At 37.7% G+C, this 115,130-nt stretch overlaps 2 protein-coding genes across 2 annotated transcripts; one reads left to right on the top strand and one right to left on the bottom strand.

The window, feature by feature from the left end:
• Positions 1-16,015: 16,015 nt before the first annotated feature.
• On the bottom strand, positions 16,016-31,116 carry LOC140234288 (DGAT1/2-independent enzyme synthesizing storage lipids-like). Its single transcript, XM_072314348.1, is given in 8 exon segments — positions 16,016-16,248; positions 18,461-18,524; positions 19,821-19,960; positions 20,863-21,056; positions 26,535-26,657; positions 26,660-26,701; positions 29,749-30,026; positions 30,862-31,116. Coding segments are annotated over 8 exon segments (1,026 nt in total). The 5' UTR covers positions 30,939-31,116; the 3' UTR covers positions 16,016-16,140.
• Positions 31,117-37,542: 6,426 nt separating this feature from the next.
• On the top strand, positions 37,543-107,972 carry LOC140234166 (cerebral cavernous malformations 2 protein-like). The gene is made up of 11 exons (XM_072314237.1): positions 37,543-37,678; positions 62,152-62,337; positions 68,887-68,970; positions 71,734-71,835; positions 72,875-72,962; positions 80,737-80,792; positions 83,375-83,498; positions 90,281-90,332; positions 91,697-91,805; positions 92,676-92,814; positions 106,906-107,972. Exons 1-11 carry the CDS (start codon positions 37,649-37,651, stop codon positions 107,169-107,171), a joined length of 1,236 nt encoding a protein of 411 aa, XP_072170338.1. The 5' UTR covers positions 37,543-37,648; the 3' UTR covers positions 107,172-107,972.
• The last annotated feature ends 7,158 nt before the right edge of the window (positions 107,973-115,130 follow it).

The following is a 115,130-nucleotide window of genomic DNA, read 5'->3' on the forward strand; positions in this document are numbered from 1 at the left end:
CCCACTTGTCTTATGGGCTGGTATTTTACTAGACAGAAAAGATCCGTCTGTCCGGAGGAGTCTTTCTTTTTTTTTTGACGTTATCGCTCCGTGAAGCCAGACGTAGTCTCCGCAGAACATATCCCCGACGACCAGATACAGACCGATCTTTCGATCAAGTATGTGTAATTTACATACAGATACATGACCTTTCATTTGGTGAAGGGGCATGCTTGTGCCATGGGGCATTGTTGGGCTCTTGTAAACTAACATAAGTCTGTTAACATACCTCACCTGCTAAGCTGCTATCAGGCCCATTCTCAGTAAAAGCGTTCAAATACGGAATTTTGGTGTCGCTGACATTCCATGACAGTTTGCGGTTCCCTGAAACCTATTAGATACTATTTAAATGTTTATAATATATCACGAGGAGTGTATTTGTTAAAAATAAACACGATCAAATGCGGTTGTCTGCCTTTTTGTATAAAATTTTGCTGTTAAACTTCGTTAAGACCCCCAAAACGCAGTGTCGCCGGCTATTTCAGAATTATGTTTTATTGCTCCTCTCCGTCCACAAACATACTTTCCAAATATCATTTTCATGGACGATGAGCATATCATATGTGCTAATCACAATACTCAAAAAGTTCCAAAATTTTTATTGACTTCTTTTTTATAGCCTTTTGAAACCTGTCGCCAAATTCACCGCCAGATACGTTACCAGTTTCTTTAGTGTTACAGCATTGCGAAAATAACAAGACTATGCAATGACCCCGTGTATATGAAACCCTGAGGATATACTTCATACACTGCAAGTACTTAGATTTTTTTGTGCAACAGCTCTTTATTGAGAATACGGTACAATGTTTGAAATATCGGTTTTCTACACTTTTATTTCGACAGATGTACGTTACATACTTTTCACGCCACCCACGGCGACAGACATTGCAATGTCAGACAAATTGTATATTATACATTACTCCTCGGAATGACGCATCGATTCAACATTAAAGTTTAGTACAAGTGAGAAATATTTGGTAGATATCGCTCTCATAATAATATGATCGACCATATACGTTACCACAGATACGTTACCCCAGATACGTGACCGAATTTTGCTCATTGGTCTTGTGCTTTCTGGGGATCAAATCTGGTCAAAATTCATCCCTACACATTACATGCTTCGTTTTGTTGGACCTCAGGATTATATTCTTACACCAAAAGGACAGAGAGGTGAAAAAGAGCAACACTTCCACATGATTTTTCTTTGTGCGTCAGTGTCTCACAACTTACTGCCAAGTTTTCCGACAGATACGTTACCACATAATCAAAATGCTGAAAAGAAATTGTAAATGTTTGTACAAACAAATCGTTGTGTGCTCATAAACTCCAAAGTTCTATTCTATAAAACCCAGCCACTTTCATATTCTATGCAACAACTTTGAACGTTTATTTTACAAGACGAAGCTAAGATTCAGCATATCAGTTTTTTGCTTTTCAGATTTAGCAGATACGTTACGTATAATTCAGGGCACCCACGGTGACAAATAATGTTATGTAAAACAAAGTGTTCATAAAACAATTCTGCATAGAATGACGCTTCCATAAAAAATTAAAGTTATGTTCAAATGAAGAATATTCAGTAGAAATTGCTCTGTAACTTCACCGACAGATTCATTTACGGTACGCCAGATACGTTACCAAACTCTGAAAGAGTAAAAAGTAGTTTATGAAACGCTTCCGAGAAAAGTTTAAGTGTTCTGTTGCATATTTATTCTAGTGTTTTTCAACATATGAAGAACTACTCAAGATTCATTGATAAGTTGAGCAATTATTTATTCATTTTCATTAAAAGGGATGAGCCAAATACGTTACCATAGGTCAAACAACTGTTTAGCATATCGAGTTCATAGAGACTGTACCTACTTCCTTCTAAGTGCCTGCAAAAATATATTTTTTAAACCTTGTTTGCATTATCCATCAAAATTCAATGAATATTTATAATCAGATGGATAAATACATTCAGACGTAAGATGAGAATATTCTGTGAATGAAGAACTCAGCTTTCACATTTAGGGCTCTTTTCCACTACATTTCATAGTTTAAATATTACGTACAATGTTTAAAATGGTTAATTTGGGCTTACATCATTCATTTTTACATCAATTCATGAGGTAAATAATTAAACAGGTGATATTTATTTATTCATACACAACTAAAATTATTACTTATATTTTACCAGATACGTTACCAAAGGTGATTCGATGTTTTTCAATAGTTAATTCCCCAGGAAAGCAATTCATATTTGTTTCCTGTGGAAATTCCAGATCGGATCGTTCCCTTTGCATGATTTGTGGGATTCAAAACTTTATTTGTAAGCGAAATTTGCAAAAAATACAAAGTGAATCTTAAGGTTATATTTTATTTCAGCAAAAAGCATATTTCAACCTACCACACAGAAATAATTTCTACCAATTAGCAAGGGATGACAACATCTTTACCTCTTGAAAAACCCCAATATCTTTAGGAGGGTCAGATGTCTTTTCCTGAACAGAAATTGGATCAAAACAATAAATTTAATTCAGAGTTAGGAGTCCATTACAACATGTAAATTTGCGGTAACGTATCTGATTGGTGATCAAAAATCATATATGATGCTCTATTTCAATTCATTTTTACTCAATGAATGGCCATCATTTAGAATGTTCCACTTTTTGTTTCGTATTTGACCGGTTTTGAAGTTTCCGAAAACACATCTTTGAATGTATTACTTTGTGGTTGATTTTTCGGTTTTACTCACATGGAATTGAACACTTAATCTGAGAATGGCCCATCAGTATCACAATGACAAAAGACTGCAAAGTTTAAGATCACAATCTTTAAGATCTTCAGATCTTAACTTCTTGTCAATTTACATATTATTACTGTAGCTGGTTACTTAAATGACATTGCAATTTTGTTGGGTCAAGACACTTTCACTGACACTGCTTATACCTCTATTGTAATTACACTCACTAAATTACAGAACTGATGGATTGGAAAACAGTTTGCTGTAGTGTAGGCCCTGTGTCCAGAGCCTAGGTTCTAATTGCCCAGTTAATTACATAAAATATGGCAAATATGTACTGTCTATTATCATTATAACACAGGTTACACATATGCTACAAGACAGGGCAGGGCAGGGTCAGCTCACCAACGGCCAACTTGACCAACACTGGCTACAGGGCAACACCAAAAAAATAGGCCCTAACTTGATTTGACATTTGTTTTGTCATTTGACGTTTGAACAGACTTCTAGTTCTAAATGTCACCCACAGCCAAGCAATAAATTTACACGTGTAAAATTTACTTGTATCCTTGTAACGATAGATCTAATGTTACTTGTTAGTAACTTAGATGATGTTAGGTAAAGGTGGAAAAGTAAAGTGAACAACGACAAAAATGGTGAAGCCATAATAACGTATTGTTATGCATACGGGCCGCGGAACACAGTCATCCCTGCTCGGCCGCGGCCCTGACGATCACAGACTGACCTTTCGGTCAAAGACAAAGTAGGCTAGAGATGTTTTTGAAATCCAACAACTAGAATGCTCAGGATAAAGGTGCTGACCTTTGAGACGTGTGAGGAAAGTGCATTTCCCTTCTCCTTGAAAAATCTCCAATAATAAACACTCCTTAGTAAACAGTTCCCACACCACAATCACCAATCGTTCAGTCGCCACAACAAACCACCCGTACTGCGCTGGCACATCGGCTTGCTTCTCGGGCCGGTATCCCTTCGTGGACGGTACGATAACTGTCAACCTGCTGCATGAACTGGCGGACATTCACTGATCACACGCACATTGAGTGGCGTGTTGAGAAAGTGCCGACCTTTGACACAAGAGCCTGAATAAACAGATGCAGAGCCTCGCAGGGTATCGCGCGATGCCTGGGACGTTTCGTAACTTACATGCAACTCGGCATCAAAATGTTCGGCTGTACAAATCGGCTCATTTGACTGGCATGGTGTTTTGGTATAGTAGTAATCTGTTGCTAGTTTGTTTGCTTGTTTGTTTTTCTTTCTGTCCGTTTGCTTGATTGCTTGCTTGTTCGTTTGTTTTTATAGTCTAATTTACTACTTAGAATGTGTGGAATAAAACAAGTCCGATAAAAAATATCATACCTGTAAGGCCTAAATGTGCAATGTTTTCTTTAGCCAGATTGGAAGAATTATGTTTGTGTGCACTCTTACATTTTGTTTGTTGTTTTTTTCGACCAGCATGCATTTTGCCTCTAATCCACCAATCATCGATAACCCCAAATCTGTCATTCTTCTTTTATCGGTAAGTGCTGCACTAGACAGAAGAGTCCGTCTGTTCTTCGGAGTTTTCGTAACATTAATCCCGACGATAAATCTTTCCGTCTATTTCATGCAGCACAGGGCGGATCATGCATGGGGGGGGGGGGGGAAGAGGAGGGTGTCATTTTTTTTCCTTTTTTGTATTGATTTACTCCTCCCCCCCCCCCCGTGATTTTTCGTGTTTTTCTATCTATAAGTGAGAGCAAAAAAAAAAAAAAAAAATATGTGATGAACTTTTTTCTTTCTTTCTTTTTTCTTTTGTTTGTTAGTCAATTTTGGGAGAGAAGTGGCACTAAAAAAAATGTGAAGATACGGTTTTTTTGTGTTCGTTTGTTTGTTTGTTTGTTGTTGTGTTTTTGTTTTTTGTTTTGTTTTTGTTTGTTTGTTTTTTTTTTTTTTTGTTGTTGTTGCCAAAATTAATCTCCCTCCCTTCAGCACTGAAAGCTATCCGTCCCTGCTTCTATAGACCTTGTAAATATCTGGCATATACTGTGAACAATGGATACATGGATATAACCTATGATTTTACAACTATGAATAACAATAACTGAAAATATGGTCTTCTGTTTGATATATCTACTGTTAGATTTGACCATTCCAGCCCCGCAGGAATAACAACTAATCCAACCAACAGACCGTCCCTATACGTAAAGTACATATCAATCCATTTATTATGTTTAATAAAACTACACATTAAGACTGTCGCTCCATAATAATTGTTTTGACGGAGGATTGTGAATTAGCAGTGGATGATCATCGATGACAATTAGGCCATAAGTCATCCAAAGCGTCTCAACAAAGTAAACGACTATTTAACTATTGAGCTTTTCAATCATTCATCAAATAAACTATAATGAAAATCCTTCTTCTGTTATTTCAGGGTTCTTTAATTATAAATTAATTTAGCAAAGTTAAAAAAGGCCTTCGGGCCTCTGACTCGCGCGGTTTTACTATACCTATAATATTCAAGGGGCATGAACTCAAGAACCCTATTTATTATGAAAGGGGGTACCATGGTAAGAGAAAATAGAAAGAAACAATAACTCCTGCTTCTTTTAACCCGATTATTTTCTCTGTGACCATACGTGATAGACAGTGAGTGCTTATAAAGGCAATCGTTATGTGCAATCCGTCCAGTGAGTATAAATCCCCTTCGGTATATAGGCCTATATAAGCGATCAAACAAGTCACTCTGGATTACTTTCTTCCATCAGATTTTAAGTTTCATAATATACACTTGGAACACTTATATAAGGTACAATAATACTGTACGATATAAATGCATTGTATTAGGGTTTTTTTTTTTTTTTCTTCTTCTTCTGTCGTGGATGCAATACTACCATGTGACTACTGAGGCGAGGTCATGTTTGTGTCCAAGCTCCCGATACATAGGGCCTACGGGGCAGAGCAAAACACTCTCCCTCTCTCTCCCTCTCTCTCCCTCTCTCTCTCTCTCTCTCTCTCTCTCTCTCTCTCTCTTTTCTTTCTTTTTTTTTTGCGGGAGGGGGGCGGGGTTAATTCTGTATAGGCCATCCTCAGTGGAAACATCTGAAGGTGTCCTCCATGGTGTGATAAAGACGTTATTTCGTATATGCGACACGATGTGAAGTTTCCAGACAATTAAAGACAAACACAGCAAACAAACACAACTTAATCAAAAAGTAAAAGGGTCAAAGAAAAGTCGAAATCGATCTATTGTGATTGCAATTTCCAGAGAGACAACACATGAGAAGATTAAATGCAAAAACAGAAAAACATAATTAATTTTCTAAAGTCATTGAAGATGAAAGAGATAAATCTTTTTAATGATACTAACCTTCACTCGATCGCAACATGGCAAAAAAAAAAGAACACGTTTTGAAGATACAATCATGAAAATGACCACATACGTTTTTCTTATTTTCTTTGTTTTTCAGCATCTTCAATTTCAATTATCTCAAGTTGATAAAAATAATATATCGGTGCTTGCATTTACAAATAATCTACTCATCAATTTCAGCAATCTTTTATAATAATATCTATGAAATGCAATGAAACTTATAGATGCGTGGAAGAAGAATCAAATATAAATGAAACATGCACAGGCACAATGAATACATAAAAATCATAAGAAGAAGAAAAAAGTTAATCGTCTATTTTCACGGAATGAATACAATGTAACATTTCCTTTTCATAATGTTTTATGGTGAAGTTATGATATACTGCATGATGCTACTGTTGTGAAGGCATAAATCTATTAAGATTTTTATTTCCACCATGCATGGGGTCCATCCCCCTTTCTCTCACTGCGCTTTGTTTATCTGTAACTATGACTATAATGAAGCTCAAAATTTGTAGGTCTAAATTTCATTTGTGGAGCCTTTTGTATAAGCTTCATTTACAATCGCCCATCACTTAATACTGCTGGGCAGTAAACTATTAAAATGAGTCAACTGTGGAACTGGAAGTGAGTGAACGCGGGGATTAGAAATTCATAAAGGAAAAAAAAATGCAAAAACACATTCATTTATTTACTTCACATTCACTGCACTTTCACTTACTAAGGTGGCATCACTATGTCATGGAGATATGACAAATTGTAATGATATAATATATATAGGCCTAATGACAAGTTCGTTTATCTGAAGATGAAATAAGCTTCGTTTATCCAAAAAAATGAAAAAGATATGATAGGTCTACCAACTTAATGAACCTTCGGAATAATGAATTCCTCATTTTTCATTTTCGGATAAACGAACTTTTGGAATAATGAACTGTAACCCTAACACTGCCTAAAATCATATCAAGGCACTATTGCACAAAATAAGCATTATCATTTAATATCTAAAATTGGTGAAAATCTAAAAAAAAACTTCTTTTTTTTTTTTTTAAACCACCATGAGTTTCTTCGTTTGTTTCAAGGAAGTTAATTTGATTAACGAATGAATGCCAAGGTATTTTGTCTTCGTTATGAAATAAACCGATTAAAAAATGGAAGAACCCGCGCCTTAATCATCATCTGTTCATTCAGTAAATAAATAAATAAATAAATAAATAAATAAATAAGGGGGGGACGTCTTTTACGTTTACGTAACATTTAAAAAAATCTATTTATTGGTGTTTGTTTTTTTTTTGTTTAATAAAATCTAATCCCTGATGATGGAAAAGCACAAGATCTTATTTGGCGACAAAAGGATTAATACTGGGGTAAGAACTCCTCCCCCTCCCCCACACACGCACATAAAATGGTGAAAATAAAAGATATGGCAGTTTTTTTTTCTAAATTGGCCTACCCACGCCTGTCACGACTCCATTTTTATTTACAATAGTTTTGATGGGAATTTTGATATGTTCATGTTACTTGACATTGCCTTGTAATTATCAAAAAGATGATTTAATAAATCGCCGATGAAAAACAAACCAAAACAACAACAAATGTTTTGCATCTACGGTTGTAATTCAACACAATTTACACTCAACCAATATTATGGAGAGTTGTATAGAGGTATACTTGTTGTTGTTGTTTAAACCATTCATAAACGTGAGTTGGTTGGTTAGAGATATCTCCGCCGCGGCGGCATGTTAGCATTATCAACAGCGCCCTCTGCAATCAAAGTCGCCAGATTAGAAGTAGTTTGTCATTATCTTTATAAGATAAACGCAACCACGGTATATCATTCCGAAGAATTGTCATTTGTATTTAGTGCATTGTGGGAGGAAAGAAGATAAAAAATAAAAGGAAACAAAAGATAGGCCCATGATATGCTTTAAATAGAGAAACAGAAAATATCTGTGACTCAGTAAACCTCTTCAATGAATAAGTTTTATAACTTTGCTTTAATTTGTTGTTATACTATACTTAATATTTAGTATTGGATATCAACATTTCTTTTAAAGTATTAAAATACACATACACACACACAAACACACCTGCACACAAACATGACACAAACACTTTACTTACTATTGTCTAATTTGTCATTAGAACGTGAGGGGCTTCTTGCCATCGACATGGATCTGCTGCATAAAACCTTTTCGGGTGCTGTTCGTTATTCCGAAGGTTCGATATTCCAAAGGTTCGTTGTTCCGAAGGTTTGTTAATCCGAAACACGCAAATTCCCTATACCTAGAGGTTCGTTAATTCGAAAGTGAAAAAGGGTTTGTTAATCCGAACATTTGTGGCGTTATTCCGAAGGTTCGTTATTTCGAAGATTTGTTCATCAGAAAATGAAATTCGGAAAAACGAACCTTCGGAATAAGGAATCTTCGGACTGAAGAGCCTTTGGAATAACGAACCTTCGGAATAACGAGCTGTAACCGGAATTTCAGTGGTCCAAAGCAGCTTGTTAAAGGTTCCCTGGTAAAAATATTAATGTTCTATGTGGGGACTGCAATAACAGTGACACAACATAGTTGCTCCTGCGACAATTGTTCCGGTCCGATGTTATTCTTTCCAAGGACTTCATAGGGTTAGGGTTGTGATAGGGTTTTAGGTTTAGTTTGATGTGAGGGTTAGGATTAGGGCTAGGGTTATGTTTGTGGGTAGAATCTGTTTGGCTTAGCGTGCAAATATTTCATGGGAGCAATTGTTGTAGGAGCAAATGTCATGGAACCGCAAATCACAAGCCAAGTTTTTCAGCAGTCCCCTCAATTTCCAACAACTTTTGATACAGTAAAGTCACATCATATGATTATATTTCTTCAAAACGACAGTTTCCTTTATATATCTAATCATGAAAGGAGCTGCATTGATTTCATGGTAATTACATTAATGTTCTACTGTAATTATATTTTTGTTGGAAATGAAATAAATGAAACGAAATGAAATGTCAGAAGGGTTTTAACAATACAACAGTCTTGAGAATGTAAATAATAAGTGTGTAGCTCAAAAAGCTTGATGTGTCAAAACATGATACGACTGAAAAGAAAAAAAGTTTGAACACACTGCTGAATGCTTGTTTGAAGTCATGGTTTTATTGAAGAACCATAAAACATACCGGTGCTAATTTTAAAGATACTCACAGTAGAATCTTGCTAATCCACACAAACACGTCATGTAGTACCAGCACAACAATCGAATACCATTAAATGATTCTTTTCACAGTTCAATGGTTGGAATTTGCACTTCATGAATACTGATATACACTACTGTGCAGCACAATTATTGTATAACAATACTGCAATTTAGGCTAGAGGAATGGCCTACCTTCTGTCCCTGCCAACTAATCCTGACCAAAATATTTGACAAATGTTTGCATGTCACTGTACTATACATTGTCTCTGAAACACTCATCAGTGTACAGTACATCCATTTGAAAAGATAACCACTGCACATAATATCTACTTTATGCATAGGTATTGATTGAGAGAAAGAAAAAATGTATGTACAGTTAACCTCACCTTTATTGAATCCAAGGGAATTGGAGAAATTGATTTACTGGTACGTATGTGAATTTCAGCTTACACATTAGAATTAAAACAAGTACACATCCATCCGCATTCAAAATTTTCTTTGACTATGCCAATCTATTGACTTGTATGAGGTAAAGTTAATAGGCAAAGTTAACCCTATGATATACAATTAATACTATTTGCTGTCTGCACTCCTATAACATACTGGAGAAAATTATAGCATTGAGGTGTGTCTATTTAGTGGTAAATCTAATTTCTAGTCAGTTAAAAGGCCAACTTGGGCAGTTAAAAGGAAACAAGGAGATAAAAGTGGAATCCTTTTGTTTTTGTTGTTGTTGATACATTACACTTCACATTCTACAGCTGTGCACCTGAACAGCATTGGCACTAAAAAAATTGATTACAATTTAATTTGAACAGTAGAATCATCATGACAATGCATGTTCTATAAAAACCATGAATTCCATGTCTCATTTCCTTGAATTTTAATTTCTTTTCCTTTTGTTTCAAGAGAAGAATAATGTTTAGGAAAAACAGAAAATGAGTAAATGGACATGCCAAAATTGCTATCAAAATTTGTTGGCCTCTTCAATAATGCAGTTAAAGCATGTAGCTATCTTCAGATTCAAGTTGACTAATAGGGATTCAAATGCAGTAAGAAAGAATCCTCATCGACATACAGTATGTAAATCTATTTTCACACCCACTTTGATAATGAAGCTCACAATATTCCCTAAAAAGTACATAACTTTTGAAGTTATGCCATCGACTGTTTTGAGCCATTTCCATGACTGGAGTAAAATGCCCCAAAAGTACTGTGCAATCTCCACAAATGATACTGAAGGACTCTAATCAAATGATGTAAAATCAGCATTCTGTAATGCCATATGCCCTGAGTTTTGTAAGTATTTTATTTGTACAGTGGACTATCACAACAAAGTCAGTATATTTTGACATTTTGAAAGCGAAAACTTTTGTGGATTGCTCATATTACTAAGTAGTATTTTGTTTATAGTTTCAGGGCATTATCATTGAAGGGGAAAGAAGAATCCATTTGAAGTAGAAAACACAATTACAAATTATGTAATGACTAATATGAGCTTGCTACATCAAGATAGTATATCTTAGCAACAAGGTGTTCAATAAGATTCTACATAATGACCATACATTTTTGAAATACTAATATTTGCTGATTGTGTACTGCTACAATGAAATGATTTTGTCCTTCAGAACCTCAGGGTAGCATTCGCACACAGGAAAAAGTACCCTTTTTCTTTTCTTTTTTCTTTAACACCAGTTAGGTGCTAGGTTAAACACCATAATAGACTTCTGCCTGCACTGAGCTGCACATTTACAACTATAGTTAGGCAGCATCCTCAGCATACTTGTTTGTGTGTATGCGTGTGTGTGTAATTTCTAGAGGTAACATTGTTTCTTCAAATACACAAATATTTCATACAATATATATGCTTTCCAGAGTTGCAACATTGTATTCTTAACAAAACAAAACAAAACAAAACAGAACAAAACAAGAAAACATGACATGGCAAAGTTTCATTCATTACCTTATTGCATTCAAACATACGTCATTCATCCAGGAATGATTTTAAGAAGTACACACCATAACATTCATTTTATACAGGTAAAAAGAAATAAATGCCAAGTTAGATGAAAGTTAGTACACAAATAACACACAGGCATGAATGGTGGGGAGGTGAAAAATGGCTGCTCAGCTCATGTTATCTCTGGAATGATTTCTCACCCCCCCCCCCCCCCCCCCCCATTGCTGCCAAAGTTAACAAATGCTTCCAAAGCCATTCATTTGCAAAAATTAGCCGGAGCTTTACACATTTTTAAAACCTGGGCAGATAAAATTCTCAAATGGCATATGTGAAACCTTTTTTAAATAATTCCCAATCCTGCATTTGTTAAGAATGAGTCATGAATTCAATACAAAATTTTTAAAGCAGGAGATTTTCTGTTGCATGGACATGCACGATTATGTGACCGTGCGTCACAAAATCAACAAAAAGTCACACCCCTTGATTTTACGCAAGGACTGAAAAAGATGAAATGGGCCAACCGAGTCAATCTTGAGTTTTTCATATTTTCTGAAAGAGCTAACCTTCTTCTACATCATTCTTTAGTTTGGGATCATAACATGTGTTTTCAGCAGTTTTTCTACAACTCTTTTTTTTTTTTTTGGGGGGGGGGGGAGAGTACCAAAATGAATGATCAGGTACATCTCAGAGGCTCCCTTTCATTTCTTGAAATCCCTTGCACGCTCTTCACTTTCAACTCTAATAACTTTTGAAAGGATATTGCTACTGCTTTGAAAGTTGGCATTAATCATGGACAGAATGTGTTAATAGATTGTCCTAAATTTCAGCTTAATCTGATAATCCCTTCATTGTTGTTGCCCTGGTGGTTTACATCCTGTGTTTTGTCCCTTTCATTGCACAGCTAGCACAGCTTGGTTGATAGATAGACCCTGTACTTCAGAGCCTCTTTTCTCAGTTCACACTTTTCCAAAGTGTGTGCTTTCTTTCCAGCATTCAGATAAGTTAGGGGATTCCATTTGAGTTGAGTTATACATCATTTTAAAGGTTAGATTCTGCTTTTTCAGAATCTGCCCTTAACTGAAAATCCATGTCTGGCGACTTTTTGTTGGTTTTGTGATGCAGGGTCACTCATTATACACAAACAGAACAGAGAATGCCCCCCCCCCCAAAAAAAAAAAAAAAAAAAGGGGGGGGGGGAGAGGGAATGACTGATGCATAGCTAAAAGATGTAACTGAATTTCACTGTTCAGTTTGCAAAAATATTCTTACATGGCAATCAGCTGATCAGATTGCAAAAACTCCATGACCAATTTCATAATTGATACCAATCCTTAAGATTTTTTTTTTCACTCTCCACTGGATAACAATCACTGTAGCCATTCAGTCATTCTAAGTTTCTTTTAAAAATTGATTTGAACAACGGAAATTTCAAGTACAGTTGTATTAGACAAGGAGTAAACATCAATGAATGACTGACATTCACCTCGCACACGATTAATATTAATACTGCCCGTCTAGCTTTTTTCGGTGAGAGAAGTACATGTATATCAAAGTAAAATCACACCTACACCTTATGTGTTTATGTTCTCGTTTTACGGTGGGGCCAAGTCCAGCATTTTATGCAAGAATTAAAGGTACATATGTATTTGTAAACTCATTAAGAATCACTACACATATATGACAATTACAGCAGAACAAAACATACCAATTCCTATTGGAAAACACATTTTGTACATATGACGTCTCCATTGCAGCAACATTTATATTTCTGAGTACAAAGTTGTACATATTATTTGCTGAAACATTATTCTAAAATACGTTGCATAAAGTACATTTATCATTATATACATTATAAAAGATGTTGACAAAATAATCTTTTGTATATCATACACAGCAGGATTGCATCTATGAGAATGTATACAGGGAAATCTTGTTACAATGAGGACCTAAAAACTATGACAATTACCTCCGATTATATCAGGTTTCTCACTATATCAAAGTACAAAAACAAAGAAATATAAAGAGTTGGGATCTACAAAATCACCTTTTTGAATAAGAGTTTTGTTATATCCAACCTCTTTATAACAAGGTTCCACTGTATTCCCTTCTTCCCACCTCCCTGGTGTGACCCTGTATCACAAACTCTTGAAAAAGTCACAAATATTGACTTTGCAGCAAACCACCAAAATGTCTTTTGAATCAAAACTGCTGATTTGGGATTTGGGGGCATTTTCAGACAGAGTTACTCATTTCATTTACCTAAATTCAAAGTTTGAAAGCATCTAGGTTGTGTGATTTGAACAATTTATCTAGACCCATTGTTCAGGATTTCTAGTTGGTTTTTCTCCAATTTCAACCCATGAAGTGGGTGAAAATGCACAGTGAACCCAACAAAAACTGTTAAAAAAAACCAAAAACAATGTGAAATGGTGGGAAGAAACTTTGATGTTTTGACATAATCATAATTACAACACAAAGTCTGCAATCCTGATTCTGTTTCACAATCAAGGGTGACTCTTGTGCACTTGAGCAGATCTTTAGTAGAATTCCTTGAAATGTCCCCCCCCCCCCCATCATTCATCTTTGACAGGAAAGGAACATTCAAGTCTAAAGAGTTACAAATCATATTTTAATCTGAGAAACTCCTCTCTTAAAAAAAAAAAAAATTAGAGCTACTTCAAAGACTGCATCTGGCCTGGGGCCTGTTGCATAAAAGTTACTATTGTGGTAACTTCGCCACCCAATGGTAACTACCATGGCAACAATACTCAACAGCCAATCAAAATCAAGGATTCCATGGAAGTTACCACTGGATGGCAAAGTTACCATCATAGTAACTTTTATGCAACGGGCCCCTGGTGAGTTTTCATGGATTTTGTGATAGAGTGTCACATACTGTTGGTCTAAATGTGAAAATATTTGCAGTTCATTAATTTAAGCGTACCACACCCTACTTTTGGCTAGTGCATATATCTTCACAATTTTCCCTGTATATATTCAACAGGCTACACCATGACCTTCATCAGTGATGCTTTCCTGGTATTGTACATGTATGCATGTGGTATGTGTGAATGTGTGAATGTGTCCTGGTTTATAGTAGATGTATTCATTTGAGCGCATGTGTGTACTGGTACGCTGGTACAATGTACATGTAGTTACTATGCAGACTTTACATTTGAAAAGCTGAGACATTGCATCAATTTTCATGCAGGGACTTTTTTTTTCCTATGGTGAATTGCATAAAAACATACAAGTGTTCAATTGCACAGCAAGAATTCAAGAACCCACAAATACAATGTATGTCTTTGAGCCACTCAGCATGAAAAATATTCATGTACACAACTTTGCTATCATGTAATTCAGTACAATCAAAGCAGGTACATGTATGTACTGTAATGCCAGAAAATGCAGCAGGAATTTTGTGTGCTACAATGTTGCATAATTGCATAAAAACATACAAGTGGTCAATTGCACAGCATGAATTCAAGAACCCACAAATACAATGTATGTCTTTGAGCCACTCAGCATGAAAAATATTCATGTACACAACTTTGCTATCATGTAATTCAGTACAATCAAAGCAGGTACATGTATGTACCGTAATTCGCAGAAAATGCAGCAGGAATATCGTGCGCTACAATGTCATTGATTTTTCTAGAAATCTCTAGGTGCATTCTGCAATTTTTGTCACGCACTGTACAAAGCAACGTTTATTTGTGATAAAAATTATTACCTTATCCCACACAAGTATGTCTCTAATACTACACTCTTCCTCAGATCAATTCCTGTACGTTGTAGTTAATAGAAATTTGATGTAAGATCTCAGCCTGGGCTAAGGCACTCAGAATCCAGTGCCAAGCATATTTGTTTGCAGACCTGAAATAAGGAACAGCAGCTTACTCCAGCAGAAAAAAAAAATAGCGAAGGCTGTTTCTGACAACTAGAAGGATTGCCTGAGGTTTACGCCGGAACATAGAAGCAGCTAATGTGTGAACTTTAATCCGAGTACTGAATTGTATTTGGTAACAACAAGTGATTTGAATAGCTCGTTATTAGGTCATCCAGGGAAAACTGTACATAAATTTGAATACGTTAGTAGCCAAGAGTACTTTGCAAAGTTGTTATTCTATCTCAAGGTCCTCACTCTGTTGGTGCTACACAGGTATATATTTAATGATTTGGACCAACAATTCTTTATTAAATGGCTGAAGCATAACTTATGTTAATGTTAAGGTGATATTATTAGTGATCTGTTGCACTGCTTGCTAAATAATATGAATATATAATAAGATTTTGCCAACACACAATTTATAACTTTATATGATACACAGTAAGAAGTGAGTATGTAATATATCTCATAAATCTGAAAACTCTTTGAATAAACAAAATATTGCAATCTTATTATTTGAACTAATTCTAATAGTACCCTTGAACAATATTGCATACTTGATATGGTCACACATAAATCTATTCAAGAATTATCAATATTTACAGAAATTTGCTGAACCCATTAACATTTTCCCTGTATACTTGTATTTACAACAGTCAATTCAAGCAGTCAAAATCCTGAATATAACGAAACAAAAAAAAAAAATTGATAGCGCAAAATAATTGATGTTTTTCGATGTTGTTTCCAGATGATGTTTGACTCTCTGCAAGCTGCTGCTGCCACACACACCAGTTGAAGATTTACTTGATTTGTTGGTGCAGTAGATACCACTGTGAAAAAAACTGTGTATAAATATGGTGTTAAAAAAAATCATGTGTAAAACACTGTGTAACACACAGTACAGAGTTCTCTGTGTATTGCATGGTACACCATACACCAAAGAACAGTGGAATCCACATACTGCCATACACCCTGTGTTACTCTGTCTTTGTTGTGTCAGGCGTCCATCTCTCCAGGAAGGCACGGCGGATGCTACCAGGAATCTGCTGGTGGGTCCTGATCAGGCTTTCCACTCCTTCCCGCGCCTGTCAAGGGTCAGAGTTGAAAGGTTAAAACTAATAAGGCCTTTGGGTAATTTCACTGCAGATGTTTATCATCTTGTCATCAATATACATAAAACTACTACAACTTAGTACCTCTGAATTTCACTGTACAGTATGTCCTCCCCACCAAAAAAACAAAAACAAACAACAACAACAATCAGATTCTGCATTGATAACTTTCAAAATGATTAAACAATCTGAATACTATTTCAAGGTATGAAACTGTCACTTCTTAATACAGTATCTACATTTTGCAGAAAACCCCATTCCACTTGGCTAAGAGGTCACATAGAAATGTTGACTTTGTAAAGGCATGTCAAGTTTAGCACTTAGATGCTCTTGGAACTGTGTGAACAGAATGGACAGAACTTGGAGGGAAGGGATTCCTGACATGCTCTACAAAGATCTTCATTTCTCTTTGACCGCTGCAGAAAATCGGATGGGGTCTTCCATAAAGTATAGGTAAGTTATAGTTTCATACCCTGAAACAGCATTCACATTGTTTAATCATTTTGAAAGTTACAGTGTGTATCAATGCGAAATCTGATTGTATCTTTTTTCCCTAAAAATTGTAGGCCTATTTGTATTGCTTTACCAGTTCACTAGTTATTGTTGTGGAAAGTCCGATTGTATTTTATTATTATTATTATTATTATTTTTATTTTTATTTATTATTATTATTATTATTATTATTTTTTTTTTTTTTTTTTGGGGGGGGGGGGGGAGACATACTGTATAATATGCAATGTTGGAGAAAGACCTGGGGCCCGTTGCATAAAAGTTACAATTATGGTAATTTTGCCATTCAATGGTAACTTCCATGGAATTCTTGATGTTGATTGGCTGTTGAGTATTGTTACCATGGTAGTTGCCATTGGATGGCAAAGTTACCATAATTGTAACTTTTATGCAACGGGCCCCAGATGGAACTGGCTACATTCATCATTTATGCACATAATCACACACACACACACAAAACCAAATTGCCAATGTGAAAGGGAAAAGGAACTTCACTTCTCAAATGTTTTGCAAGTGTACGAACCAGTGATGGATTTAGCACCCAAAAGGACTTTGAAAAGACCGTCAATGAAACAAATAATCTCATATGTGACCCTACATCACAAAACCAACAATAATTTGCCAGACATGGATTTCTAGTTAAGGGCAGATTCTAAAAGAGTAAACTCTAAGCTTTAAAATGATGAATAACCCAATTCAAATGGACTCCCCTAACCTATCTAAATACTGGAAAGAAAGCACACTCTGGAAAAGCTTGAACCGAGAAAAGAGGCTCTGAAGTACAGGGTCTATTCAAACCCTTAATCTTTACCAAGCCGTGCTAGCTGTGTGATGAAAGGGACAAAACACAAGATGTAAACCACCGGAGCGACAACAATGAAGGGATTATCAGATTAAGCTGAAATTGAGCATGTTCTATCAACACATTCTGTCCATGTCTAATGCCAACTTTCAAAGCAGTAGCATTATCCTTTCAAAAGTTATTAGACTTGAAAGTGAAGAGTGTGCAAATGATTTCAAGAAATTAAAAGGGGCCTCTAAGACATACCTGATCATTCTACTCTCCCCCAAAAAGGGTTGTAGAAAAACTGGTGAGAACAGGTCTTCCCATTCATGTTATGATCCTAAACTGAAGAATAATGTAGAAAAAGTATAACTCTTTCAAAAAATATGAAAATCTCAAGACTGACTCGATTGACCCATTTCACCTTTTTGAGTCCTCACGTAAAATCAAGGGGTGTAACTTTTTGTTAGTTTTGTGATGCACAGTTACATATGAACAATTTGGTATACATGAGACACCCCCCCTCCCCTCCCGGATTGGAGCAGATGTCTGGATACTGTCAAGAAAAAAGAGATTACCTAATCCCAATGACCTCATGGCCTTCAACAGCAACTGATCAATCGTCACACATGAGTGAGCCCTCTAACAATGCTACTATTAAAAAAGGCAGGGTGAATTGCCTGGGCAAATAAAGAGTTAACCCGCTGAGGACGGACTGACTTTGCTAAAATACGCATTTCCCATAGACACCTGTCCGAGTAGTCTATTAAGGACTCATCTTCAACAGGTTGAGGTAGGGGAAATCCCTATTGCTGTAATGTGTATGTTTTTGAATGTAATAATATGTATTTATGGTAAACTAACACCCCATATTTCTCTTTTATTACTCACTTTTTGCACAATGTCATCGACACTCATGTCAGGTGTCACCTTTATGGGAGCTCCAATGTAGGTCCTGTGGAAAAAAAACAAATAACAAATGTGAAAACTTGTTGTGTCTGGAACTACTAAAGTTTTGTGGATTGCTCAAAATTATATTTTTAGTTTCAGTACATTACTACTGAATGGGGAAAAACCCAAGTAATACATTTTATTGAGAAGATGGAATCACAGAAACAGAAAGTGAAATTAAAGATAATAAAAAGTTTTGGTACTTCAAAAGTTTCCCTGAATTTCCTTGTCTTGGTTTGTGTTTCATGTTAAAGTACGTTGTCTGTGAGAATTACTTGCCCCAAAGTGCTCTCATGTCTTAGTAATCATGCAATAATGGTTTCATACCAGAGCCGTCGCCGTACAGCGTCGATAAATATTGTACGAAACCACTGACTGCGACCAGCAGCCCCGTACGCATAGCGTAATGGGGCTTTGCATTGTAACATTCAGGATCATGACAGAATTAGTATCGCGGGTAAATGTCAATTTAAAATCCCAAAATTTCTTCGATTTGAAGACTTAACAATTGAGTTGAAGTATTGAAAACGGGCTTCGAACAACGTTTGGTTCTGCCAATAGTCCCTTTCTTTTTGAATTGATGACTGAATGTGACTCGGTCGAGAGGACCTTGGAAAAGCTACATACACCATGGACCGATGCATACACTGACTACTACCGCCAGCGCATGTGCACACAAACATCTTATCCGTTGATATGGGATTTGAAATTTGTGCGCATGTGATGTGTTCGCATGCACTGGCTGTAGTATTCAGTGTACATGGTTGTATGTAGCTCTCCCAAGGTCCTCTCGGCCGAGTCACATTCAGTCATCAATTCGAACAGAAAGGGACTATAGGCAGAACCAAACGTTGCCCGAAGCCTGTTTTCAATACTTCACCTTTATTGGTAAGTCTTCAAATTGAAGAATTTTTGGGATTTTAAGTTAACATTTATCCCGCGATACTAAATCTGTCATGATCCTGAATGCTACAATGCGAAGCCCGATTACGCTATGCGTATGGGACTGCTGGTCGCTATGCGTATGGGGCTACTGGTCGCAGTTAATTGCATGATTACAAAGACATGAGAGCACTTTGGGGCGAGTAAGTCTCACAGTGTTAGTTATATGAAAGGTACTTTAACCTGAAACACAAACTAAGACAAGGAAATTTTTGAGGTACCAAAACTTTTTATTATCTTTAACTAACAATGAGCTTGCTATGATGTACATCAAGATAGCTTATCTTTATTTCTTTTTATCTGTCTGCTTGTCTGTCTCTTTCTCCTTGTTGAAACATCAAATTTTACTTCAATATACCTGAGCTTAACCGGAAACCCTCCATAGATTGGAACCAGTGGGGCCCTAGTCTTCTCGTACAGCCACCTGAGGATGCCCCGGCCCAGCCTGGGTGTGCGGAATGCTTCGCGGCAGTTTTGAGTAAAGACTGGAATGATAGGCTAGCGGGCAAAGAGAAGAAGGATGCACATACTAAAGCTTGTGTGTGGTGAATTCATCTGCAATACTCGACTTACACTAGTTTATATTTGAATGGATAAATACTGTATACACTATATACTTTGCATTGGATGCTATTTGGAAAAATGATAACGCACAAAAATATCAACTTTAATCCTGTCATGAAAGCGAGGAGCGTGCCTGAATTTCTTCATCCATTACACTCCACAATAGCAAATTTAACCACTTGCTAAAACGTTGGGAAGTCCCGATTTGCAAAAGAATTAGACTCATTAAATATATGATGTATACAGTACTACATGCTAATGAAAGGAGCTCAGTGAGTCAATGTGAGTTCCAGGGCATGCAAAGGGTCAATCTACCTGGTACGGATGAAATAATTTCATACATCAAAATTATGAGGAATATGACATTATACACACCACTACACACAAAAGGTGTCACTGATGAATTGGCAATGTGGTATACATGGTAGTGAATAAGACTCTTAACTTTCAAACAGAGGTGCCAAGTTCAAATCCTGCCAAGTACCCAAGTTCTTGAAAAAAGTGTTCTCCCCCACCATGTCCCTCTTGACCTAGGTGTACGGACGAGTACCTGGCAATGCTAGGGTAATGAAAAATGGCAGGGCCCTCTGGTAGTGCAGAGGAAACACTGAAGAGGTTCCCCTGGATAAAGAAGACCTCATATCAATTACTATTTCTCTTACCCATGGCTGCACACTAACCCAATTTTTCTACTGGTCTGACCTGTCTGTCAGACCAGTTAGGTACCCAGTTTTTCCAGTTTTTACTGGTCCATTCCTGAAAAAGTTAATGGTCCGACCCTGATTTTTACTGGTTAGGGACTATCGGACCAGTGCTAGTGTGCAGCGTTGTCTTACCACTTGAGATTCCTTGGCAACGATGGCAAAACCTTTCCTTTGGTACCACAAGAGGGGGTAGTTGCTGTCGCTGAAGTACGCCTCCCTTGTTCCGCCAGGAGCTATCGCCATAAGGTTACCTTCCTTCAGAATCCGTACACACTCCTCTCGGCTTCCAGTTGTCACGGCAAAGATTCGCCATAGCAACTTTAATCCTGCAAATGTGTAGATCTTATTTTTTATTCACTTTTTTAAGAAAAGGAGGAAATGATTTTGAATTTTGTTACGACACACACATTCACTCCATGTACAATACACATCGTTTATAAACCTTAACTTTCATTGGAATGTTGGAAACAGTAGTGAGAGAGCTGTATTTTTTACAAGGTATGACATAGCCAATACTTACGTATATTTTGGCTATGCCTATGTACAAACGTATGTGTGTGTGTGTGTGTGTGTGTGTGTGTGTGTGTACAACTGTATATGTATGCAGGTATTGGCCACACAATACACAATGTAGAAGTCAATAACCCTTGAACAACCTGCTTACCACTGGTTCTTAATCCCCATAAAATACTGTCTTGCTGATAAATTTGTGGTCGGCCTAGAAGCCGAAATATGCACGTTTATACATTTGTAGTAAAACTAGAAATGTCGCTACAGCGACTGGTTATACCCCCGCCAAACAACATTTCATATTAAAAGCTTTGGTCAAAACAACATTTGATAAGCTTTGGTCAAAAAACTGAGGAAGTAGTTAAATCCGCAAGATCTTTCCTTGATCTTCTGCCATTAATATGCCGTTACCATGGCAATGTACTTTCGGGTACTGTCGAAAAATGCGTCTTGCACATCTACAACCAAAGGCACACATCTGTACCAAGTTTCATGGAAATTGGACAAAAACTGAGGAAGTAGTTTGCAACACAAAATCTTCCATCATTTTGGCTCATAATATGTGAGCTGTTACCATGGCAACATACTTTTTGTCACTGTCAAGAAATGTGTCATGCTGACCTATATCCTAAGACAAACATTCAATATGAATTCCATGAGAATTGGAAGAACACTGATGAAGCAGTTTTGCCATGAATCATTTTGCCCTATATTTTACCAATAACATGCCGTTACCATGGCAACGCACTTTTTGCCACTGCGGAAATATGTGTCTTGCACATTAACATATTCAGATGAACATCTGTACCTAATTTCATAAAAATTGATCAAAAACTGTGGGAGGAGTTCGCGACGCAAGATTTGTACCCATTTTTGCCCATGATATGCCGTTACCATGGCAACGTACTTTTGGGTACTGTCAAAAAATACGTCTTGCACATCTACAACCCAAGGCACACATCTGTGCCAAGTTTTATGGGAATCGGTTGAAAACTGAGGAAGTAGTTCGCGACGCAAGATTTGTACCCATTTTTGCCCATAATATGCCGTTACCATGGCAACGTACTTTTGGGTACTGTCAAAAAATACGTCTTGCACATCTACAACCCAAGGCACACATCTGTGCCAAGTTTTATAGGAATCGGTTGAAAACTGAGGAAGTAGTTCGTGACGCAAGATTTGCAACGGACCGACCGCCCGACCGCCCGACCGACCGTCCGCTGATTCCTATATACCCCCTTCAAACTTCGTTTGGCGGGGGTATAATAATCACGACTAATAGATCACAGAATCTGCATTCATCACTGAAGAAGGAAATAATGTGTCCGGCACCAATTGGGCAGAGGCATAAAAGCAACAACTACACTGTAATTCAAAGCCAACCTGTGTGCAAAATATCAAACCCTGTATGTTGTGACAGTCTCAAATCTTTGGACTGCCTGCTCTACTTCAAACAGCAACAGCAAAGATTACAGATAAGTGCTTGCTGCATCCAAAGTCCTTTGGCATGTATGTACAACAATCAAACACTGCAAACAACAAGGAATGCAGATATACATGTAAACAAATCCACAGCCACACCCCCAAATAAGACCAACATGCCTGAAGTATGTCAAATTTGTTTATGTTCAACATGCACTTTGTCAAGACATGTACGCAGTGGTACTGTTTTATCAATGAGTACAATACGTACTCTTGGGCATGTATATTCTCACTATTACACTATGTACAGTTGTACCTGGTACATCAAAACCTTCTCAAGTGAAAACTAAAGAAAGAGTACGACTTCTAATACTTCTATATGAAAAAAGCAAAACAAAAACAAAAATATATGGAATGTCACTTTGTGGTGTCAATTTAATTTTTCATAGGAAATATACACAAGAGCAACCAGGGCCCCATTTCATAAAACTTCTGATCAATAACAAGTTGCAATGGTTGATATATTCAAGGCACTGAAGTCCTCGCATCTGATTGGCTGAGAGCAAATTTGTCATAGAAATGTCGTAGTTGTTATCGATAACATATTTTATGAAACGGGATCCAGGTTTCTGGTTCAAGTCTCCTAGCTGCAGCTGTTGCCCTCCTCTAGAGGTAAGGCCTCCTCCCCTGTCTAGTCCCTTGGAGGGGATTAAAGCCATAGGTTGCTTGCTTACCATAGATAGGCCTACACTGCTTTCTTAGTGGCCACATATGCTGTAAAGTAAATCACGATACAAAATACAGTGTACTACAAAAATGATAAGACTACCACCCAGCGCTTTTACAACGTAAAGATAATATTGTGAGCGCCATATATTTAGCCAGTCTAATTTTTCTCGAATTGGGGATTTGCATCAATTTTGTGAGTGGTTAGATTTGTGATAGTGGGGTACAGCAATGGACGAGAAAATGTACTTGTGCAAGTCACATTCATGCTTGGATCTGAGTAAATATGTTCATGTGTTGCTACTTGTATAAATCTAAGCACCTACTTTATAACTTTTGGCTTGTTTCATTGCAAGGATATCTGAAAATGAAATGAGCAGCACCCTAAATAGTGAATCCAGTTTTTGACTTACGCTTGTAATTTCACACATATAGAGGACAACAATACTACTTTCTATAATATTATTATTCTGATTGAAAAGCACTATTATTGATCTGTAGAAGACCATTATTACTGATTCAATTTCACACAAGGAGCAATACTGAGACCACAGAAATTATACAGAAGAATACAATATTTGGCTTCTTGCCAAAACCTTTGCGAGTTAATAATCAAATAAGATTTTTGTTGTATGAGGGTCCTAGTCATAATCAAGATGCAGGCTAAGTTAACAAACTGCAGAAAAAACAAAGCATTAATATCTAATCAACTTTAAGGCAAAGATTAAGTTGTCTAGGTATTGACTGTCTGAGGTCAGAATGACCAGATAATATTTTGGCAAGTGCAGGGGTAGCACCACTGACAGACAAGAACCTATATGTGACCCTGCACCACAAAACAAACAAAAAGTCGCCAGACATGGATTTTTAGTTAAAGGGCAGATTCTGAAAGAGCAGACTCTAAGCATTAAAATGATGTATAACTCGATTCAAATGGACTCTCCTAACCTATCTAAATATTGGAAAGAAAACGCACAGTCTGGAAAAGTGTGAACCGAGAAAAGAGGCTCTGAAGTACACGGTCTATCTGTCTATTCAAGCGCTTAATCTTTACAAAAACCGTGCTAGCTGTGTGATGAATGGGACAAAAAACAGGATGTAAACCACTGGAGCAGCAACAATGAAGAAATTATCAGATTAAATTGAAATTGAGCATGTCCCATTAACACATTCTGTCCATAATTAATGCCAACTTTCAAAGCAGTAGCATTATCCCTTCAAAAGTTATCAGACTTGAAAGTTAAGAGTGTGCAAAGGGTTATCAAGAAATGAAAAGGGACCTCTAAGACGTACCTGATCTCACTACTCTACAAAAGAAAGGTTGTAGAAAAACTACCGAAAATGCACTTTCCCAGTCATTTTATGATCCCAAACTTAAGAATAATGTAGAAGAAGGATAGCTCTTCAATGAAATATGAAAAACTAAATATTGACTTGGTTGATGTGTTTCACCTTTTTTGAGTCCTTACGTGAAATCAAGGGGTGCGACTTTTTGTTCGTTTTGTGATGCACAGTCACATAATGTATGTAGTCTTGGTCAATGCAGTTTTTTTTTTCTTAATTTTGAAAAACAAACAAAACAAAACAAATCTTGCCACAGACAGGGTCCAACAAATTTGAGGGTCCTACAAATGCCACCTACAGCATATTGGTCAATGCACATGATGATTTCACCCTATGATTTTCATAATCACCCTTCCATTACCTCGTAATTCATATCTCATTGTGGTCTAATTTATCACACCACCATTTACCCTCTGCATGCCATATTAATTTCCTGTCCGTAGGTTTGTGTGCGATATTTGTGCACTTTTGACTTATTGACACAGAAAGGGTTAAAGGAAATGCTGAGCTAATGAACTGAGCAAGCCATATCATACAGTTTGTAGGTATAATATTCTGTGAAATGGGACTTGGAAGACAATTTGTGCTGGATTTGGCAATTGAGAACTACAATGAGAGAATGAAAAAGAAATATTATCAGTTTTCAAGAGAAAAATTTGAATAGCAATTTTCCACCATCCCGAAGATTTGCGGAAAAGATATTGCAAAGTACACTAGCTATGCAGTAAGGATACCTGGTCCACTAACCTGGTTCTACAAAGTAAAGCTACCTCAAATGAAGATGAACATCTTGGTTCATATAGACATAGCATCTCTATATACAGGTGGCCAGTATTTAAAAGGCAAGTTTGGCCATACAAGTATGCTCTCTGATATCAGTCGTGACTGATTGGACCTCTAGATTGAAACCAATAATGACCAGATGACCAACAGCTACTGACTCAGAGGTTTTCATTTGGACTTTTGCTATATGGCCTGGCCACAGTTCAAGAAACTTTCTGTGAACCCAGCAGTGCTTTGCCAACATCATCTAATTTCACAAAGTAGAAGTGCTTATAAAACATACGGTGTATGTGACCAGCTACAACAAAAGGATCCGAAAGTCGAGGGAGGTCTATCTTCCAGAAATGACATGACATTATTCCCTTTGCACTTTTCCGCTTAAATTTCATATATAAAAACACTCATAAAAGAACTCGGTTGAGGAAATATTGAGGATTTTATGAGAGCATGCTGATTGGTCTGGGAAATCAGTGCTTCGAGAAAACGCCTTCAAAGTTTTCTTTCCGACACGATCGTGATCAAGGAGAGGTAAGACAGTTTTCACCTCTTGACAATACCAAGGTCCACTCATAGCAACCTGCGCGATGTTCATTCAAGCTTAGCGCAGCGGTCTACGCACGACCAATCAATAACCAGGATGCCATGCACTAACCAGTTGCTAGGGGCTGAGTCTACAATCTATCTGCGGCGCTAAATCCAAATCTTTGGACATGTTTCTGTTCCATTGAAAGACACAAATCATGGCCCAGAAAAATTTTTATTTCTTGCCTTTCCTTTAATCATTTAGCTTTGAAATTTTGGCAGATGATAGACAAAACATTAGACTACAACATTACACCATCAACAGAAATTTGATGGTTTTGACCGACTTTGATGGTTTTGACCGACTTTGATGATATGACTTCAAACTCGATTTTCTCTGCTCAGCTATCAGCGACTTTCGGATCCTTGCAGTGATAAGGGTCCTCATTCCAAATCCATCCTGGCCTGTGGACGATTTGGTACTATGAAGTACTTACCATGCAGCTTGTAGACGAACCGATCGGCGACCGTGTAGACAGCTCGCTGGTGCCAGATCCTGATCTTGGAAATGATGAAGTACACATCGATGGGAATGGTGCCATGGTAGTAGGCGAGGATGGCCCGCCCTCTTTGGGGAGCTTCTGGGTACCATGCAGCTCAAAACCTGAAAGAGATACAGTGTATTAAACAGGGATGATAGTTAGAATTAAAGAGGGTCTGAAATATCTACATGAAGCTACTTCGTACACCAAAGGGCCAGAACTTTGATACTACTAGAGCTTGAATCCAGGTTTGGTCTGAAAACTGGCATCCCTAATTACACAAGGAAGGAAATTTATGGATTAAAACTGGCGAAAAGCAGAGCACGAGCTCAGTAACCTAATGGCTGGGCACTGGGTGAGTACAAATCAAGTTACAGTATGACAATTCATTAAAACTGAGTGGTAGCTTTGAGAGTAGTAGTACAGTGGACTCCCGTTATAACGAAGTCCTCGGGACCAGCAGTTTTCTTTCGTTATAACGAAATTTCGTTATAACCGAATGAATAAACAATAAAAATACATAGAGTTGATAATGTTGCGGCCCTAAATTTTATTTCGTTGTAACCGGAATTTCGTTATAACCGTGTTCGTTATAACGGGAGTGCACTGTAGCAGCAAAGAGATCCAAGAGGACCTCTGAATATGATTTGAATTTCTATTGAGATTCTGATCCATTTTCTCTTTGTCCACACTTTTCCACAATTTGCTTTTCTCATAACTGGAGATTCCCAATGATCATGGGACGCTACAGGAGATGTGATGAAATGCATACTACACATCACATTAGAAGAGGGTAAGTGCTATTTTAAATCACATGCTTAGAATACATCAAGAGAATTTGAAGGAGTTCCTTGTAATTATTATTTCAAAACCCAAAGAATAAATAGGAAAAAGTGAAGGAAAACAGAATGGAGATACAAAGATAGATAGAGAGAGATAAACATAGAGATAGAGATAGAGATAGAGATAGAGATAGAGATAGAGATAGAGATAGAGATAGAGATAGAGATAGAGATAGAGATAGAGATAGAGATAGAGATAGAGATAGAGATAGAGATAGAGATAGAGATAGAGATAGAGATAGAGATAGAGAGAGAGAGAGAGAGAGAGAGAGAGAGAGAGAGAGAGAGAGAGAGAGAGAGAGAGAGAGAGAGAGAGAGAGAGAGAGAGGTAGCGGTAGCGGTAGCGGTAGCGGTAGCGGTAGCGGTAGCGGTAGCGGTAGCGGTAGCGGTAGCGGTAGCGGTAGCGGTAGCGGTAGCGGTAGCGGTAGCGGTAGCGGTAGCGGTAGCGGTAGCGGTAGCGGTAGCGGTAGCGGTAGCGGTAGCGGTGGAGGTGGAGGTGGAGGTGGAGGTGGAGGTGGAGGTGGAGGTGGAGGTGGAGGTGGAGGTGGAGGTGGAGGTGGAGGTGGAGGTGGGAGGTGAGGTGGAGGTGGAGGTGGAGGTGGAGGTGGAGGTGGGAGGTGGAGGTGGAGGGGAGGTGGAGGTGGGGGAGGTGGAGGTGGAGGTGGAGGTGGAGGTGGAGGTGGAGGTGGAGGTGGAGGTGGAGGTGGAGATGGAGATGGAGATGGAGATGGAGATGGAGATGGAGATGGAGATGGAGATAGAGATAGAGATAGAGACAGAGACAGAATAGAGATAGAGATAGAGATAGAGATAGAGATAGAGATAGAGACAGAGATAGAGATAGAGATAGAGATAGATAAATAGATAGATAGATAAATAAAGATAGATAGACAGATAGATAGATAAATAGATAGATAGATAGATAGATATGGGGGGGGGGTAGAAACACTGGACATTGACAGGCAGATACAGGTTAGGGACTGCAACTTGAGAAATCTTACAGAATGCATTCCAGAAGAGCACAGATATTATATATTTTGTTCTTGTTTTTTAATTTTTTTGCTTATTGCCAAAGATATGATTCTGTAAAGATGGTGAATACTTAAAGGTGTTTATAATGCCTTACAAGGCAATTAATCCATTTGTGTGGATTTTCCCAACATCTACAGATCTGTACAACCTCACCTACCATCAGTAAGTACAATGTAGAATTCAAAGGGACCAGTGGGAATGCTTCGACTTATGTGAATGTGACATGTATATGCACCCTACACAAAAGAATTAACACGTTTGTATCCATCTGGGTATTATTTTTCTTTGAGTTAGCCAATTTTTCAACTTGTGCGAGATTCACGTAGGCCAGGTTGTCTGTTTGTTGCTTTTGCGTTTAGTGCCTATTCAACACGAGACATCCTCCTTTTCAGTGGGGTGGCTGTTCATATTGTTTTTCAAGTGGAAATTTAACACAATCCACACAAACATTTAGCATAACTTTTAGGGGGGTCTCTTGAAGGGGGTCTTTTGGTCATGAGCTTATAATGTGAGAAGCTATTTCACTAGCACTTACTTGATAACCCCCGAAATCTAGCATAAAGTAAAGTTTGATGAGACATTCCGGCATAGCAATGCCACAGTGTAGCATGAAGATCATAGTGATGCAATGTGAATTGGGAGGACCAGTATGATCTCTACACAAGGATAGTGAGCGTCAGGCCATGCTTGAAGATGTGTGCGACAACAACAAAATGTCAGGTGTGCTTTTTTGTTTTTGGGCCCAGGGATGCATAGTCAGGTTTAAAGGGGCATTCCAGACGATTTTCATAATTTCATATCATGTGATACATAAATCGATTTGTGGAATTTATTGAGATTCTTGAGCAGAGAAACAATACTTTGAAAAACCTTAAACAAATTACACTGAACAGTGTCGATGACATAGGAGCCTCACATATTTCAGAAATGTGGCAGCATAATTCCATTACAACACCACTTGCTTGCAAGTTCACCTGTGTATAATCTATGCATGCCTTCTTCTTTTGTTCCGCTTCCTTGAGCCCCAACTCATGCATTCTTATGATGAGGCTGCCATGTCATCATCCTTGTTCATTGCAATTTGTTATAATTTCGAAAACATTCTTATCCTTCGTCCCAATCACTATAAATTCTGAAACTCTGTACCCCGTATAACTAATTTATAGTTGTTATGTAAAAATCTGAAAATCATCTTGAGGTCTCCTTTAACCCTCCTAGTTTCATCAAGCAAAGTGTTTTTACACAATGTCAGCAACGCTATGAAGTAGTGGTATTAGGATGATTAATGAATTTACCAAACCAAATCTTTCCGAGCAAGTCCCAAGCCCAGACGACGTTGTTCCGCGCCCTCTCGTAGACCTCCGCGGTGTAGACCCCGGAGGTGTAGTCTTCATTGATTTTGTTCCAGAATTGGTAGAGGTGAACGTAGAAGGAGCTGATGTAGAGGAACCCCAGCACCAGCAGCGGTATGATGTTCAGGACAACTACCACAAGGAGAGTTTTCAGAACCACCCAGTATATCAGCCACAGCGAAGTCAGGATGAGGTTGATAGCAAAGCTAAATCCCTCACCACTGCCGAGAATAATGAAGAAAAAGGAAACTTGTGTTCAGAGCCCAAATGTTGCGAATTAAAAAGGAAATTTTTCTTCACAGAAAAAGTAACCCTTTTCATCCAGAAGACTCTTAAATTCCTAATAAAACCACAGACAATGAAATAAAGGTGGGGGAATTTGGGTATAGTGGAACCTTGTTATGAAGAGGTCAGTGTTTGTAACAAAATCCTCTAACAGGATGATTTTGTAGGTCCCAACTCTTCATATTCCTTTGTTTTTATACCCTGATAAAGTGAAAAACCTGATATAACAAGGTACATGTTACATGTAATTGTTGTTTTTATGTCTCATTATAGAAAGGTCTCCCTGTTTATATGTTTCCAGGACATGAGGTGGCATGCAGTTAAAAGGAAAATAAAAACAACTTTAACATTCTCTGTCTAATCTCACTGCCATGCTGATTTTGTAAATTCGACTCCTGATTAAATTTCTTGGAAATGCGAGCATAGTATAAAAACTCAATTATACCAGTAACAGAATCATCAAAAAAATAAATGCCACAAAGACTGTAACAAACTTGCAGTTTATACAATGGGTTAAACCCAATGTTTGAAAATATTTTCTCAGAATATTTTTGTGTAATAACATGCCTTTGGTCATCAAAAAATCTTTTGTGAATGTCACATAAACACAGTTTTATCTTCTCATTGACCAAAAATGAAATTAATTAATGCAAAGAAAAAGGAACTCTTGTATGAACACTTTTTGAGGAGTGGCTGCTTGAACTAAAAGCAAGATTTTGGAGACCAATGACAACAAAAACTGGATGATCTCTGTTCTGAGATCAGCTTTACCTGGTTCCGTTCAAGACCAACTGGTCTGCATCCAAACTGCCACAACTGGTTTCAGAAGTGCATTGCTGCGAATCCATACTAGCACAGAGGCAAACTCTCAGGTGGCAGGCAGCTGTGCTTCACAGGATAAGGAACAAACTGGTTCGGCCGCGACACCGTCGACTGGACTGGTCCAAAATGGAGGGAAGGGTTAGCTACAGTTTACTCCATCAAATCCCAGCACTTCGCACACTTTGGCTGTCTCTGGCTAGCACTGTATACCATGTCGTTGCAAAACACACTTGAATGCCAAGGTGCAGCCTCACTGTATACATGTAGCAGTCTAAACAGTGCAAACTCTGACACGGTGACTGCTACATTGTTGTTCTCTGGCAAAGTTTAAGCTTTCAAAATCAGTCTGAGCTGATAAACAATCTCTTGATCCAGTCTGTGGACAATCCAGATACCATTTTTGGTATGTTGTTATCTGTAATGGACAGACATGATAGCCTTATCAAAATCCACCTGTAGATTGTAGATTCAACATTAAACAAGTCCTTGTACTTATTAACATACATTGTAGGCTGATCCTTTACGACTCACTACAACTTTGGCACTGACAATCAGCTAATCTTTTAAACTTTTACGAAATGTTTGTTTAATTTGTCAAACAACATAAACTTTGACCATGCACCCTTCCCATGATGCCCTTTGCTTGTATTGATCACTTTACTGAGGCTTTTATCACAGTTCCCAGCTCACAGCTACAGGTGAATGTGATAAGAGGAAGATATAGGCACTGATTCTAGCAGTTCATGCAAGTGAGCACTTCCGTCTACCTAAACTCAATTTGAACAACCTCGTCTTAAAGTTTGTTCCGCCAGCTCTTTTGGTCAAAGGGGAATGCAACATGAATACAAAATGTGTGGATTGAGTGAATGCAAAAATAGTAGCAGAATACATCAACTGAGTTTGAGGAAAATTGGACAATCTGTTCAAAAGTTATGATTTTTTTTTTCTTTTAAGTTTTCGTACAGCCAGTGAGCCACTGCTGGATTAGAACATGAAGACTAAATATTCGTGATATATATATACAACAATTTGTGATGACACAGTTGGGTAAGAATATTTAAGCTTCATAAATGTACAAGAAATCAAAGAGAATCAACATATTTTTGTTTTTAAGTGTATGAGTACTTGGCTTATACATTGTAGCTCTTTCAGAAGGTAGGGGGAATTATCTACAACATACATGTAAACCGTATGCTACAACGTAGTATTAAACAAGTGCAAGGACTGTGTATTTTATATATATATATATATATATGAAATTTTTTGAATTTTTACAGTATTTTAAGTTTTATTTTATTTCATTTTATTTATTTATTTTTTTTTTGGTACAGTTGTCCAATGTGACATCACATATCATTGTAATCTTCTTATCAAGCAGTTGTGGGGCAGAAACTTTATAAATTATTCATATCTTTTGAATGGATGGTCCAATTTTCTAAACGTCATTGATGTGTAGACATTACAATAAATGATTGCTGAATTCACTCAATCCACTGTTTTTGGGTTTCCGTCCCCTTTAAATGCTGTAAAACGAGTTCTGCACCTATAAAAAAAGATAACTTACATTGTACACTGCAAGCAGATTTATCATGCCAAATGAAGCACAGTATGTCATACAAAATTGTAGGTGGCCTACAGTACCTCATGACAACAAGCCAATACATAATTCCACTTTGCACATGAGCAGAAAAAGATCTCCTGTAACAAGCATCTTCGTTATAACTGATTATTTCGCATCTGTGATGCAATAGTTATTCATGGAATCCTTATACAGGGCCGGGGAGCCAAGAGGTGGGGGGGGGGGGGGGGGTGGGCCCCCCACTTTTTTTTTTTTTGCACCATGCATACATTTGTAGGAATACATAGGGTGTCACCACTTTGGCCCCCCCCCCCCTTTGTTTTGTTTTGTTTTGATTTTACTTCGGAAGTGGCACTAGAGGTAGAAAGAAACCTTGAAGCATGGTGCACCATAAGTTGTGCTGAAGCCTTTTTTTTTTTTTTGCTTGTTAGCTGATGAAACCTAGAAGTGCCTCCCCATCCACCCCCCCCCCCACTTTTGAAAACGGGGTACCAGTGGTAATATATATGCCATGATTTTAAATTTCTTATACTGACAGCAATGATGTATCAATTAAACCCTAGTATCTGGCAATATCAATAGAATAAGAAACTTTGATAATACATTCAATTCAAAACAATGAAGGTTTAACAAGCTGGGGGTGGTTGTCCTGTAATATGGGGTGCTGTTAAATATTAAGACAGAATATTTAGATTTCAACAGGTATCTGGCAGTTTACATTTTCGCCCACTGGCCATCCCCCTCCCCCTTTACATCTTTGGGGTCGCACGGTCCAAATGCACATGTTCCCTATAATCTTTGGTAAAGGGGCTCTTTCTCGCTTGACAAAATCTGGTCCAAGAATTAAAAAAAAAAAAGACGGCTGCACCATATTTGACTTTTCATCCAGAGACTTTTTATAAAGAGGAAATCCGCCCCACAAGTAAACTCTAAATGAAAGAGAAAAAAAAATCCCTACAAAAGGTTCCAGAAATGACAAAAATAGAATAAAAAATAAGAAACAACATTTTGAAATTTCACAATTTTTCAGAAAACATTTCTTCACCAGCCCTTATGAATATTTAAATGAGCCAGTTAATGATGTCTTTCCCTCACAATTTTTTTTGTGTATAATGTTATGTATGGAATTTGAAAAAATATATATTTTCAAAAATATGAAGTTTGGAAAAAGTTGTTATTTCTAGCTACAGTATTTCAGGTAAGACGGTACATTCCAATACCAAAATATATCAGAGTTTAACATGTGTGCCTTTTTTATTTTGGGTGGTTTTAAGACAAGTTTTATATTCATACAGTTGAAATACGAGATTTTTGTCAATTCTGTACATAAAATGAATAAGAAATTGTGAGAGCATAAGAACATCACCTTGCTGATTTGAATATTCAAAATGACTGGACAAGACATGTTTTCTACAAAATTTTGAAATTTCAGAATGTCATCAAGTGAAGAGTTTGTTTGCAAAAACCGATAAGTCCATATTTGCCAAATGGAGATATTTGCGATTAAAGTTCAAGAAAAATAAAGAGAATACTAAGAATATTTTGCTTCTTTTGACCATAACTTCAAAAATATACTTTTATATGTAGTGACCGTTATATCATTTAAATGGTATTATTTTGTACTTTTGACAGAGATCGTACTTCAAAATCTTCAAAAATGGACTTATCGGCTTTTGCAAACAAACCCTTCAAGTGTAGATGTAACTTCCTTATAACTTTCTATCTGATTTAATAATTTTTGCAGTGTTCTGCAGAGAATTTTATCCTCTTTCTTACAAAGTTGATAAAATTCTGGAGTGACTTTATTTTCTTTAAAAGACCGGTGGTGTTTTTCTATTCCCCTTTCTCCTTGTTCTTTTGGAGACTTCTGAGAAATTTCAAATTTAGGGGGTCAAAACATTTGTATCCTAGACTATACCCTTTGTTGCCCCTTAATTTCATCCCATTTTAAGAACAAATATGGCACCACTTGAGATACATTAATAGCATATTCAGTATACTGAAGCTTACAGTACGTTTATCAGGCTGCAGACTTTCAAATTGCGCTTCTTAGAACAAGATTTACCGGTACCAAATGTTAATTTCAGTTTATGTTACAAGATCTTCCTTTTTTGTTGTATTTCTTATGAGTTCTGAAATTCCATTTTGAATGCAAGAGAACTCTTCATAACAGCTTACCTCTTATGAGTGGGGGGAGGGGTGGTGGCATCTTGTTAAGGGTTGGAATTAAAGCTCATGTGGCTCACCTGAAGCTGAAATAGGGCATGCATTGAGTAGTGTTCGGATTTTTTTTTGTGGGGGGGGGGGGGATTACGTCAAAGGTAAGAAAAGAATATAAAATGGAGGTTCAGAAATTTTGGCAGTCATCATAGCAGTCCTGAGATTGAAGGGGGGGGGGGGCGGTTGAAAGGGCTGGAATGAACATTAATGGGAATGAACATTAAAATCTTTACAAATTCTGGATTGAGTGAATAATGCAATATTTTATCAGTAAAACACATCGATAAAAGTTTGAGGAAAGTTAGACAATATGTGACCCGTTACAACAAAAAGGTCCTAAAGTAGCGCACGGTCGAAGCCGTGAAAATCGAGTTTGAAGTCAGAGCATTAAAATTGGTAAAAACTTACGATTTTCTGATTTTGATATATTATTGGAGTCTAACATGTCTTCTCTCATCTGTCGAAATTTTGAAGCAAAATGATCAAAGGAAAGATTAAAAAATAGCGTTTTTCTGAGCCATATTTTTTGGCGTTTCAACGAAGCAGAAACTGGTTCGAAAATTTGGATTGAGCGCCACAGATAGGTTCCGCCCCTAACAACGACCAGAGTGATCTCATTGGGCAGTTTGCTGCTTGCTGCTAACCGAAGCGTGAAGCTCGCACACTGCCCAGTCGACTGGTGCGTGCGGGCGGGGTGCGCTATGATCAGCCGCTTCTCACATCCTGGTCTCTGATTGGTTGGTGAGGAAACCGCCGACGCTGATGTGCTTGAATGAACTCTTCGGGGGTTGCTAGGGCTTACCTTCTATTGTCCAGAGGTGAAAACTGACTTGCGTGTCCCTTGATCGCGATTGCGTCGAAAGGAAGACTTTTAGGGCGCTTTTCTCGAAACAGTGATTTTCCAGACGTCTCGACATGCTCTCTTTTAAACGTCGATATCTCCGCAGCCAATTATTTTTGTAAAATGTGTTATATATCAATTTAAAGCAGAAAGATTAGGGGATTATATCATGCAATTTTCAAATAATCGACTTCGCCCGACTTTAGGATCATTTTGTTGTAGCGGGTCACATATTATGTATCTGTGTAGTCACTGCTTGATGAGAAGACTAAGGCTACAACATAACAGTTTATGATGTCACATGCACAGAATGATAAGGAAAATAAAACAAGAATTCCACAAATTGTCATTTTGGGGGAAAAAAGGACATATTTCGACTTGTTTATACTGACTTATGTTTATAAGGGTGACATTATTCCTCCTGCCATCTGAAAGAGGCCAGTCAAGTGCTCTTTATCAACATTTATCATGTGAGAAAAGTGAAAATATTTTGAATTTTCTGTATTTTCTTGTAGATTTTAAAGGGTGTGTACAGTTCTGGTCGAGGTGAGGATTTAGCATCAATGTTCTGCAAGATATTCAGAAACCACTCTATGAGATGTCAAAGAGCATGCAATTCTATGTGGTATCAAAGGCTTATTTGATGAAAATCGGTTTGGGAATGGCTGAGATATCCAGAAACAAGGTGAAACAAATAGATCCTCATAAAAGGTACGACCTGTCGCCTTTTATTATCATCACTTTTTTGGATATCTCAGCCATTTGAAAACCAATTTTCATCAAATTAACATTGAATCCATCTTAAAATTACATGCTCTTTCATATTTCATAAGAGGTTTCTCATTATCTCACTTAGGAATGTTCAAAACATGAATCCCCACCTCAACCAGTACTGTACAGTCCCTTTGATCGTTCGGTTCTAAAGATGTGACGTTGTCATTGGTCATTGCAAGTTGTAGCAGTCTTCGTCTTCCCATCTAGTGATGACGGCACTGAAACCTTCAGAAATTCATAACACGAACAGCAAAATTGAAGGCTTTAGAGGTTATTACTTTAGGTCTACATGGGTAATAACCAGAAAGAAAGAGAGGGAGGGATGCCCTCAGATCAGGCCACCTCCCTGCTCAGATGCAGACTCAGTCAGTAACTCACTCACGTCACGCCGCCATGCCATACACTGCACTGTCAGTGTCAATCCGAGTGTCAAGCAATCATCCCCGTCAACTGTATGTGATCGGCTAGCGCTGCCGCACGCAGTGGCCAGTGAGCTGCTGCTACACGCTACCAGTACCATCTCCAGTTGTCTTGCGTGCAATCGACGACGGGGCCCATGTCGACGTCGACCTCGCCCGCCGTGAAGTGCACCGCGATTGGTTGGTGTTGTTGCTTCTTTCGATGTGATGCGACGCGACGATCGATGAGAAGAAGGCTACCGCATAAATCTAGCTAGATGAGCTACGATCATGGACCTTGAACGAGCGATCGGCGAAGCCCGAGAGGAGAAACAAACAGCTGCGCTGAATTAGTCTTGTCTCATGTCCTGTCACTAAAAAATAGAGTGGACTTCTGTCTGATAGTGCTAATCCGACGTAAAAAATCATAATGATTTGAAAGATTTTTATTGATTACTCTAGAGCTAATAACAATGTATTACTTTAAGGTCATACTGTTTTTAAAGGTATTTATGAATTAGAAGTTGTATTTTATGATAGATCACATTGTCCGTATCTAAGTCTAAGTTGTATTTATGTTTTTTCTCCACCTTTCACTGTTCATGTTGTGGACTGAGTTGAGGACCACGCATACATCATGCACTGACTGGCGATGATATTTCGCGATTGATCAAGCGAGTGGCGGCTCCGTACGCAGTCGACGCGCTTGTACACAGACGCGTCATAGAACCTATGGCATGGCACGGTATGGATAATCGCTTCGCAATATCAGTAAAACCGGATCGCCGTGCGTTGGAGATGTTGTACGTGGTGTAACGGTGCCAAGTTATGGAAACTGACTTCAGGCAACTCTGTAAATTGCAAATTCCCCGGTAGCGGGAGCTCATATTGGATCCATAGGAGTTTCTTAGATGGGGCAGTGGTATGGAAGGAGGCAATCAGCAGCAGAAAAAGGTAATTCAATCTTGAAAGCTCCAGAAGTTACCAGAATGCTAAACCACATTGCACGAAGACAATGCCTTACTTTGTTATCTCGCAACGGTGTGCTGTTTCGTCTCCCCGCCGCAACGTCCCCGCTCGTGTATCCATCCCTAGCCCAGTGCGCGCTGCTTATCACAGCCGGTTACTGTATGTGCAAGGGGGAGAGCTACCTTGAAATCACGCCCACGTAGTAATTACACTGTAACATAGATTTCGAATTTTAAACGTGCATTACCAAGAATGATGTTTTAGCTGTGCAATGTGACCATTTTTGGCAATTTTTGCATGTCCAGCTTCTTAATCTAATCGACCACACCCATAGGTGTAGCTGCGATTTATTCCCATAGGAAAGTACGCGACGTTGCGAGATGGCATAGGCCTACTTGCGTGATGCTGATGTTGTTACATCGCATCAGCGGTAAGCTAGAGGTGGTAGCACGATGTTGTCCGGTGGTGGACTGCTGGTTGGTGTGCGTGATGATGTGTGTGTTGTTTGATGTGATGAGCAGTCTGTGGATGGATGAGGTATAATTTAGCTACAGTTGAGATGGAGCAACCTTGTAAAATATGTTGCAGAATTGTGTAGTGCACTGGATAGGGCTTCTAATTCCATACATTCAGCAAGAAAAAAATAAATAAATCAGGATTTGTCAGGAATTTCAGCATCTAGACGGTATCTGTATAGAAATACTAGTGCAAGGTGGTCCACGCCTTGAAATATGAGCATGTTGCAAACTGAATGTGAGAATATTGTGGATATGTGCACAAAGGGCACACTACTTACGGCCTTCTTACTTGGGTGTAGAGCATCTACTTATGTGCCCCTTGTCACTGTTTGTCTCTGATATGGCTTTTATTTCAGTGGGGCACAATATTTCGTGACCTATTTCCTGTTGTGCTGCTTATATTCGGTGTTCTGTCTCATGTTTTGCGTACAAATTTTCTAAGCAGTTTGATGATTTGATGATTCTTAAATTTAGCACTGTATGTCTTTCACATGTTAAATTAAAATACATTTTATTTTGAGCTTGTCTCCATCACCAGTTCTCACAGACGTTGTATAGCATGTTGCTGGCTTTTGAGGATGTTGCACAAGAATTTGAGCATGTTGCAGTGACATGCTCAAACCCCTCGTGGACCACCCTGTTTGTGTGTTGCCTTCATCATGTGTAACCCGTTTCTGCTGTACATGTACGTACAAGTGTAGTTTGACCGTACAACATGTAGCCATTTTAGTTTACCAATACTAAGTGCAGTGCTACATGCAATGTACAATTTGTACGCTCATGTAGAATCTACCTCAAACAGCTGGTACTATTGCAGGTTATATTTCAGGAAGAACTTGACCCAAACATTTTCATTATGCTTGTCTGATGCTGGGGGTATTTAGCTCAATGGCAGTCGGAAAAGCCCCCTGACTACTCTGTATGTTCCTGATAGTACATAGTACAGTAAATTTACATTGTAGGTTTCCTATGCCCGCAAACCCTGGGATGTTTTTAAGTTGACTCCTTCTTTCATAGAGTTCCAGCCCAACCCGTGAGCTGCTGTGGAGCCCCACTCTTCCAGAGAGCATGTATGAGAGGTAGTCATCTCTTCTAGATGTTCATGAGGAGAAAGAGCAGTGGTTATCTTCTGCCCTACATCATACTCTTTTATTCTGTGTGCAGGAGTTTGCTCATATTACACGGCAATACACAATAAGGAAATGCTCCAAATCATGAGGATAGAATTACTAGTTGTGAGAAAAGAAAGGACTGGTTTCAAGTTTAGTGTTCCGTTCTTGTGAAATGGGTGGAGACCACCAAGGTTACATCAAACTTTAGAGGACAATGGTATAATGTTGGTTGAGATGGGGCCTCAGGTTTCTAACTTCTTTGGTGAGATAATGAGAAAACTCTTCGATATGAAATATGAAAGAGCATAATTTATTTTTAAAGAGGATTTCACAAAGTTGTTTATTTGATGACAATTGGTTTTGAAATGGCTGAGTTACCCAAAACAAAGCAATCCTAATAAAAGGTGGGACTCATCTTTTATTGGAAGTGCTTTGTTTCACTTTTCTTTGAGGATATCTCAGCCATTTCAAAACTGATTTTCATAAAATAATCCTTGAATTCCTTTTATGCTCTTTAACATTTCATATGTGGTATAAATAAATATTCGTGCGTGCGCCTCACAGGCAGCCCTCCAAGTCTGCTCCAGTAGTTGTGTCTCTTTACTTGGTTATTTTTACTATATATATTTTATATTTTTTACTTGGTTATATATATATTTTTTTATGTCGTATATGTGTTTTAATTGTAAAATGAACAATTTCAGCTATTGAGCTGCATGTTCTTTTTATTGTCAATAAACCTATATTGAATTGAATTGAATTGTATCTGCAGTATCTTGCAAAAAGTTAAAAGCTGAATCGTCATCTGAACAAGTACCTTACCATCCCTTTTAATGCAATTCAAATGATCCAGGGTCTTTCATGCCAAGGAATGCCACAAATGGCAATATTTACATATCAAAAGAATTATTAACCCTTTGCCGCTGATGTGATATTCTTTCTTCTGTTGCGCTGAGTCTATGTGCGTGTATCCTGCAGCTGCACAGTCATCTAATTGAAGATGGTGGAATGTTATCATGTGATGACAGATGTTTACCAGTGATTATTACAGTCTTTGGTACAATGTAGTAACCCATGGTGGGTGTATTTTAAGCAGATTTTTATTTTGTGCTCGTTGTAAATCTTTTGAGCAATGAAACTACAGTTGTACATAAATGTCCTGCAACTATGTGTTTTGAACTTTCAACCCTTTCAGTCAAGTTTATTTTTACAAGGTTGCTTCTTTAATCCAGATACAACTCATATACTGAAGAAAGGCATTATCCACTATTCTGGTGGAAGCAGTCAATACTGTATGAATTGGGTCAATTCTTCAATGTGCTTTAAAAACCATTCTTTAAACCTTACTGTGCCAATGAGTCAAATATTATGCACAAATTTCACACTACATACAACTAAGTTGCTGGATGAACTGGAAATAAACATGGCACCAAAGTGGGAATAAACTTTCAAATTTTGAACATTGAAATGATGATTGGAGTTTTATAGAATATTAAAAGGCAAGGCAATAAATGAAACAAACTAAAGGACAGTGTACTTGTATTAAAGCAAAATGGCCATTTGGATGGGAATTACATTGCACATTTCGTGATTACATAGGGTTGAAATAAAAGAAGCTGAAACCATTGGGTTTGTTTTCGACGGTCAATTTACACCCATCAGTCAAAGTGCATCTCACAACGAAATATGCAGTGGGCATTGATTAAGTCAGAACACTTCTCTGTGCATGTGTATCATACATGTGTGTAATACTTTTATATCTCAAGCACTGACAGAAAAAGGTTCATTCTTATGCTCAAAAGTGACAGTAGACACCATAAAATTTATTTGATATTGATTACCCCATGTCATGCGTAAACGTAGTGTATCCATCCATGCTCGATTATAGCTGTATGTAATCCATAAGATACTGAAAGCATCATCTCACAGTATACTTGTGATGAAAATTGACTGTGATACGGTTTTGAAGAACTTGCAGAATGGGACTCATACATTGTGCAAGGTGTATTAATTATTATAATAAATTAATATGCTTGACAGTTCTGCCCCCCCCCCCAAAAAAAAAGAAGAACAAAAACAAAAACAAAACAAAGACAAAACAAAACAAACCTCCAAAACAATCACCAATTGGCACAATCCGTGTTAGTGCTTACCAGCTTTCAGGTAATCTGGATATATATGCACTGACCTGCTTTGTACAATGTACTGTAATGGCCAACGCCCAAAACCAAGAACACTTGGTAAACTGTTATACACATGTAGGTTAATGATGCTACCGCATTGACAGAGTTTAAAAATCATTGATTTCGCAGACAGATACTGCGTGTGATGTTATGTGCAAGCATTTAAAGTGCACCTGAGTGGGTAATCTCACATAATTTTTAATTTTCCTCATGATTTAAAAAAAGAAAAAGAAATTCTGTGCAGTGATTGGTGATACGTGTGTCACATACAAATGTATGTTTGTCAGTGATGATTTCATTTTGAAGCCACTTCTGCCCGTTGTGATATTATGCAAATATACATTGTACCCCGATAACGTTATGATTGTCCTTGTTATAACATTTTTATGACTCTGCCTGAAGGGTGCCAGAGGCATTATTTATCATGTGGCTTTCAGGAGAATTAATGATTAATACACAGCCAAAAGAACAAAGGCTCACAACATCTACCGGTAATTTGTATTTTCCAGTGAAAGAAATATACAATGTACATAAGATTGAAAAGTACCGGGTTTGATAAACTCTGAGTGCAGGGTGCAGGGTGCAGTATACTGGAGGTGATGTTTGCCTGTCAGAGAGAAACCAAACCTCTTGAATGGAAAATGTCATGAAGTGGCTGATCAGTGATGGTCGTAGCGCAATAGGGCAGGTAATGAAACAGTTGTGACCGTGCATGATGATGAGTCATTACTTAACAAATTTATCTTATGGGACCCTTTGTAGCATGTAATACACATTTGTACATAATGGTGTACACAAGTACACTTGTACATTATGTTATCTTTTTACCCTTTATTCCATCATTGATACAATCTTTCACAACTGATTTGCTTCCTGCAATTTATGAAAAGAACACTATACTTCATGGACATCTGTCTGAACTGTACAAGTTACGCGGTTATGATTCCTATAAATTGTAAAACATGAGATTAATAAGATGTCACTTAAAAAAAAAAGCGTGAAGTACTTCAAGATCACAATACAATACACCGAGAGTAACTGTCTCTGTATTCAGCTATTCTGAAAATATTTTTTGCGGCAAGACATTTTCGCGAATGGGAGTCGGGGAACATTTTCACAATGTTAAATTTTTGCGAGTTGCCGCTAACATTCATAACTTTCTATGCATTTTAAAGATAGCAAATTTTGGCTCTTGCAAAAGTCGTGAAGTTAAAATGCACGCACCAACATGTCTCATTTTACAGTATCAGTCCACAGAAAACATACAGAAAGTAATCATGGGACAAGTTTGTGGAATAAAAATAATTGTGGCTACTGTTCATACATGTATTTGTCAAAACATTTGGAAAAAATTATGAAAATATTATCATTGTACATACGGCAAAAATGAGGAAAGAAACAAAAAAAAAAAGGAGAAAAAAGTCATTACACTTACAGGGCTGAATTGGCATTGGGATCACCCCTACAATTTGGCTGCCATCATGGCAGTGTGTACAATACAATGTACACTGTAACTGAACAGCTCACGAACATGAGATGGCGCTACACAACAGTGTACACCCAGGGGCATGACGGTACCCTGGGAGTACCCTGGGGTACATCGTGGTGTATCAAAATTACCCCTGAGCTGATGATTAGATAGTTTCAGTTTTCAAATCTGTTCATTCTTGTGTATGTGTGTGTGTGTGTGTGTGTGTAATCCATTTTGTAAATGGAGAGGAATTTTCTCCTCCAGATATTCTGTATAAAATACAGTGGACTCCCATTATAACAAAGTTCTTGGGACCAGCAGTTTTCTTTCGTTATAACGAATCAAAATTTTGTTATAACCGAACAAAAAAAAACAATAAAAACCATGGAGAGGATAATGTTGCGGTCCTGATTTTTATTTCGCTATTGCCGAAATTTCATTATTTGTGTTCGTTATAACGGGAGTACATACATTTTTGTATGTGTACACTGTATTGATCCAAATTGAGGTTTATTGCTGATGCTTTTGGATTTTCAAAATCACTACACATACAGTATCACATAGAATTGTACATAATATGTACAATAAAGTTTCTAGTTTACTTTGTATATCAGTTACAGTGTACATGTACCAATGTATTAATGTCAGCACTGCCAACAGTAACAAGAAAAGCAAGCTGAAGCTATTTGAAAGATCTGTGTAAGATGTGATAATTAATCACAAACTCTGTACATGACCAGTAGGGAGAATGCTCAACTGGTGTGCCTTATTCTGTTGGTCACCTTTACCAGTGGAATTACTATGTGTAGACCTATGTACGTATCTGACATCAATGCAAAATGTGTAAAATAGATGTTTTAATCAGTAGTTTCTTCAAACAAAGCTCTACTGATTTGTAAATGATCTTCACTGATCACCAAATGCCGATTATCAGCAAAATGTTATGTGAGGATTTGCTCCGTGAAGAGAAACAAATCAGCAATCATGCCTGGACTGTTAAAGTTATCATACAGTAATGCAATTCCTTTACATGGTGCCCTGGGAGATTTGCTATGTTATTCGCTGAAAATTTCATGAGTTGAAACTTTGGCGCTGTTGTCATGAAATTTGCATTCATTCAAGTATTAAATCAATGTGCCAGTTAGGGTTTAAGGGATGGTACTGTTATGGTTGAGATGGAGGTTCAGGCTTTTATTTAAATTTGTGAGGTGGGTCCCTCCTTTTATTAGGACCACCTTGACTTGCTTTGTTTTTAGATATCTCGGCCATATATTTGTAAACTGATTTTCATCAAATAGATTTTTAATTCCTCTCATTGTATGCTCTGTAAAGATTTCTAAGTGGTCACTAATTACACATTGTACAATTGTACATGTATCTCCTGAAAAGTTAAAACCTGAATCCTCATCTCAACCATAACTAGATATACTAACTGCTCATCCCTTTAACTACATTGTAGATGCTGGAGTACTTGATGTACAAATGTAGCTATTACAAAATGAGTGATACAGAGACATGTACACATTTTACTGTAAGAGTCAAAGTGTCCATTATCTATTCCTCAATATTTCAATGTTATTTTTTTTTCTATGGCCCATATGAAACTTTGATTCATGGTGACTTGTTCTTGAATGAAGGGTAAGTGCAATTTTACCCTTTTTAGATTGCACTTTCATTGAAGGTTGGAAAGTTGGAATGTAGGATGACTCTTAGAAAGTAAGGAAAAAACAAAAAACAAAACTACCAATCACACCGTGCACTCGGCTCTTTTACACTAAAAGGAAATTCTCATTGTACTGTCATGCAGCAGATAGAATTGACAATTTACAGATGGTCCGGGCAGTGACAATACCAGGACGGTGGAACAGTGTAATGGTGGTGGGTCCTCTCATCTCTCGGTGTGGGCAGGAAGGTGTTGAAACCCTTCATTAAGTGATAACACCTACCCAATAAATTAACGATGATGGATAGGGAATGACTAGCGCCCCTCTAGATGGCCCCGCAATAACCTTGGACACACCCCTGACTGACTGACCGTTATGCCTCCCTCTCTAGTGTATCGGCCGTCACATACAGTACCGGCAGAAGATATATTGTTGGCGATCACCTGCGAAAGTGTGTCAGCATTTTCCGTCCCCGGCTGCATCTGCGTCGCGTGTGCTGTGCGCGGGATTGAAAATGAAGAAGGGAACACACCTGTGGTGATTGCTGCAATAAAGTCAACTTTTGGAGTGACAGTATCGTTTTCTTCGCTAACCCCTAGAGCTCACTGGCTGTCGTTTGGAATTTAGGTTGTTAAAGCCAGGTGGAGTCCCCCCTTCCCCCTTCTCCTGCACAAGCAAGTATTATTTAAGCTCAGGCTCAGGCTTGCCAGCCTGCGCTTTAATGCACGTGCAGGTGCGGGCACACAACGGGAGTTTTAAGAGAGGTCTAACCCTGTGTCGTATCTAGAGAGCCCGAAGCTAAGAGCTCTCGGAGACTCGCTCCACATGCTGCTTGCCAGGAAGCTGCCCATTTGCCACATTGCATTTGAGAGAGATTTGTCAGAGGGGAGCCCGCCTCTTGCTTGTCCCATTAGCTGCTTAGCCAGGGTTTTTTTTTTTGCTTACCACTTGAATGGGTGAAGATTTTCTCCATAAACCATGGAAAAGGTCATCATGTGTTACCAGGTGTCTATGGCATTGTACAAGGTAAGAATCGATGGATAAGGTGGAATTTCTCTTTTTGAAAACCTATGCATGTAATATGATACCTTATATTTACGGTGTAAGTGTCAGAAAGAAAACTTGTAGGCATGGCTCCAAGTGCTAATCAATGTGTTTCTGCAATATCATTCTGATATACATTGTATGTCATATTATTGTAGAAGAAAGTATTGAAAACTACACTTTCACGGACAAATCATGTTGAAATTGAATGTATTAACCTCAAAGGAGTTTGTCTTGTGTACTATACAAATAGCTTGACCTCACTTTATTTGCCCTGCTAATAATGGTTGAATGTCTTTTGATGATCACAATTTTATAATTTTAAGCTACAATATGTGATTGTTTTTTTATGTTTCGTATACTGAAGATGTACTGTCAAATATTTTGTTCTAATTAAAGATGTGTTTGTATACACTGCAAAAAATCACAGAAAAAATGCATTTTGTCAAGAGAATAGAAATATTGAATGTGTTGAACATTTGCTGTGGTCCTCTTGGACTATTACAGTGTTTCATGGCATTCATATCTATTCTGGGCAATATCATATGACCGTGGCGTAAATTTTGACTACAGTCTCAAACCTTCGTTCTGGAGCTCTTACTCATTTCACATTTGAATAAATGTAGATTTGACTAATAGGAAATGTGTTATTTAATAAACAGATGTTTCTGTTTATCTCTCAAAGAGATTGTTTACTGGGATCAGAATCCTGGGGAAAAGGCAAGCTCAGAATTAGCTGTTGTAATGTTTTTGCAAGCTGTAGAAGTCAAGTTTATAAAGGGTTGAAATAAATGTGACAAATGCTCATCAAATATTACTCATTTTGCACAAATGCACCAGTACAAGTACTATGCAAATTTGTGAAAAAAAGAACAAGGATAAAAGCACCCTATAAAAGAAAAAAAATTACTATCACAGTTTGGATTGTATCTTTTTTTCATAAAGAATGCAGTTGGCGCAATCCAATGCAGGCATACTGCTATTGGTACAATACCTGTACTGTATTAGAAAAACAAGGAGGTGGGACTTGATAGAAGACTATAAATGTTTATATTGGAGTGAATATCCACAGCGTTGTAATTATAAGAAAGAAGATAGAAAGAAGGAAGATAGGAAGGAGGAGGAAAAGAAGAGAAGAAGAAGGAGAGGATGATGTAGAAGAAGGTGGATGAGAAGGAGGAAGAGGAGAAGGAGAAGGAAAAAGAAGATGAGGAAGGAGAAGAAATAGAAAAGAGGAGGCTAGGGAGGAGACAAAAAAAAAAGAAGAGGAAGAGAGAGAAGAAGAAGATGGAAGAGAAAGAGAATGAGAAAAAAAAACAGAAGGAAGAATGAAAACAAAATGAAAGAAGATGAAGTGTACAGTAGTAGTCAAGGGAAGATTCTTGGCCCTGATCACGCTGTATGAGGCAAGTGAAGTGAGGCGAGCTGTAAAGGGGGTGTGTCCCTCGTCCCTTGTCACTCATCAAGAAGCAGTTACACCCAGGCAAGCCCAGTATTATATCGGCCTCAATGAAACACGAAGGGAGACACCACAAACAATGCGACACGCTGCCAGTGACACACGCCGTAAGCCGCACTTATTAGGAAAGTAAACCCTCGGAGATCCAGAGTGGAATCGACAGAGTTGTGTTGAATAATGCACTCTTAAAGGTGACTTTGTGTCAACAAGAAACAACACAAACAAACAAAAATAATTTTGAGTAGAATAAAGTCTAGGGAAGGAGCATCTACAGTAGGATTTTATGGTTGACATATACACTTTATAGCAGTCAGATTACACTGTATATACAATGTGTGCATAATTATGTACACATTCCCTCTGCAAATATGTGCAGGTTAAAGGAGACCTCTGGATGATTTTCAGACTTTTACATTTGAACAACTATAAATTGATTATACCACCGACCAAGTACAGAGTTTCAGAATTTGTAGTGATTAGGATAAGGAATTAGAATGTTTTCAAAATTTGTAGCAAATCACAATTAACAAGGATGATGACATGGGCAGCTTCACTCTAAGAATGCATGAGTGGGGCTCAAGGAAGCAGAATAAAAGAAAGGAGCACTTGAAACTTGTTATGAACTTGTATGTTCAAAGCAAACAATATAGTAATGGGAATTACATTGAGCACATTTCTAAAATATGTGAACCTATGTCATCATCCTTGTTCAGTGTAATTTGTTTTTGGGTTTTGCAGATTACTGGTTTTCTCTGCTCAAAAAACCACAATCCCACAAATCTATACAGGAAGCTGTTGATTTATGTACTATGCAATATGAAATTATGAAAATCGTCCAGACTTTCCCTTTAAGGTTTCAGCTGTGATTTTGAAAACAATATATACAATGTAAACAATACCATGATGTATTTCTGTTTCTGTCCATAAAAGATTAAATTTATTTAAAGTAGAGTCACTTCTAATGTTCAGTTTGCACCACATCATTTTACGTGAAAAAAAAAAAAACACCACCCTGTACTTTATACTGTTCTGTCATATTATGTTGATGTATAAAATAAAGAGTAAAAATTACAAATTGTGCATGTTATGGCAGAAGTTCTATAATTTTGAAATGAATTTAGCATTACCAAGAAATAGGCCCTCATGTGTCAGTGACTCTTGAGGTTGTGATGAAGATTTCTTTTTTTTTTTATTTATGTTTTGATATACATTGTAGGACAGTGATTAGAGAGATGTTTCAGGAACGTGCTTACAAACGAGAATGTCATGAGAGTGTGAAAGTAGGCCATGTCATTGCATCCAAGGCACCACTGCTACAGTAGCCTGACATTTCAAGCTCTTCTTAACACTAATAAATCACTGCTGTGGAAACACAGCAATAAAGGCATGGTTGGGTGGTAATTGTGGAACACAAGGCTTGGAAAATCCCATTGGCTACCTGGTGATTCACACCAGCACTGATTCTCTGCACTGTCAGTGGGTAATTCCCTATAGTCCATTTCGCACTACAAAGGCTAACTGACCTAATACCCACTTCACATCCACTTTTTTACCCATTTCTTTTTCTCCCCCTTTTCTTCTGCGCTGAAGGTATGACTCTGGCCCTGTATGAAATGTAGGAATCTTGTTATACCTTTCAGTAACTCCTCTAGCTCGGGCCAGGCCCAAGCTAAGTTGTAAAATTTTGAGTTTATGAATGGGTCGGGCCAAAGTGGTCCGCGCCAGGAGCGGACTATTTTGGCGCTGCTGAAGCTAGCACCGGGTACGGGCCAGGCTCGGCCCTGGTGCCAATCGAAGAGTTTATGAATGATAGCAGCACCAGGCTCGGGCCAAAATTTCTTGCACGGTCAAAGATCACAATTACCTGGCCGTGCCCTCCGCCGGAGCGCGCGTTCAGTTACCATCATCCCTTTGCGTGGCCGAGTTCATGAATGGGTCATCGTAAAAGTAGCGCGGCTCTGCTGTAGTTACTGAACGCAATTTTTAATGCTTGGCACGGGCCAAATTAGCTCGGGCCAGGAGCTGGCCAGAAATGCATGAGTTACTGAAAGGGGTACAGGAATAGCAAACTAAAAGTTCACTCCACATTCCTGATTGATTGATAAGAATCAGTTTTTATGTGATGGCGAGTTTTCATCTGTAATATGTGAGTTTTATTGTGGTGACTACAAGAAAATTTGTCCTCTGAGTCCCTGGATGGAATTGCTGCAAGTCATCAGAAGTGCATCATATTGAAAAGAGAGATTAAAGACATCATTTGCCATTTTCAGATGAAACAGAAACCCAGCATTATTGCTTTAAAATAGTTCCAAAATGTGAGTTGGGGATAGAAACAACCACTGTAAAAAATTGAATCCATATATTCTACTTGATGTAATAAGTGTTGTTAAATGCACAAAATGTGAACAATAGTTATTATAAAAGTGTTTCCAGATTAAACTGCCTACAGTTATGGTTTATTGAGAAAAACACTGATATCTCCTTATATTTTAGGCTTAATTGCAAAAAAAAAAAATGTATGGTAGGATGTTTTGTGATACAACAGACCTACAATGTACACATATATGCATCAAATGTGATATCTCGATCATATTGTAAATCACTGCTCCCAAAGGTAAACAGGACTTAAAAAAAGAAGAAAAAATGTGTTGCCAGGCAGAACTTGGCAAATACAAACGGATTGTTACCCAAAGCAACTGATATTCAAATACAGTATGTATGAATTTAAGCATGTATTTAAAGAAATGATGACTATAGAGTCAAAACAGCCTGAAGGCAATGTGACATGTTTAGTGGGCATGTAACTATGCTATATTCTCAGAACATTTGTTCATATGGTTTATATTCTATGAATGTTAAAGTACAGTATGTGTAATTAGAGCATACACAATGTAGTTGCATATTGAGCTGTTATTAGTATTGCCCCAGACATAAATAAATATAAAAAAAAAACTAGAGATTGTAATTTGTCATCACTGACAAATTAAGGTGATCCGATTTTTTTTAAATCAATGATTCGAGTCCTGATCGCAATAAGCATGACCATACAAGTTTCATCTAGTGTTTAGAGGTATTGGCCGTGTGATGTTTGCATTCTCATTTAGCAAAGCTAAGGGAGTCATATCTGCCATGTTTAGTACCAAATTCTGTATGCACTATAACGAAGATACAGCAACAAGTACATGACCTTTGACCCACCTTTGCACTCCCAAGATGGCATCTGATGAAATAGTGGTTATTTTGTGAAATGATTCTTGCGACATCGTCTAAACGTGTGAAAAATATGGGAAAGATAGGACAGGTATTCACAAAGATACAAGATGAAACACTTATGATCTTTGACCCTAATTTACATACCCAAGGTGTTGTCCGATCAAGTAGTTGTTATTTTATGAAATAATGTACGTGACATGAACTAAACATGTGCAAAATATGGAGGTGATAGGGGGTGTTTTTCTTGAGTTATTGCAAAGAAAGTTGCAGAAAGAAAGAAATATCTCAATACATAGAAGATAAGCTTTAATTTTAACCGAGTTTTTTAACATGATCCCGACATCGTATGAAAAAACGAAGGGCACACCAGCGATAGCGCAAAGTCTTAGCTACAACATATTAAAATCTGGGAGAAATTCACCGAAGGGAGAGTGAGCTAGTGCTCGAAAAAGACAATCATGTCAATTTTTCACATTTAAAAAAAATTCCCTCCCATAGAGATAACACGTCATAACGAAGATACAGAAAGAAGTGGATATAACTTTTGACCCCAATTTGCACAGACAAGATGGCATCTGAGCAAAAAGTGGTTAATTTGTGAAATGATCCTTGTAACATGGTCTTTGCGTGTGCAAAATATGGGAAAGATAGGACATGTATTCACCAAGATACAGGATAAAACATTTATGACCTTTGACCCTAATTTACATACCCAAGATGGCGTCTGATCAAGTAGTTGTTATTTTATGAAATAATGTACGTGACATGATCTAAATATGTGCAAAGTATGGAAGTGATAGAGGCTGTTTTTCTTCAGTTATTGCAAAGAAAGTTGCAGAAAGAAAGAGATATCTCAATACATCAAATATAAGCTGTAATTTCAACCAATTTTTTTGACGTGATCCCGACATCGTATGAAAAAAAGAAGGGCACACTTACGGTAGCGTAAAGTCTCAGCTACAACATATCAAAATCTGGGAGAAATTTATCAAGGGGTAAGTGAGCTAGTGCTCGGTAAAGATAGTCATGTCAATTTTCATTTCCAGAAAAACTGCACTCCCATAGAGATAACACGTAAACTGCTCAAATTTGACAAGATTACTTTCAATCCAATTTTACGAGGTGATACTGTCATCCAATTAAAATAATGTAATGTTATGTTTGAAAGAATATTAAATAAGTTACAACATACTGAAATCTGGGTGAAAATTGACAAAGGATTAGTGAAATACGCTCGAATGAACTTGAAATTTGATGACGTCATTTTGAAAATTTACCTTTTTTATTTTATTAAGAAATTTGATATCTTTTAATCATTTTGCCAGCATTGCAAACCTATGAAATGACATGTACAACTCATCAGCTTTCAAAATACGTAAAGAAAATGGGGGGTCACCGTCCATCCTGACGAGTAAAATCGGATTTAAAATTGGCGGTTTTTTGGCATAGTTGCACTGTATAGCGCCATTGACGCGCGCGCGGATTTTCAACTTTGACGGGCCCGTATGACGTCATATTGAATCGGATTGACTTGAAACTTGGTAGAAATATTCCTTGACATTTCAGACATCCGATCAAAGTGAAAAAACGTGAAATTTCTATTGCATATGAGCTGTGCGTGCGTATATGTGCGCGCGCGTACGCGTCCGTCCGATTTTTTCAATTTTTCAAAAAATGCTCCAAATGGTCTGAAACGTGTGCAAAAAGATTTTGAGCTCGATTGGAGCATACAAATATTTCAACGCGCGCGTACGCGCACGTTTTAATAATAAATATTAATTTTGATAATATGAGTAGAATGCACTTGACTTGAAATATATGTGACGTAAATTTTATTGAAAATTTCCATTCCATTAATGAGATATGAATGAAAATGTGTTTTCATATAATGACGTCATCGTGACGTCACGGTCGACTGATCACTATGATACATTAGATCTGTCATCTTTGTGACATGATACATACATGGTATGATTTTGAAATTGATAGGCAGAGGACTTTCTGAGCTAACTTCTGCACAACTTTTGAGGAGAAATAAAGAAACAAAGAAGAAAGAATCAGTACAGATACAGAAGGTGATCCGAGAGGATACTCGGATCACCTAAATACAATCGTTGAACAGTTCAAGAAAACAGGTACATCCTATAGACATTGTCCTAGGTGCATCCTTAGACAGATTGCATACAGTACGTATAATGTAGATCATAATGGTTAAGCAAGTAGAGGTCAGGTTCTTCATACACCATCAGGATACCAAGATCTGGGCTCTGTTTTATGAAGAGTTATGATTGATTATATAGTTGATTTCTATCATAAGTCTATGGCAGCCTGTGTGTTATGGAAATTTATAATCAATTTTATCTTTTGATAAAACGGGGCCCTGTAAACAGAGTCAGATGATGTAGATAGAATACAAAGCTTGCTTGACACAAATGTGAGATTCTGTTATGGCAGTTTCAACAGGGAAAATATAAGGGAGACTAAAACTCACTTTTGGGCAAGTAAACTGAATGTGTACAATTGCCAACTGAAAATGTACAGCTCAGGGACTCTGCCCTTAAATTTCCATTGGGGCAGGTACGATATGCATTGTATATATTGTCACCTGTCCGGCAGAAGGGCTCTAGCATGAAATTTTGACACCAAAATGAATTTTTTATTCATTTATTTGTGTGTGTGTGTGTGTGTGTGTGTGTGTGTGTGTGACATACTGTCAATCGACAGTTTTAAAAGGTCTTTCGTATTGTATTAATGAACATCATCAATTTGTGAGTTTTTGAGTGTGCACACCTTTGGGCACTTCTTTCTTCCCGGCAGGCAGCGATGTGAGGATGCCCTGTATGAAACTTCCTGGAGCCTTTAACCCATTGAGGACAGGCTGATTTTGCTACAACCTGCATTTTCCATAGACACTTGCCTGAGTATACTCGGGACTCGTCCTCAATGGGTTAAGAGAACTCATTGACAGATGTACATAGCGTAATACAACATGGTTTCTCGATTGAATCATTCTTAATACTGCAGTATGTGTGAAAACCGCGACTAGTGCAGGGCTGCTAGAATAGAATAGTCCATCAGCAAATACAGATGTTTGGGCACTATGGTGACAGACTACTACATGTACAATGTAGGAGGTTGACCAAAGAAGTCTGTTACTGCTTGACATTTTTCTCTCAAATTGATTGATTGATTGATTTTATTTCAAATTCAAACAGAGTAAAAAAACAGAGATACAGTTGTACTGTATTGTTACATGGAATTGAGTCGCTCGCAAGACCCTGTCGTGTGAGCATTTTCCGAAGCGTCGCAGGGTTTCTAGAATATATTCGGAGTTGTGCCAACCTTCGCAACAATACGCACAGTCTTCCCACGATAACGTCCCTTTAATTCAGATTCACCAGGTTGCACCTTCCCCTTCCCCTTCCTTCTTGTGGATGACTTGTTGGATGTGAAGTGTTGCAGCTGTGGATGGATGTTATCCAAGTTATTGGAATTGTGACAAATTACCGTAAACCCCACAGCAGTCTGAGTGCCAAGCATAATCCTCGTCATGTCACATAATCTCGAGAATCTCCGGGCCTGTTCACACTTTTCATCATTCTCGCCGAGTGGGCTATTAGAATGCATTTTGTAGACCTTCTTCCTCCCTGCTGGAATGTCGCATCATGTACCCCAGAAAGAAAGTCAATTTGTGTATCAGCACTATTCATAGTAGCATCACCCCTTCGTGACACCGGCATTTAAACTGGAAAATATGATAAACTTGTCTGATGTGCCTGACAGTTGGGCAGTCATTTTTCATGCCACACTTGTGTGTCTGCCTGATGCTGGATGCAGTGAACTCACCTGCCCACCTATAATACAACTAAAACTGGCTCTTCGGCAAGTACATGTAAATGCATGGGCACGCAGCTCATAAAAGCATATTAAGGCCCTTGCCCAATTTCCTATTGAAGCAAGTGACATGGGAAAGTGTCTTTTCTAATGCCCTGGTCTGATTGCCTCACTTGTGATGATAATCAAGAAGATATGAAACTGAGTGTACGTATGAGATAGTAAATATGACCAAGAATCATGCAAATGCACACCCAAAATGTCACATTGTTTCACATTTGCTAAAAAGGGCAAATTGACTTTTTTTTTTTAAATTTATGTCGATAAACAGGGTGAAGTTGAATCAGACAAAATACTTAAAGTTTCACAAAATCTGGTATAAGAACTAAAAGTTGCAGAATGAGGCAGGTTTTTTTTTAATTTTTTAATTTTTTTTTTTTTATATAGGTGTGACATTGGACCCTATCACATTATGCAAATTAGTCAGAATGAATGCTGTGGTACTTTGTCACAAATTTCTATTGGTTTGTAATAAAAGTATTGAAATAAAACAGTAGTATTTTTAAAGGGATTGTTCAGTTTTAGTTGAGACCTAATTTCAGGTTTCTAACTTTTTTTGGTGAGATAATGAGAAACCTCTTATGAAATATGAAAGAGCATGTAATTCCATGAGGAATTCAACGTTTATTTGATGAAAATTGGTTTTGAAATGGCTGAGATATCCAAAACAGAGCACTTCTAATGAAGTGTGGGACCCACACTTAATTACGATCGCTTTGTTTTACTTTGTTTTTGGATGTTTCAGTCATTCCAAACCCAATTTTCATCAAATTAACTTTGAATTCCTCTTAAAATGGTATGCTCTGTACTATTTCATAAGTGTTTTCTTGGTATCTCACAAAAAGTTAAAAGCCCAATTCTCATCTCCATCAATACTGTACTATTTAAAGTACTATGGAACACCTCCATCATTAAAAGGCATTGAAACCCTTGATTGATCTGATGTGAAGCATTCATAACCTTTGTTTGAACTCAGAAGAAAGAGTACATACTGTAGTGAAAACTCTAGCAGTGCGGGACATTGCTGTCCCATGAAAATAATATGACATTTCAGAGTTTGTCTAAACACATTATCATTTGGACCTGAAACACTCAGATGGGTGACAAAGGCTCGTGGTGATTCAATCTTCCAGACGTATCTCACACTAAATTCTTCAGAATTTTTCTGTCATGAAATTAGCACTGGATTTAAATGCTTCCTTGATGAGCCCTTCCTTGCTGTCGTCTTTAATTGTGTAGGCAAACGACCACCACTTTTAAGTGAAAATCTGCAAATTTAATGAAAAGAAATCCTTCAGATCAACATTACTTGGCAGTATAAACATCAGAAAATTGTCACTAAAATGTAGACTTGTTCATTCATCAGTATACTTGTTGAAGCAACTTTAAATAATAGCTGTCATTCAACCTTAGATCTCCCAAACAGACACACAAACATACAGACACAAGCAAAAGAAAAAAAATTGGTAGCATGTTTGTATCGTGAATAGTTTTTTAACTAAGATATCACTGTGGCATCAAACACCTACCAGGCGTGAAGTCACAAAACCTGTTTCTGTGATGCTTAGGGGCAAGTGCAAATTTGCCAGCGTCTTGCGAGCTGTAATCGAGGGTGACAAATTGCTCTAACGCCCTAGAACAGTTGGGTGTGTGAGCCAGCATTTGGTTTCTCTTCATTTTTGCGCCCAAATCATGAACTATCTTGGCATGCAATTTTGCGATAATTTCCCCCAAGGAAATTGCTAGAAGCATGTCCTTATGTACGGAGCTGCGGCTCCCGCGTTGCACTTTCTTAACTGTAGCCTCGATAAAGTTGCTGTTGTTTTTTCAGATACGTGCTCTTCTAGTCTTGTTAAAGGTATTAGAGTATCAGTGTATGATCCTTGGCTTTTCAAACTTTTACAGCATGTATCAAATATTTCATCAAGCTACATAAATGTATGGGGAGATGTACAATGTAGCTAAGAGAAACAAAGTAATGTTTTCACTCCTCTCTTTACAGCCACAATTGCCTGTGTTTAGGGTATTTTCCACTGCCATGCAAAAGAGAAGAGAGTCGAATTCATGAATTGAACAATATTTTATCACTGTGAATTCAATATGATGATGATATACAGTATTTTCTTCACAACAATTGTCTTCTATTGGAAAGGAAGAACAAGACATGTTTTAAAGACCTCCCACAATACTTTTGAACGAGGGCAAGTACTGCTATAAAAGTAAACTCTGTATGCTACAAAATTGAGCAAAAGGACTTTTGTATTAATCAGAATTTGTTATAGGTCAGAATAAAGTGATTTTTGACAAGGTGAAATTATCAAGATTGAATCAACCTATGCTTGAATTGGTCAAGTTATTTAATAATGATTTTTGTTTTTGTCAAGATGGAGTCAATATCAATTGTGACCTTGCATTTCTAGAAATGTTCTTTCTCAGGAAAAGTTACCAATGAGCTCATTAGCTTTAATAATAACATACTTTGCAGAACAAATATGATTCCATGACAGACAGCAGAAAATGAAATATTAATAGGCTCTCTCATGCATAAAAATTGTCATCTGTCACAATTAATATTTTATAAAATATGTGTAGAAGCTTACAAGAAAACATTATTAGAATTTCAGTGAGAAAGAAGAACAGCACGTACATTGTATGTGTATGTATACAGCAAGCAAAACCATTTTAATAATGAACAGGATTTTTTAGATACTGTAAAAGTGGAAATGTTCATGGTGTTGAAATTTTCGCACATATCGCGCAACCAGAAACTAGCGTGAAAATAAAAGCATGTCAATATTTTTGCTGGCCATATATTCCAGTAGTTGATATCTTGATTCCGCAGAATTAAAAACACATGAAACTCTTTTCACCCAGCTGAGCGCGATAAATTAGTCGCGCAAAAATATCCACTTTTACCGTAAGATGATGGATTGGTCTAGCGGGTACAAGCCATTTAAAGTATGAAAGCCTTTAGTTCTCGAGAATGATTGTCTAAAGCAGTATTACCCTGCAGCCCACTGGTGGGCTACAAAGCTCTCGCAAGGTGACATACATGTAGGCTACAATGTTTGCCAAAAATGACATGAAAAGAGATTCGTATCTCATCTTAGAACTGGGCCTCCAAAATGTAGGAGCCATGAATTTGAAAGTAGGTCTCGGGTTGAAAAAAGGTTGAGAAGCACGGGTCTATAAAGCACTCTCGGTAGAGTGTCTTGTGTCGTAATATAGACTTCAGATTCTGCACTTTATTGGGATGGGGAAGGAAATTTTGACTTTTTGTGACTATTGAATGTCTGCATTCATTTTGTTACTGTCTGTCTGTCTGTCTGTCTGTCTGTTATTTGTCTGTCTCTGTTTCTTTCTCTCCTACTGTCTCCCATTGTATAGCCTACGCGCCCCGTTTGTGCGTAGTGTAATGCTTGTCGTCCGTACCAGAAGTTGTATATCTCCGCTGCCCGAGTCCCCGTAGATCTCGGCGACCTGTATCTTTGATTCAAGCTGGCATGCCTTGGGACAAGTGGGAGGTACAATGGGAAGTGGAGGCTGAGATTAAAACAAAATGCCCCTCTCAGACACACCTTAATAATATCAGATTGGAACCATGTGTATGCAGTAGCCATGCAGGCCTACTATATAATACTACAGTGTTATGTCCAGCTCCTCGTCATTGGAAACATGTGAGAAATCGCCCTTGAATAAAAAGGTCTGTGTTGTTCGCATTGGCTTGCGTGGACAATGAGCGTGTTTCTACTGAGCGACGAAAATTCGAGGTGATGCCAGCCAATGTGTGGTGATACCGGCCGATGCGTGGTGACACCTCGAATTTTTCCTCAGTAGAAACAGATTGGGTAGTGGCCGATGCCGGGTGATGCGAGGTGCTCCGTCGTTCTATTGAGGTGGTCGATGCGTGGTGACGCGAAGGACGATTCTCAGTAGAAACACACCGGGTAGCGAAATTCGTGGTGTATCGGACGTCTAGAATTTCTCCCCACGCTTTTCTATCGGTTCATCGCACACACTCCTTCGACACATGTGTACAAAATACGTGTGTACACACAGCGACCGTGTTGGCATCATGCTTTGTTTGTACAACTCGCTTGTGTACGTGTTATAGGCCCTATACGTTACGTTACATGTGAATTGTGGCATTCATCGTCTATTGTTCGCGTGATTAACAGCCTAACTTATTGCATTACTAAGCCCTCATCATTTACTTTGATTTTACACCGCGTTATTTCATTTTATATTGTCTCGAATCGCGAGAGTACCACATTAGTATGTCGCAGCCTTGAGAAAATCTCAACTGGACCCTCGATCTCCAAAGATTTCTCATCAGTCAGTGGCAGGATACCAGTATGTTAGTTCGGGGTACTGTATATTGGATGGGGAGACGAAATGGCTTATCAAAAAGTAGCCGACGCAGTAGCAAAGCAGGCAGGGTTCAGTACAGTGCGCGCGTGACCCAATCTGTGACTTAAAAATACCTGACTTCCGGAATCGCCGCATTTGCACGACACCTTTGCATCGTCTTGTATTTTATCGCTCAGTAGAAACAGCTCGAGTGGTCGTGAAATACGAGGTGCTGCGTTGGACAAAATTTGTGGCAATGCCAGGGATGTGAGGTGCTCTCAGTAGAAACACGCTCATTGAGTCATGAAACAATACAAGTCAAACATAAAAAAAACCAAGACAGCAACGAAGTCCCCAACATGTCTAGACTGTGTTTGAGGCCAGTATGGGCAGTAAACTTCTTTTGCTAGCCCTTCAGTTTTTCTTTCAAACTAGAGATCTCTTTGATCCCGATTCTTGTAAAAACATACTGTAGGTCGATGTATTATTACAAAGGGATTTTGAGAAGTGTTAAATGCAGGTAAGACACATGATATGTATTTGAGTTCCTTCATCTTTACCTCCATCAAGGAGGTTTGTTTAAAGTTTGTTTGTTGGTTTGTCTGTCTGTGTGCAAAATAACTCGAAATAAAAAAAAAAGTTGTGAATGGTTTAAATGAAACTTGACCGGAAAAGTTGATAGTGACCCAAGGAATACTGTAGATGAATAGATTTTTATATTGATAGCCATCTGGATCCAGGATACTTAATTTATTGTTATTATGTTTTTTTTTAATCAAGGATTACCATTGCCAACAAACAGGGTCAAGGGAGTTCAAGCTGTGCATATTTGAGGTGTGCATACGCGAGCTGGGCGTGTGTACAAGGCGCAACGTGCAGTAAGCTGCTGATGAGGTAGACTCTAATAACCAAAGAACTTTGATAATGAGTGGTGGTGAGAAAATCTTCTTTGACTCTCACTCAGTCTGAGACACAACAGAAAGCCTTTATCTATCGTCATTGGAAAATAAGGGCAATTTTTAGCATGCATGATGGGTTGCAATGAGCCGCTTGGCGGAGGTCTGTACTGTACTCTCCAGCACTTTTCTAGTTTTAGATGGTAGCGCTGAACATGATTTCCAGGTTTGTCAAGAAAAAAAAAAAGAAATGAATTTTTTACTGAGATCCTAAACACTGTTATGACCAAAATCAAAGTGCCGTGCTCGAAACCTTTATATATCCCCACCCACCAAGCCTTCCCTACAAGAGATGGTCATGATTTGTGGTCAAGGCCCAGCTGTCCATCTGTCCATCTGTCCATCCTGATGTCAGATACAAAACGAGAGAATTCTCAAAATGTACGCTTTGGGCCTCATTCATTAGAGGTCAGGGGTCAAAGGTGAAGGAGAAATTTTGAGATGGCATTGCCAGCACAACAACTCGGCACAAGGATAGTATCATCATACTACGGCTGTAGTTGAATATTTTGCTCTCTACTGAGCTTTTCCTGATTAAAAAAAAAACACAAAACAAAACAAAAACAAAATGTAAAGCTTTTGGTGTATGTGTGAGAATTGACTTTTATATTCATCCTACAGTGTACAATGTGCATTCTTATGTTTACAAGTATCTTTTTGTCTTTTTGTTCAATTAACATGTTCTATCCAGTGAGTCATATAATTTGTTGTGTGATTTTATCAATTAAGTTTATTTTTAAAGTGTACAATTGTACTTTGTCTATGTGCACTGCATGTGAAATGTTTAGTACCAGTATTGTCTCTTGTTTGCTTTTCTCTGCTATTCATTCCCCCTGACATGCACTATGTTGAATTTTAATGCTTTGACAAGTTCAAGAAGTTTTGCAACCTTTTTGAGTTGCAATAAAAAAAAGGGCATTTCTTCTTTTTTTTTTCATGAGAGTGAGAGCTGTGAGGGTGTGTTCATTGAGGGTTTGTAATGCTCGTGAAAAGTGGAATTTTGAGCAACCATGACTTTCAGTGATTTTGGCCAAAGAGGGAAAGCATTAACAAGGATAGGCCCTTTAGATACAGTATTTCATGTGGGAGTTCCACAGAGGATAAAATGAGGATATAAACTAGAAATGTATGTGTGCATAAAACTTTTGAGAAGTTTTGCTAAGAGAGAGAGAGAGAAATGAGGGTAGGATAGAAAAAAAAAGAAAAAGGAAAAAAAAAATAAAGAAAAGGAGAATATTAAAGCAAGGTTTGTTTTGTTGTGATGTGATCATTGGTTTTAGATGCAGCAATCTGACACGTATCATAAATGTGAGAGCATGAAGGGCGGTACCGCTAATACACGCTTGAATCATGGAACAGGTTTCTACGAATCTTGCAACCTGTTCACTGTTTACAAGACATCTGCTCTGTTGCAGGGTATGGTTCTTTGGATAGGACACGTCTGACACCCCAGGTGTTAGCCTGCTCTCAAGGCTCTAGCCAGAAACTGGTTGTTGTCATCATATTTATTGTGATATAGCGTATAATGATGGGCCTGCTTTTCTTTCATGTGCGGGTGGAACCGATACATCACGCACAGATTAATTGCCAGTGCACCTGTTTGGAATCATTTCACCAGGGGCCCCAGGTTGGGAGATGCCTGTACATTGAACTCCCAGGGGATGAATGTGACTGTGGGACCTTGCTCATACACATGCTCGCAGCTTATCATGGCAGTACAATGCGGCCTGTCAAAATTATCTATGTTATCAAACCAAGGGCATCCTTCTCCTGCCATAGTTCCTATCAAAACTAGTAAGTGCCATGGAGAGGATGAGATAATTCGGCACATTCTCAATCGTTTTCGGGCGAGATCAGAGATCTTTCATCATCTTGACCTCTTGGGTTTGAGAAGTAGACAAGAAGACAATAGTTAGGTTCACACGCTGTTCCTAAACTTTTAAGGTTAGGTCGATGATTAGCTTGTAGTTTAGCACTGTGTGGACACACTCGAAAGTTAGCAATCTTAAAGACTAGTCGATGATTATAACCACGAGATCTTCGGGTTTATGCTCTCTCCACGAGCCACGGGGGGTCCCCACTCGTAGTTTCGCTCCGTGTGGACACAATAATCAAAGAGCTTGTGAGTTAGCGTGAACCTTGTGTCTCATTTGCTGAGCTATTTTGTATGGGCAGAAGGTCATCCAGCAAAGACTCTACACTTCAGTTGTATTCATTGAGTGGGGTTCGCTCATAAGTTGTAACTTAAAGTCTAGGTGCGCGTGTGAACCTGTGTCGTAAATTCACGAGTGGAACTTATCATCGACAGTTAAGTTTTCAACCTAAACTTCAAGTTTAGCAACTGCGTGTGAAGGTAACTAATATTTTGTAGATCTTTGTGTCTTCTTGACCTCTTTGGTCCAAGGAGGTGAGAAGGGGAGATATTTCATTTGTGGATTACAAAACTCTCAGAATAACGAACCTTATTTCATTTTTGGATCAACTAACCTTCAGAATAACGAACATTATTTAATAATTGGAATCTGTAGAATGATGAACATCACCTGTATTAATGATGCTAACAAGGTTTCTATGGTCTCTATTTCTTCCTCCAGACTGGTTTCAAACTCTTTCCAAGAAATAGAACCTCCACGTCATCCAGAGAGAGCGTTGCAGCGACCAGCGCCCCCACAGGCCAGGCAGAGCCCAGGAGACAGCTGAAGACCCTCGAGCTCACACCGCCCGACTTCAAGGTGGATCGGCAGATCCTCATCGACAGCTACCTGGACATCGAAGTCAAGGTCAGCGGGGGTCAAAGACAAATGAAAACTAACTAGACTAATCCAATTCAAGTTTTGTAAATCTACAAATGAAATATCTCCCCTTCTCACCTCCTCGGACCAAAGAGGTCAAGAAGACACAAAGATCTACAAAATATTTGATCTACAATTCAAGTCACATTTATACTTATATTCAGATCCATGTCGTACTTTAGAACCAGTACTGTCTTGTGATATAACATCCCATTGTAACAAGGACCTCTGTCATGTGAGTGATGTCCGTTTTTGACATCTTCATTTTGTGCTTTTGATTTTTTATAAACCTGAATAAATGGTAGGTTTGAAAAAAAAAATGCTGGCTGTTAATATCAATTTTCCATTATCTATGACATGCTCCTGTTAAATGGTAATGGCAGTGAACAAATGGAATGCTATATTATTCATAGGGTGCCATAAACACATAAACTTGTGTAATTGCATTTTTTTTTTTTTTGTATATAAGATAAAATTATACATTGCTGTTATTTACAGTGTATGTCCCCAAAAGGAATATCAATGGTAATGATGTTTTCTAGACTAATCCAATTCAAGTACAATTTCACTTGAATTTTCCATGTCAGGAACATGGGAGGTGCTGTGAAACTTACAATGAAAAAGGCATAAACTTAAAGGTCTTGTTTACCTTTGGGAACAGTGATTTAAAAAATATTCAAGATATCACATTTGATGCATATGTGTAGGTCTGTTGTATCACAAGACATCATACCATATACAAATTTCGCAATAGATCCTAAAATATGAGATTTCAGTATTTTTCTCATCAAACCATAACTGTAGATGGTTTAGTCTGGCAACATTCTTATCTTAACTATTGTTCATATTTCTTCTATTTAACAATGATTAACATTGATTATACTGATTCAAATTTTTACAGTGGTGGTTTATATCCCAAACTCACATTTTGGAACTATTTAAAAGCATTTTTGCTGGGTTTTTGTTTCATCTGCAAATGGTTAATTATGCCTTTAAGCAGCTTTCCACAAGTAAACAGAATTTCAGTAACAAGTATCATGATCAAGACCTTAAAGGTATTAGCCCACATTTGTAAACCTGCAGCAATTGGTCTCATAGTTAGCATGGAGTTTGGGTATGATTGCAGTAACACCTGTGCAAAATTTCGTTCCAATTACTCCATTACTTTCATAAAAATAAATGAAAATGCACCGTAATCCGTATGCATGCGTATAACGCTCGCTAGCTCCGGTCCACGTACGTGTTACATGTACAATGTACGTAGCTATAGCCCGCGCTCGTAATTGGATTTTGGGTCGGGTTGACCCGGTTTGAAAATTGATTTTAAAACGATGATTTTCTCTCTTTTATCGAATGGTATAGACAAAGAGCGACAGGTGAGGTATGTTACTGTTATAACTTGTACTTGAAGTCATATTGGACCTGTTTTATGCAGTTTTGATTTTCGTGGGTTTGCAAATGTGGGCTAGTACCTTTAAACATTTTTTTTTTTTTCAGGCAACCAAAAGATGAATAATTCAAAAAAAAAAAAAATATTTGAAAGACTGATATATGGAAGGAAAACATGCCAGGGAGGATACAAAGACTATTAGTCTCTATTCTGAGGGTACAACAACTGGGTGGTGCCAATGTTTTGCGTTCATTGTGAGTAATAAAGCAAACTTGAGGTTCCTTTTGGGTGGAAAGGGAAAAAAAAAATGTCTGTCCTTGGATATTGGTCAATGTTTGATCAATGATAGCACTGCAGACGTCTTGACTCATGCATCATATAGGAAGGCACTTCTTTTTTAATGGACAGATGACATCGTCTTTGCTTTCTTGAGCAATCGTGAGCGTGGCTCGCGTACAGGAAACAGCAGTGTTCTTTCAAGAGCTTGTTTGGCAGGTATCAAACTGCGATGTTTTATTATTTAAGAGAAGAGAAGTCCTAATTTATGTGCAGACGCTTTTCTACGCCCTTGGCAAACATGGGGGGGGGGGGGTCTTGCAAGAACTGCCGTAACATTTTGCATGTGATGGCAAGACATTTGATATGTGTGTCGTGTCTGCATTGTATAACGAAAGTTAATAGTGTGTATATGATACCTGCCTTTGTGTGTTTAAAGGGGTCATGGCTTATGAGGAAATTCTCTGTGTGAATTTCCTGATTGTACTCCATAGTTCACCTGGTGGAAAAATGTATTTAGAGACAAGGCAGGTAAAAAAACAAAACAAAAAAAAAAACAAAAAAAAAAAACACAGCAGTGAAGAAAAGGCCGCTCGGTCCTGGCTAATTGGACATGTTTCTGTTGTTCATTACTTTTTTGTTGGCTGTTATTCCGGTAGTAGGACCTTTTGAGAAAGTGTTAAAACCGAGTGAAGCATTTTTTTTTTTTTATTAATAAAGCACAAATCTCTGCTACCATTTCCAGTGTTGAGGATGCTGCTATCATTTCCCTCCAGAGGAAAGAAGAAGAAAAATATTTGTGAAAAGCCACTGCATTTTCATTCAAAAAACTATAAAAGAAAATACCACTGCATATAAAATGACAAGTATATTCTAGGTAAATACAACCTTCATAGAAATTTAGACATTAATTGTAATTACTGATATCAAGTTATGAGTAATTGTATACTAGAGATAAAAGATGCTTAAAGTGTCAGTGACACAGGGTCTTGAAGTAGACATCAATTTATTCACAACGCACGTAAAATTGTGTGGTATTTGAATTTGGTATGAAAGGTTTTGTTTTTAGCGATAAGATGTGATATTTTTGAGCAGATGCTACTTACTGTACATATAAAAACAAGAACTTTGTCTGAACTTATTTAAAATTTCCTAAATATTAAGTCATCTACTCCTCAATAATGGCACACAGATTTATGGATGAAGATACAACTGTACCGTCAGATGTCGCCATGCTTTCTATATTATGCTGTCGTGTCGTAGTTTAGAGGGACTTCGTGCAAGATGGAATATTGAATATTTGCACCCTAATCTTAACCAGTTTGATTAATTCACCAAACAACAATGTGCGCTGGTTAGGCATTTGTTTAGCTTCAAGGCTGAGATTGATATTACTGGAACAGCGCAGAGAGGGGAAGACGAATGTTGGCACAAGTTCAAACGTGGGATTAAAAGTCTAGGTCTGACTTGGATGTAGTTACACCCATTAGATAAGAGTAGGAAACTATTAATTATGCCGGGGGGAAAGGTTGGATTTCTGTTGGTGTGAAAACAATGATGAATCATTGAAATGTAGCATTGAGCAGATGGCCCTGCATTTTATTTGCATTGCATTGAAGTGTGTCTGAAGCAAGGAGTAAAACTGCGTGACATTTTTGTCATTAATAAAGTAGCAGGGCTGCACACTAACACATTTTTTTCTACTGGTCCGACCTGTCTGTTGGACCAGTAGGTACCCAGCTTTTTGATTTTTTTTTTTTTTTTTTGATTTTTTTTTTTTTACTGGGCTATTCCTAGAAAAGTTACTGGTTTGACAGTGATTTTTACTGGTCAGGGACCGTCGGACCAGTGCCCAGTGTGCAGCGTTGAGTATAGGCTGATACACTGCAAGTACCCTAAAAGGGGAAAATGATAGAAAAAAAATGAAATTTGGGATTAAGTCAGGTCAGTAGACAAGTATGCAGTTTTGTGACTTAAGATATTAAGTGATCATTTGCTGATTTAATAGTAATACATTGTATAAACAATAATTAAGGGTTGTATGTATTGCATGGAGAATCTAGAAGACTCGAGGCCAAGTAATGGTTTGTAGTCCCACATGAAAAATTATATTGAATAGTTTAAGAGAGAGAGAGAGAGAGACAGACAGACAGATGAATTTTTTTTTTTTTTTTTTTTTGGGGGGGGGGGGCTATTGCTTGTACAGTATTATTGAACAGGTTTCTTTTTGTTTTTTTTTGTGTTTTTTTTTTAGTACAAGTATAGTTACAAAAGTACCTTCACCAAATATTGATTAATGATTGATAGTACAAATGTATGTATACAAAATCCACATGAAATCAATGTAAGGTCCAACAAAAATATCTTTAGATAAAATGCACAGAAGTTTTTATGTTGTATGATTGAGGTACAGAGTATTCCAAGGAAGGACAATTTGTTGTTAAAAAGGTGTACAAGAGGAGACTTGGATGTTTAATTTAAGAACTGGCCAGAGAAGAGGGGCAAGCCCATCCTTTTCCTTGTAGGAGATGGAAGCATGACAGAAACTTTGCCTTGGATTCACAGAGGGAGAGGGCTAAGTACCCCTTCCCCTCCCATATCTGTTTAGGGTGGGGTGAGGGTCTTTTGGCAAAAAGGGAGGCAGTACTACACATCTTCATTGAGAAGACACTATGAATAAAATCATATTGTAGCCTGGTTCACTCTCTTGTTCAGCAAAGGAAAAAAAAAAGAGAGAAAAAAATGTCTAGCTGCCTAGCCTCCTTTGTTTGGGTGCTTATTCCAAAGATTTGTTAATCTGAAAAATGAAATAAGGTTTGTTATTCCAAGCGTTCATTATTCCAAAACACACTTCAATTCCATAAATATCTAGAGGCTTATTACTCTGAGAATCGGTTGTGTAGGGTTCATGAGTCCAAATATTTATGAAATTATTCTGAAGATTTGTTATTCCAAAATTAAAATACAAACATATTGTATATTCTGTATTCCAAAGGTCCGTGAAATCTGAAACATTAAATAAGGTACAGTACATTATTCTGAAAGCTTGGTAATTTGAAAATGAAATAATATTCGTACATCAGACAGTGAAAAAAATTGTGCATACTATTAAATAAACCTCTGGAATTACGAACCTTTGATACTTTTTTTGGAATTTACAACGAACTTGCCGTTTAGCAAACATTTTTTTTTTTTTAATTTTCAGATTGACGAATCTTCGTAATGATAAACCGTATTTCAATTTTGGGATTAGAAACCTAGAATAATGAGCCTTCGGGATAGCGAACCTTCAGAATAATGACACTTCAAAATGTTTTATCATACCGAGGATATTCTCTTCTTCATAAAGTCAAAGTATTCTGAAGTATTCAGTTTTGTGTACAATGGTGGTATACGATTTCTCCATCTCGCGAAGGTCTTTTTTTTGCATTTAATAAACTCTCTGTTTCATCGACAATTCCCAGTTTTATCAATTTTAATGGAATTCATGTCTGCCAAAGCAGAAATAGCCTTAAGTGAACAATTCTATTCAGGGCAACGGTGCATAGCCTGTGATGGTGTATACTTGTGGATATTTGATATGAGTATTGTCTGTCTACACTTAATAGCTCGTGGGGAGAAGAAAAAAAAAGAAACTTCCCAAGTTAGCATCAGATATCTTTCTGGGAGCAGTCAATTAGCGCTCAACAAGAGGGGTCCTCTCTGGTGTCAGGGAAACCACTTAGAGGCGGTAGGAACAAGGGGTTTTGTAATTCCTGGGAAATTGAAAATGTTTCCTTTGAGGATATTGGAGAGATGGTTTGTATAATCAACCTGAGCTCTATAAATTGCCATGAGCTAGGGTGCATGCTGAAAGTGGGTGGGAAAGAGAAGTAATGTCTAATGAAGGCCCTGACCCATACAGTATCTATAGATAAATAAATCATTTTGTAGATAAATAGATAGATAGATAGATAGATAGATAGATAGATAGATAGATAGATAGATAGATAGATAGATACATACATACATACATACATACATACACATACATACATACATACAAACTTCTGTAGATAGATAGATAGATACTGTCGATAGATGGAAACCTCAGTAGCATACATACTTGTAGATTGATAAATGGCTGGATGGATAGATAGATGGATGGATGGATGAAAGATAGATAGCTAAAACAAGTATGTTGCTGCATGTTGTATGTTAAATATATCTTAATGGAAGTTTCCGCTATTACCATATGTTCTAATTAGTGAATTGTATGTCAAAGAATTTGTCTCATGTGTCTTTCAAATTTACTAAATACAAATTTGTACAGTATACTGTCCTTTGGTACCAGTAGCTGCTAGAGAAACTGATAAATGGAGGCAAAATGCAAGGGATAAAACTAATGCCATATTTTGTATAAACACACATACATACATAGAGACATTCTGATAGATAATAGATAGAACGACAGAGAGATACAAACAGACAAACAACACACAGACATGATACAGATGTTTTGACAGACAGAAAGGACATGCAAAATACAGGTTTTAATGTTAGTCAAGTTGATTCATACAGTACAGCCTAAACAAAATAACAGTTTACTTTATACTCCACATAATTATCATAGTCATAGTGTTGTGCAGATTTGTAATATAATTAAAAAAAAAAAGATACCACACTGTGCATTTAGTGTGTGTGTTTGTGTGTGTTTGCTTTGTATTGTAGTTTACTGTGACATACTGTAGAAGCTATTTTTTTTTCTATTCTTAAAGATGAATCATTATCATTGTCTTAGCATGTATGACACGTCTTCGCTACAAATCAAATGTTACCAACCATGATCTGGCATTCCAGTTACACCTTATCTACTTCATTTCCCCTCACAGTTTCTTGGGGAACTGACAGATATCCCTTTTGGGCTCGACCCGACGAAGCGCACCGAAATACTCAGGAATATAGATTCAGCGAGGGTGAGTCATAATGTGTTGAACTTCAGTATGTACAGTATTCACAATAACAGGCACCGCATCGCTTGTGTGCTATTCTTACCTGCCTCTCAGAAGAAATAATGGAATATGTTTTATGAAAATGTAAGTGCATTTCCCATGTAATCAATTTTCATCTTCGTTTTTACAAATTCATGCAGGGCATATCAGGTATTCAACAGAAATAGATAGCTTTAAAAAAAGGGATAAGGATACAATACAGCTGGAGGGAGTCCAAATCTACTTTATTTGTGGTTAAGATCAGATTTCTGACCGAAGTCTATGCAAGTGATACCTTTTATAAGGCTGAAGATGCTTTTCTGCTCTTGAAATTGAAATTGAAAATGACAAATGAATACCCTTCCAGCTATCAAATACATGTTTGTATTTTTATGTCCCTCTTATTCAACTTCATTTACTTTATTACAGCTTTGTTGCAGTTTCAGATGAATTGAAATTAGTTTAAGAATGTCTCTTCTGGATATGTTCCTATTTTTATCAGTCTTGATTCAAGTAGTAAATGCACTTGATGCATCTTTCTCCCTCTCTCTCTTTCTATACCCTGCATTTGTTTTATGTGAAAATTGAACTCGGTTTTGTACTTTTTATTCTCTGATCTGTTTCAGAAGTGATGATGAAAGTCTTGAGACCACTCTTTCACGAGATTTCTCCACGCACTGCATTCAGTGTTTCAATGCATAACAGATAGGTCAACCCTAAGCCATGTGGGTGTGGGGCCAGTTGAAGGGAAATGAGCAATTTCAGATGTTTCAGCCCAGATTTTTTAGGAGCCAGCAGGACTCTCCATCTTTATATTTTACAAAAGGGTTGTTTTTATTACCAGAAGTCTCTCGTAGCCGGTGAATTCAAGCCCAACCTGCCCTCAAGTCCAAGGAGGTGAACACACTTTAAACAATAACAGAAAAGGGAAATACAACTATTGTATTATCTTCTCCCAAAGCCTGTGGCATTTGCAAGACTGCAGGTTTAAAGGGGCATAGTCCCGGTAGTGTAGAGGGCGCTGTTGATGATACTACCGATCACCGTTAGCATTGATACGAAGATAACCGAAGTTGAGCTGTCATCAAGAGTAAAGTGCATAGGTGTTGCTAAGTAACGTTGCCTTCGTTGTCTTCTCTGAGCATCGCACAGTCTGTAGTAATGCCAGGGTGCGTGCATGATAATGTGCTTGTTATTATGACATCACAAAAGAAGTTTGCTAAAGCTGTCATCCCCCTCAGCCGAATCATGAGCCGAACTGTGATCGGACCACTGACTACAGTGGGTCAGACTTCTTCGGACTTGGGGAAGTGGGCCAAAGCGTAAGCACTAAAGAGGAGTCAATAGCGTAGGTCTCTATAGGAAACCTGCACCGTGCGCCCGCGTACGCATTTGACTAAAACACCGGGACCATGCACCTTTAAAGATAATAAAAAGTTTTGGTACCTCAAAAGTGTCCCTGAATTTCCTTGTCTTAGTTTGTGTTTCAGGTTAAAGTACCTTTCATATAACTAACACTGTGAGACTTACTCGCCCCAAAGTGCTCTCATGTCTTAGTAATCATGCAATTAACTACGATCAGCAGCCCCATACGCATAGCGACCAGCAGTCCCATACGCATAGCGTAATCGGGCTTCGCATTGTGGCATACAGGATCATGACAGATTTAGTATCGCAGGGTAAATGTCAACTTAAAATCCCATAAATTCTTCAATTTGAAGACTTACCAATTAACTTGAAGTATTGAAAACAGGCTTCGGGCAACGTTTGGTTCTGCCTATAGTCCCTTTCTGTTCGAATTGATGACTGAATGTGACTCGGTCGACAGGACCTTAGGAGAGCTACATACAGTACACTGAATACTACAGCCAGTGCATGCGAACACATCACATGCACACAAATTTCAAATCCATGAACGGATAAGATGTTTGTGTGCGCATGGGCTGGCCATGGTAGCCAGTGTATGTACCTCTCCCAAGGTCCTCTCGACCGAGTCACATTCAGTCATCAATTCGAACAGAAAGGGACTATTGGCAGAACCAAACGTTGTTCGAAGCCTGTTTTCAATACTTCAACTTAATTGGTAAGTCTTCAAATCGAAGAAATTTTTGGATTTTAAGTTGACATTTACCCGCGATACTAATTCTGTCACGATCCTGAATGCTACAATGCGAAGCCCCATTACGCTATGCGTATGGGGCTGCTGGTCGCAGTTAGCTATGCGTACAATGGGCTGCACGCTGCTGGTCGCAGTCAGTGGTTTCGTACAATATTTATCGACGCTGGACAGCGTCGGCTCTGGTACGAAACCATTATTGCATGATTACTAAGATATGAGAGCACTTTGGGGCGAGTAATTCTCACAGACAACGTACTTTAACCTGAAACACAAACCAAGACAAGGAAATTCAGGGAAGCTTTTGAGGTACCAAAACTTTTTATTATCTTTAATATATTGTTGCCATTTATGGCTTTTTAGTCATATGGAAACTCATTTCCAAGAAAATGCTGCATGTCAATTGCTGCCATGTGTACAATCACACTTCCTCAACTGGAAATGAAATGATTGCGTAAGAAATTGAGATGGTATATACAACGTACACAAGATTCGCAAAGTTTGTTTTCATGTTCCACTTTAATTCTCTTGTTCAAAGTACATGTTGATAGGCCTAAACTCACATAGCTTTCAGAGTTCAACCAATGAATTTTACTAATGTTTTGTTTTGTATGAAATGTGCTCCTATTCAGAAAAAGGGGATCTTACCATGGAACAGTCACTCGAGTCGCTACGATGCGATCATTCGGTTATCAGCCAGACAAATCAACGTTTTACGGAAAGACGAGGTACATGTGAGTACTACATTATGAGAAATAGGGAAGAAAATAACGTGATTAAAAAGTCTAAGATCAATTTAAGTGAGTTACTGTATTGTATTTTTGCCAACTGCGTTACATTTCAAGTTATTCTGCCACAGGGCATGACCCCAGTGCAAGTTTGGTCAGTCAACAAGGGGGAGGCAATTTGAAAAGTATGCAAACAACAATGGTAATAATTTTCAGAATAGCACAACCTCCCTCCCCGTCATTGAAATTTGTGGTAGAAGAAAGAAAATCAGTTGCATATCTTGAGATTGTGCTGACATTTCAATGAAAAGCTAATTTCTGATAAAAATCTCCAGCTATATTTTGATAGCGGCAATGCACACCACACACTCTAATGCTGCACCGAGCTTGATACCGAATAGTTCAACTCAGTTCACTTTATTTATAGTAATGCACGTAGGGGGAAAATCAACAGTTCTGTGCAGTGTACACTAGTGTGTGGTGTGTGTATGATATCATAAGCTCTAGAAATTGATAAATGCTCGATATCAAATAATGAGAGCATTCCAAATCAAATTGTACCAAAGGAATCTCTTTTGATATTCTGCAATCATCGGGAAGATGGATTGAATTTCCAGTCATTAATTAGTTGATCCAGATTCCATTCGGGAATTGTCAAATGCTAGCTTTTATTTTGCCCGATGCATGAAATCATGACTGATTCTTTCTGTGTGGCTAGATAGACTGCTTACGTCTTCTAATAGTATGTCTCATAATCACTAGCCTTGAGCTTTCACTTGTGTGTTTGTATTTTGTGTCTTCTTCACATCTCAAGTCTTTTCCCCTTTCTGTGAAGCTACGTAGCATTTACCTGATTTTAGATGAAAAATTGTCAAGATTTTATTCTCCACAGTGCCTAATGGAAACTTTGTGTTTCTTCTTTTGCTATCCCTGACCACCCCTCCCCATTTGTCCTACATTCTCTGTGTTCTCTTTCTCATCTTTTCCACTTTCTTTTTTTTCTGCCCTTCTCTCAATCTCTTTATCTTTCATGGCACTCCTGCAGACATTGCTAGTAAGAGCCTACATTCACAACATCGTCTCAGTCAGCTATGTACGAGATGATGCACAGCATCTGGTCGTCATGAAGACAGGTATGTTATAAAGGGATAACTATCTTTCTCCTCTTTGATCTGGCCATGGAAAAGTGCTATTAAAGAGATCCCTCAGTCCCGCATGTTCACTATGGTGTAAGGTTTGATGACGCAGTACTTTTGAAAAGACCCACACATTGCTTCTTTTCAAAGTTTCTTGCAGCTTGCTGTGTCTTATCATCAAATAATCACGTACAAACATTGGATCATGTTCATGACACGAATGCTTACTGTGGAATATTCTTCTAAAAGAGATCCAGAAGGTTAAGAATAGATGTGAACATGAACAAATGAAGATACAGGAATGTGAACAAATGCAATGATTATCAAAGCTACGTATTGTCAGTAGGATAACCAAAAAACAACAACAACAACAACAACAACAAACAAACAAACTCAAGTATGATTTTCTTGTATGTATTTTGATAGACCAGGTTGTTCCAGGAGCTACATAAAGTAAAGTTGACTGACTGAACTGTTGTTTTAGCGGGTTGTCTCTGCTTTTAGAGTGGAATTGTGTTTCATGGACATGGCCAAAACAAATGTGCGAGTCATAATGACACACCTACATGTAGCCATTCAAAGGTGAACCACTTCTCCAGTGTCTATAACCTTGAAGCCCACTCAAGAATGGTCTTTATGACAATACCAAGCTTTCAACTGTAATTTGAATCATTGCAATTCGTGGACAATCGTTCTTGGTGGGGGCAATGTGATGGTGCCCAAGCTAGCAGTGCAGTGGGTGGTGGCATACATTGTGTGACATGAGAGGGAGGAATTCTACATATATGCCATATATATAAATTTCCTGAGTTGAATGATTATCACAAAATGAGTGAAATATGCCAAAATATTGCCTCTCCAAACACAAATGCAATATAAACTGCACATTGTTTCCAAGTTTGGAAATTGCGTAAAAAGCTGATACTAGTTTGTCATTTTGCTGCCTTTGTACTTGACCATGATTTGAAATTGATACCCACTTGCAAGATTGCTGTACAAGTTTCGATTCACGAAATGCGCTTGTGAAGTGTGTAGCGCACGTATCAGATACTGATACAGATACAGACGATGACATGGCAAATTCTTGGATTGTTCACACTAGGATCATACATCAGGCAAGTGATGGTGTGGTAGACAAAAGAAATGACAACAAAAACAACAACAAAAGGATGACCTAGATAGAACGATGTAATGTATAGGAAGCGTGGGAACACGGGTGTTTTACAGCACAGCCAGGATGGGGATGATTTACGGGTGATTGACTGATTAGTGCACCACCCTAATTGCAGCAATCATTATCTCTTAAACGCAGGTTGACCACAGTGTGCAACGAACAGCTCAATCAAAATGGCACAGAAGATTAATTGATTATTAAAGAATGACAGATTCTGACCGATGTAGTACATACTATGCAGCATTAATGCACAAGATGTAGAGCAGCTATTTTTTTTTAATTGTAACTGTATGATGCATATCTGAAATGCACAATATGCCCAGATTTTGATAGGAAGTATTAATCAAATGTGCTTTATTAGTTATGTTACATTGAGTTATGTTACATTGAGTTGCAATGATGAGCACTTCTGATGCAACTTCTTTACATTGGAAATGACAAAAATGTACTTGAATATGTATAAAAATCTTTGAACTGTTTGCGTAGTCCAAGTTTAGAATTCTATGAATTCTCAGAAATCAGTGAATTTTCTTGCTTCTTTGAAATTAGTGTGCTGTTCTGATGAAAAAGATTTACAAAGAAGGGAACAACACAGTGTTGTGTATACCAGCTCTCTCTATTACACAGTGTAGGACCCTATATTTTAGCAAACTGTGAGGTTCATGAACTCTTGCTGATGGAGGCATCATGATCATAGTAAATACATACGGACTTGTATGACTGTAGCTCTAATAGCTGCTATAAACTTTCTTAACAGCTCGCCTTAGGCAACTAAAACTCACTGTCAGGCAAGTTGATTTGATTGGTCACTTACCCAGTGAAAGTGCAGAGCCCTTTCCGAAATATCCACTTGGACAAAGAGGGAATATCTTCTGTTATGCCTTGAAATAATGTAAATTTCATTTTCCTGTGAATTTCTATTTTGATGGAAATGGCTCTCACAAACCCAAAAGGTGACTGGAAGAACAAACATTAGTCACACACATACTGCCCATTCAGTACACAAAATTACTGTTAACTGTTTTTCTTTCCAATATGCATGGTAAAGTGGAGAGCAGCAATTTATGGTATTACAGTCCACTGCTAATTTGAGAGAGTTTGTGTGTTGGGGGGCGGCGTGGGGGAGGCAGAAGGTAATTTATGTTTCGATTTGATGGTTTGGATTGAACATTGTGGAACCTGTAACAAATACAAGTGTACATTGCAGTTTTAGTCTATGGCTGCTGGAGTGTTCGCAAATAAAGAGTATTTCCTTTCAAATCATATCAAGAAAGCGAGAGAGAGAGAGAGAAGAAAAAAATTGAGGAAAAAAAAATTCAAATCATAAAAGGCTGACTAAAGAATGCAAACTCCCGTTCATGCCTGCTAAGGAGATCATCTCCGTCGGTACCCAGGGAAAGCGCGCCCTGTCAGAGGAAAGAATACATATTGTGACATAGCTATGGGAATGAGATCTGATTGATTGCTTTAGCACTGGTCCAAGGCCAGAGATTGCTTGATGTCTGATGACCATTGAGGGCCATGCTGTCATTAAAGGTCCAGTTTACCTTTGGGAGCAGTGATTTCAAAAATGTATGTTCAAGATATCACATTTGACGCTTATGTGTAGGTCTGTTGTATCACAAAACACCCTACCATATAAAATTCTCACAATAAAGCCTAAAATGTAAGAAGATATCAGTGTTTTTCTCAATAAACCTTAACTCTAGACGGTTTAGCCTGGAAACATTTTTATTATAACTATTGTTCACATTTTTTGTATCTAACAACACTTAACATCGATTATAAGGATTCATATTTTTACGTTGGTTGTTTCTAGCCCTAACTCACATTTTACAACTATTTTAAAGCACTAATGCTGGGTTTTTGTTTCATCTGCAAATGGTAAATTATGCCTTTAAAGTGACCCCTGTCTTCTAAGACATGGACAGATGGCATTCCAAGAACAATACATTGTACACAGGATGTACAGTGTATATTATGTGGGTGTACTAGCATTGGTCTGTACAGTGTGCCATGCGTATGGTGAAATTTTGATGAACACACAGTGTGAGTAGCCGAGGGTGTGTTGTTGTATGCACACAGTGTGATATGCACACAGTGTGATTGGGATACGCATTTACTGGCTGCACATACTTGTCTTACACAGGTTTAGCTTAAGCGTTGATTATGCAAATCAAAATGTTCCAATATTTGACCTCATGACGTGGATATCGTAGTGTACTGAAGTGTGACATCATAGCCATTCACTGCCATGGAAACTTGTTCTAAACAACTTCGCATAATCCAAACATCTGTGAACTGAATGGTTGCTAGCCATGCTTGAACAAAAGACTGTGACATCATCCCTCTGGTACTCTATATAATGTACATATATAGAATGCAAAAGGGAAAGCATCAGTAAAAATTCCTCCCATAAGGTATCATTTAAACATTGTGGAGCTCATAAAAACCAGCTTCACTCTGAACATGACCAATCTATTCAATTTCATTTCGGATCCAGACATCTAGCCCACAAGTTGGCCAGCTGACACAGCCCACCAACATTTTTACCCAAACTTGTTTTATCTATTAAATATACATTGTACTCAGAATAAGAATAAGTTAAAAGTGGTTGAGTGGCCTGTGTTGTTTTTTCCCCTCTTTCTTACCCCTTAAAATATTGCTAGTGTTTTGTTTTGTTTTTTCAAAATGTACTTATGGGTATGGACAGGTGAATGTAAAGAAAACAAGAGAAGAGAAGAGAAGCACCGTAACCTCTTTAAGCTACATAATTACCATGCATTAAATGTCACCACATACCTGTTGAATTAGTGGTCAATAGTTCAATGAATGCCAGGTATGTTTCTGGTGGGGATCTTGCATAATTTTGCACTAATGAGTGCCCCACCCACCTAAAGCTAATTACACAATTTGCATTCTCATCAGCCTCTATATTGCATTCCTTCACTGCTGTACTTCTGGCCCAGATTACAATGGGCTTATGTGCTTAATGCTCGACCTAATGTCTTAATTCATTACTCACCAATGTCAGGCTGTTGTGTATCAAACATAAACCCACAATTGTAACCCCCGTGATGTGATTCTTCCTGTCCATCTTGCGGCCAGTGGTCAGCCTGGATCAGTGGACGTTGCGTAATGCGCCACCTGTCCACATCTGCTTCGACTGGGATGCCTTTCTGTTCCCCAGTCGATGACGGCGAGCCTCACCCCAGGGAAATTTTGAGGCTCTGTCAAAAATCCATCATGGTTCTTGTTTTCCAAGTAAATGATTGATAATGTTCTGATGCATCAGAGCATTTGACAGCATCCATAACCCCCCCCCCCCAAAAAAAAAAAAGAAAAAAAAAAGAAGGAAAAACAAAGGAAGAAGAAGATAGGAATGGGAAAAATGTAGGGACATATGAATTGTCAAATTAAGACCAAAATGTTGAGGAGAGTGGAGAAAGATACTTGAAAGTAACTATATTATAGCATTAGTTTATTCTCAGCTAAACCACTTTTAAGTTCATTTGTCAGAGGGGAAAGAGGTGGCTGGCATTGATTTTTGCTTCTGAATATGAGACACAGCATTTTATATTAGAGGTAATGGATCAGATACAATGGGCATTTGTTCTTGGTTGCTTTATAATGACATTTAGAACAAAAAGATAAGATAATGGTAGAGTGGTAGATACAGAGATAGAAAGAGACAGTATTTACAGAGAGAGAGAGTTAAGTTTCATAAATATTTAATTTAAACAAGCAAACTCAAGCAAACAAGCACTGAACAGTTAAGTTTCTGATTCTGCAAAAATACGAAAAGTAATTCATTGTGACAATTCCAACTTTTTAGTGCAGATAGTAGTAAAGAAGGTTTGAATCAGGCATATGCAGTACATGTACACTGTTAAACTTATACATTCATGACCCGAAAATGGTTTCAAGTCTTACACGTGATCCCAGGGAAGTGTCCCTCGTAAATGTTGCAGGTTTCCCTCTAACGCCACATTAAATGGGGAAAAAAAAATCTCAAAGAAGACATCACCTAACACATACTTTGAAAGTTTCAAAGGTTACAATTACTGCGGCGAGAATCTTTTATTGTGATGCACACTGCCTAGTGGCAATGTGCCCAGAGTACTCCCCAGGGAGGGATGAGTGAAGTCTGGGCATTGTATGTAGGTGTCTGTTCCATTCTCGTGACCTAGGTTATGATGCGATGTAAAATGTTTTTAGCACCGCGACAGACATCACAAAGCTACATGTAGATAAAACAACAGTAATAACAATCTTCAAGACCACCAAGGAAAAAGCAACAACAACAACAACAACTATTATCAAACCTGCCTTTCAGAAGTTTTTTTTAGTTTTTTTTTTTGGTTGTTGTAAAAGCTGATACATACTACACGTGTATGTATCAAAGATTGTGGGAAGCTACATATTGTAGAAGTATACTGACCATAATGCAAAATTGCAACTAATTTGGTAGAAATACCACAACATGTAGGCTCATGTTGCTGATGTACTTAACAACATTTCAGGATTAGGAATGCTACTGTATTGCAGTCCTATATGACGGTTTACTAACTTCTCTGCACATGAAAGGCAATTTTTACAAGAATTGGGAACATTTTCCAAGAGGGAAATAATACACATGGAAACATGTGTGTTGCCTTAAAACAACAAGAACTGTTGCTTTTGAATCAGCCCAGGTGATGTGGGACTGATAGAGGTGCAGGTAGTGGTTCATGTTTTTGTTTTGTTTTGTTTTTAGAAAGTATACCAAGGGGACCGCTTCCAGGGAAAGGGTGCATCACAGGACACACACACAAACACACACAAAAACCAACAAAAAGTAACAAGGGTGGTTTCATCTCATTAAAACCGGAAGACGCCCTCTGCACTCGAAGTGCGTCTAAGGAAGTACAAGAAATGGTTTCGTTTCCTAGTCATCATTCACCAGGAAGAAGTATGGTTTTGAAATTGGATGTGTGCATTTCTTTTCCAACTACAGTTGTTAAAAAGGTGAAGGGTTCATGAAAATTTGTTGCCAACTGAGGAAGTGCAGACACACAGACACATGCAAATATACACACATATGTCTTCAATATCATTAAACAAATATATATCATAGTAGGTTGGTACTGTAGTTTCATATTCGTGGGTGCATTTTTTTTTCATATATATAATGCAATTTTAAAACATTTCAGTTATGATTACACTGTATATCTGAATATACATGTTTATGTATCTTGCAAAATATATGTACAATACAAGTACATGTATAATGTAAAACACAATATTTTTTCATCACGACTTTAATGCGAATCTGAGCTAACAGCCTTTTTCGCGGCATGAAATTTTTGCGAGTTGCCTCTAACATTCAATGCATAGGCCTAGAGTGTAGACAAGAACTTTCACATGCATTTTAATTTTTGCGAATCTTGGCTCTCGAAATTCGTGAAATTAAAAATGCACGCAAACATTCCTCGTTCTTCAGTATATCTTGTTTCCCCTGGCTTGTTTTATTACCAATACAAGCTTGTACTTCTTAAAGTATCCATCAGGAATTGATCAGAAATCAACAGGACATTGTGAATGTTCCTGTCTCAGTTCAGCTCTCTCTTCAATATGCAGTGCCCAGATGTCCATTGTGATAATTTTATAATTTTTATTAAAGGAAGCTGATTATTCTGTAAATTTCTCGGTGTGGAGATTAAATTGTTTCCAAAAAAAAAAAAAAAAAAATTGTGTCAGTAGGCCTTTCATATCTTCATGTGAAAATGATGATAATATGTACAATGTATATGTGTATGTGTTCATATAATAAACCTTGATGAGATAATGTGCACATGTAAAATACATCCTTACATTCAGTGCGATTGTTTTCATTGGTAACTATAAATGAACTGATTTTAAGGAAATGAGATTTTAAAGATTGCATCCTTGTAACATACTCTATTGCAAATCAAGGTCTGTCTTAAACTCATGCCATGTCTAATTTCTTAAAGGGGATGGCTAGTAAATGATCAGTGGGAATGCTGGGGGATGATTGTTCCAATTCTTGTGGGATTCATTTAAGAGTACATTGTATATCTATTGTTGTGTGAAAATTATTTGCTCCAGAACAGTCTCATATTCAAGTAATGTGCAGTTTAATGCCCTGTCACTGTACAGGCATGCTAACCTGGAAACATAATACTGCACATTACTTAAATAATGAGACCATTCTGAAGCAAATAGTTATCACACAACAATAGAGATATAATGTACTCTTAAATGAATCCCACAAGGATTGAAACAATCATCCCCTGGCATTCCCTCTGATTCCCACTGATCAGTTACTAGCCATCCCCTTTAATAGCCTGTGGCCGGTGACACACATGGAAATGCAGTGAATTTGACTTTACAATGGAATATAACATGTTCAAATGATTATTAAGTGACAAATTGAATTCAGCATGACAGTTCTTAACTTTGATATGCTGTGTGTGCATGTACAGTATATGTGTACATGTATATGCACATCGATGTACGTATGCTGTTGAATTCTTCTCTATGATATGGTAACTTTTGTAACATTCAGATGTATTCTTCTCTATTTGCCCCCAACAGCTGCTGAGAGCCAACAAGAGAAGTGTGAGCTGGTCATCTGGGAATGTGTATCAAAGGTACGGACGTACAGAGCATGCCCTTTAAGAGTTATGGTTTACAATGCATGTCATTAATGTGTCTAGCCTTTGTTCAAGTCTGTTAATTAATCTTTTTTCATTACACAATAGCTCATTAGCACGACCAAGTTGTGTAAAATTCATTACGCAAAGGAATTGACAACAAAGGTGGGAGACTACACGCAAAGGGAGCTGTAAGAAGTACATTGTATACTAGGGAGGGGTATAACAAGAGAAACATGTGTGTACATGAATGCTGTTAGTGAGTAGTCTGCCCTTACTAGACTCGATTCAGTCCTAAACTTTGAAATGATAACAAGTGAACAAGCCTTCCAATCATTTCCATTCATGAAAGCAGACTACAGTGTATGTAATTGTTTCAATGACTTCCTAGAAAGCTCTTCTCAGCTGCATCCCAATGGAACTAAGCATCGTAGAAACTATCTTGCCCCCCCCCCCCTTTTTTTAATTAAGGAGTCCAAGAAGAATTTGCACAATGGCACGTGTGCCTCATTAAGGACAAGGAAATTTGCAGTCCTCCGGAATTGTCCCATCCACGTGTCCTTGATCTATCAGTTCAAAGGAATGTAGTTCAATCCTCCGCCATCAATCTTCATGAGGTACAGTGGAAGTGACTTTGTTTTCATGCTGCCGTGAAGCGACAGTCACATGACCAGCAGTAGCCGCTGGTATCTATTGTACATTGTACATCTGGGGGCTGTGCAGAAACATTTGCCCAACATTAACTAGGGCAAGAAAAAAACTACAGTATTTCAGAAGAGGTGATTTTGAAATGATTTCATGATGATCATAAGGAACTGGCCATCATGGGATACTAGCTATTAACGGATGAGCAGAAATCAAATTGGTAGGGTAACACGTGATAATATGAGACAGATATGATTAATTCTCAGAGTAGAGCATAATCATCACATGAGTGTATTATATGCGGACAAGTCCGGTCAGTGAGTAGGATACAGTCTGGTCCATCCAGAAAAACAGTGAGGGATGAAGCATATAAGAAAAAAACAGTTGTTGCAAGATTTACATTGCCATCCAAAATATACTTTATTATTTGTGTTTTATTTGATTTTTCCCGTCATGTCATAGAAGGCCTTTAAACATTCAAAGAACAGAGTAAGAGCTAAACTCTGGCAATAGTCATTGAGCTGCCACTCTGTAGATATTGCTTTAATCCCATGGTTTCTCTTCTGTCCTTCCCCTTTAATTAAGACTGAATTCTCACCCCTGTTCATTTCACACCACCGGAGACGTTATGATCATATTTTTAGTGTGTGGAAGGATGGGAGGATCCTCAAATTGGCACCGTCCCGAGGATCATCAAATTGGCACTGTCCTGATGGGGTGAATTCCAGTGCCTGTAGGGATGGGATGTGCCATAATTGATTGGTGTCACACCCTGCGTTCCCCGTGCACTAATTGACTCCGTCAGCCAAGCTACCCCTCGTACTCCCATCTCTGCGTGCTGCGGCCCTGTAGCACGTAGCTCAGAGAGCCCTGTACGCTCAGAACTAAAAACTACCTGCTTTCAGTCAGACATGGCATGTCTCACCATGCACTCGCAACAATCCCCAAGACCGCTTTTAAGGTCTATCACAACTTCTATGACAACTTCTTGCTGGAAGAAAAACAAATAAATGCCATAACCTTGATTCACTGGCTGGCTTCATCTACTTCTTTTTTTTCCACCTCAAATTGCCATTCATATCTTACAATATATTAGCTCAATGTCTGTAGGACATTACTATTTTACTGTAAGTAAACCATAAGGAGCCAAATTACTCTTTGAGTGCAAGAAATCCACTCTTCCCACCCCAACCCTCCCCCCCCCCCAAAAAAAAAGAAAGAAATAAAGCTATTAAACCATTCTTTGGAGTAAAATATGTTCATATATGTTCATTTATCACCCTGGCTTGTTTGCTCTGCTCAGATGTCCACCACATTACCCCCTCAATCCCCTCTTTCTTTCAAGAACACTCTTCTGGCCCCTGACCAATTGCACCTGTTTCAAAGTCTGACAAACTTATGTACTACATTGTATATTGCTTGCGCACACTAGTCTAGGAGTGCTTGAAGGGACTCCGGAGGTGCGTTTATGGGTCGTAAGGAGCATGCTTTGGTTTTGTGGGCAGGGCTCTGCTTGAAAGTTTGGGAAGATTCCAAGAACGAATGCCTGTCAAGAAATAAGAGGGGATTCTCACATTGTAAGTGGTTATTGTCCAGAATATGATAAATTCAACAATTACGCAGCATTCCATATCAGATGAGACAGAACTGATGAATTAACATGATTATTCTTTGAAATATGGTTATAAACAAATTGATATTTCTGGTACAGTAGTACTTTACTTTTGAGGTATGCTGATATATTCATGATTTCTATTACTTGCTATGTTTCTAAATGAAACCTGTTATGATAATTTGGAATTCATTATTCTTTCTCTTTTTTTTATACTCCCCTATTCTTTCCTGTTGTTTGTCTTGTCTCCTGTTCTCCTTTTATTTCGTCCTTCTATCTCTCTCGCTGTCTATCCCGACTTACGCTCATGGGGTCCCCTCAGGAGAAGGCCGAGGAGATCTGTGCCATTGTACAGCAGATATTCGAAGTCGTCTATACAGAGATTACCATGAAGCAGTTCGACCTGTCCCTCATCCAGGCGGCGGAAGCATTCTCGATACGAAGCAGTAAGTAGCCTGCGATACAGGCGTCTCCCTCTGCGAGCCATGCTGGCGTAGATTGGAAAGTTTCGTCTTTCCTCCAAGCGGAGTGTGTTCTGCATGAAGGCAGATAATGGTGGTTGTCAAGTCAGATAAGACTTTGAAGAGAATAGGAAAACATTTTTTTTTTCTCATTCATATTTTTTGGTGTGGATATCTCATGAATTTGTTTAAATACAATATATACAAGAAATAAGTGTGATGCAAAGTACCTCATTATACATTTGACAGTGGAAAAGAAAAAAATAAGCAAGTGCATGAGGTATCCTTAAGTTTTGGAACAAAATCATTTTTATGGCAAAGTACCATAAAAAGTTGTAACTATTTAAAGATCATGATATCAAACAGAGAATCATGGCAGAAAATATGTGATATTGTGTGCATGCGCTCCTTATAAGTTGTCGAAGCGGTTTTCATGCCCGAGGCAATGCCCAGCCTAACAGTTCTTCAAAATTAGGTCCAAGGATGAATTGCAGCCCCTCCTGCAGAAGGGTTCAATACTCTGTCAGAAATGAAGAAATTTCATGACAAAACAAGATCGCTGCAAAACTTGCATGTAGGAATTTGATTGGCAGTAATGTGAGACACAAAATCGAGAAAAGTGTAATTCGATACTCACACGTGGGTGAATCACAGGGAAGCGGTGTGCCGCGGCAGGCAGTTATTCGAAAAATGGGGCATTGTTCACGTAACTCGCAGCTTCTCTGACCCAGATTCGCGTGGTTGGTGTGACAGATCTTGAAGAAATCTCAAGTAAGTATGGGGTTAAGACCTGGAAAGGATATTGAAGTCTAGATGATACATGATACCGGTAGCCGTCCGAACCCATTAAGGCTTGACGGGCGGTATCTCAAAGAACACTGGAGATAGACAGGGGATGTGACGTTAAGATGTGATGATAACTTCGGATCGGGTTGGGAGGAAAAAGAGAGAGAGTTTAGGGTGTCAGGTAACAATACACAGACACGGCCTCTGCAAAGGAAGTTTTCACAATATTTCTTTTCCCGCCGTGCGATTCCTGCAATTTGTTGCACTTTCGAGTCGAGGAAGTTCAACCATTTGTTTCTGTCTGATCCAGTTTTCCTCAATCCCCAGATTGCCGAGTGACGGAAACGCGCCGCTTTAAGCATAACATGTATTCATCGGAGTCACGCACAAAGCATAGAGAGGGGCTTTTGAAACTCACACACATTTTGTCCCCAGCCCCCCACCCCACCCGAACCCTTCATTGCCCTTGGAAGAAAAATGTCATCTGTTAAATCTTGCTTTGGGCAGGAGTTGGAAGCCTGCTTTATGGTATTGGTAAACAACAACAACAGATCTCAACATCAACTTATGATTTCTTGCAAATCATTTCATTGGGAAGATATTTTTCAAGCTTGACCAAATAAATGCATATATCAGAGTATTAATTCGTTAGACACTAATACATGTAGGATATCTGAAAAGGACTTGGCAAAAATTCCCACTAAATTCTAACTTACAGTCATTCAGAAGAGAGTGCCCACCTCCCCTCCAAAGTTATTTGAATGAAAACATGGAAAGGAATGTAACAGATCAGCAAATATTTGCCAAAGTGGGCAAATGATGAAAAACAAACAAACATGGAAGCTTGCATACACACGTTTTGAATGTCTGTGAACAAACCAAAACCAACTTTGAACCCTCTGCATCTGAAAACCTGGGGGCATTTCATGAAGTGTTTGTCCGACAAGTTTGTCGGACAAATTTCCCCTCAGCCAATCAGATGCAAGGATTTCAGTAGCTTATAACACTTAGTCAGAAAAATATCTGACCAAAATGCTTCATGAAATTCCCCGCAGGTGTGTCTTGTATGGTGCCTGTGGAGATTCAGAAGCTCAGAGGAAATGGCTTCATTCAAGTATTGATAAGTGCTTCATATGGGTTGTCATTGGAGAGAGTTGTGGAGTATAGTATAGACGATGATGGCTGGGTATTAAAACTGAAAGGTCTCTTGAAAGTATAAGAACCTCTTGAAGTTGGTTGTCCAGAGCCAAGAGGCTGTCGCGGGATCTTGTTCTTTTTTGTGATGGACAGCCAGCCGGATCGCCACTGGGGACCAACGGTTAATGGGGCATGGAGAGTCAGTCAATGTCCACACATTGCAAAGTTTTGCCACGGAGAAGTCCGACAGGGATGACCCGAGCCGTGTCGCAACAGATTACCGTCGATCAAAGAAAAGCCAGTCACAATACAGCGATGAATGATCATATAATTGCAAGTGAGGGAAATGCGTGCCCGAAGCAATTTTCTGCTGCTCGCCCCAGACACGGTTGTGGCCAATCTTTTTTTCTGTTAGCGATGACCACGCTGCCATCAGCAGCGACTTCAGAAACGCTCTTGGTAATTACGAGGAAGGGCTTGGCTGTATTTCTTCTACTCGTGGAAAAAGTTCTTAGGTTGTTGGGAAAAAGTTCTTGGGTTGTTGTATTTTGGTTTTCCTTGTCCTCTTTGTTTTCAGAGCAGGAGGAAGTGAGAATTTTGTGCGTGCGCCACATCTCATCAACGGCGAGTTCTTGATGGAAATGTTTCTCGGCGGAGAATAGGGAAGAGATGAGAGGAGGATCGTTGGAAGTCTTCCGCAACGATAGGTGTGTCCTGCTGCAGCGGCAATCAAGAGAAACAAGGCTCCCCGGTCACTTCCTCCCTGATGGCAGTGGACGCTAATTTGCGTTTCCGGTCAGCGCTGGCTTGTGACATTTTCCACCGACATTTGTTTCGCGATGGGCCCCTCGGGAATATCGGCGAGTCCAGCCCGGTCTTGTAAACCCACCCCCATTTTACTCGCCAGGCAATCAGCTGCGTAAGAGTGCGTGGGCTGCTCCCAATGGAAGGCAAGGGAGATGACTGTCTAATATTTGAATCATATTAAATTGTACCCCAAAACATTTGTAAGCATATTGTAATGACGTTCACACTGAGCTGGCTTGATTTGAAGTCAACTTGAAATTCATTTTAGTCATTGATGGTTGAAACCCAGAAGGTTTAAACTGAGGTAACAGTCATGTGAATGAACATGCCCACAGTGTACCAACTGTGAGTTATCTTGAAGATTACTCAATGCCTTTGTGGTAAAATCATGGATATTTTGATGATAAGGGCTCTTGTGTCCCCTGCAGAGCGCTGTCATAGTGGGTCATGTGAACACAGTTCTCCACAGGCTCTTGGTTTAGTTTTGCCCTGGCACATTCTGTCAAACTCATGCCAAGTGTATAACACCTTGAAATGTTGGCATGATAGCTAGTCTTACACTGTATGTTCTGTTGTCAACATGTGTTTTCTTACAGCAAAAACAGGTGTTTTACTGGCTTTTGTCTTGTTTGTAGCAGGAGCAGTACTTTTTCCATTTTATTCTGAAAAAAAGGCATAATTTGCCATTTGCAGATGAAACAAAAATCCAGCATTAGTGCTTTAGAACAGTTCTAAAATATGAGTTAGCAATGGAAACAACCACTGTAAAAATTTGAATCAGTAAAATTGATGTTTAGTATCTTTGAATTTACAAAATGTGAACAATAGCTATTATAAAAGAAAAATTCCAGACCCAAAACCATCTACAGTTACAGTTTATTGAGAAAAATACAGATATCTCCGTATATTTTAGGCTTTATCGCGAAAATTTTAGATGATAGGATGTTTTGTGGTACAACAGACCTACACATACACCTGTATGCATTAAATATCATATCTTGAAAATCTTTTAAATCACTGTTCCCTATGGAAAATAAGACCTTTGAAGTTTCACCTCAAATGCACAAAGAAACTGGGGTCATTGCAAGCCTTAGACTCAAGTAACAAATTTCATCCTTATCTACAATGTAGTGGTGCACAGAACTTCCAATAATTATCACCAACAATGATAGTTATCATCAGTGATAGGGTACTGTGTGAACATATTATGTAATTCCAAGTATGCTTTTTACTGTAATTTGGTATTTTACGTTTTGTAATATATATTGTTCACTTATGTGTAGTTGTTCATTTACCAATATGTTACTACTGACGAGCACAAAAAAGAAAGAAAACTATTTGCTTGTGAGAGAGAAAGATTTCATCCAGGTTTGCAGAAGGAAGGGAGGGGGGAAGATGACTTTTACTTTTACTGATTTTTTTTTTTTTTTCTTCCAAAGAGAAAGCCAAGATAAAATATTACCAGAGTTTTCAGTCTATTGTTTAAAGAAAATATCAGAACAAAATATCAACATGGTGTGTTCAATTACCAGGTATATGAACAATATTGATGTTGTTTTATAGCTACTAGTCGTACATACATGTACATTGTACCTGAAATATCAGTGGACAAACGTTCATCTTCGGTTGAGACCCTCAAATTCATATTACAAATATACATGTACTGTACATAGACTGTATAGGCAGGGCTTGACATGGTCTAATTTCATTTTTTATATATAATTATGATGTATATATTATTTATTATATATCATATATATTATATATAATTTCATTTTTGTGCAAAGATATTACTTATCTATTGATGAGAGCATGCAAAGACATTTCTCTTATATACTTCAAGCAGGTCTGGAAAAAAAAATTTAGGGACAAAAAAAGAAAATTGATGAATTTCTGTGAATAAACCATATGGAGAGCTGCTCAACTACTTCGTCACACAGAGTTACCAATTTACGTATTAAACTCTCTATAAAGTTAAAAAGGTCATAACTTTCTTTATGTATCTGAATTTTTTCCCAAAATTTTCACTCATACTTTCTGATTTTTTTTTTCTTGTTTTTATACAAAGAGCATATGATAAGGATGGAAATTCTCTGTAACTCTTCTGTCTCACAACCTTTCCCTTTGTTATTCTGTGGTAACAAAGTCAGTGCACTAAAAACTTCTTAAATAAGAATGACTAAATCTGGATGAGGGTGTGCACTTCTTTAGACAGGATACCATTGGGAAGGGGGGGGGGGAATAAGAATGAGTAAAACAAAGCAATGATGATCAAAACAAGAACAGTCAGCTCACAAACAATGATTATGAGTGAGCCCTTGACGCTGATGTCGCCGCATCGTGCCGCGGCGGTTGATTCACTCACCCGTGAAGGAAGACATCAGATTAGGGGGTACTCCCCGGAGACGTGCTCGCAACGGGAGGCCTGTCGCTCCGACCGAGGGACGTGGGAAGGGTGGCTGACATGCTTATTTTCCGACAACAAATGATTGCTGAGGAGCATTGTTAATGGCTTCCATATTGTCAGCCGGGCCGGTCCACGAGGGCAACAATTATTTTTCTTTTTTAGGACAACCCAGCCCCAGAGTTGTTGACACAATGCATCCAATGATTGAGAGAGAGTGTGTCAGTTATAGTTAGGAATGAGAGCATGTACAATAGTTTGGATGTCCAATACTAACTCTTGTCTTGAACTTTAGAGTGAGGAGGTCTGTTCAGTTAGTTCAGTAGTCTTCGCAGATTCCAGCATTCCTAGTTACCTCCGCCAAGGGAGGAGGTTATGTTTTCGCTACCGTCGGTTTGTGTGTTTGTGTGTTTGTTCGTTAGTTTGTCCGTGTGCAAAATAACTCAAATAGTAGTTAACGGATTGGGATGAAACTTGCAGGAAAGGTTGAGAATGACACAAGTAACAAACGATTAACTTTTGGTAGTGATCCGAGGATTTTGGGGGAATTTATGAAGGATTTTTCATATTTTGGCATGTAGGTTCAATGAACTTGGGAGTTCAGGCTGCGCGTATTTTAGGTTTGCATGCGCGCACTCAAGTGCGTGCTCCACTTTCTGCTAGGGCGAGGCGCGCCGCGCAGCTGAGGGTTTATGACGTAACAAAGGCTTCTATATTGGGAAATCGGGCAATTTTCTGTGATATTGGTCCAAAAGTTCTCATAATCATTTTGAAGTCACCATCAATTAATGCTACATTGTATGTGTAATTGAAATCACAGACTTGATAATCAAAAGGTGGCTTTGAGCTGTGGTAATGATACATGATCAAAATTTAGTCTCTATTGATATACAAATAACAAGATGGTACACGTGTATTCCTCATGCATGCATTATTTGCAGACTTTGTCAGCACATTGGACTAATCACTCTGTTAAAAAGTGTCCACCAGAACCCCAAGCATAATGTGGGTAAATCAGACTTTAAAAAACAAACAAACAAGCAAACAAACAACAAACAAACAGACACCAAACAACCCTTGTATTTCTTTGTTAGATGAAAAGAGATTAATTGTATAAGAGTTAAGATAAAATTGTAGTTGCAGTATTTCTGGTGGAGAGAAAAAACACCAGATAATCCATTGACAGATTATTAATTCTTCTTCTCCCCCCCCCCCCACAAATGCAGCTCTGCATAGATATAGAAACTTCTTTTGATACTTGAATACGCCGATGTAGGGCAATTTGTCAATCAGTTACTTGAATATGCTTGACCTGTAACAAGTTAAGAATTTGTTTGATTATTTATTTATTTATTCATTTATTTATTTGTTATTTAATTATTCATTTGTTATTTATTTATGTATTTATTCATTTATTTATTTACTTATTTATTTGTTTATGATTTATCTATTAATGATTAATCATTTTTGATTTACTAAAAAAGAATCCTCTTTCTCATAAATGAAATTGTGTTCCCAAAACTTTTGTGATGGCTTAACCTAACTCAAGAAGGAGTCATTCTTCCAGAGTCACCAGAGTATGGATTCACTTTTGATTTTGTGTGTGTCTCTCTCTCTCTCTCTCTCGCAACAGACTCGACAAATCACCAAAGACCACCGCTGCCTGACATATATCAACCACCGGGGTAAGATGCTATGACATTCATCAAGCACATACGAAAGACCCCGCTAAGTGTAGTGTGGGGATTCATGGGTGGTCTGATTTTATTCACTGTCCTCTGGGGCACAATAAAAATCGCAAATACAATGTAGTACCGGTCAGGAAATACGTGTATCAGAGTGAATGCTCATCGATGAAGGTCGACTCCCGTCGAGAATCTTTGGCCGTGTGTGTACTTACACAAAAATCAGTGATAAAGCTGTGCACAGTTTATTTATGGGGATTCTCAAATATATCCGAGCCGGGCCAGCTTTTCTACTCCGTGATATCCCCACCCTAAAGGGTCTTTAAGGAAGCTGGGTCTTGTTATTTTTCTCTTTTTATTGACCCCATGTGAGTGAAGAGTCTGGAAGGGTGTGGTCTGAACACTGTTTGTCTTGGATCTTTAATTTCTGGCAATTCTCCAGGCAGTCGTATGGTGATACATGCCCATCAGATGTCGGAAACAATGATGTAGAACGAAGTGTGATGACTCTGATGAGATGTAGATAGAGGAATACAAACAAGATCATGGCTATCACTTGCTGCTGCCATGGGGGGCAATGTTTTACTGTTGTCAATTTAATCTATTTATCTATTCATCTATCTTTCTATTGTTATTACTACTATTTGTCTTCTTCTTCTTATTATTATTGTCATCCTTATTACCTCTGCCAAGGAAGGAGGTGAAGTGATCATCAGCATTGGCTTGTCTATTTGCAAAATACATTAACGCTAAAAGCTGTGAACAGATTTGAATGAAACCTACAGGAAAAGTCAACAATGATACAAGGATCAGATGATTAAATTTTGGTAGTGATTCAGGAATGTTATGGAATTTTTTAAGGATTCTTTCATCTTTTGGCATATAAGGTCCATAAACATGGGAGTTCAAGCTATGCATTAAAAGAGGTTTACATATGCGCACTAGAGCACATACTCTGCATGGGCAAGGCGCAGTGCAGCTAGAAGCTGATGGCATAAGCAGAAGGCTTCTATATTTGGAAATAAAATTGCATGCGTGTACTATGGATGGAAATGAGTTGCTGGCTTGGCGGAGATCTGCTCTCTCCGAGTGCTTTTCTAGTTGTCATTTTTAATAATACGATCATTATCATTCTCGTTGGTAGTATTGTTGTGTCATTGTTATCATGTCGTAAAGACAACTCTTCGGGCGGGGCCATTTCTGCAGCCTTCCTGTAACTCATCCTCACCAAAATGAGACTTATTGTCTGATAGAGCTAACAAAAACAGACAAAAAGAATGTACAGTATGAGTAATTTCACTTCATCTCAGAGAATTTTGCGAGCCTATGATTGATCTTTCCTGTTCGTCTTGTCATTATTCCAGGGGCAACGATGCCATCGCCGATGAATACAGTGCAGTCGGAGCGAGCTCAAACAGTGCTGAAATCATCAGCGTGACGGCCAAAGTCTTATTACAAGAGTACATTGAGGAGGTAACTTGGTCATGTCTTGATGACAGGCGCAGTGGGCATTTTATCATCATCATTGTCATCATCACCATCATCATCATCATCATCATCCTCAACATTATCATTGCCATCATCATCATCATCATCATCATCATCATCATCAACAACATTATCATTCACTTATAATCATCCTGTTTTATTAAGTTCTGCTGAGTTTCATCATAACAAGAATAATGCCATGATTCTGAAATGATAAGGTCCTATTGCATGTAAAATTTTACATATTTTGACTGATTGTTATGTTCTTGATAGTGCTGTGGAAACATGGAATATACACACTGTATGTGAGGATAAAATTCATGAAGAATTAAGTCTTGAAGAATTGAGTCTTAAGCATTCATGAGGGCATTTGAAACTGCAGAAATGTTTGGATTTACATGGTGAAGTCAGTAGTTCAAACATTCAAGAGATATGACTTTTATACAGTCCAATTCCTTAAGCTTCAAGCCAGAGCATGACACAGGTTTGGATTACAGTAAAGGCCCAACAGGCCTGCAAACTAGAATATTGAAAAACCAGAAACATCTGCAGCATAAAACTTTCGCGAATTGGAGCTGACAGTTTTTTTTTTTTTTCGCAGCATGAAACTTTTGTGAATTACAACTGGCATTCAATGCATTGTGAAGACAAAAACTTTCATGTGCATTTTACTTCTTAGCTCCTCACAAAATTCACAAAAGTTTCATGGACCGAAAAATTTCTGGTTTTATAGTACCCTCAACAGGATTAGGAATCCCATCATCTATGGTGCTTTCTATGTCAAAAAACCAAACAGAGACAACAGCAAAACACATAATCTGAACTATTTACACCTAAAATGATTCTCTTTCTCAGCTGAGAAGCAAGCTGAACGGTGAAGAGCTCCAGCGCTTCGCAGCGATCCTCAAGGAGTACCGCCAGATGGGGTCCATCGAGAGCTTCTGCTCCAGCCTCCAGATGCTCTACGGCCCCGACAGGAAGTCACTATTCCCAGGTAAGTGTCAAGGGGTTTAAAGGTCAGAGGTTGATGCTTGTCCAGCAGGTGTTGGGTTTAGGGAGTGGTAGCTCTTGTGGTGGAGGTATGTTCTGCAGAGCTTTAATGATTGCGTTGGTGGAGTGGTAGCCGAGGTAACTTTGTAAACAAGACTGCTTCATGCATAGCGTGCTTCGATCCCTAGCTGGCAGCTTTGGACCAGCTCTCATATTTCCTGGGTAGCGCCCTCTACTGACCATTTGCGTAGAGCAGATTATCTTTTTTCTTAAAAACTTGATGCTTTTTTGCAATATAATCAAGCCTTTCTTGAAATGCCCTGCCGTATGTGTGTGAAACCAGCTGTGATAATGGGAATGACTCACAGTGCTCAATTTAAAGGAATCGGAATACCATTTTTGAGAAAAGACAGTTGTACTTTAGTGTTTCAAGTAGTAGCTTAAAAAGGGCAACCAGTAAAACATTACATTGGGATTCATATTCAGAACTACTGTAACAAAAGTTAGTGCAAAGTTACATTACATATTGAATTGAAAGTCAGATTAATGGGCTATTAGTGGTTTCATTTCAAGCAAAAATTGAAAAAAAGTTAATTAGGAGTAAACTCAAGTTTGTCTAGATCTTTCCCTTATAAGTAAATATAACAAAGTGTTCTCACCTTCTCTATATTAAACTGTAAATGTTTTTTCAGCTTAATACTACAGAGTCACTCATGGCTTTCAGTCTCCAAATTTGCATCAAGACCCTTCAGGTTGATCCTGTAATTTTTCAGAATTGTAGGATACAAAAAAATATGACAGCATCCTGGACTGTAAGCAGTAACATGAAACATGCTTGAGGTAGTCAAGCAGTCACAATTTATAGCTGTATTTGCCAGCACTCTTAGTGTACTCTCTTGTGAATAACCACTGTCTACTCTGAATTTAATTGCTGGTGTGAAGTCCCCTTGCACAGATCCCCATTAACCATGCTGCTTGAGCCATGAAGTCTGTGTTTACACCAACAATAAATTTTAAACGAAGAAGAAGAAAGGAATGAAAGTATGTGTCTGGTGCAGCACACTGCTCGTTGTCATCATCGCATTATCAAAAATTGAATGAAATTATTAACTAAATGTGTTTACTAGCAAACACGAATTCACCTGTAACTACACTTACAGTACTTGCACACAAATACACATATGCACAGTTCAAAGTGTTAACTGTGGAAGGCATTCTTGTGTAAACTAAAACCCCCTCACAGGTTTCTTGAGGTGTAATTGTTGTATGTGCTTTATACTACTAGTCATCACAGGTGTCAGCACTTCACTTTCTTTCTGATGCATTGTTGCAGTCAATATTGTTCAAATATCATAAAGAATTGATATCTTATTTGGTTAGGTTTTTGTTATGTGATCAAGGAAGCTCTTTTCTGTCTTGATTATTGAAGTGCTTGCTGTTTTAGAACATATCTCATTGTTCGGTCATATTCCTTGGGGCAATAGTGAACGTTAAAGTGAATGATATCAATTGTGTTGGACAAAGTTTGTTTCTCTTTGTGTGTGTAGATGTCTGTGTATGTTTTATACACATGTCTGTGTGTGTTTCATTCATGTGTCTGTGTATGTTGTGTGTATGTGTACATTTTATGTTGTGTGTTTTGTCTGAGTACTTCTTACTATTCAAAAGTACAGAAGGCTAATACCATAATACTAACACACTGCCCTCTACGGGCAGCCATTTCTCTGTAGAAAAAAAGTGTGACGCTTCTTTCAATCATGGCCTTGTCTACTGTGCTGGCAGAATGCCACACACGTTAAAGGGGAAGGCTAGTAACTGATCAGTGGGAATCAGTGGAAATGCTGGGAGATGATTGTTCCAATCCTTATGGGATTCATTCAAGAGTTCATTGTATATCTATTGTTGTGTGAAAATGATTTGCTTCAGAATGGTCTCATATTCAAGTAATGTGCAGTTTAATGCTTCCAGGTTAGCGTCCCTGGTCAGTGACGGGGCATTAATCTGCACATTACTTGAATATGAGACCGTTCTGAAGCAAATCATTTTCACACAACAATAGATATACAATGAACTCTTGAATGAATCCCATAAGGATTGGAACAATCATCTCCCAGCATTTCCACTGATTCCCACTGATCAGTTACTAGCCTTCCCCTTTAACTGTCTTTTATTTTCACTCTTCTTTCGAGTGTTAGGGTGCTCAAACCATGATTAGCATTTTGTGTACAAATGCCTTAAGAGTGTTAGATCATCTTGCAGTGTCAAACTATTAAAATGAAAATGAGGGAACCAGGAAAGGGCAGTGTCTAGTGTTTGTTGTTTGCTAACTATAACACATTTGAGTTATCCAAGGGTGTCAAGGTGTATTAAAGTGTTGTGCTATGTGTACATGTTGTTTATTTGTCTGCCAGAGACCTCAGCATTTGGGTAGATAAGTTATAAAGAGTTGAACAAAATATGTACATTGTAAGCATTGGTACAGTGTATTTGTAAGAGCATTCAGATGCAAAATTTTAGCAGTGTCTCTCTTTTAAGCCACAGGTAATGCTATCCTGTGTCCTTGTATGGGAACAGAAAACTGTGAATTATTCAGCAAAGCGCTACAGATTTATGATAGAAATGATGTACAAGATGCAATGTATATTGTGTTAATGTGCCCACTCCACAGTAAACCAATTCTATGGACAATTGAGGCTTTTTAAGCTCCATGCAAATACGTTTGCCATTGTGTTTGTGTGTGCCTGGCTTTACTTGTTTGTCTATATGTCTGTTTGTATGAATGTACATTTTTCTTACATCATAAAGAGGGGGTGGGGGGGGGGGGGGGGGAGAACTCTTGAATATGAATCAAAGTTGGGTAAAATTCTATACAAGGTATTGCTCTTTTCATGATCATAATAGTGTATACAAGTGTAGGATACTGTCTATGAAAATAAAGCTCTGATAATTGAAGCTCTTGCTAGTAAAATGACGTAACTAAAAGAAAATCACAAGAAGGGCCAAAAAGTGCTGGGATTGCTCTGATAGTGAGGGTTACTAACGTGTGCAATATACCACATTGTAGTTCACCTCAGTATATGCAAGTATACTGTTCAAAAGCCTATGGTTCAACCTGCATTCAAATATCTTTACTTTTCCTTACACAGTGCCATTTGAGCATTTACTATGTAGGATTAGATATTTTCTTTTATCTTTCTTTTATGTGTATGCTATCATAACTGTGTGCTGCATATTATCAAATTTATATGAATCAATTCATCAACACACATCAGGGCCCCGTTTCATAAAAGATGTTAGGATGGCAACTCTTGTTGGCTGGAATGGCAACTTCCAATAGCAACAGCCAATCAGGAGGCTGGATTCTTGTCATTACCATAACAATTGTCATTCCAGCAAGAGCTGTCATCGTATTACCTTTTTATGAAATGGGACTCTGATGTTGACTTTTTTTTTAGTCTCCAGCAATCGTCGCACTGTATATTTACAGTTTCTTCCGAGTGTCTGAAACTATAAATGGAAGTAGATCCAAATACTCTCAATCAGTACCTTGGCTATTAACCAATTTGTGCATAGTAGTACTTGTACATGTACTCTGATGTTGTAGTGTTGTTCTTTTTTTCATGATAACATTTTCTTTTGTGTGTTTCAGTACGATAATCAATCATGTGAGTGACTGTTGCTCTCTGATAGTAGAAGTTAAAATGTTGAGCTCTTTCATAGTCCAGTCTCCAATGATCATTTACAAGATCTCTACAGGTGTATCTTCATTTTCTTCTGTCGCAAGGGTCTAATGTCTGAGTTTGAAATGAACGCTTCTACACACAAGACTGTTCAGTGTCTTCCATGAAGCCAGATTCAAAGTTTGATGTGGTGTGGGTGATTGGTTTGTAGCAGATGCTAGATATTGTAAATCATAAAAGTACCCTGTTATGTCATGTACACGTATATATCCACACATCTTTTCATGTAAAGTGCAATACAGTTTGTAATTTTGCCAGTGGCAACTATTCAAAGAAATGGAATTTCCTACTAGTGCAATGGTGATGCCTCTGACACGTTTCTGTGTAGTAATAAGCAGATTATATGGTATTACTTTTTTTAGGAGGGATATCTAGAACAATGTCTTGATTGCCCCTGATTTGTGAATTGATTAGATATATACTGGATGATAATCACACATCTTAAAAAACTAATTTTGTCATCTTGGTGTAAGTGTGAATAAAAGGCATTTTGATTGACGGTGTAATTTGTAATTTGGAGGTGAACATACAGTGTATGCACCTCTGGCACCAGTTACTATCAACAAAATAATTGCAGGGTTGTTGTTGTTGTTTTTTTTTTTTTTATTCTAGCCAATACATAATGTGCTTCCAGGATTTATAGTTTACGAATACTCTACAATTCTACATCAAGTCTGATGTGCAGTTATCAGTCCTTATACAGGTTTTGATACAGAGAGAGATGCTGTGTTGGTATCTAATATTTATATGTCAAAAGTTCATTTCTTTCACTAATGAATATTTTCCTCTTTCTTGGATTATATTTCTTTGTAGCGTCATGTTTAGATCTCTGGCCTTCATAACAGGCTAATGGTGCCGGTTTCGCATCTATTTACTTTCATCGCTCTCTCCTTTTTTCCTTTTTTCCAAACAGAACCTTTAATCCTTTGAATCGTAGACAAGGGTGCATCATGTGAATTAACAATTTCTCTTCTGTCGTTCATTTCTTTTATATGATGTAGAAAACTGAATGCTCTTCATACTTCAAGACGTCTTCGCTTTATTCATTCGACCTTTGTTTCTGTGCATTATTCAATGGGACTGGATATTAACCATGACATACTGGAAAAAAGGGCACAGTAATTCATTTTAGACAGCTTGGCTTTGTCTGCACTCGTATAATTGGTCATCTTTTTGATATGCATATTTGCATAGAGAAAAATCTCTCTAGCTAGTGGGTAGTTTGAATTTATGGGATGAGATTGTCGACCACTCAAAATCCTTTAAGACCAGGTAAATCGGTACATGATTTATAAATATGATTGCCAAAGTAGCAAAAAAAAATGAAAAAGATGAGACAAACCCATGTAAAACGATGGACACCAAAGACAGTATTATCAAGAAAAAATTGTGGAAACTTTTTTTTCGGAAGTTTGATGACACAGACGCAGAATAACACTTTGTCTTACCTTGTATATTAACCCTTCCATATTTTGAAGGGTAGAACAAATTCATCAGAAGGCTGCCGGAGCATTTTCATTTTGTCTAAACTGCTGTTTTCTGCTAGGCAATTGCGTTGATGTCGGCAGGTAGTAAATCAGAGCTGTCTTCTATGAATTCCTGTATCCAAGCTTTCATTTTTCATATTTTCTTCTTTTTTTTTTACCTGTATCTGGTAGAAACTGGAGTATTATTCTTTCTTTTTTCTTTTCACTAACCATGAGAATATATTTGTCTCTCTTCATGTGATTAATAACAAGAACGTTTTGTTTCTCTTCATATATATTTCTCTCTCTCTCTTAGAATGTGTTTTCATTCCGTGCAGTTTAACCGAGCAGGTGGCTGGGTTATGTCGCCATGCCCTGGCAGAGATTTACAATTTTTCTTCATCATGTCGTGCTCTTCTGTCTATCGATGAATGAAGGGGAATATAGTGGGCTGCGGTAGACTTTGCCAGAATTGAAGCGGGATATTTCTGGAAATGGAAGAACTTTATAGTAGAATGCGCCACTTTCTTCAAGTCATATCTTTCATTAAAAAAATGCTCATTTCCACTACATACACCTTTCTGCTTATACTTACACTGTATGTATCTCATGGTTCCCTTGCCCCGCCTTCAAGTTTTAGAGTAGACTAAATGTTGTTGTTGTTGTTTTGTTTTTGTTTTTGTTTTGTTTTTGTTTGTTTGTTTTTTTTTTGGGGGGGGGGGGTCTATTCATTGCCTATCCATAATATTGCTTTGATCCATGACTCCATTTAATCCACCTACATGTGTACAGTAAGACTATTAGCTTCATTCTGTATTCAGTTGCTCTTGCTCTTCAAAAGGTAAAGCCCAGTAAACAAAACCATAGAAAATGCATCATATTACTTGTGCTGCGGTATGATATACAGCCTTGTACTATTTTTCTAGCATAGCTCATTTACAGGTAGCTGTTTTCATGATTTTAAGTGCCAAAGAATGCTGTTTGTAAATTGGTATTCCATAGCCTATAGGAAGATTTTTTTTTTCCAAATACCGTAGGAGTTTCAAATACCGTAGGAGACCATGTGATCTTTTTCATAAACCTCAATATAAAGTTTAACACTGTAGTGCAGATATGATTTGTGAATCAGGTACCACCGGTACTGCAAAAAACAGAAGCATGACTAATTTTTCGTTGTGGGTCAATTTCAGTGAGCATCACATGAAAATTATAACTTGGCAGTGGTGATTTCTAAACATTAATTTTGATATCTCAAAAATAAAACCCAACAAAGAAAATGCTCAGATGTTATTTCAGTAATTCAGTGGAGCATAAAATTTGCAAAGATTTCCATGCCATTTAATATTCTATGTTATACATACATCGTACATTTAGTAGACAACAATGGCATGCTATTAAATTTAGGAGACATTTAGATGATGTGCTTCTGTTTTTCATCAAACAAGAAAGGAGTCAGAGAAAATTGATTGGTGATTAAGAAAGAAAACGCAGCGAAATTTGTTGTAACGTCTTGCTCGCATGTCACAGTGCTGCTATGAACGCTTTACGTTGCATCTTCAAATCTGCCTGCCGCCAATTGTACACTCTCAACATTTACTTTAATTGATTTCCTTTTTTTAATCATTTGCGTTTAATACTCATTACAACCCACCGCACTTGCACAAGCACCGCAACAAGTAACTCCATGTGTATCCCATGTTTCACAAGATGCCCACTTTATGGTCATATTGTTATTTCCACACACTGCCATGCTATATGATTCACATATTTTGACTCCCAATATTTGTTTTATTGATTGTCGCTTGAATAATGTCTGCCCTAACTTGTTCCCTAGTTCGTGTTGCACAATTCATATTTTGGAATCCTGAGAAACTAAAAATTACTGTACACATTCATAAAAAATCATACACAGAAGAGTTGACTTTTGCATATTATTCTCCTTGACTTTGATAAGTATTTAGAGGCTTGCATTTACTTAAGCAAGTGGTGCCAAAAGGTGACAGGATTAACTAACTGCTTTTTAATCATACGCATGATAATACTAGTACATGTAGACCTTCATAGCATATTACAATCATCCAACTTACCTTTACTCATACGTCATTTCAGGCTGCACCAGTAATCACACTCAGCAAGTTTTACTTTTGCTGGCTTTTATAGACAATGCTAGAAAGCTTCCATGGCTGTGTACTGAACATTGCACCGTACATTGCTTGTAGCAGTCAAACTGCTTTATAGTCCCAGCAATATGTTCTTGTGTTATAATGGTAAAATAGGAAGATCCCTCAATATCATATATTCAACCGGTAGATGTTGTGCAGCCTGTAACATTGTATGACTGCCTGTATTCTTTATTCAACTCTTTTTAAGTTGCTAGTTTCATCCCCATTTTTGTCCACAATTTTGAATTCCCCAGCAAAACTGCCATACCCATTTAAGTTGCCTGCATGTGCCATGTATCCATGCATTAAACAGATCACTGTTTTTCCGTTTCCATGTAAATGATTGAAAGGGTTCTACCATACAAGATTATTGAAGTATTTTTCAAAACATGAACTTAATTGATACAGGGAGATCTCCTCACCCCCCCCCCCCACCCAAAAAAAAAAAACAAACAAACAAACAAACAAACAAAACACAAAAAACAAACAACAACAACAACAACAAACAAACAAAAGAAATAACCCTATTTCAACTGGATTGGTATTCATTTAACAGCTCAAAAACCCACTCCTCTATTATGAGTTTTGTTATGACTCCGATAAAGTCTGCTGGTAGGATATAGTCATTACATAACTTCTTCTTTTACAAGTATACATGTTCACCTACCACATTTTTCTTAAAAGTACATTATATGGAGCCTGCCAAAACATTGAGGCTTTCTATTTAAAATCCATGAGTAATATCAAATGCTGAATATAGAATTTCATGGCATAAATACATTGCAGTAACTCCCTGCAAAATTACAGACCAGTGGAATATTTAATCTCATGAGATGGTAAGGGAAGGGGTTTGATTGCCCAGCCCTACCCTAGAAGCAAGCCTTTATTGTACCAGTTGAAATAGGGTCTTTATCCCTGCTATCCATAGTCATGTTTTTATTTGTTGTTAGAACCATAATGCCTTGTGTAATTAATACGTGTATGTTCTGGAAAGGTTTTCAGAAGGTAGTGAAACACCAGACATGTTCGCAAAGGTCCAAAAGTATTCAAGGGGATTTCCCCTTCCCATGCTGTGTGGGGAAGAAATATGCATAAATTTGCATAAATGATTAGACTGGCAAGTCTACCACAGCCCTGACAATTCCCACCCACTCCCTCCCTTCCCTCCAACAGGAATGCGCATGTGTCTGATTAGCGAGCAGCACCGAAATTCCTTCGACAAGTACATGCTCGACAACGACATCGAGGACCCGTATGGCAGCCGTAGTCGTGCCTCCATCAGCAACATCAGCGACGACGCCGACTCCACCATCAGCGGCAACTCCGGTCCCTTCACCCGCTCGCTGCTCTCCGCCATGGGCACCATCGATCCCTTCTCGGTCTCGCCGTGACTATGAATTCAAAAAACATAATAAATGCCTGCATCCTCATTAACATGTCATAATCCATTCATGGCGTGCTCATGAATTATTCATGGTGTTCATGAATCATTCGTGGTGCTCATGAATTATTCATACATTCCAGGTGACAGTGTGCAGCTGTAGTATGTACATATTGAGAGACAGAGGGAGGGAGAGACATCACTCTTCTCTTCACTTGAACTTTGACCCGGGGAGCCAGAAGATGCTGCTGTGGCCAACTTTCATTGACTCAAATATTTTTGATTCCCTGTCAGATCAAGAGTTTTCCATACACTGTACTCCACACAACCCAGCTGTGCATGACATCAATATGTAACTTTCTGAACAGTCAAAATCTGTTCTTATTGTAACAGATACAAGAGGAATGAAGATTGATATAGAAAAAAAAAAAATCATCGTATCATTCAAATGACTTGTTGACATTACATTTTATGTTTTGTTTTTATGCATTAGGAATTTCACATTGCACAGAATGTACATATGTGATTATAGCAATAGCTAGAGGAATGCTATTAAATATCAATTTTTATATTTCATGAGATTTATAATGAGATATCCTGAAAATAACTGGAATACAATTTAGTTTGAACAATCTCATGATGATTATTGATAATGCAGTCTTCTTCTCCCCCTTTTTTTTTCAAGTAAGGTCTTTAGGTTGATGTGATGTTGTTGTATTTTAAGTGTTTAAAGACTACTGTATATATGCCATGCCAATATGCAGGCCTCTCTGGGTTAGCTCATTCAGATAGGTATAGAACATAATTTAAATCTAAGTAAAACTGGGGTTTATATACACTGGGAAGTTAGACCACATATGGTTCACATACATGCAGAAATACACTAAATGCACATTACACAAAGCATTCTCAGATATTATCCACTCATTAGCAATTATATAACGCCTGAAGAGATCCTTGTCATTTGATTGGTTGTTTGACATTGATCATTCGGCCCATTTCACTATGACGTAATCACCCGTTCAACTGCGGCTCCATCTACCGTGCAATTTTGGATCCATACGATTTGCTCCATTGCACGCTCGCTGAGAGCCCGGCACACTACGCGTTTGCAGTGTGTGTATATGCGACAGCGCGCTAGCGTAAGCGTAAAGCGCTCAGCAAAGATCAGTAAGCACTCTCGCGATCTCAGATTCTCTCTTGTTTCTAAATTAATAAAACATCAAATGAGAAGGATCTATTTTTGGCGTTATGTAAAACAAATAATAAATGTTTTTCATTTGTGCTATGGACAGAATATTTCATTCGGTGAAAGATGAAATGTAGAACCATTCAACTCGACTGCGCCTCGTTGAATGGATCATTTCATCTTTCACCTCATGAAATATTCTGTCCATTGCACTCATAAACATTCATTATTTGTATACTATGGAACAGTCAGAAACACAGGAAGTGATGGGGCAGGGTGTGTCTTTGACTGTTCAAAAGTAATGGAGGGTGGATGATTTTACTAATAATGCTCTACCAAGTAGTGTGCATTATTTGTTTTATAAAATTGTGACCTGATTGAAGTTCTGGAGCAGTCATTTTCACAAAATTCACAGGCCACCACCTGGTCCAGCTTACAGCTAACTGAACCATACACATAAACATTTGCAATTTAATGCAGCTGAGTGCAGACAAGCGCTTATTAGTACTGGTCATTAGTACCAGTCATTAGTATACTAATGCCAGGTGAAAATTAAAGTTGGGCCATTATGCCAAACAAATGACTGGTCACATGATAGCTCTCAGCAAACCACTTGATTGGGATCTATATCACCATTTCATAGCAAATAGTAACTTGAAAACTGACTTCATGTACATTGTTCCCATCTTACACTCTTGTAAAATATTAAAGTTTAGATGTTGTTTAATATGACATACTTGTCATGGCTGAAGTATTTTTTGTTTTGTTTCTAATTTGCTGTGGTATCTTTTCACGAGATTACCCCCTCCCCCCCCCCCAAGAAAAAATAAATAAAATAAAGAACATATACCAGTATACCATACCATATCTGAGAAATGATCAGGTGTGACTTGATTTTTAACTCATTTTAATCTAGTCCATTTTTTTTTTTAGTTTTCCATTTGTGACCCTGCATTTCAAAACCATCAAAAAGTTGCAAAATTTGGACTGCTAGTTAAGGGCATATTCTAAAAGAGCTGAGACTCCAAGCTTTAAAATGATGGGTAACTCAATACAAAATGGACTCTCCTCACCTTTCGAAATAATTGAGAGAAAGTACATCCCTTGGAAAAGTGATTACTGAGAAAAGGGGCTTTGAAGTCTCATTTCCATTTCATCTATTTTTTGCATCCTCATGTAGAATCTGGTCATGGGACATTTAATAGTGGTTTTGCTATGCAAGGCCATTGTGCCAGTTAATGTTGATGACAGTAATTGCAGATTTATTTAGCATGTAAAATAAATTCGTCCTCACATTTGCTGGGAAAGAATATAGTACAATTGCCAAAAGAGAGTGCAAAATTGTTTTCTTGAAAGTGAAATCAATCTAAATTTGTAAATATTAGGTACAATATTGAAGATTAAATCATGACCATTAGTTGGTTCATGTTTATGTATGTAATGTAAATTTATTTTTATTTTTGACCTGTTGTGTCTCTTTATCCTTTTAGATTTTTAGAAAAGCTTAATTTCTGGTTGGACTATTGTATTGTTACTTTATCTTTTACACTTTCCAGCAGAATTGTGTTTGCACTTTTGTTCCATGATTTTTTTAGTCATTGAATTGTTTGGTACTCAGCTGAGCAGTTTTTCTAAACTTATTGCTTTAATGCATCCCAAATCATTCTGCTTTATTGTTTTCTAGGGGAAGAAAGCATCTGAACTATATAATGTACAGTACTAAAATATAATTGAGAATTGTAAATTTTTGATAGAATAATACTCGCAGCATTCCAATTATAACCGTAAATAGCTACGGATTCATTAGGTGTGATGTCAGGGAGATTGTAATCCCAGTAGCTGTTTAAGGTTCCTAGTTCTGTAAAATGCTTAGAACTCCCAAGTCTTTAACTTTCACTGTGAACATGTGCATTCTGTAGTCCCTGTATTAAAAGACCTATTTTGTACAGGATAGCTTTGAGTTCCTGCTGAGTAATTTTTGTTTGTGTGGTAGGTAAGATGATCAATAGAATGTGCTGTAAGCCAGCTCCTTCTAAAGCATCTGGGGATACAGTTTCAATTTCAGTTTCCGTGTAGTAAATATATTTTCATATTTCTCAATAGTTATACATATCTAATACTTTGTGGTAACACAAAATATATTATATTCTCTTTCTCATTGATAATAATAGCATACAAAATTGGCTTAATACATTGGGACGTTCAAAATAACAAACAGATGTGAATGGATGCTTTATACCGAGTGTGACATCTCTAAAAGCATGCAGATAGATAATTTTTTCAGAGGAGTGCGTTTGCAGTTTGTGTGGATGTGTCTTGATGTGATATTGTGGTCCAATTGTGCAGAGTACTCAGAATTGAAGAGGGCTAAAAGATGAGTGGGTACAGTGTATTAAACCCTGTTTGCCTGTGGCATTCAATAGGAAGTTACTGATGCATATCAAACTGAGCTTAGTTTAGTTTTCAAGTTTATTGAAACTCAATCACCCATCTGGGGTATGCAAGTACAATGCAGCTGCAGTGAGGAGACATCCAGGCATTTCACACTGTGGAGCTGTAGATCCTCACCCTTTCTTTTTATTTCCTCTAATTTCAATCTGACGGTGTACGAGGACAAATATTTTCTTTTTAGTTTGCTTTTAATGGGGCCTGTCAGTTACTTGAAGTTGCTATTATCAATTTGGCTAGTTGTGTGTCCATTAAGAAGAAGTTTATTTTGTTCATGTGAACAGGAATATGATTATGAAATCAATGTACGAACATATAATTGTTGGTCAGCTGCTGTCATTGAAACTTCAGTGAAAATACCAATAAAAATGGATTTGATTGAGGAACACATTCACAAATTTTTTTTGGGGGAAAAATAATTGTAATTTAATGCCCAAACTCTTATTGTATTTTGGAATTATTGGATGTCATTCCTAACAGTGCCCTGCTAATTGCGCAAACATATACACTGACGTGTGCTTGAGCATTTTCAGATTACACTCCCGATAAACACTCAGGTATTCATATCCAATTTGCCATTGCTTGGTTGTTCAGAGGTCACTGTACTATCCAGTATCTAGATTGATACCATAGAGAGTCATTCTCATGTGTCTTGGTGCAGTGTGCTATGTGCGTTAAGTGTTGCAATATGACATTGAAATGCGATATGACCAGAAGATTATTCAGAGTGTAGAGATGGATGCATATTGCTTTTCATTTTCTTTACATGACAATGGTTATCATAAGAGGCAGGTTTGTTGACTTTTCTTGGGTTTTCAAAACAATAGTGTTGAAAAAAGAAGTCATGTATGGTGTGTCATAGAATGTGAAACTGATAGAGATTTGATCTTTTGTGTGTGTGTGTGTGTATGTGTGAGTAGACTTTAACTGTAGTGCCCATTATATTCGTGTATGATCCACAATGACAAAAAAAAAAAAAAATTGCAGGTGTGATTGTGTTCATGAGAAATAAAGATAGCATTTGTTTTTGTATTATCTCTATTTAGGAAATCATGAAGCTGAAATGTTTGTTGCACAGTAGCTGTCTTGATTTTGTAGTAGTATTATTTTGTTTTTAAGTTTTATTCATTTTCTTGAGTTTGCAGTTACTGTAGTATCTTTATACATATGACACACACACACAAATCTGAAATAAAAGACACCAGTCTTAGCAGTCATGGTGATATCAAATGACATTTTTATCATATTTTTTGGTGGTTTTCTTGAATTTTATTAAGTGGCTATTTAGTGAAAAAGTATTACAGATGATTCTTTAATTTTGCAGTTCCAAAACAAACAATGAGAATAAGGAAGGGGAATTTCTGTTATAGAACTGTGCAAGTATCCCCCTGAACTGTGCAAGTATGTTTCTGAACAGTGAGAGCATAGTTATGCACTGTGAATTCTGCTTTGCTCCAATTCTGAAATACAGATATTATATGTCTAATGAAGAAAAAGAGAATTAAGCAAAGTAAGAGAATTAAGAACAAGCAAATGATCCCTTTAGCGTAACTGTAGTTCTAATGCAGCATGAATGAAAAAAAAAAGTAATGTGAGAATACAGTAAGTAGAAGCACTTACTTGTCCATGGCAATGTCATCCTGTAATTTCATGAACTTGGTTATCCTTATGTTAATGTTGCTCTGTTGTTGTTTTTTTTTAACCTGCAGACATGAGGCCATACATTCCTGAGAAGGACATTGATTACTTTGAGCGCTTTCTTGAGAAACACAACCTGCAGGACAATTTTAATTATTTCCCGGGAGGTCGTAGGTCGGGGCGAACTGCTAGCGATGCCTCGTCGACCTCCACGATAGGCGGGGTGGACAATGGCGTTTACAGCCAGTCCATCCCCTCGGACATGGACGATCTCGATCGCGCTCTCATGGATGTGTGTGAGCAGGTGGATAGATTGGATGCCAGCATTGACTCGTGATGCCCAAGCTCTGTTGGGATGGAGAGCCCCGACGAAAACTCTTGCCGGCAGCGGCCACCGAGCGCGTGACCATTTTTAACATTGCGGGGTACGGATTTCGAAGAGAGATTCAAGATGTGTGTGTGTGTGTGTGCGCGCCACTCTCGGCATACGTCGCCATTCCGAGGATTGGAGAAATCTGTGGTGTAGATTTCCGACTATTCCGTACACAGCCTGCAAAGATATAGCTCCCTATTATAGTCGCCACAAACTAAACTGTGAATGGTTCACAGTGACGTGGAATAATCTCACGTAATTTTTTTGTCAGGTAATCCGCGGAGTCATCGTCAAGTAGCAGACATGAAGCTTTCTCCTCGACCAGAGCAGAACTGTGCAGCATATTTTGTTTTTTGTTTGCTTTCTTTTGGTTTTATTTTCCCTGCTTGCTTTAGATCTTATTCTCATTGTTTTTTTAGTATTCAGTTGTGAAATATGGCAATTTCTTGTCAACTCATAGAGAAATAAACTCCAAAACCCTCGTGGTAGATTGCTTTTACCCATCTTCAGAGCAACATGCAGTGCTCCTCATTTTGTCAACTCATTAATGCCAGAAATGTGCTTGCCTCTAAAGAAACAGTATGCCAATAATGCTTATTGATGTTATGTGCCATAATCAATGTGATATAGACATAAAGTACGTAGTACATGCAATCCTACTGTGTCTCATTTGTCAAAGGTAGGAGTGACTTCAGTTTCATTAGCAACGAATAGGACTTGACACAGGGGCGGATCCAGGAATTCCGTAAAGCCTTTCCAAAATTAATGGGGGGGGGGGGGTACACACACCCATTTTTTCTATGTATTTCTTTTGTTTTAACAAAAATTAAAGGGGGTGCATGCCCAGTGTACCCCCACCTGGATCCGCCACTGTCAATATGTAAAGGGATCCTGCAAAGATTCACTATTTATACTTGTACCAGATTTTAGATGTTTTGTTATCATTGATATTAACTTTACATTACACAGGTTAAAGCCCAGTCCCCCTCCCCCAAGTTGTTGAGTCTATAACATCCAACTTGTAGAATCTTCCCAAGCCTGTTGAGGCCAACTTTGCTTTAAACTTATCAAGATTTCTGTGGTGTAAACCTCGAATGCTAGTCCAGTCTGTTTAAAGACTGACCGCCCAGCCATAGCCAGGACTGTATGACAAGCTATAATAACCTCCCTACCGTATCCAAAATTTTCCATTTACCAGTGTTGTACATCATTTCGCTGTAGCTAGGTACCTCTCCCTGAAAGCTGATAGTAATATCTTGGCTTGCTGCTGTGTTGTTGTTTTTTTTATCACATGGTTAGAGGTTGTTTTGAGTGAAAAATTGTAAATTTCAGTTTTTCCGTAGACTAAAGTAAAGAGGATAATATTCTTACAATATCAAGTTACCAGCTGCTAGAAAGGAAGAAGACTGTTTAAAAATCAGTATTTTTTTTTTTTTTTCATTTTGTTTTGTGTGTACATTAATGATTGGGTTTTTTTCTGAGGTGATGGGTTAGCCTTGAAAACTGAAGTGTCGGACACAAAACAAGATCGATACATGTGTGAAAATTTCATTACCCCTAAAAGTATTCATCGTTGCTTCTTTAATTTTCATTTGTAAGTCTTTATCCTTTTTTGAAGCTGTGCCCATTTAAAGAATGATGATATATTATCGAGGTGGAGTCGGCAGAAAGAAATGAGATAATCAGTGGGTAATCATACCATATCATTCTAAATTGGTATGTTTTAGAAATAGTAATTTGTTGCCAAGGTCTTTTGATGCAGCCACAAAACCTCCAATATTGGACAATTGTCGAACAATGCCTTTGCCATTATGAGTAAGACTTGGTATGTGGAGTTAAGAATTAATGAATGATAGAATCACTACTTGGTTCATACACTAATAATTATACAAATAGATAAGCAAATAGATAAGTGTTTGAATACAGACACATAGACATGAAAAAGAGAATGCAAAATCAATCAAATTATTTCTGCAGTATGATATCATCCAATCCCTTTAGCTGAGAATTGAGGGAAATTGGAATATTTTTGGTGCACTCTTTGCTTATAAGTACTGTATATGCCGAATATTTCGCGAGGCTTTTATTTTCAAGCATTTTATTTTTTATTTAGTCGGGTGCTGTTCGTGAAATTAAAGACACGCGATAATGTTGACTCTGATCCCGATGTGAATGTTACAACTTATAGGCATGTAGGGCCTACATTTCTCCGTTCAGTACAGGACTCCACGATCGCGAATTTAACCACTCGCGAAATCGGCGGGACTTCCCGATTCGCGAAAATTTAGACTCTCGAAATACTATTACGCTATAATTTTCGCGTACATAAATTTTCGCAAATTGTCGTTGTCACACATTTTCGCGAGTGGTTAAATTCACGATTGGGGGACCAGAGAAAATATGAAGTGGCAAAGAAAGTGTGAATTTTCAACTTACTAGCAAATAAGAATGATACTAGTTATACACTGCATGAAAAAAAACCTTACCAAACTCTCCGAACTAGTAAGTTAGAATTCAACATTTTTGAAGTGTTCAGTCCATCGCGCTAGATTTGTGACGAGTGGTCCCCTTGCGATAATGGATTGGCTCTCTACAGTATTCGTAAGTAGACATGGACGTGCTATATGTACGTAAACAAGCTTAGCCCGTATGGTCTGTTCGGAAAGCCGTGACATGGTATACTAGTACTGAAATGTTCGTATCATCAAGGCAAGGGATTCATTTTGAAAGGTAATATTTTCGCGTGTTGTTAATTTCGCGAATTGCTCCCGACTCGCGAAATTCGCGAAAATAAAACCCCCGCGAAATATATAGCATGTACAGTATATGGCGCATACAGTATCCAGGCATGATTATTATGTCTGTCTCGGATGTGCATGAAATTATACACATGTCTGCAGTGAAATCAGAATGTGCCCTTATAAGTAGACATAAGTGTCTTTCTACCCAATTCTCAGTCTTAGTGGACAGATTACTTATTATTGAAATGTTGGAGGAAAGAGAGAGAGACAGCATAGGCCTACCACTTATTTTGAATTTCAAACTGGTTCTGTGGCTGTCAAACTCTGACAAAATCTGTTTATGCACTCCAAATTGCATTAAGTTGGATATGAAACTTTTATCTACGTAATCTGCAACGATAATGTGCATATCTGTATTTTTGACGCCCTGAAAGTCTCTTAGCTTTGAAAACTTGCAACAATAGCTGATATAATACTTTTTTTTTCTTGGTGATTATGGAAGCAAACAATAACGCCCAAATTACATCCATTATTTGATTCTTTCGGTACAACTGATTATATTTACTGTGCATGCTAAATTTGGTCATGTAACTGGGATATGAGATCAGTGAAATCATGGATCCACTTTTAGTAGGCAAAGAGCAACCTGAGCATGATTTCTGTAATGTAATCTAATGTAATGTGTGTAAAATTGGCCACACTTAAGCATTATCTGTATATTCTGCATTATAATTTTGTATTTTTCCTGTACATACTGTATTTATTTATGACTGCCTCCCGTTTTTCCCCTGAGGTTCTGTCTAGAAGTACAGATATTTATATACTCTTTCTGTTCATTGTTGAACACCTCTGTTCTTCCTTTTTTTTTTTCAATGAGTTTTATGTCTTTAGTTTAATCATACTTAAAAGCTCTAGTGGTGTTTGTCTGTTCAAAATAGATGAATTAAAAGAGAAAGATCAGAAGGAGGTTGAAAAAGGCTGGTTGGAGTTTGTTGAAATGCATGCCGTATGCTTGCTGCCTGTGTCAAATTTAAAGCCCCGCTTATATCTTCCCTTTGGTTAGTTTGCAGAAGCAAGATTGTGCTTGAGGTTTCTTTTATTCATTGTGATGTCATCTTTACATAAATTTCTCTGAATGCTTTCTTGTTTTTTGTTTGTTTGTTTGTTTGTTTGTTTGTGTGATTGTTGCCTTCTTTTCCTAGAGAGCTGCAGTAATGACAGATATTAAGTTCTAGCTTTTCCAAGTAAAAATGTGTGCGCAAACATCTCTTTATTTATTTGCTTAGCAAAGAGGAACTGTGAAGGAAGAAATAAACATTTTTTTTTATTGTATAATGATGTAAAAATAGTACTTTGCATTTATTCAACAGTGATAAAATGCTCGATTAAAGCCCCTCAAATTCTTAATATGTTACCCAGAAAGAGAGAAAGTGTGCTAGATGTCCGTAAGATCCAACAACATTAGTCAGCCTGTCTGGATACCAGCAGCTTGTGTGGCTAAATTTTGTCTTGATAACTTAAATGATTGTATGCAAATATTTGCTGGCCTTTTGAATGCAATAATATATCAAAAAATATATATATACATCATTTGAATGGTGTATCCATGACATTTGTGTGGTTAACCACTTTGTTGCTATTGGTCTTCTTGTGTTTACCTACCCATATCTGTCCACAAACTCATTGAGAGAGAAGGTTCTCATTTTTGTCATTGTGCTATTCTGTACACCTTGTAGTGCGTGCATTTTTATTTTGTTTTATGTTTTTGTAGGTGCTGCTTGTTTATAGTGATTCAGGATGTATGAAATACATCACATCAAATAAGATCAGCTCATTGGTCAACGATGAATAGAGGGCAGTTAGACGCTTTCAGCATGTAACACCATAGTGAATACTGATATAACAAATTTGCCATAAAAGGAGCAGTTTTGTGTTATAGGCAGGCGAACAGAGAGACACATTTGAAATGACTTATTTATATTGAAATATTGTCATTTTTAGCATACGTTTTGGGGGTCACTGACCTCTGTATGATGGAGTTTACCTGTATCTGAAGTTTAAACGCAATTTTCAAAGTCAGTGAATGCACTTTAGTGTCCTATTGCCCTTTCATCAGCTGACCTTTCATCAGTTGACCTGTCGTCATTTGACCAACAATGTGAGTTTGTCAATCTCCAATCCGTTGATTCCCCCCCCCCCCCAATTTCTTCTCTGTGCATCTGATGTATTTGTATATATATGAAGCAGTCCAGTGAAAATCCAACACAGGAGCATTGTATCTATATTTTGTATGTCGCCAATACTGGATGAGTAACATCAAATAAATCTATTGACCTCAACAGTGAGTTCTTGTTGATTTATGAATGTTTTATGTTTCATATTTTTGGTACTTTTGTTTTATTTTTGTGGTCAGATTTCAGCAAACATATCAGATCTGTCCTTCATCAACCTGTTATTATGGACAATATATATATATATATATATATATATATATATATATATATATATACTCGTCAGCCTTATGCTAAAAGGCCCTTAACACATATACTTTGTACAGTGTTAAGGGCCTTTTGGCATAAGGCCGACGTAGATATGTGTATAGTGATGGTATAGAGATGGTTCCCTTCCCAAATGTACGCGGTGCCTCATTGTGAGTATTATTACATATGTATATATTATATGTATATATATCTATATGTGTATATATGAAGAGTTTTATTGCAAATAACTAAGCGCCATTTCTAAACATTTCAAAGTAAGTTCATCATCAGATAGAGCAAAATTAAACATTGCCAGTAATACCTCACTTGTGCAACATAAGAAGAATATTCTAGAAGTTATGACTAAAAATATATTATTTCCTTCGTTATTTAGCAGCTTTAATCACAAAGAATGGAGTAAGTTCGTTTTGTGATAAAACTCTTCATAATTATAATTATATATATATGTATATATATATATATATATATATATATATATATATAATGTTATTGATACTCAAGAGAAAAATTGCTAATGCATTTTATCCAGCAAGTTGATTTTATGTTATTTATCATTCAAACAAGAATAACTAGTTGGCTAAAATGTATGAACTGTTTTTTTTTTTCTCTTGATCATCAATGTATAAATGCCAATTTTCATATGTGGAGATATCTATGTATCTATCTAAGAATAGATAATACATGCACATGATATCTAAATTCACTTATGTGTGTGTGTGTGTGTGTGTGTGTTCAAAAGAAACCCACACAAGAAATATTTTGAAGACACTGTATTAAAATCATCACTTTATATATATATAATTTTCTTTGTTTTTCAGCTGCTTTAAATCAAATACACTGTATCTCAAGTTGACACAAAATAAAGATATTGGTTTGTGCATTTCATGTGGTCTTCTTTATCCAGGGTAGCATCTTCCGATCCTAGAGTTGCCACTTCTCTGACCTCTGGAGGTCCCTGCCATTATAATTACTACCCTGGAGTTGCCAGGCACCCATTTACAAATCAGATGGGTCGAGAGAAACATGGGATGGTGGGTAAAAACATCTCGTCCAACAATAAATTGTCCAAGGACGTAGACACTTGATAATGATTCGAACTCGGGATATCTGATTGTAAGTCAAGAGTCTTATCCACTACGGTGTACTTTAATATTTACCACAGCGCCCCCACCGCACCGTCCGACTATACACCGAATACATTGACGAAACAGACGGCAGAGTTAAGGGCTACTAATAACACTGGGGTCCCCCTATCTACCGTGGGTTCCATGACGTTCGCTCCTGCGTCAATTGCTCCCAAGAAATATCTGCACGCTAAGCCAAACATAGATTCTAACCACAAACATAACCCTTATACTACTAAACCCAAAACCCTATCACAACCCTAACCCTAACCTAATAGTCCTTGGAGAAAATAGAAGACCGGGGAATTTATCGCAGGAGCTATTTAATGTCTTATCACCAGCACATTACTATAAATGCGTCAAGAATTGCTGCAGCATGACTTGCTTTGCTGACATTCGGTGTTGTTTTGTTTTTGCCCATAGCAAATATATTGATAAATACTCAACGTTCATTGGAGGGAAACTTATAAGCTTACTTATAAGATAGAGAACAAAAGCAGCTAAAACATCCAAAATGTATAGGTCTATACATTCTTAATTACCATGGTTACAGAGATATTATCATAATCCACTGTAATCCCTTGTAAACATACCAAGGACAATATTATTAATCGACATGATATCGATTTACAATTTCCAAGTATTGACTATTTCACTCTATTTTTTTTTTATAAAAACGCTTTTTTTATATTCAAAAGTTCACAAAGAATGTGAAGTAGGTTAACAATGACACCGAATACTTTTGTATCCCATGTAGACCAAAATATATTTACAATGATGTGATTTGGGTTGACATTAGTTATTCCGAAGGTTCGTAATTCCGAAACTCACAAATTCTGAAATCCATACCCAGATGTTCGTACAATCTGGAAATGAAATAAGGTTTATTAGTCCGAACAAAATGTGGCTTTATTTCGAAGGTTCGTCAATTCGAAAGTAAAATAAGGTTCGTTCATCCGAAAATGAAAAGAAGGTGAATAGGCCTATTATCAAAAATTTAGAATCATGAACTTCATTTCGTTTTTGGATTAATTAACTTTTTAAATAACAAACCTTTCTTTTAGTTTGGGATTATCGAAACCTCGGAATAACGAACCTTATTTCATTTCAGATTAAGGAGCCGTATCTCATTTTCGGATTAACAAACCTACTGAATTACGAACCTTCGGAATAACGAACATTGTTTTACAATGTGTTTTCGAATTAACGAACCTTCCGATTAAAGCACCTTATTTCACTCTCGAATTAACGAACCTCCGGAAAAACAAACCCGTAACACAATGGTTGAAATGACAGAACAACAAACTGTAGGCTTTTGCGGGTAGGTACAATAATATTTGTAGGGCCATGAACTTTCAGTTGTGAAATCATTCCCTATATAGCAGCTACTGGCATCTGCCGGCAACCACCAACACTGTCAGACAAACAGCTACTTTATTATCACTTTCCAATTTTATTCATTCATTTTGTCCTTCGTGGTGGCTCCGAGTATCCAACTGCTTCTTCATTGCAACGTGAAATATTATTTCATCTTCAAATCAACCTCAAGTCTGCCAG

The sequence above is a fragment of the Diadema setosum genome, chromosome 10 (genome assembly GCF_964275005.1).
Source record: "Diadema setosum chromosome 10, eeDiaSeto1, whole genome shotgun sequence".
Lineage (NCBI taxonomy): Eukaryota > Metazoa > Echinodermata > Echinoidea > Diadematoida > Diadematidae > Diadema > Diadema setosum.

Coding starts and splice junctions, on each gene's coding strand:
- LOC140234166 (XM_072314237.1), top strand. CDS start 37,649: ATGGAAGGAGGCAATCAGCAGCAGAAAAAG. Junction 68,971..71,733: donor GGAATATAGATTCAGCGAGG/GTGAGTCATAAT, acceptor GCTCCTATTCAG/AAAAAGGGGATCTTACCATG. Junction 72,963..80,736: donor TCTGGTCGTCATGAAGACAG/GTATGTTATAAA, acceptor TGCCCCCAACAG/CTGCTGAGAGCCAACAAGAG.